The sequence below is a fragment of the Eubalaena glacialis genome, chromosome 16 (assembly GCF_028564815.1).
Source record: "Eubalaena glacialis isolate mEubGla1 chromosome 16, mEubGla1.1.hap2.+ XY, whole genome shotgun sequence".
Lineage (NCBI taxonomy): Eukaryota > Metazoa > Chordata > Mammalia > Artiodactyla > Balaenidae > Eubalaena > Eubalaena glacialis.
Genome location: NC_083731.1, coordinates 67,645,734 through 67,789,912, shown reverse-complemented (window position 1 = coordinate 67,789,912; position 144,179 = coordinate 67,645,734).

The following is a 144,179-nucleotide window of genomic DNA, read 5'->3' as shown; positions in this document are numbered from 1 at the left end:
GTCGTATAACAATGGAGCTTTGTTAACTGGTTGCTTGAACTTCCTGGAGACGCAGCCACGTGTGGCTAGCCAGGGAATGGGGTCAAAAGAGGTGATGATCTCAGCTGGGAGGGAAGCTGCCCCCGGGGGAGGATTTTTTGAGGAGAGAGTTGGAACGAATGTTCTCTGCCCTTTGCCTTCCTGGGAGTTCTTCCTTCCATCCATGACTTCTGGAGGAGAACTCAGTGTGAAGGTATCCACCTCCAATCTCTGTGTTTTACTCTAAATAGTGACAATGTCCTGGGCAGGGAACTCCTATCTCATCAAGATTCCTGGAGACTGGGGTGGGTTTATCTTTCCTTGGACACAAAGTGTGATCAGACTGGTCGGACAGATAGGGAAATGTCGCCTGGGTTGGTGGTTGATCTAACAGAATGTTTCTCAAACCAGAATCCACAGGTTCTCTATGCAAATTTTATAATTTATAGTAGTCTAACTTTTATGATATAAATATAATTTAAAATTATACATTTAATTGAATAGTTGGAGCAACAGGACGATCAACTTCTCACTAGTTTGCTGGCATAATTCCAGCACCCACATTTAGGATTGTCATCACTCCAGTGAAAGGCAAGTGACATCTTGAAGCTTGGCATGGATGGAGCTGTAGCACCAAATTAAACTGAGGAAAGGGGTGGGAGAATTGAGTCATCCCATAGCACAGGGTAGCACGGGCCTGCCACACTCAAAAATGCCAATATCATAACAACACCAGCCTCATATTTGTGCTGTGAATCAGTTTCAGCAAAACATTACTGGTGCCATTAATGTAATGTGGTTAATTTTCATTTTGTCGACCTCTGAGGTTTTGTTTCCATTTAATTTGTAAACTTCTGTTGCTTTTCAGTTATATTTGAGCTATAACCATAAAGTGTTTATATCTATGCTAATGTTGGTATATTTACAAATAGCTGTATAAAAAGGTTAATTTATAAGAAGCTTAAGTTAACCCTTAGGGTCCAAGATGCTTTCTTCTCTGTAGAAGCTCCTACAGCTCTTGGCGTGAGAAGCCCGTTACATGGAGGGTCAACTGGCCCTACCTGTGTTTGATCAGACCTAGAGGGAGGTCTAACTCAGGACTTTATGAGGTCAATACAGTGACTTATTGAGGATGGACTAACTTGTGTTTAGGAGTTCTACCCATTATCTCCAACATCGATACATACAACTCTAGAATATAATTGATAGCTTCCAGTCTGTGTTCACAAAGAAACCGGGGGCTCTGATTGCCTAGCCTCTTCTCTCGGGCTTAGTTGACTCTCTTCTACGTTTCACACCCTTCTTGTCCTTTCTCGTTGGAAGCTAGGTTTAGCTGCTTCTTTTGTTCAGGATGCTTGTTTTATGTACAGAAACTTCGAGACTTAACATTAGTGAAGGCTCAGATTTCACCTTAAGCACCATTCTCATCAAGAGGTTTGGCTTCCCTAGGACTGCAAACTGCTGCTTTCTTACTGTGCTGATTCCCCCAAGACGTGCTTGGCGTTCTTCTTGCTTTCACATCTCTCCCCGTCTCTCTCTAACCAGACACTCTGCCCTACCTTTGCTCTCTCCCATGAGATGCAGACCCTGTCCGACAGTAGGAGGGGTTCTCTGTACAGGAAGTCACTTCCTGAACAGAAGCCAAGTTGAAAATGGATTCCCACTTAGGAGAGGACTTGGGCACCCAGATGCTTTCTTTGAGAAACCATGAATGTTTCTGCTGTCAACAGGAGTTAGGAGCTACTTCTGGTTAACTTTCCATGACCTGCCTCACGGAGGTCTCCATGTTATTCATTCACTTGACAAATATTTACCAGATACCTTCTATATGACAGTCACTGTTCCAGGTTTGGGCCATGCCAAGATGAATAAGTAGTATTTGTCCTTCATGGGCTGGTGGTCTCACTGGGGATGCCATGCGCGTCTAAATAAGTTGCAGTACAAAACCAGAAATATAGATCAATGGAACAGGATAGAAAGCCCAGAGATAAACCCACGCACATATGGTCACCTTATCTTTGATAAATGAGGCAAGAGTATACAATGGAGAAAAGACAGCCTCTTCAATAAGTGGTGCTGGGAAAAGTGGACAGCTACATGTAAAAGAATGAAATTAGAACACTCCTTAACACCATACACAAAAATAAACTCCAAATGGATAAAGACCTCAAAATGTAAGGTCAGACACTATAAAGCTCTTAGAGGAAAGCACAGGCAGAACACTCTATGACATAAATCACAGTAAGATCCTTTTTGACCCACCTCCTAGAGAAATGGAAATTAAAAAAAAATAAACAAATGGGACCTAATGAAACTTAAAAGCTTTTGCACAGCAAAGGAAACCATAAACAAGAGGAAAAGACAACCCTCAGAATGGGAGAAAATATTTGCAAATGAAGCAACTGACAAAGGATTAATCTCCAAAATTTACAAGCAGCTCATGCAGCTCAGTATCAAAAAGCAAACAACCCAATCCAAAAATGGGCAAAAGACCTAAATAGACATTTCTCCAAAGAAGATATACAGACTGCCAACAAACACATGAAAGGATGCTCAACATCACTAATCATTAGAGAAAAGCAAATCAAAACTGCAATGAGGTATCACCTCACACCAGTCAGAATGACCATCATCAAAAAATCTACAAACAATAAACCCTGAAGAGGGTGTGGAGAAAAGGGAATGCTCTTGCACTGTTGGTGGGAATGTAAATTGATACAGCCACTATGGAGAACAGTATGGAGGTTCCTTAGAAAACTAAAAATAGAACTACCATACAACCCAGCAATCCCACTACTGGACATATACCCAGAGAAAACCATAATTCAAAAAGAGTCATGTACCACAATGTTCATTGCAGCTCTATTTACAATAGCCAGGACATGGAAGGAGCCTAAGTGTCCATTGACAGATGAATGGATAAAGAAGATGTGGCACATATATACAATGGAATATTACTCAGCCATAAAAAGACACGAAATTGAGTTATTTGTAGTGAGGTGGATAGAGCTAGAGACTGTCATACAGAGTGAAGCAAGCCAGAAAGAGAAAAATAAATACCGTATGCTAACACATATATATGTAATCTAAAAAAAAAAAAAAAAAAAAAAAGGTTCTGAAGAACCTAGGGGCAGGACAGGAATAAAGACGCAGATGTAGAGAATGGACTTGAAGACACGGGGAGGGGGAAGGGTAAGCCGGGACGAAGTGAGAGAGTGGCATGGACATATATGCACTACCAAATGTAAAATAGAAAGCTAGTGGGAAGCAGCTGCATAGCACAGGGAGATCAGCTCGGTGCTTTGTGACCACCTAGAGGGGTGGGATAGGGAGGGTGCGAGGGAGACACAAGAGGGAGGGGATATGGGGATATATGTTTATGTATAGCTGATTCACTTTGTTATAAAGCAGAAACTAACACACCATTGTAAAGCAATTATACTCCAATAAAGATGTTAAAAATAAATAAATAAATACATAGGTTGCAGTGCATTGTGACAAATGCCCAGCCATATAATACAAATGCCATACTTTACACTAGCCCTCCAGAGGCGAAGAGGAGGAGCCCCCTGACCACCAGGGGAGGTCAGGGGAGACATCCGGAGGGCCTGACACTGAAACCCCTCTTGAAGGATGAATGGGAGTTCCTTTGGTGGGAAAGTTCCATGGGGGTGGGTGAGCATTCAAGGTAGAGAAGAGGTTGTGAAAAAGCTCAAAGCTTCATGGAGTTTGGGTGGAAATGTAAATTGTTTGGGATGTCTGGAGTGTACATTTTGGTGTGTGTATACATGTGTTGTAGGAGAGTGAGGGTGCAGGGTATAGATTTGGAAGAGGCTTATACTCCAGGCCAAGCAGAGGCGACGGGGTACCATGCCTTACTGCATTCCACAGTGTATACCACTCCTGCCTGGGGCTGCTGTTTTTTCCCCTCTCTCTCTCTCCCTCCCTCCCTCCCTCCCTCCCTCCCTCCCTTCCTTCTTCCCTCCCTCCCTCCCTCCCTTCCTTCTTCCCTCCCTCCCTCCCTCCTTCCCTCCCTTCCTTCCTTCCTTTCAACAGCTTTATAATTCACATACCATACAATTCACCTATTAAAAGCATAAAACTCAGTGGTTTTTAGTATGTTCACAGAGTTGTGTAACCATCACCACAATTAATTTTAGCACATTTTCATCACTCCAAAAAGAAAACCCAGACCCTTTAGCTGTCACCCTCCTACCCTCATCCCCTCCACCTCAGCTCTAATTAATCAATAATCTACTTTCTGTCTCAATGGATCTGCCTATCCTGGACATTTCATATAGATGGAATCATACAACATGTGGTCTTTTGTGGCTGGCTTCTTTCACTCAGCGTGGGGTGTTTTCCTTAGCAGCCACAGAATGGGCAGCAATTCAATTTCCCCTAAACTTGCAAAGGGTTGGTGAGTTCATGGGAGAGAAAAAAAAAAAAAAAAAGAAAACAGTGATGGAGTATCTGGGGACTCTGAAACTGCAACACTAAAAAGGCACAAAGTTTCATTTAAGACATTTCTTTCTGGGACCATGGCTTTGCAGGTGTAAATATTTCTCTTACAGAAGACTTCTTGTTTTGAGCCATGGTAGTGTATCTGGAAACCCATGGTTTACAGTTTATGTCTTTGCGGACAGCTTGGTAGAGACAATCCCTCTCTTTCCCACTGCTGTGGTGCCATTGCTTCCATGAAAACGCCACCGAATTTGGCATTTATGCTACTTGCTTCACTGTGAGCCTTCTGCCTGATATCGGGTCAACACAAAATTGCTTCTTCTCCAGAACAAACTTGATGAACTGGGAAGTGGCATACGCTGTACCCGGAACTGTTCTCACAAGTGCGGTAAATTTCACATTTGCAAATTCAACAGGACAGCCCTCGTCCATTTCGTATGTCGCTGTGCAGAACTGCTGAGTTCTATAAAAGGTCTGGCTTCTCTCTCTTGCTGGCACATTTTCCAAGACCACATCAGTCAGTGAGAGCAGCCCTGGGTCCTTTCCACGCAGCTGCCTCAGGGTTTTATAGACCCTGAGACGGAATCTCGTAAAGTCTAGCTGCCATTTTGAGTTGCAGTCTAGTGATTCTGTCTCTTTTCCTACATGAAGATGTGATTTTAAATCCTTTTGGAAAATGACATGGTCAGCCTGAGTCATCTTAGTTTTCAATGTGAAAATAGAACAGAATATGTGGTAGTTGACTCACAGTATTGTAAACTACTTGTCACTTAATACTACACAACTTTAAGGATTGTTTTAATCAATAGTATTTTTATAAGGTATGTAGACGCCAGAGAGTTCCAGCCATCTTGTTCTCTTCTTTGGCGATGTGCGTCATTATTTTTCCAAGTAGTATGTTTTAAGAGCCTGCTGTGTATAACTCTGCTTTCTCTTTCTGTTTCTTTCTGTCTCTGTCTGTCTCTCTCTCATTCATACTTATATTTACCAAAATATGATTCCAAATATTCCTCTAATATTTTCATTGGGACGATTTGGGCATGTGGCTTCTTGTTGTCCTTGAATGGTTTTACAAGTGCTCAGTGAGAATGGGGAATGGGAGAGGCAGGTGTGGAGCAGCTGGGGGGAGGGAACGCCTAGCGCTCCCAGGAATCCCAGCCTAGTGATGCGAAGCTTCCACCTGAGGTTAAAGACCAACTCGGCTCATCAGAACAGCTGTGACCCAAAATCTGATCTGGGAGTTGATGTCTTCTAAGAGCTCAGCCATGTGAGCCTGGAACCCCAAAGCCAGGAGTGGTGGCAGCCCCACACTTATCCTCAGGTATCAATGAGCTCCAACCCTCTGGGGGGCCTGATGTGCTGGGAAAGCACAGGTGTTATACTCCATGGACATGGGATGGAGTTTGGGGCTCAGCCACTTACTGGCTCTGTGATGTTGGACAAGCTGTCCAATATCCCTGCTCTTCTATTTACTTTTTTTGTAAAAGAAATATGATCACATCAATAACCATGGAGGTTATTGTGAAGAAGAAATACATGGAAGATTACTGGTTTGGAAATTTCAGAGTCAAGATTTGTCTCTGTCCCTTAATAGGACAGTGTGGTATGTGATTCCTTTGAGAATACCTGACCAGAGATTTAGCTGGAAAGTTGCTTTATCCACTTGGTTTCATGAATCAGTTCTTTCACTGATGTATTTTCTCAGTTAACCTAGCTGGGGAGGGGCCCAGGAAAGTGGAGGCCCCAAAGATGAAAAGGAGGTAGCCAGGGGAAGGTGAGGCAAAAAGCAGAGAATGACACACAGTGGGCAAAGACATGGGGATAACGGGGCTCCTGTAGATACTTTGGCATATATGGAGTGTCGAGTGTGAGGGGAAATAGATAAATATGGAGATATAGAGAGAACACAAGCTTCCTGTGCCCAGGAGTTTGCTCCTTGCCTCCCCGATGGAGTTCCATACCTCCGATGTTGATACCATGCATGCTGTCATCATGAAAGATAGGATGCTAGGGCATTCCTGACATTCAGAGTTAGAACTTGAAATACAATTTCTACAGAGGCAACATGTTAACTGGTAGTTCTATGTAGTTAGGATAGTGTTATAAATAACAACTTCAAGTGGATTTTAATTTAAACAAGTAAAATACCAAGAAAAGGGGGGGGGGATAGGTCCTGTTTCTTGGCTAGGGGTCCTTTGCAATGCAGAACACGGGACTTCTTGCTCTGGCCATCTGAGCCCAGATCAGACCTGTAGGTTGACTCTGCTTGGCCCATGTATTTGGATTCTTTTTTTTCCTTTTACCAATTTTATTTTAAATTGAAGTATAATTGATTGACGACGTTGTGTTAGTTTCAGGTATACAGCAAAGTGATTCATATATATATTATATATATATATAACTTTTTTATATTCTTTTCCCTTATAGGGTATTATAAAATCTCTGTGCTATACAGTAGGTCCTTGTTGTTTATCTATTTTATATATAGTGTGTATATGTTAATTTCAAACTCCTAATTTATCCCTCCCCTTCGGTAACCATAAGTTTGTTTTCTACGCCTGTGGGTCTATTTATGCTTTATATATAAGTTCATTTGTATCATTTTTTAAAGATTCCATATATATGCGATATCATATGATATTTGCGTTTCTCTGTCTGCCTTAACGGTATTTGGATTTGAGTGTTTGATCCTGTGAGGCTCTCGTCACAGTGCTTCCATGGTTCCATCACTCCCTGCTGTTTAATACCTGGCCCACTTCCTCACTTTGATGCTACCTCACTTGGTTCCTGGAGGCACTGGACTTGGGAACCCCATGTCTGGGCAGCAGAGGTGAGAGATGCCATCATCGTTTCCATCTGATTCATTATCAGTTTGGCGTTTGTCCATATCCAAAGTCAAGCATCCAAAGTCAAGATCATTGAGGTGGTGTCTGGAGGTGCCTTCTCACTTTCCAACCAGTGCTTCTTTTTCTTTTCCTCTAGTCCTTCTCCCAGTCTCTTCTCTTGCTCTGCCAGCATGTTTGTTTTCTAGCTCAATTAAATTCAATTCAGCAAAGGCACGTCAACCATGTGCCTGCCTCTTAGGCTGCAGCGGTTGACAAAGCACAGTGGTTACCCTCAAGGGGTTCATCGTCTGGCCCGAGGGGGTGGAGGACAGACAAGTAGAGAGGTCAGCTCTGCTTGGTGGGGAATGGGCCTGCTGGGGTGGAGTCTATCCAGCATCAAAGAGGAGAAGCTGAGCCATCTTGGGGATGAGGAAGAGGCTGGAAGGACCTGCAGGAATTAGACAAATGCAGATGAGTTCCAGCAAAAGATAAGATACAGCTTCATGCACTCAGGATGTTGCAGGATTGGGCCAAAGGCTGGGGGAAGAGAGGGGGAGGGAGTGGAGAGCAGTGAGAGGTGAGGTTGAGGAGGCCAGCTCTGCCTTTCCTGTCTCTCCCCAGAGACACTAGGATGGTACTTAGCACCTCCTGGGAGCCCTCTGAGCTCAGATGGGCACTGACTCCTGCCCTATGGGAAGCCTGTATTTTTCAAAAGTTTCCTTAGAGAAGAGTCCCAGGAGAGTCGAGGGGCTGAGGCTGCATTGGCAGGAAAAGTGGATTAACAGAAGGCCAAACCCAAAATAGCTCCTGGGGGTTGACAAGATGGATATTGGATTGCTGGCCTGTGTGGGTATAACCCTGCAGAGGCCAGTAAAAGGGTGAGAAAAAGGGAGTGATCACTTCTACAGAGTGGGGGAGAAAATGTTGCTGCCTGTGTCCCGGCTCAGCAAATGCTACAAAAGAATATTACCCAAAAAATCCATATCTTTAAAAGAAATTCAAAATGCAAAGGATTTTCAAGTGCCATAGGAAAAATATTATTTTATTAATAGATGAGTATCAAAAAGATTACTGGCCTTATGTTTAAAAATATTAATATCTGGACACGATTGGGAAGTAACGATCTGGAGGCAGCTTTCTAATCTTTTTTTTTTTTTTTTTAATTTTGTAATTTGTTTTCACTAATCTTTCTTCCTGAGCTGGGAAGCATTCAGCCATTCTCCTTAGGTTACTGTCTCTAGGCATGTGGTGTCCTGTTTGGAAAATGCACCTGGCCTTTAGAAAGGGGCTGTTCTGTGACCTTGTAGGCATCTGTCTCTGGTCTTTATGCAGAAGGCCACCTACCGGGGAAGACCAGGGTGCTGTGTAAACACGTAACGCCTATGCCTATGCCGTTTGGGTTTTCTTTTCTCATCACTGTGTTGTTTTGGGAACTCAGTTCAGGGAAATGATGCTGCCAGCCTTTCAAACCGCCCTGGGCTGTGCAGCCTCCCAGTGGGCACCCCGAGGCAGGCACGTCTGATTTCCTCCTTTCAAAGCTGCAGGAAGTAGCAGCCCCAGGATAAGCACACATCTCAGCCTCGTGAGAAAGACGGGCTTTGGGAAGGGAGATTTAGAGTTAGAATAAACAAGAGAGAGGATTTCATAAGCTTCTCGGAAACGCCTGGACCTGATGCTTGTCATCTGCTACTAAATTTGGCCCTTTCATTTTCCTTGCACAGGATACAGTGGCAACCAAGGCACAAATTCTGGGATGTATTTAGATAAACAGCTTGGCGGTGGAGGATCTTTACCTGTCACGGAACCAAGAAATGTCAAGGGTTATAAGCGTGACTCAGGACAATTTCAATTAAAGTGTCAAGAATAGAAAAAAAATCAGCAGTCTAGCTTATCTGTCTCTCTTTTTTCTTTTCTACCCTTACAATTTTCATTTCTCTCAATGAACTGCTGGAGGTAGAACTGTTTTTGTCCTTTCAGCTTTTACGTTGTGTGTACGTTGCTTCTCGTGTTTGGATAATACCATGGAGAGCTTTCGGTATCACCTCCGCCCTCTTCCTGGGTGGGTAGAATGAATCTCTTCCACCTTGAATACCCAGAGCACCCGTGCATGCCTCTATTACAGCACCCATGGCTTGTAGTGTATTATTGGTTCGTGAGTCCGTTTCCCCCGCTGGTTCTAGAACCCCAGTGTGGACCATCCCTGGTTGACGTTTGTATCCTCAATGTGCGCACAGGGCCTGGCACATAGTAAACCCATATTTGATGCTAAGTGGTCATCCTGATTCTGGGGGATTATCCTTTTGGCTGCCAAATGACAAAAGAATAGAGCCAAAGCCTCATGAAAAGACAGCAAGGAGGTAGGAGAAGGAGCCAAGGATTTGAAGACCAAAGATGCTTCTTTTGTTTACTGTTTCTATTACCTTGGGCAAATCACCAGTTTGACATTTTGTTACCCAGGAAGTGATAATACTGCTTTCCTTCTAGGCTTTTGGGAGAAGTGTAAATGATATAACAGATAGGGATGTGTTTCCTCAACTGGGATGAGTTCTATGCGGGAGAAGCACAGTCATTAGTGGAAAGAATCATCCGGACCTGGGAGCTGAGATAGCCATGTTCCTGGGCGGTGCTCTCACTTTCTATCTGAGTGATCTGGGGCAAGGAAATCTCTTAGCCTTTTGCGGATTCCTCGCCAGTCAGGAAACTCAATTCTGTTTCCCAGGGTCATTAGGAGGATCAAAATACACATGAATATTTTGGATGATTATTAAGGTCTGTGAACTGGAGCCCTAATATTATTAGATAAGGTGGGATGAACACGTCCAGATCTCTCTCTGCTCGTGTTCCCTGTTCTCCTCCTCTCTGCCCTGGTCTCCCCACCATCGACTCAGGACATATGTACGTGTGTGTGTGTGTGTAGTGTCAGGGCAGGGGGCAAGAGCCCCTCTGACTCTGAATGCCGGCAGAGTGGCCTCTGTCCTTGCTGAGCAATGACCCAGGGGGGCTGGATTCTTCGCAGTCTGCTACTAGGACAGGAGGGGAGAGGTCAGCAAAAGCTGCTCTGATGAAATTGCACATCTGGGGGAGTTGCATCCAGGTGTACAAACAAACACGCACATTTCTGGTATGTCTGCCCCCAGACTGGACACCGATGATGTTTATCGTCCTTTAATGAACAGGATCAGCTTTTTCCACCGGCCAAACCATATAAGCAGTTGGTGTTCTTACCTGTGCACAAAGCACTGGAAATCATGATTAGTAGAACCTTTCTAACCAGGACCCTCAATTCACCGGAATGACGTCGCTGCATTTAGTATTCATGAGAAAGATTAGCAAGCAACTCACGAAACCTGTGTGTCAGGGTAAGGTATGAAGATATTAATTTGTGCTTTGTTTGTGCGGGGATGGAAGAATGTAGTTAAATGGGACACTGTTGTGTTTTATTCGTTTTATCCCACCTTTCTCATTCTGAGAAGAGAGACAGGTCTTTTAGGGTCACTTGATTTTGAGTTCCCAGGGCAGAAGAGAGCGGTGAAGATCTGTGGGGTGTGTGAATGTGAGAGGAAAGGGGAGCTATCCCGAGACTGGGGAGCTGGTGGAGATCGCTGGGTCTGCTACATCACGGCGCCCTCACCCCTTCTCCGCCCACACCCCAGATCAGCATTGACACCTTGGACAGAAATGGTTGCGTAGAGTTCCCAGGGGGGCTAAAGCCCAGGAAATGGGGCTCCTCGCCCCAGCAGCAATTGGCTTGCTCAGCCCCAGCACAGGCGAGGAAGCACCAGTCCCTAGGACTTCAAGAGACCATGTTCACTCTTTGTATGATGCTGGTAGATTCGGAAGCCCTGATAGGTACTGAGATTAAATTTTGGAATTATTGCTTAGAACTGGGTTGAAGGCAAATAAATACACGTGATATTTCTCGGGTAGCGGAATATGTTTGCAAACCTACCCTTGGCTACTTGGTTGGCAGGATTTATTTTAGAAATGCAATTTCCAGGGCTTGCTATGAGGTCAAGTGATATCCAGTCCAGGTTCCAGCATCTACATCTTCAGGACCGTAGGGGTTTGGAGAGCTGGGGGTGGAGCAAGAGGAAAGCTGACAGCCAAGCTTCAGAGCTCAGGGTGAAGGCATGTGGAGGAGACTGGGATTCACCTGAGCCAGGGGTGGAAGTGTCCCTCATCTCTCTCTCACAGGGAATCCCTGAAACCCCTAGAGGTCATGACAATGGCAAACCAGGTAACCAGGTACTGTGCTAAGCATGTTGCATACATCAACTCATTTAATCCTCATAACAGCTGCTCTTAGTCTTCCATTTTACAGATAGAAAAACTGAGGTAGAGAGAGGCTCATGATCACATAGCTAGTGAGGGGCAAATCCAGGAGTGAGCCAAGCTATCTGGCTTCAGAATGTATGCTCTTGGCAACCACACTCTTCTGCCAGTCGACCTTGACTCATAACTGACCAGATGGGATGTTGTTACTGGACAGTGCTCATGGGTGCTTGTCCAGCAAGACTCTAAATCATCAAGGGAAGGTCAAATGTGCATATTCTTGGTGGCTATTAAGAGATAAGCTATTTTAATTTTTGTATTTTTATTTTTTTAGGACAAAATTTTACACGGACTGAAAAAAAAGGGATGTCTGGGCAAGCCTTGTTTGTTTCATTTCAGCCGTACTAAACAATTCTCTTCTGAGCACAATTTTGGTTACTCTGGATTTTACTTCAATGAATGACTTTGGGTACCTGAGGCCATCTTGAAGTGGATCAGGCCAATTTCTTCCTGTGCTACTCTTTAACCAAATCTGGTCTGGTGTGTGGGGCTGTTCTTTGGAAACACTGGAATATGAGGAATGCCATGAGAACCTCAGGATGAAATCACGAAAACAGTCTATTAGCCTTCTGGCAAGAATACTGAAACTTGGCAGAGTGTGTGGGGTAAACGCAGAGAGGATGGTGTCATTCGGATCATTCCATTTAAATGAAATCTGACTAGGGATTTGGAGAGCATTATTACAACCTTTACAATTGGGAATTCCTGGGTGGATGTAAATAGAGCTTAGTATTTGTTTTTAGGTAAACACCCAAAAGGTCATAACAGGTAAGGGTTTGGAGGATACAGCAATAGCCTTTTTAAAAAGAACTTTATGTTTGGGTACTTTCCATGTAACACTGCTTTCTGGATTTGAAGATGATACTTCTTTTTTTTTTTTAATTTTATTTATTTATTTATTTATTTATTTATTTATTTATTTATGGCTGTGTTGGGTCTTCGTTTCTGTGTGAGGGCTTTCTCTAGTTGCGGCAAGTGGGGGCCACTCTTCATCGCGGTGCGCGGGCCTCTCACTGTCGCGGCCTCTCTTGTTGCGGAGCACAGGCTCCAGATGCGCAGGCTCAGTAATTGTGGCTCACGGGCCTAGTTGCTCCGCGGCATGTGGGATCCTCCCAGACCAGGGCTCGAACCTGTGTCCCCTGCATTAGGCAGGCAGATTCTCAACCACTGCGCCACCAGGGAAGCCCCAAAGATGATACTTCTCATGGTCCTCTCAACCCATGGTTATTACGGCAGAGGGGTCACATAAAAATAGATACATTTATACTCTATTAATTTTATCGTCACTAGGAGAGAATCACGGTCAAGTGACTAGAAGCTTCCTTTGTTAGATGCCTTTAGACCACCCCTTCCCCACTCCCCTGCCTCTCCAAGGGGAGCTACCATAGGGCTGTCTGCTTCAATAACTCTAGTTCTCAGCAATGAGCAAAGCATTGAACGAAAGTCATCTGACAACCTTTTTCTCCTTAGTACCTCGCAATTACCTTTTATTTCTGACCCAGCTTTCTCTTTGGACTTGTGTTTCTGACTCTGATGCAAAGCCATCTGTCCGTCTGTCCATCCGTCTATCCATCTATCCATTTATTCATCCATCCATCCATCTGTCCATTTATTCATCTATTCAAGTGTTACCCATTACCTGCCTTCTCCGGGATGGGCTTCCCTCAGCACCCCAGATGATCATGCTCTCCTCGGAGGGCTTGGCGACCCCCTGCAGGGGAATGCAGGGTGCTGGGAGGCCCCTCTCATGGACCCCTCTATGGGCAGCATGAGTCCACCGTTGAGCCAGGTTGACTGGTCTGCAGTTTCGGTCCAACACCACCTGACATGGTTCTGAGCCCACAGGTCTGGTGTGGGAGGATGGGAGGCTCGGGGGGAGGGAAGCCATAGTCCCATCTGGGCTCCTCTTCTTCCTGTGCGGTTGGAATCACCCTCACATCACACTCTTCCTTCCTTCATGCCTTTCTATGTATGGCCAGCTCACAAAGCTTTTGGTTCTTTTTATGTTAAAAACAAAAAAAGAAACCAATAGAAAAAAACACAAAAAACTTTGAGAGTCCTGATGAAACCATTTTTTCTTAACAGTCTTACAAATTCTGTTGCCTTCAGAGTGAAATACAGTTTGAAATTCACAGCAGAAGCAATGGTGTCTTTACTCCAGTTGGCGTATCCCCTTCCCGGGATGTCTGTCTCAACAGCATGGTCCAGTTTTAATGGCAGATGAGCTGTGGAATTGGGTGCAACAAATAGTCACTGGGAAAATACAGTCGGTGAGAGTTCAAAGCATCCTTGGACACGTGGGCCAAGGGTGTGAGCCCCACCCTCAAGTGGCCCTCACCTTCTGCTGACATCGCCCTGAATGGTGCTCTTTCACGTGACATAGAGAAAACGCCTTCTTCCTTATATTGGGTTCTAATTTATGTGACTATCTTGAAGCTCAAACTTGAACTGCAGCTCGTCACCTGGGAGCCACCCCCCCCCCACCCCGTGTGTACGGACAGCTTCTGAGCTGCACTCAGCAGTCACACCACATCGTCTCTTTCCCACTGCCCTCAGGCAACTTGGCCCCATGTCCACAAACAGCAGCCCCTGGGTGTCGCCATCTGTCAGACCAGCAAAGTACAGAAGTTCCTCCAGTGGACATCTCTCAACTTACACTCCTTGGATTTTGACTGGCATCAAATGCAAGCGCCCTCTCAAAAATGCAGGCAGCTGAAAGACAGCTTTCTGGGAGTCTGGATGACAAGTCTGCCTCAAGGACAGTTCTTGGCCATGGCTTGTGGCTATGACCTGCTCCTTTGTCTGGCATTGTGGCCCCTCCCAGGCATCTTAGGTGGAGGGTCTAACCGTGACCTTGAGGGCAGCTCTTCCTAAGTTCTTCCTCATCATTATGGCTCGAGGATTCAAACGTTCTGTGCTCTGTCATGCCTCTGTGCCTCTGCGTATATTATTCCTTCTTAGAATACTTTGTACTCATAGCCCTTGACTCAGTACAACATTCACTGAACTAGGTGGGCACGTCTCTGCGTACCAAACTGCTCTAAGTCCCATTTGTCCCTTAGGTCTTGGCTTGGCAAACAATTCCATCTCTTGGGGGGCTACCTGGATTATTCCCTCTCCCTTTTACATCCCTTTCTCCCTTTCCTCCCAGCCCTGAATTAGGGGCTTCTCCTCTGCTCCCTCAGAACCTGTTGCAAATATCACAGCATTTTCCAGGTACTATCATTGCTTTCTCGGTCAGCCCCCTTATTTTGATCCCCGAAAGGGCAAAGATGGGGTCTGTTCATCTCTGCATGTAGCACCCAGCACACTGTCTGCAAGGGGAAGACCCTCAATAGAATGTACTAAATGAATGGATAAATAAATGATTGGTTTTAATGTATTTTCAAAATCACATCCTGAGGAAGGACTGACTAAGAAGATATTCCTGGAACTGGGAAAACAAACCAGAGCAACTTAGTGTGATTTTAATTTTAACCTGACCTTGAGGCTCTAGGCTGAGTAAACAGAAGATGAATGACAAAATACTGGATTTAAGAAATGGTCATTTTCTCAATGTTTAAAGTTTTAAAAACCCCATGCAATTTTGCCCACAGAGAGGAAAAAAAGAAACGCTGCCATGAGAGAGCTGTGACTTTTATGTCTCCGGAGCAACAAAGTGAATAATTTTAGAGAGAGAAGGAGAGAAATTGAGACAGAGTCTCACCGAATGAATTCGCTGTTCCAACCGAAAGTCACTTAAAATTTTTTTTTCCCCCAAACAGAAGTATAGGAATCAAAATGAAAATAAAAGGAGATAAGGTAGTTTCCCTATTCATAACGTTCTCTTGGCTGCTGAGAAGGAGATGGTGAAACAATGGACATTTTATGAGCGTTCGACTCTGTTGAAACACAGCGGGGCCATCTTTCTGACGTTTACAGCAGGGAAGAAACATCACGTCGGAACTCTAAGTATAAGACATCTCCAAGGCCAACTGCGAAAAGCCATCAGCCCCGGGAGGTGTGTGAAGGAATACGGTGAAGGGATTTCCCTGCATAGGGCTGCGGGGGAACAGAGCTGCTCTGAAGGATTGCCCCTCGCCTCTCCTTTGCTGTCCTGCCTGGGGCGCCTCATTTCGTGTGCATCAGGAACAAATTACAGGTCTGTTTCCGGCGTGGTTGTTGCCTCCTGACTCTGGCATTCTGCGAGTCAGCCCGTTGTCATGGAGACCACCGTTTAGGCAGTTCTTCTGAACAGGGCCTTATTAAGTGGGCGAAAAGGATCCGCCGCAGTATCCAGTTTGGTGCAGGAAGGGTCCCAGTCAGGAGCGCTGCGTCACTGCTTGGGTAGCAGCCACGGCGTGTTGTCACAAGGCTTCCCAGAGCCTCCTCGGGTCGTCCCTTCATCTCTCCATCTCCTCAGAACACATTTGTTTATTGCTCTTTACGTGCCCTCGATGTGTGACTTCAGCAGAGACGTTTCTGACCGCTCTGATCGTCAGGACCCTCTTTTGTGCTGGGCTTCTGCATTTAGTCATCACACTCCCAAGGGTTCACCCCGGTCACGTCCATCACAAGTGTTTCATGTTTAGAGTGTGGACGATGAGTTGATTCTTACTCACTGTGTCATCAGTTGTGAGATCTCTGAGTGCTGCGGGCCCTCTGAGCAGGTCCATCTGCAGTAGTGCCCAGAGCCTGCAGTTAGACGGCCAGCACCCCATCACGGCGGGGAGGGGAACCCTCCAGGTACAAGACTAGAGCCAAGGACAGGTTTAAAATCCACTGGGGACAGACAGCTAGTCTCCCAGGGCCTGTGCATTTTATTCTATGTAACTGACAGGAAGCCATTCTGAGGGCTTCTCCCTGAAAACCATGTGAACTAAAGAAATCTGCAGGATTCTGGGGCAACGGATCACATTCAACACAGAGAATAACATCTAATAGGAAATTGGAGGAAACAGAAACTTCAAGTCTGTGCCTGTGTTCTCAGTTTGAGAAATACCCGTAGCTTGGGGTCATTTACCACCCCCGAGTGATTCTGGAGGCAAAGAATATTGCATATCCTGGAAGCCACCAAAGATCTTGCTCTATTGGTGTTCAGAATGACACCAATACATCATCAAGAAAAGCTAAATATATATGTATATAGACACATATGTTTTTTAAGGAGGTGAAGTATGTAGTGTGTTTCAGGAAGATTTAGTACCCAATTGATAAAATAAGATAGGGAAAAACATCAGTTTTATGGAAAATTAAGTTATGTGAACTACTATGTGTAATTCTATGTGATAAGAACTACTTTCTGTTATAAGACCAGTGGAATTAAGAGTTCTTATATATGGATTTCACAGAAACACTGCTAGTGTGGCAGGGATATTTGCAATCATATATTATGGTGGCTTTAAAATAATTATCAGCCTTGGAATCCTTTCTGCAATGGAATCTTATGCAGGAGCCTCACCTTATGTGGAAACCCGTCTCTCTGCCAGCATGTGAGGAAGGAGCTGAGCTGTAAATCTGCTGCTTTCAGATTCAGGTGGTGTCTTAGTCTGCTCAGCTGCCATAACAAAATACCACAGACCGGGTGGCTTGAACAACAGAAATTTACTTTCTCACAGTTCTGGACGCTACAAGTCCAAGATCAAGGTGCCAGCATGTTTGGTTTCTAGTGAGAACTCTCTTTCTGGCTTGTAGACGGCTATCTTCTGGCTGTATTTTCACATGGAAGGGAGAGAGACAGAGAGATCTCTAGTGCCTCTTCTTACAAGGACACTAATCCTATCATGAGGGCCCCACTCTCATGACCTCATCTAACCTTGATTACCTCCCAAAAGTCTTATGTCCATATACCATCACTTTGGGGGTTAGGGCTTTATCATATGGATTTTAGTGGGACACAATTTAGCCCATAGCAGGTGTGAAAGCAGAGGTCTAGGGAGGTTCTGTGTTGGAGGGAATTGTTCTCAGGTGATGATATCCAGTCCAGGGCTCCTCATTTTCTTCTGCACAGCCTAGACTTCCAGAGCAACTGCCCTAGGGTCTTGACTTCCTCAATCCCTTCTGCCCTTTTAAGGGCTGGGTAGGTTTAAGGAAGGATTTCTGGAGGCTGCCTTTTCCAAATCTCATCAGGAGCAATGTCAACAATTATATTAGAAATAGCTATCATATATAGGGCCTTGACTAACTGTTCTAAGAAGTTCACAGATAGTACCTAATTGAACCCTCACAACAACCTAGGATAAGGCATTCTTATCTCTTCTTCATTTCACAGCCGGAGTACAGAGATACTACATGATCGTGCAAAGTCACACAACCAGGAATGGAACCCAGGTGTCTGGCTCCAGAGTCTGTGCTCTTAATCAGCACCACCCTTTGGGATGGAATAGAGAATACCATAATCAGGAGATGGGCAAGAGTCACCCTCCCCTGGGCTAAGTGTGCTGGAATACATTGACTGTCCCCTGGTCAGCGCTGGAATGATATGTGAGGCTGATTTTGAGAAAAATCAAAGTGTAATTGACACATGGGTGTTTCTCAAACTGAGAACCAGGCATAGACTTGAATTTTCTGTTTCTTCCAAAGTCAAATAATGAAGTAGACAGACTTATTCTAGTCATAGGCTCAATTTCTTGTTTTCTAGGAGGATATAGGTCAAAGGTTTCTTGACCTAGGATCACAGACTCAAAGGACTAGGCAAGGACTATTAAGTCACCTGAGACCTTTTGGTGCCATTGGACAGGACCACATGAAGCAAGATGCCATTTTAGTATTAAATAGTAAATGCTGGTCTATCCCCTAGGGATGGTAATCTCCCCTTCTTCTTCTGGGTGACATTCAATAGTCACCAAGGATGTTCATTGTGCTGGGTGCCCACAGCCTAGACTTATGGTCCTGTGCTGTTGAAATTTACATCTCGACATTGATTCATGTCAGTCCCTCCCAGGGCTCTTATCATCAGCTGTTGCTCTGGTTGGATGGCCCACAATATGTCTATGTGTCAGATCTGGGAGTTACATTGACAAGGGTTCAGTCTTGGCTTGTCACCGGGTTACTTTGGACAAATGACTTCACCTTCCCAAATCCCAGCTTCTTCACTTAGAAAGTACAACAACTGCATTGCAGGTTGTTGTCTGGGTTAATTTAAGGTGTCTGCCTTCTAGTTGGGGCTCAGTAATGTTAAGGGTTTTTCCCTCGGGTGCTATAGGTTGTGCATTTTTACTTAACAAAATTCTTCTGCTAGAGTTTGTGATGTCATATTTCTTCAGCGGGTTGCTTGTTTGCCTTTGACTATGAATCTTTTTATAACTGAGATGCATTCGTGCTTCTGGGTAAAGAAGCAGAAGTTAAGCCAAGGAAGAAGCAAAGCTGGGGTTTCAGGATAGTTATGGAAATGTAAGGATCACCCATTGGCAGAAAAATAACAATGATTTAAAAAGAAAAAAAGAAAATCCTGGGGGGAAAATTGCACTGAATTTCATTCCATTGTTTCAAGTCTTGGAGGGCTTTTAAAATTGTTATTTTATGTCATGTTCTCAAATACAAGCGCCACAAAATATCACTGTCTCCTAGAAAGATTCAAGCAAGTGAAATTAGGGAATTGGAAGATCAAGACAATAGCAAATAATCAGTCATCAGAACAAGAACAAGGAGAGAGAAGCATCCTCACAAACTCAGAGTAATATTTCAGACCAGATTCTGCTTGAGGTCAAGGTTCGCTTAACAGTCCTGCCCCAGGCAACAGAACTGGCTAGCAGGAGATGGATGGTTTAAGAGTTAAAACATTATCATTTACTCTCCTTCCCTGCAGATCTTAGCTTTCAAAGATGATTTTCTTGCTAATTCTTTAGTAACAGGGAGCAGCTGATGCATTATGCTGTTTTTCTCCTAGGGGAACATGCACTTTGCTGGCAGAAAACACAGGAAAAAAGAAAAGCCACACAAGTGGATTGATGAAGGATCGTGATTGGCCAAGAAAGGAGGTTGGGAAGTTACCCGTGGAGATGAAGCACACAGATTTAATTTAATATTGATTTCAGTTTCAGGAGGAAGAAATTTCCCTTGCAGCTGGGCGTGCTGTCATGCAGAAATCACTGTTTTCTCATTCTGACCAACGCTCCCCACTCCTCCCAGTAGCCTCCCCACATGCACGTGTCTTACACTGAGAGCATTTTGCAGGGCTGTTCATTCATTCTAAGCTGATGGAGAGGGGCATATTAAGTGCATTCCATCAAAAGCACCTCTGTACAGTGACCAGGAAATAGACGAGTTTCCTGAATAGGATGCTTTTCTTTTCAATACCATTAGCATCTTCTCTAACAAACTGAGAGCCTGTTCTTACAAATGATTTTTAAGAAACAAACCATCACTCTGGTTTTGCCTCCTCCTCACAAAAGGATTTAAAAATAATCAATGTTAGGATCAAACACTGGGTTAACTATTTCTGGTGCGTGTTTTCCTTTCAAGTCATGAAGGGCATGACATCATTCAGCGCCATACCTGTCTCCTGTGGCATCTTTCTGTATCTCTGTCAGCACAAACACTCACCCCTTTGTCCCCTCGCTGCGTGACCACCCGAAAACCATGTGACTGGCACATAAATTGTGCCAGGCAAAGGACAGGTGTGTTAGCTGAGCTTGGGGGCCTGCCAGCCCTCCCATCACGTAATAAGAAAGCTCTCAAATAAACACTGTATGATTTAATTGAATCTGAGCTAGGAGATATGGCTTTACAGAAACTAATTACGGCAGGCAGCCTGGCATATTAGTGTAGTAAATCTCACTGATGTCAAGCCCTTGAGCTACTGTGTCGGTTTCTTTTCTCTCTCTTCCACTTCTTTTGCTTCTTAGTTTCTTTCATTTGGTCTCTTTCCACTTAATTTCATCTCTCCCTCTTCTTTCTGGCATGTTTAGACCTTGAATAAGGGTTCAGCACTGGTAACCCACTGATTCCTGCTTCAGATCAATGAACATGTATGGTTCTGTGTATGTGTATGTGTGTGTACACATGTGTGTGCATGTGTGTGTGTGTGTTTTGGTCTTTCTGCCTGCAATGGACATGACAATTCAGGACAGAGTGGTGTAAGGGTGGGGGCAGGAGGCAGTGGATAAAAAAAATTATTCAAACTTCTTGCCTTCAAATAGCTTTATCATGGGTGATATTGGGGGTGGGAGTGGTTATGAAAAGGGGAAGAGGCAAATTATGCAAGCAACTAGGCTTGAAAACATCAGGCAGAATGAGGTAAAGACCACGTGTCATGAGAGGGCAGATGGAGGCGTTTTAATTCTGATCAGACGAAGCTTTAGCTTCTTTCCTTCAAGGCTACCTTCTGTTTCAGTTAGGAACAGAATACTTGATTAAATATTATGAGTGAATGAACTCATAATTACATTTATTATTTACTTAAGAAGTCTGGAGCTGGTCTCAGAGTTTGTTTAGTTACTCGGTTATCCTTCCATGCTTTTTCCATCCTTCTTTGCCATCCTCAGTGTTTATGGCTTTTTGTTCTCCTGCCTCATGGCCTTAAGATGGCTGCTGCAGTCCAGATATCACATGAGCATCCCAAGCTTAAAGGAAGCAGCAAGGGCAAAAGGCCTTCTCTTTATTTGGCTCTAGAAAGAAAAGTTTCTCCTATAGCCCCCAAGAAAAGTTTTCTTATATCCCCATGGTCTGAACTGGGTAGCTGGCTACAAGGAAGAACAGGAGTGTGAGTATCTAGCAAAGGAGAATGAGAGGGCCATGATTCATTTCCTAGGGATGGATGGATTGTCATTCTAGTAAAATTGAGATTCTGTGAGATAGGGGAAGGGGACTGAAAGGGCAACTGGGTTGGCCAATGTATGATGTCTGCCATGCTTTCCTCGGGTATATTTGAGAAAAAGGCTACCTGTCTTACATTAGTTACTGAGCTGCCTTCTTACAACTCCCAGCCGATGCCCCTCACATAAGTACCCTTCTCTGCCATTTGCTTTGCTGCTGGTCACCGCAGGAATTCTTCAACTACAATCCTCTCGAAACAATACTGCCTTCTTCACACAGGCCTACACATAGGATTTCACATCAGACAGACCTGGGTTCAAATCCTACCCCAGGGGTACTCCTCACTTGAGTTGTGCCCTGGGTGAGTTTCTTAACCTCCTCACTCAGTAAAAATGCGCATAATAATTTGTATCTCCTTGAGTAACTATGAAGATTAAATTACGAATGTAAAGTTCTTAGCGCTATGCCCGACCTAGAGGGGTGCTCAAAAAATGGTAGTTTTCTCTTTTCTCCACATTTAAAAAATAATAATAGCTGACATTTATTGAGGGCTTCCTATATGCCTGGCACAGCTCTAAGTGCTTAATACAAATGAACTCACCTAACCCCTCACAACAGCTCAGTGGGTCTGTACTAACGTCATGTGCATTCAGAGCTGAAGCAATGAACGAGAAAAGTAAATTTGTCTAAGATTCCAGAGATAGTGAGAGGCAGAATTAAGATCGAATCCAGGCACTTGGTGTAGAGCCTGGGCACTGACCACCGTGTGTATCTTCTCCTACTCACGATGTGCCCCTCCTGGAAATGGGTTCATAATCAGCTAGGACCAAATCTTCCTATTAGGCAACAGACGTTCGACAAGGGGCGACCTGAATAAGCACAGGCGTGTGGGTGGAGAACGGTGGGTTCCTCTGTGGGGCAGGGGCTGTGTCCTGTCTGAGAAGGTGGCACAGCAGGAGAGCAAGGTCACGTGAGGGAGTGGGGGGCAGTAACACCCCACACTACACATCAAGCTATATCCCACAGAAGGGTTCCCTTCCACCACTGTAAGCTTAGCCAGCCTCCGTGTGGTTACGGCTCCCGGCTCCCTATGCAAGGAGCCTGCCCTCGGAGAGGTGGGATTCACGTTTCCTGCCTCCAACTGTTAGACTATTTTCCAGGTGAAAAGCTCAGTATTGGAAGCCAGCAGCATGAAATCATTTTGATATTCTCCCTGGGCATAGCTTTTCTAATGGAAAGAAGACAGAGCAGTGTTTTACAGGGGGAAATGGCCAGCTTTCCTTTGGCTTCTGAAAGGACTACTGAGTTGCATTGAACGATTCTAACCGACAGACATAGGCTGCAACATCCAAACGGTAGGTGCCCTGTGGGGCTCAGGAGCTAAAGCACCTTTTAGTCTGAGATCCCAGCCAAACGAGGGAGAGAGGAGATCAGAATGGGACACTGAAGAATGGGGCAGTGAATGGGACACTGCTCTGCAGGCAGTCCTAAGTTTAAGCAATTTCAATTTGATTCTTGGACGGGGGTGCAAACATCAGTGCCTGTATTGATATACACTCCATTTAAAGAAACAGATGAACCACAAACCACACTGGAAAGGTAATTGATGAGGACACAGCATTTTTCTTTCTTTTTTTTTTTCTTAAACGCTATCGCACCAGAGTCCGTGAGGTTGGCTGGAAGGTGGTGGGTAGGGAACATGCAGGTGTTGAAACAACTGCACTTGGAGGAGGTAAATTCCCCTGCACATCCCCTGGCCCCTTTGTTGTGGTTTTGTTGCCTTTGGATTTTGTTTACTTGTTTGAATAAAGGATGAGCCCTCACAAGAATGGGCCAGAAAGTTTAGATAGTGGAGTGGCATAGGTCTGCCTTGAAATGAGTCTCTGCATTGCATGTGATGAGTTGCATGTGAATTGTTGACATGCCAGGCATAGAATTAGCTGCTTACTTAGGCCTCTCTGAGCATTGCTGAGCCCTAGATAATGAGAAGTTTACCATTTTACAAGTGATTTCCTGGTACCCTATCTCACATGATTTCTGTCCCCTTGGCCGGAAGTAGGATAGGGGAGATTTTAGTGTTGTCCCTGTTTTTACAGAGGAACCCTGGACTCGGGGCAGCTAAATGACTTGTCGTCGGGGAAGGACTCAAACTTCTCGTCTTTGGAAACAAATCCCACCACACCCTCAAGCCCTTTCCCTAGTGGTTGGGAGTTCTCCCCAGGCCTCCCTAAGATGCTGGGACTCAAGCTCCCAGTGCATCGGGAAGGTGTTGTCCAGCAGAAAGGAAGATGGAGAGGTAGACGTTTTGGGCCACCAGCTTGCTGCCTCCATGGGGTCGGAGTTGCAGCTAGGTTCATCAGGGCTTCGGAAATAAGTGTGGCTTATCAGGAGGGCAGGAGTATTCCCATATTATAGACTCATAACGATCTGAACACTGGAAGGGACATCAGAGGTTTCCCAGGCTTGTTCTCACAAATGAGGAAAATGAGAATCTAATTCTGTACCCAGTTCCAAAGAGTGGGATTTTTTTCCCCCTACCAAGCTGTTCTCAGACACCAGCTGGGGGTCGTCCAATTCAACTCAGCCCTGGCACTATGCACATGGAGAGAGCGTCAGACCCCACAAGTCAAGGACTCTGTCTTACCAGCCTGCTCCCCTCACCCATACTTCGAGAGGCAGGTTCAAGGCAGAAAGGCAGAACGGCAGGCTCCTGCTGGCCAAGACTCTCCCTTCCACTCAGGAAAGGAAAACTGATTCTGGAAGCCGCATCCAGGAATCTTCTCCTTCATTCTGTGGGCCAGAACTGGCTGCTCTGGCTGTCTAGCTACAAGGGAGAGGGAACCCTAAGCTGTGGCCTCTGCAGTGGAAGGCAGCGAGGGGGCAGGGTATGGGACAGGGCTCCTGGGGGTCCATCCACAGTGTCTGCCTCAGGGCCCACCCTGGATTTCCAGGAGGAGGGACATGGGACACAGTCGTTAGCTCAGCCTTATGTGTAACCCAGGGCAGCGGGTTTCCTACTCCTTATTTTTAAGAACCAGGTAGAATTGGTTCAAGTCTCCATTTCTTGGTACTCCCAAGGTTGTCTCCAGGATGTCTTCGTATTAAAAGGAAGTGTGTATTCTCATGGTCACCTCTGGCTTGCAGCTCCGTGTCAGCGGCAGGACCACATCGCTGCCTGTGGGCGCTGTCCCCTGTTTCCCAGCAGTTGACCCAGATGTGGATCTCAGAGACTTTCTTTTCTTTCCACCAACCTTCCCGGGGTTCCAGATGTGTGCATTTTACTCAGAAGTGAGTTTAGAGTCGGGTCCACTGACATCAAAGCCAAGGAAAATTCCATGGAAGAAAGCGAATTGGTTGCGCTATTGTTTCTACAACAGTTTAGTCTGAATTCTTTTCATTGCGTTTTCCCCTTTAGGGCAGGCTGGGTCTGTTTTCTGAAGAGCTGTCTATGCCATTGTTTATGTGATGGTGGGTTCCCAGAGCAGGGTGGGTGTTTAATACATTACTTAAATAAAAGCAGGGAGGACAATCATGAGTCAGGAAGCAACCACTCAAATATGGGGGAACTTTTGCGAAAGTTTGGAGAATCGGAAGCAGAAAAACCTCTTTCGGCTGCTCAGTGTTTAAAAAGGCATTTTCTTCTTGAACCTTTCACTTTCTCATGTGAAAAATGTTCTTACTGTTATCTTGGTGGAAGGACTAGGTTTCGGTGTGAAACTGCCAGGGTGTCAGTGGCACTTTGATGATAAAAGAATACTTGTACATGTAGTTCAAAATATTTTCCTGTAACTTATGTTATCTTTTCCCACCACCTACCCACTTACCAGGATTCTTTGCAGACTCTACGTGTGCTGCATTTCTGAGGTTGCCTTGGAGAAAGAAGCTCCAGGATCTTGGGCCATAAATAAGGGCGCTAAATGTTTTTTTCTTTTCTGCTGGGGAGTGTCTTTGGGCCTGAAACATGTCTCCGTATTTACTGTGGCTGTTTCCTTATGTGAAGAGTGGAGTTGTCATTTCAATTCCATGGGTTCCTCAATGCCCTGAAGACTTTCTGATGGGCAATTTTCAGCCAGCTTGTGTAGGAAACACTGCTGGGCTACTAAGACTTCAGGAAGTCGAGATGTGATTTTGGAAGGTGCAGAGATCAGTTTGGGCACTAAGGGAATTTCACTGCTGACCGAACATAGATAATGCCTTTCTAGGACCAGAATGGAGAGAAGCCACCTGTGTCAGGCCACTCTCGTTGATGGGTCAGATGATGTAACAGCTCCGTCAACTCTTCACTTAAGGCTCTGATAGATTTCAGTTGCTGTTTTTCTTTTCTGTTTCTGTTTTTTGGTGGGGTTCGGGAGAGGAGGATGGGGGACGAGGGCTGGGCTGAGCTGTAATGCAAGATCCCTTCTCGGAGGAATCAGAAGCGGAAGCAATCGTTCACATTCGATAGCTGATCAGCCTACAGGAGGGAGCAGAGCGTGACACGGAAAATCACATGGGGCCACGAGGACAGTGGGAAAAATCCACTCAAGATGTTCATTACCACGTGTGAAAAGTCGAATTGATTTCTACCAAATGGCTTTACATGATCTTCTAGAAGGGTAGGTTAAACAGCCGCTTAGCTAAACAATGCCCACAAATATTTTTCTCATCACCAGTGGGTGATGAGAAACTGAGATTTGCGTGAAGTTCTTTTAAAAGGAAGAAGAGTCACCAACACCCCAATTTCATTTTTAGGTAAAGAAACCGAACTCGAAGTTTACACAGCAGAACAGGAGCTGAGAGAATCATTTACATCGAGTTAAGACTGGACCATTGCCCCATGACTGTCTTCTTGCCTCTGGAGCTGGGAGTGAGGGAGGCTTTGAGGGTGGGTGACACGCCAAGTGGACCATCTCATTGGTGGGTCTCTGAGTGGCCGAGGCCAGACTGCCACAGCAGCAGAATAGATCAACCACCATCCTGTCTTTCCAGAAGAATTCCTCCCCATTGTGTTCCAAGCACAGAGAACTAGTTACACTTCTCCAAACACGGCGTCTGCTTGGCTGTTTTTTGTACCTTTGCATATTCACTCCGTCTAGAATCCTTTCCTCATTTTCTCTTCTGGGTAAGTCCCTCTTCATTCTTCAAGCCCCTTCTCCATGGTCACCCCTTCTCAGATGCTTCAGCCACGTTACCTCTCCAGCTCCAATCACCCTGAATGCTGTCCACACCCGGACAACGTATCTCGCTCTCTCCCTGTCCTGTGTCTACAACTTTCATTTCTGTAGACTAAACACCTCAACCATGCCTGGCATTTAGGATACAGTTTTTAATTGATTAATTATTAGATCAATCTCACCGTGCTCAAAGCTGGAAATGTACCAGCAGCATCACAAGTCCCACAGAGACCCATATTAATTCACTCTTGTCACATCTGAACTCTTGGGGGAGTTGCTGGGAGCTCACTGAGACAAACCCCAGCCACTGGGTGTGTGCAGAAAGAACGCAGAGCACCAGCATTTCACAATCAGGTTCTACACCTGCCATCTCATTGAATCTTCATATCAGCACTGCAAAGTAGGCGTTAATATCCTTACTTTACATTTGAGGAAACTGGGGCAAAGAGAGGTTACCCATGAGGCTCAAGGTCACAGGGCTCCCCAAAATGGCAAAGCCAGATTTGGACCTTGTCGGCTAAAGGCTAAAGGTGATGCTGTGGACCACTGGGTTGTATTTATTGCCTTTTAACACATCCATCACCACATGCGTTCAAGGGTACAATGCTGGCAGGGGGTGGGGAGGGCTGGGGAAGGGTAGCTCAGCCTGGGCTGAACGTTTTTTTTTCACCTCCAGGCTTAGAGTAAGACTCCTTAGTGGATCAGGCCTGGGGGCTGGACTGGTGCTTAGGTCGTCTATTTGGAAAGAGACCCATGGGCCTCCCAGAACCAGGACATCTGCAGTGTCTATAATCAGACGCGTCATTATTGAAGGCCAAGTATGAGGGGCTTCACACACACACACACATACACACACACACACACACACACACACACACACACAAGCGCATTCCCCCAAAGAAGCGCTTGTTGGAGACCAGGCAACCAAGGCTCCACAGTCTTTCCCAGTCAGTATCAAGGGGAAAGGTCCTGTGTGGGGTGTGGCGAGAGGCAGCACAGCCGTCTCCAAAACAACACCAGTAAGAACAAGCCCTAGGAGGCCAAATGCTCGCCTCCTGCCCTGTGTTTGTTCAGAGTTCTGGGCAGGAGTTTGGGGTGGGAGGGGACAGGCTTTCAGCTGCTCTACACCAGCCCAAGGCAATGGTCGGAGTCCAGGATTTGTCTTGGTTTTGCAATCCTGGAGGGCTTTGCTCCTTGCTGCAGACCCAAGAGCTGCCAGGAAGCCCCGGAAAATGTTTGAGAACAAAGAGGCAAGAAACACGCTCCGAACCCTTTTACCAGCTGGCTCCATCCCAAACCAAAATGAGAAATGAATTGCTGGGGGATGTGTGTGTGTATGTGTGTGTCTGTGGTCTCAAGCTGGTGGGAAAGGAAAGCCCTGTTTTAGATGGGAATATTCAGTTGGGACCGTTTAAAGGTATGGTCAAGTGAATACAGCAAATTAAGTTTCTATACATTTGTCCCTCTGAAAAGCTGACCTGATAAGCTGTAAAATCTTAGCACCTCAAGTTTTCTTAAGTACTAACATTCCTGGGGGAAAGGCAAAGTGTTTGTTTAGCTTGAGACTGTGTTTTCTGAACGGGGAAGATGATCACCCGCATCATCAACTCCATGTCATCGTCATCACCATCTTTTGTTAAGCACAGTTTATAAACAAGCAATCTGCTGGAAGCTCACTGATATCATTTATCACTTTTGTCACAACACTGCTGGGTTGCTATCCTTGACCTTATTTCACAGAGGACACAACTGCTGCTCAGATTTCATAAGTGATTTGTTAAAGATCACACTGCTAGTATTTAAATTTAAGTCTTTCAGACTCCAAAATCCACACTGTTTCTGCTTACTTCTCTATGTGCAAATATTTATTATTATTAATACAATGTCTCAAGCCATAGCACTATTCAGCAGTAGGATATGGGAATGACTATTTTCTCAATGTATTGGGTTTTTATAGGAAACTTTGGGTGGGTGTGCTGTTACCCCAGCCAGGGATCCAGGAACCAGGGCCTGGATTCCATTTCTGGTTCTCAATTGTTTTTTCTATTCTTCTTTTTGATAAAATAAATATGATGCCACTTGCCTTTACACTATTTTGTAAGACTTGATGAATTCATGTCCATAAGTTGCTCCAATATCTTAGTTTTAAGGTATTCACACATTTTGCTAGTTGTTTTGCTTGTTTGTTTTTTTTTTTAATTTAATTTTTTATTGAAGTATAGTTGATTTACAATGTTTGTTAGTTTCAGGTGTATTTGTTTGCTTGTTTTTGATTAAAGTTAGACCATATTTACTTCATTTGTGTCTGAGCTGAAGTTTTTGGAGGGGTGTAGGTGAGAGGCCTGATCTATGACCTCAGGAGATTGGCGTGATCCGCTCACCATCTGGAAAGCTCTTGGAGGCCATCTTTCCATGAAGTGCTTGCTTCTAGGGAATCATTAGTGTCTAGGAGGTGGCATGTCCTCGTTTTGTAGGAAGGGGATCAAGTGTCCAAATGTAACTGGCTCCTTTGGTATCACAACTGAATCTGAACACAACATCATACTTCATGTAAAATAATGGGATTAAAACCAAGGCAGGGCTTCCCTGGTGGCGCAGTGGTTGAGAATCTGCCTGCCAATGCAGGGGACACGGGTTCGAGCCCTGGTCTGGGAAGATCCCACATGCCGCGGAGCGACTGGGCCCGTGAGCCACAACTGCTGAGCCTGCGCGTCTGGAGCCCGTGCTCCGCAACAAGAGAGGCCGCGATAGTGAGAGGCCCGCGCACCGCAATGAAGAGTGGCCCCCGCTCGCCGCAACTAGAGAAAGCCCTCGCACAGAAACGAAGACCCAACACAGCCGTAAATAAATAAATAAATAAATAAATAATAAAATTTTTAAAAAAACCAAGGCACCCTGTGCATATCTGACTTTTTAACAAAAAAAAAAATCAAGCCAAACAATAAACAAACACCAACAACGCCAACCTTTCAGGACTTTTCTGATAGCATCATTTGACTGAAATAATTATAAGATAAAGCTGTTAAATTGCTGAATATCTGACAATCCTCTATGAGAACATAGGAAAAGCACCATTGACGGGAAGACATATGCCCAGAAATATTTAACATTAATCAGCACTGTTTTCAAGAGGTTTACACGATGAAACCAATCATTCTCACAACAATTCTATATCCTTTTCAAGATGAAGAACCTGGGCACAGAGGAGGCAAGTAACTCACCCAAACTCATTCAGTAGATATTTATACGTTCAATAAATTTGTTCAATAACTATTTATTCGCTACAAAGCCTGGCTACTCTTCTAGGCACTGGAGGTGCAGTAGCGAACAAACCCAATGCAGATCCTGTGCCCAGGGGGCTGGTGTTTGAGACGGGGGGGCGACTCCCAAGCTGCAGATCTCATGTTCAGCAGGACATCCTTACCTTCGGAAGCCCCAGGCGTGAAAATTCACGCCTCTAGACCGGTGGCTGGATCTTTGTGGTGGGAGTTTGTTTTAGTAAACTGATTTTACACTGTGAGTTCCAGAGTAACAGATATTGACGTCTCTCTTGTTTCCCCTCAAACAGGTATGAGTGAGAGGGTGTTTGAGAAATATTGGCTCTTTTATAAGATTATGAAACTCTTGGTCCCTTGCTAATTAAGACTCTTTGCCCCATAGAGCAAAAACTTCATTATAATCAGAGAGACAGAGAGGGACTCAGAAGGGACGAAGGCCTGAAGCCAAGCTCTCAGTGTGAACGCCTTGGTTCAGTCCTATGCACAGTGCAGGTTGCTTTTCTGGATTTGTGTTGATTTGGTTTAAGCTGCATTCAGCCGAGGATGGGAACCATGCGGATGCTCTCTCTAAGCATCTGGAGGTCGCTCTCCCTTTGATGTCAGCTCCCCATGCTTCTTGCAATCATAGCAACAAAGACTGTGGGCTCCTGAGGGCAGAGGTGCCTTTCCTCTTCCTATGCCCGGTTCCTCAAAGAACTGGCTTATTTAAGTGCTTGCCAAACAATGAATGGATAAGTGAAAAGATCTCAAGTCCAAGAGTCATGATAGCTAGTTTTGGGTCTTAGAAACTTAGGCCAGGGGCTCCATGTCCCTGCCCCCATATCCTCATCTATAAAATGAGAAGGCAAGTCCCCTCAAACTTAGGTAGCTGTAGATGGTTTCTATTCCAGGAATTCTTATTTGCAACAATAGATATGGATAGCCTCTAACTTACATTGTTCTTCTGCTTCATAGTGAACCCTACGGAAAACCCCAAACGAAATCACCTCTGATTTTCTACAGGGTGCTGAGGGGCTGAAGATTTTTTGTTAGGAAAGAGGAGATTTTTATTAGTAGTAGTATTACTGTTATCTATCAGTTATTGAGCCCTTAGGATATTCCAGGCGTTGTGCTAAGTGCTTTACAGATATTATTTCTATTAATCCTAGCAACGACACTATGATTTGGTCCTTTTATTTTCCTCATTTCATAAACAAGAAAACCAAGGCTCAGAAAAGGTTAATTAACTTAAGCAGGCTCACCAGCTAATAAGTGATGGAGGCACACTCGTGTGTGCATTTGTGTGTGTCTATGTATTTGTGCAGGTGTGTGCAGGTGTTGACGTCTTGGTGTAAGAGCATCTCTTTTTCCTTGTATTTTTCTCAATTCTGCAGGAAGGTCTGTCTATCCCCCAGAGGATACCAGACTCTGGCAAAGATCCACAGCTGAAACAAAGCCCCTTCCTGTCCGACCTGCTGTCTGAGTCTGTTCGGGCTGCTATGACAAAATACCACAGATTGAGTGGCTTATAAACAACAAACATTTATGGCTCACAGTTCTGGAGGCTGGCCATCTGAGATCAGGTGCCAGCATGGGCAGGTTCCCGTGAGGGCTCTCTTCTGGGTCGCAGACTTCTCATTGCATCCTCACATGGTGGAGGGGGCTCGGGAGTGCTGTGGGGTCTCTTTTATAAGAACACTAATCCCATTCATAAGGGCTCCACCCTTGTGACCTAAGCACCTCTCCAAAGCCCTACCTCCTAATACCATCATCCTCTGGATTTAGGATTTCAACATATGAATTTTGGCAGGGACACATTCAGACCATAGCCCCTGCCTAAGCCAAGCCAAGCCGAGCTGTGAGAGTAACTAGATGCTTTACACAAAGGAAGGGCAAAATGAAGGGTAAGCCAGAATCCTAACTAACCAACTTCTACCAGCCCCAAGCACCTCGGTGGTCAGGGACAACAGTAATCTGTATATAAGAACCAAAAATGACTCCCGGGGGAAACTGGGGTTGTTAAAACTTCTGAAAACTTTTGTGATCATTAATTCCAGTTGCTAAAATGCCTTTCCATAAGTAAGCCAATTTCACTCAACTCTTCTTTCTCAAGGTTGTAACCATTCTCAACTCAGAGAAGAATATTCAGGCGTCTATGAGTCCTTGATTTCAAACGAATTTGTCTTGCTTTCTGTTAATACTAACAAAGCTGTCATTGATGGAAACCAAGGGCATTAAAACCCAGAGCACATCTACTGGCCTGGGGAAACCAATCAGATGATAACCGCTTTGAGAAACAGGCTCTGTGTTGGGACACACTGGCCAGTCTCCTTAGGGCACACCCAGGATCTCATTACAAATCACCCACCCCATCTTGTGTAGGCTCCTCTGCACAACTCACATGCACAAAATTGCCTCTGTTGGTGGGACATCCTTCCCCAGACAATGGGTTTGCTGTGCAGTTTCACAGAGGAAACACCATAAGCCGAAGAATTGATGTACATGTCATAGTCTGGTGGCTGGGACACCTTGGTAAAGAGGACCCAATAAATTCAGGGGGGCTGATCATGCTGTGTTTTGTTGGGCAAAGGCCCAAGGCCACACACCAGCCCACTTGCTACTTACAATACCTGCATTTAGTATCATTGGAGAGGCCCTCCAGGCCTACCTACTAATTGAAATTATTATGCACATTTTACCTGGATTTCAACATGCTGTTGTTTACTCTTGCTGCTGGGTGTGCAAAACAATTGTCGCTACTTCACGTTTGCCTTGCCTTTGTTCCCCGGAGCCAAGTGCAAGCCCCAATCAGCCTCTGCAGGTCTGAGTTTGAGGGTAACTAAGAGCTTGCCTTCTCATTTTACAGATGAGGATGTGAAGGCTCAGAGACCTTGAGCACATGGCCAAGGTCCCCGCTACATATTCTTAGAGTCAAGACCAGAATCTACCTATCATGCCTTTTGGTCTTGGGATCTGTTCACTCATCCACGCAACATTTGACAAGCACTCAAGCCAGTTCTTTGAGGAACTGAGGATTTGGAAACGAAAGGGGGTCTTGTCCTGAGGAGGCTGTGGTCTCTGATACTCTGATTGCAAGAAGCGCTGGGTCCCAACATCAAAGGGAGAGAGATGGCCGGAAGCTGAGAGAGAGCAACCCCACGGTTCCCGTTCTCCACTGAATGCGCCTCAAACCAAATCAGCACAAATCCGGGATTCACTAAGTAAAACCACTGGACAACAAGGTGAAAGTGACCGAGGCCAAGAGAACCGATACAAGTGCCTTCCTATCCCTCCTGAGAAGTGAGCCGAAGAGTGGCCCCCGGTGACAACGTGGGACTCACGGCTGGGCCTCACTGCCCACCCTGGCACCGCCTGGGATGAATCACACAACAGAGAACAACGGGGCTGTTTCTTAAGAGTCATTTGTCAAGTTGACATCCGTGCCTAGAGTTATTTAGGGCTTTCTAAAGACACTTCTTTCCCTCTCTGCTGCAGGAAGCACCTGCGCGGCTGTCGAGCTGTGGGTTTGCTCAATGGCACTTTGATATCCCTCAAGGCCATCAATTACACTTCTGTCCCTGCCAGCATGGACTTCAGCTAATACAAAGATAGGGAAGCTTAGGGAGGATGATGAAGAGGAAGAGGATGGCGAGATCCCACCCCGCCCCGGGATCTGAGGCCAGACACTGTCTGGAGGTGCGCTCCTTGCTGATTCCTGTGCGGAATCCTCCAGGCAAGGACAGTCTGAGTCCTTGGCTGGCTGGACTTGGAACTTAACTGTGATGCTCCCATGAGAGCAAGTCTCCCTCTTGTCAACTACTTAGAGGAAAAGCAGGCCCATCAGATGAGTGAGACTCAAGCAAGATTCAGGTAAATGGCTTCAGGGAGAGGGAAATTGGAGAGGACTCAGAGGAGAAAAATATAAATAATTAAAAGATCCGGTGAATGGACCTCTGAAAGCAGTTAGGGGAATTAGAGTTGTTGAGTCTAGGGAAGGCAAGGGCGTACCAAGAACCAGCTTTGATTACAGGGAGAATAATTGTGAGGAGATTAGTGGTCATTTCCACTGAAAACATGATGTGGGTTAGCGATGCTTAAATTGCAGCCTGAGGATTTTGTGCAGTGCGCGCTGGCCCGTCTGGGCTGTTACATTGTTCTTATTCATGAGGTGGTGGGGCTTCTTCCGTGGAGATGTGCATGAGTGAAAATGACATCCTCCCAGCTGGAATGGTTTAGGGAAAGTCCTAATGGCCCATGGGTCTCCTCCGTTCAGTTCACACCACCCAACAGCCCAGCTTGGCCCTTATGTCTGAATCAGTTTGGCAGACTCTTGGCTGGTATCCAGACATTCCATCTCTACCTCCTCCAACCTGTTTTGCATAGTGAGGTCCTACTTATCTTCCTTAAATTCATCTTGGGTTATAGCAGTGTCCTGCTCAAAAAGTGTCGATGCTTCATTCATTCATGCAACAAATATTGAGCACCTATTGTGTTGAGCCCAATACTGTACTAAACTTTGTGCATACAGTGTGGTACAAAGTGCAATAGGGCCTCAAGGAGGCCTCTCAGTCTTCGTGTCCTTGTCCTGGAATTTTTCAAGGCCCCCACTGCTTGGTTCTGACACGTCTTTCTGACTTTATGCCAACTATGAAACTTCCCCCTCCACCAGCCTGGTCTATTCACCATGCCCAGCTCACCCTGGGCCTTTCCTCTCACCACTACTGGTGCCTGGACTAGCCTTAGCCAAAGCCCATCTCTCCTTCGAAACCAACGCAAGTCTCCCCTCCGTTAGCAGGACTTCTGAGGCCACTTGGGTTTTGAGAATTCCAGCACCTAAGCCCCAACGGTGCTTCCTTGGCACTACATATTTCCTGCCTGAGGGCAGATTGCAAACTGGGCGGCTGCTGGGCCTGCTATGACCACTGCTGCCCTCACTCGCCGTGCACGAGACCCCAGAGAGCTGTGATGACATGGCCCTTCTCTCCGTATCCAAGGCTCTGCTGGGAGCAGTGAAGATAGCTGGGGGTTGGGGGGCAGCTCAGGTGTTGCCAGGTGCTTCCGGAGCATTTTACACTATTAAGAAAAGGGCAATTATATCAAATCTCTGAACTTAACGGGAGAAAGGCTTTTGTGACCGTTTAGTAAAACTACCTCATCTTCCAGATGTGGAAACCGAGGACCAGGGAAACTGGTTTACCCAAAGCCACTAGGTGAAGTCATAACAGAGTCAAATCTGTTCTCCTTGTCCACTAAACTAACCTGTCTCTATACAGTCCAGCAGCTGGAATCCTAAAGAACCTACCATTTCAGGACACACATGAAAGAAATAGGAAATGCATTGGTTTCTTATTACGGCTTCAACAAAGAACCGCAAATGTAGTGGCTTAGGCAACACAAATTTATTAACTTACAGTTCTGTAGGTCAGAAGTCTGACGTGGGTTTAGCAGTCTCACTGCTAAAATCCAAGTGTTTACACGGCTTCATTCTTTTCTGGAGGCTCCAAAGGAGAATCTGTTTTCTTGCTTTTTCCAGTTTCTACAGGTTGCCTGCATTCCTTGGCTCATGGCCCCTTTCATCCATCTTTCAAGCCAGCAACGGTGTGTTGAGTCTTTCTCGCGATGCATCACTCCCGCCTCCTCTCCTGCCTCTTTCTTCCACTATTAAGGACCCCTGTGGTTACAGTGGGCCCACCGGGATACTCTTCCTATCCTAAGTTCAGTTTAATAGCAACCTTAATACCTCTTTGCCATATAAAGCAAGATATTCTCACGTTCCCTGGATTAGGAGGTGAACATCTTTGGGGGAGGTCCTTATTCTGCCAACCCCAGGAAAGGAACAGAGAAATGAGAACAAAGGCCAACTCTGTCTTGTTTTCTTAATTTCTCTAATTCTCTGTGACCAGAAAAAGTTAGTTTGAAGATATCCTAGATTAGGCTTCTCTTCTGAGCCGTGATCTGGTTAATTCAGTCAAGACACAAAGGAAAGGAAAATGCCAAAATTTATAGAAAAGAAGCCTCCAAATGTTGGCAAAAACAGGATGAGAACCAAGGGAAGACCTCTCTAGTTTCTAAGGGCCGGAGAATTTCTAGGCTTCAAGGGTGTGGGCTTAATTTACCAGAGGAGGGAGTTTACATGAGACATGTAGATGGAATCCCTGACTTCAAGGCCTGTTGGTCATTAAAATCAGTAAGTAAGAGTAAGGCAAGGAAGGGAATGTCTTGGACAATTTAAGGATGGAATCAACGAATTTTGGGTCAGGATGTTTTCATAGACTCCTGGCCTCTCAGAGTCGAAACAAAGGGCCTTAAGAGGTTCCTTGTCTGACCTCACACCTAATGCAAAGTCCTCTGTAAGACCTTTGACCACCCACCAACACCCTGCTTTGTGGAGCTCTGGCCAGAGGTAGAAAATCGTCTAGATTCCCTTAGGTATTCTCCAATTCTCTGTGTTTATGATTTTCTGTGAACCTCAAATTTTATTTCTAATTAATTCTTGGAGTTGGTGGGAAAATCAGGCAAACTATCCCTCCTGATCTTTTCTCTATCAGGATGGTAGGATTTTGACTGTTGTTCTGTCATCACATGGAGAGTCTGACACCTCCCTAGACCACATGTAGTATTTAACCTTCACTGATGGGACTGTGAGAAAGGGAGGAAGAGCCCAGGGAGGAGTCATCTGCCAGTGGATTTGGTTTCACAGAGCTCTCTTGTCCTCATATGCTGTAGTGGCTGTTGTTTAATCTGCCTAGCACCCTTCCCCCACCTCTTTTGGTAACCGACCCTGTCTCCTGGTCACATGGGACACATGACCCAGGAGAGCCAATCACATACCTCACTTGCTTAGTCATTGTGGCTGGGCCAATCAGCATCATCACTCAGGGACTGTTTTCTAATCCATGGGAGGAGGGGGAGGAAATGCCCATCTGCTCAGATCCTGAGCTGTGAGGAGGTGAGATTTGCCCATGGCCACATCTCCACCTCCTGGAGAAGCTCATCTGGGAAAATGGCATCATCCAGGAGTGAAAAGAAGAGAGAGTGAGTATCCTCAGGATGTTTTCAGGCCCCTCAATCCAACAATCCTTTTTTATGGTTTGGTTATATGAACAAATAAATTTCTCTTTTAGGCTTAAACTGGCTCAAGATGTGTTTCTTCCATCTGTAACCCATGAGTCCTAAATCATTTAGGACTTTTCTCAGTTTTCCTGTTTTTTAGAGACTCTGAAAAGTAAACTAAAGATCAGAAACGATTCGTCTCAGAGTCCAACGTGTCCATGAGGGTTTGGGGAAGAATGAGTAGAAAGAAAGAGTGGAAAATCATGCAGGTGAGAAATAAAGGTTCTTGTGTGAAGCCCAGTGAGATGGGATCCATGGGTGATTCATGGGGTCCCTCTCCCTTTGGTCCTTTTGGACCTCAACTTGCTTAAAATAAATCATAGCCCTAAACTCACATAGATTCAAGCCAACCTTGGGTTCCCAAAGGGAGTGTTTTTCTACTTTATGGAAATGGTACTATTTGTTTGGTGTAAATCAGAGCTTTAGAGAGTACTCAGTAGATTCACTGTTAAGCCCAAGGGAAAGGGGAGGGAAGCGAGAGAAAAGTCTTGAAGTAAGGAGAGAGAAACATGACTCCACCAACAAGATGCTGACTGAATACCTCCTATGAGTGTTAGTCTGTGCTCGTTTCAACTTGTCATTCCAAAGTACCAAGCAGAAATCTTATTCGTGATGACAGACGCTAAGAATTAGGTGTGTCTGGTAGAAGAAAAATGCACACCCAGGTAGGAATGGCAGGCAGCAAAGTGGACAATTACTCATGAAGGTTATCAAGGAAGGAACAAGGATGAAAGGGCCCATGTTTAAACTACACATTAAGTTAAAACATATGGAAAAAAATTTTTTTTGATATATATTTAAAGCCTGTAACGGTCTATACAAAGAGGCTGTGGCATCTCCCTCAGAGGGAGGCTATTGAGGATAGTTTAGACTGCCTCATGACCGCTTCTCAGGCTTGATTATAGGTCTGCAACTTGGCCGTCACATCTGCTTTTCAGTATCACCGTGGGGGAGAGCAATTTGTCCCTTTGGACTCTTAAACATAATCTAAGGCTTTTGCATTTTTTTTCTGGCAGAGTTAGTTTTCCATGTTTATTTTGTCAAGAATGGCTTTATATATATATTTTTTATATATAATTTTTTTTTGCAGTAAACAGTTGAACAAAATGTACACAGTGTTGTCCAAACTTCTTAAGTGCTCCCAGATTTGGATGCAGTGTTTATTTATGTAGCTTTCAGAAAGTCCGAATGGATCTGAAAGGCCAGAAGATACCTGAACTTTTGACTCTGCCCTTCAGCTCACACACTGTTCTGTCCATTGTTTTATCTTCAAAACGGGAAAACGAGGAACTATTCTTTGGCCATATCTTGCTCACAGAGCCTTTCCCCTCCTGCAGACTGTGCCACCACCCGCAAGCTTGAAAACACCCAAGGAAACCATCCCGGCATTGTGAGCAGACTAATCGCCACATACCACTCAGTTTTCCTTCCTGGACTGCGTCACTGGCCGTAGCCCTGTGGTTCCCACATTGTTTCTGTCATCATCCCAAGGAGCATAATTCCTGATCCTGAGTCTGGGCAGGACAGCCTGTCTCAGCACGAGTTCTTATGTAAGTGGCTATGGGAAGAGTTGGCAATAAACAAACATATTTCCAGCCATTGTTTTCTCTGCAGTCTTGAAAATTATTTTCTCTGGGGCTGCTGCCATTCTCCTGCCCCAGGATGGAAGATTCCCAGCTTAGAAATGTCTTGCGCTGCATTTCTAGATTCTAAAATCAGAACGAAGTGAGCCGCAGTGTTCAAATAACTTATTGAGCATGGGGACATTTAGATGGATTTCTTTGCAAGGGGATTTGAGGCAGCGTTTCAGAAAGCTTGTCCACTCATCTGTGCTGCTGGTGACTGTTGGTAAATTACATGGTCCTTCAGAGCCACGGGTGGGGAAACAAGAAGACGATAGGAGCTAACCTGGGAATGGAGAAGTGACTTCATGGCTACCAGGTCCTGTCCTCCAGTGTCAAAGTCAGACTCACTGCATGAACAGATTGCACAAGTACGAGAAAAATGGGACTATTTGCAGACTCTCCATTTTTCCTTGAACCACTCCATCTTGGAGACTCAGAGGAGGGACGGTTTCCAATATTGCCTGAAAATACTCTGCCTTTAACTCCCATTACTGAATTTAGTGAAAATTCCACCCAAGTAGGCAGTTCCTGGGAGAATCTTGTAGGGACACTCAGCCGGCTCCTGGTTCACTGGGGGGTATCCCTGGGCTTCCTGTGGTTGACACGACGTCACCTGCGAGGCTACCTGGCTTCAGCTGCTTGTCTGAAGCAGTCGTTTCCTCCTCCCGCCACCCACCCCCCCGCCCCGCCTTAGTGGTCTCCATTGGGAGGTCCCCGCCAAAATGATCATGTCCCCACTTTCCCAGCAGTGGCCAGCTGCTCTGGGGGTACTCTCTGTGCTGAAAGCCAGGTTGATTTCTCTGTCTTTCTGAGTAACTCAAGTCATCTCACAATGAATTACAAAGTGCATTTGTTATTTTTTTGGGGGGGTGGTGGTGATGGGGGTGGGATGCACGCCCAGAGTCTCTTTTAGTTTTCCTTGAGCCTCCTGAGACCCCTGAGAGAGGACTCATTGCCTGTAGCGTGGACACGTCACTACACACTTGAGAAGCCTCCACTCTGCTCACTGTCAAGGCTGGGTCTGTGTCTGTATTCATCTTACCTCTCTCACTATCATCTCCATAACATCCATAGGACAAGGATAAGGTTACTTGAAAAGGAAGAGGCTCACGCAAGGCCACTTGGCTCGTCCTTGGTCACCTGGAGCTAAGATCGGCTACATAATTTGCAGGGCCCAGTGCAAAATTAAAATGTGAAGTCCCGTTCTGAAAAATTATTAAGAACTTCATGATGGTAACAGTCAAGCGTTAAGCCAAGCACAGGCCCTCCTATATAACTACACAGGTTACACACCCATGGAGCCTGTGTAGTTTTATTTGAAATTGCCAGTTTTCTGAGTGGAGTGACTGGAAGAGGTAAGTACTTTGAAGACCATGTAAGAAAGTCTGTGACAGAGAGGCATCAGCTGGCTGCTTCTAGCAGCGTGCTCTAAGTGGGGGAGGTCTTCTGGGGACACCCTGACTAGCAGGCACCATTCTCAGTACTTCCATATGTTAAGTCATTTCATATACATACACGCATATAATTTACATCTATTACATCATGAAGCCTCACAGCAACCATACCACGCAAGTACTATTATTTTCCCCTGCTTTGCAGTTGAGGAAACTGAGGCACAACAGCATTTAAGAAAACACTGAGAGTTTGCTTCTCAGCTTTCTGATACAGAACCTCTGTTTTTCAAGTCTACCAGGACCTTACCAGACCTGGAGGGACTGAATCATGCTGAACTCATGGATAATTGATTTCTATGCTGCAAAAACACATGTATTCCTCTACAGTGATAGGCGCTACCATTCCAGTAATTCAGTTCCATGATCCAGGGCACCCTTTTGAGTATTAAGGTGCCTGGGGTGACTACAGTCAGAAGGTTTCTCAGTGAGCACAGAATCAAAACAAAGCTAACTGCAAAATCTCAGGGGAGACCTTGACCAGACTAGCGCAGAATCCGGGAAACGATCCTGCTTGTTCTTAACGCACTTCTTCCTGGTGGGTGGAGCCCCCATCTGCTGAGCACAGAGGCTCTGTCCTGTGCATGGAGTCACTCCCACCACCTCATGTCAGGCCAGTTACATTACAACCGAGGGGGGTGTCCCTTTCTTTACATTGTTGCAATCAGGTCTGGGATTTGATCCCAAACATCACAATCCTGGCAGTAGTTTATTTACAAACCAACTCTGAGGATGCCCAATCCACAGAAGCCCTGTTGATTTCTACCAGTTTCCATTTCCAAGGACAAACTGAATCTGGCCCTCTACGTGCTGCCTAAACTTAGCACTTAAGTAATTCCAAAGAGAAGCAGACTGTTAACGTGTTAAAACGAGATTGTGTTGGTTCCATCGTGAATGTAGGATAAAGATGCCAAGCTGGCCCCTTGGAGGTAAATTAACTCCCTTAAAGCTCCTACCTGAGTAGCACTGAATAAATAAACAACAAAACTACACTTGGACAGGTTTCAAGTGGGACTGAGGAAGTAGCCGTAAAATAAATGACTTTTGCATCATCAGGGAATTAGTTTTTGTTTTGTTTTCTTTGTTTGTAAACCTCACTTGAAAGTTGTCTTCTCCCTGCCAAAAGCCAGGATGATTCAGAGGACCCATCTTCTGATGTACAGAGAATCTGCAGCAGGTGATTTTGAAGGGCATCTTCTGGGAGCCAATTTAGAATAGCACGATTGGATTATGAAGATGATAATAATGATGATGATGATGATAGCTAACATTAAAAATACTTTTACTATATAGGTGGCAAGAATTTGCTAACTGATTAAAAATAAGTATTTTCTAACAACACTATGAGATTATTCTCATTTTACTGAGAGAAAATGGATTTTGGACCAGCAATTGTAATAGAGATAAAGGTGATGATTCTTAAACTCTGAACTAAAAGCATTAAGAATTGGCCGCAATTGGAAACTTGTCTTAGATGGAAGGGATGGTTCCAGGCAGACGACTGTGGGCTGGATACTGGTGGGGCACATGAGGAAGGATGAGAGACTAAAATAGCCAAGTGATGAAGATGGAAGAGGGTCCTAAAAGGATTAGGGCAGAGAAAGCACCAGGGCAGGTATTTCTTTGGGTTAGGTCCACCTGGATAAAATTCTCCTGAGATCCCTTACTGAGAAGGGGTCAGAAAGACCAGCAGGACCATCTAGTCTCTAGTTAGGTATGAATATTAATTGTAACTGATTATATACATGTTCATTTATGCTCAAGTTAACTGTGAGTAGATTGGTAGGATGTCATTCCATGGTATGGATTTGGCTTTCTTTCCTAATCTCTTTTGCTTCATTAGAAACTCCAGTTAATGGAACACTTCCAATATTGTGAGACGCAGAAGCCAGCTGACCAGCACATAGTCACTTAGCCTTCTCTTTCTTCCCGGGAGGTGGTTTCATCATATCCATTTGTAAAAGAGGAAATCGTGGCTTGGAGGTACTCAGTAATTTTCACAGTGAGGTAGTTCACAGGTGAGTGGTTCAGATCTGGGTCTCAGATCTCTCTGGCTCTTTCCCCTTCCGTGGAGAATCAGGCAAACAGCAATCCTCGGATAGGAGCAGTCAACCAGGCTTATTCCTGTCTTCGGCATGCCTCCCACTGCCCTGTCTGCAGCTGCCCTCCCACCGGACACCGCCCCCCCCGCCCCGTCCACCAGGGTCTAACCTCAGGTACATGGTGGTCTCCTTTAGCTCATTGCTTTGCCTACTCAGGTGTGGTAACTGAGAAAAACAAGAATATGCCTGTGATTTTCTTAGCTACTTTTTAATGTTCAAATCAGCTCTTTGAAAACAAAGTCAAGGTGCAATAATAATAAGTGTTTATAGTTAAAGTAGGGAATCAAACAGTGCTTCTATAGCATCTACTATGTGGCAGGTACTGTTACTGGTGTGTTCCATGAATTCAGTTTGCCCCTGGCTTCATAAAGCAGTTTGTGTGTGTGTGTATTTGCCTGTTTGTGTGTGTGTGGTACGTATGTGTGTGTGGCAAAGGATGCTAGAATTTCAATTTTCTTCTGCTCCCATCTTTGAACTTCTCAGAATTAATTTTAGCCGGGCTGGACCTAAGTAGAATCCAATTCTTATTTGTGGCTCCCCAAATGGTCCCACTCTACAGGCTGCCTGTTTGGCAAAGGGAGGGGCCAGACAAGACACAAGGGTCTGAGGCGCACCCTGGAGTCCCCCAGGCCTGACCTCTCTGGAGGTGTTATCAGAATCTGTGATTCCTGTTCTGCTTCCTCTTATTTTACTCCTTCCCCCGCCATCACAGAGTCTTTCTTTTGATGGTGAAGAGCCATGTGCTAGTTACCTTGTATGCCAACAGCCTCACCATCCTCTGGCTCTCAGGGCCAAGGCCCCAGTCTCTTGGGACCCTGTATGCTTGGCTTCCCTGCACCCTGGGAGGCTGGAGACCGCTCCACCTCCTGGTGCCCACACAGCCATGCGAGACACATGTGTGCAGTCGGGGGAGAATTTGGCTCCCAGGATCCAAAGACACTCAAAACCAAGCTCTGTGTAGTAATTCCCCACATAAATCTTGCCTTTAACTACAAATTATTTAGACTATCCCATTTCACTTCCTTCTCCTCTCCCATCAGATTCAAAGGATTTTAGACTTAAGAGAAACATCGGGTCTGAATTAAGCTGAGTCATTAACTTGATCATCTTTAAGTCTCTCGTTTCACCGGGGAAGCCTGGGAATAGGGAGATGTAGGGGCAGGGGCTCCCCAAAGCAGGGGTTCTGAAGATATCTACGTATAAAAAGGCATTTGCAAAGCCAAACTTGCTGTGGACTTTAGGATATTGAAGATGGTGCAGCCCAAATGAAACATAAAACATAAGGCTGGCCCACCTCACTGTGACATTATTGCCCTTAATAATTGTCCTGGGTGGTGCACCTCCAGAAATTTGAAACAGGAAAGAAACAAGATTCCAGAGGCTCCAGCAAGACCATAATGACAGCTTTAGAGAGCGCTGCAGCCACTTTTTTCTTTTTTAGGCCTCTGCCCCGCTCCTGGGGTCGAGCATAGTATTTGATCCCTACAGCTTTCCTTCCATCCAGTTCAAGTACCTGCTTGCAGGCTTCCCTGGCCCAACATGCAAACAATAAGTGACAAAGGAAAACACTGGCAGCAGGTTCCAAGGCAGGCCTGAGGCAGGGATTTCCCAGAATTTGTTATGAGAGGCAACCTGCTCTCCCCACCAGGTTGGGAGTGGCCTGGAACCAGGTGGAACAGCCATGAGTCAGGCCTAGAGAATTTCAGTTTCAACACCCCTCTGCAGGAGGCTGTTTAATTACATCTGTTACCTTCAATGAAAAGGTCACCCACCCTGTAGTAAATGATTAATTGCTGGCTGCTGAACATACCGTTCCGATTCTAATCCCTTTACATTTCTGGTTAATTTTTGTAGGAAAACCAGGATGTGATTCATTTTGTTTTATGGGATGGCAACCACAGTCGATGGTCAGTTAGTGAGCTGGTTCCGTTTGATGGATCCTTTGCAAACAGCGCTGCGGAGGATTGAAGGGTGGGCGTGGGCGGCATGGGACTCAATCTGTAGTTCAAATTCTGGCGTACATTGTTTCACCCAAGTCTAAGGTTCACTGAAAGGTTGGAAACAAGTTGAATAATCACTGTGGTCTGAGCAGGGCAGGAAGGAAGGATGCGGGGTTTCCAGAGAGAACGTTCATTCACGCGCCACCGGGACTGCACTCAGGGTCCTCCAGCCCCCAACACGCTGTCCTCAGCCCTTGGAGTGAAGGGCCCAGGAAGATCAGCGGTCCCCTCTTAGGACCTGTCAGCACTATTCCTGAGACGACACCGTGGTCAAGAGTCACGCTGAGCACCTGTCATGCGTGCTGGCTTTCTTTGCTACGGTGATGGCACAGGTGCAGGCAGAGAGCTATGGAATTTGACCTACAACTTTTCATCACAACTCAGCCCCTTCACTTCCCTCAAGAGCATAATTGTCAACAGTCCAATTTGTTGGAGATTATTTTTTGGATCGAAGAGGGGCGTGGGGGGGATCAGTAGATGGAGGGAGTGTCAAATGTGTTCTAATCATTTCTTCACCTCTTTCCCTACCATTTTTTTCTACGTGGGACTCATTTAATGTCTGTCGTAGGCTCCTGAATAAGCAGAAGCACATCATCTGTACTGGTACCTAAGAGCTGGCCCAGTTTCCTGGGGCTTGAAGCTTAGCAACTCTGGGGGCCTCATTTAAGAAAATTGAATATTCAGAATTAGGATAGAAATAAAAATAAATGATAATTTAAAAAATACTGCGCTTCCCTGGTGGCGCAGTGGTTGAGAATCTACCTGCCAATGCAGGGGACACGGGTTCGAGCCCTGGTCTGGGAAGATCCCACATGCCGCGGAGCAACTGGGCCCGTGAGCCACAATTGCTGAGCCTGCGCGTCTGGAGCCCGTGCTCCGCGACAAGAGAGGCCACGATAGTGAGAGGCCCGCGCACCGCGATGAAGAGTGGCCCCCGCTTGCCGCAACTAGAGAAAGCCCTCGCACAGAAACAAAGACCCAACACAGCCATAAATAAATAAATAAATAAAATTTAAAATAAAAAAAAAATAAATAAAATAAAACATCCTAAGTCACAAACATTCTCCCTTAAATAAGTTAAAAAAAAAAAATACTGACAAATACCACAAGCACTGACAAAAATCCAGAAAAATCCCATGCTGTTTTTGTTAACTAACTGCCTGGCATACCTCTATAATACTGTTTTCCCCACCCTTTTTTTGCCTACACACTCTTTGATCATCTCTTCACATGACAATAATTTTATAGAAAAACAATAGGAGGATAATTCAGTCTTTCCTCTAACACGGTTGATCAAAAACATTTTTTTCAACTTTAAATTAAATAGTTGGAACGTATAAACAACGTATCAGCTCACACAGGGAGAGACACACTTGCTATTTATAGTACCACGAGAAGTTTGTGCCCTACAGACACAAGGAGAACTTCCTTTCTGATGAGACATCCATGAGAATTGAAATCTCTGCTTACAATTTTACATGTTTGATGATTGGTGGGATTCCCACAGACCTGCTTCTGCTCCCATAATCTCACACCTCCGTGACCCTCCATCTTCCATAGATTTCACAGGCAAGACTCTGCACGGCACATTTGTATCATGATATAACACCTGGCTGTGTGCCTTCACATCACGATGATGGATGAGTTGGCACAATAGGTTCCAGGAGTATTTATAGAAGAAATTCCTACACCACAGTAACTTGCAAGAACTTAATCATAATACGCAGAGGTGACTGTGAACCATAAAAATATAACCCGTTAAATCCAAACCAAATTGATCTCCAACTCACCTTTGCCTCAGCAGAATTCCCAAATGCTGTGGCCACTCCAAGCCAACCCGCACAAGAGTGAGTGTGGTGAAGCAGAAGTCAGAGCAGAAGAAATCGTCTTAATTGATTTCAGTTAAAATATTTTACTTTTGCAAATTTTACAGAACTCCTGTGACCGTGAACCTTGTAGTTTCATTAACATCACAGTCAATCTGCCTCTGCTTGTATCCATTTTAAAGCTCAGTTCAGTGCTTAATAAATAGCTCTGAATTGAGAAATGGAGAAATTAATCTTGAAAACACAGTGAAAAAAGAGGCAAGAGGACATGAAATGTGAGGCTGCTGGCAGCCACGCAGGTGCTGAGCAGCATGTCAGCCTGACATGGGTCCAGGGAAGCGGCCAGGTTGCCAGCCTGGGATGCTCCCGGAACCTTCAAGGGATGCTCTAGGCTGGGGATCTGGTTTCTGGACCATGGTAGTTTCTAAAAGCACAGAGAAGTCTTGGCTGTTACTGAAGGTGAGAAGACGTCCTGAATGTGCCAGAGAAAAAGGGAAGAGAGATTAGGAAGGGAGTGGGAAAGGAAGGACAAAAAATAATGATGATAAAGGAATTTTCCTCATTAGTCCTCCAACTCTTCTTCCTAGCAATGGCAATTCTGTGTGTAGCCTGGAAGGAGAGTGTGTCAGAGGTCACTTGTGGGTACATAAACCTTTCAGAAGTGACCCACAAATGACAGTGGTCTGCTGGCCCTGGAGAGAATCCTTTGCTAAGTCTGAGGATTTTCCTGTCTGTGTTTGTAGGAGGCCTTTGTGGTTGGTTCTTTTTATGGATAAGAAAACAGTTTTATGGGGGAGGGAGAGTGACTTGTGAGACTCTCGTGAAACGGGTGAGACCCATCGCAGAGCTGGAGCAAAACCTCATATTCTCCATCTCCTAGTCTTCTAGGGCTTCAGTATTCTCCTGTTCATTAATTGGGTCGACGACTGTGTATTAACTATATACTGATAGCCTTACATGCCAGGTACTTTTCTAGAACTGGGGATACAGTGGAGGACAAGACGGGTAAAGCCCCTGCCCTCATGGAGCTTCCATTCTAGTGGGGGGACAAATGGTATATAAGCCAATGAATATTATGTATCAGCTCCAGTAGCAATAAGTCTTGAGAAAATGAAACAGGAGGATGGGATATGGGTTTAGAGAGAAGTGTGTGTGGGGGGGAGACAACGGCAGTGTCGCGTGTGTGCTCACTTTTGAAGAGGTGACACCCGGCACTGGAATGGTGAGAAAGAGGGAGGTATGCAAGCATCTGGGAAAAGAGTTCCGAAAGGAAAGGGAACACCAGTCATGAAGGCCCCCAAGACCAAGAGGAGCTGGCACATTAGAGGGACAGAGAGTACACCAGTGTATCTGCAGTGAGGAGGTAGAGAAAGGCAGGGGATGAGATCAGGGGGAAATGGCCGAGGTGGTGATGAGCTTTGTAGCCTATGGTTAGGATCGTGGATTTGGACAAATTAGCCTATCCATTCAGACAAACTGACTCCCATTGTACAATTCTACCCCACGAGCCTAGAAGGGTATGTAGAAAACGACTATGGTGAATGTAAAGGCCACCAGACCAGGGCCAGGAGTGGGCTCAGGGAACTATGAGAGAGATGAGAGGGGTCTACAGACCCCAGGGGAATAATGGTGGAGGAGTAAATGGGTTTCACGTGGCCCTCAGTAGGGCCTGCTTCAAGGTACCCAAGAGAGTGAGCTGGCACCAAGTGTGCAGAAATAATCTTCACAGTTTAAAAAGACTACTTTGAATACACAGGCTATAGTGAGATAAGAGAGGTAGCAGAGAAGCCAATTAAAATGGGATTTTTGTGGTAGTTCGGGCCCATGGTAATGTTACTGAGTCTAAGCTGCTACTGCTTGCCACACAACCAGCCAGTAAATCGAGATGGGTTGTTGGGACAAGGAATAGCAACTCTATTTGGAAAACCAGCAGGCCGAGAAGATGGTGGACTCGTGTCCCAAAGAACCATCTTACCCAAGTTAGAATTCAGGCTTCTTTTATACTAAAAGGAGAGGGAGTGTGGCTGCTTGTTGCTAACTTCATTCTTGCAGCTGTCCACTAGGTCTGGTCACAATGTTCCTATAAACCTCCAACAAAGCAAATGTTATCCTCTGTTCTGCAACTTTTTATCTCTATATGAATGGGAAAGTGTCATACCTTTAAAGGTCAGAGCCTTGAGAATGGGCTATCTGTAATATTTCAGGCTATAGCAAATATTCTTTTACAAATGGTGCAGAGCCTACATGACTACGCGCAGGCAACAGAGCACAAAGGTTAGAGCTAAAGGAATAGATTCAATATGGAGTCAGGTTTGTTCTCCTCTGTTACAGTAATACTTGCAGGCGCATATCTTGGAGGTAGAGCTGAGAAGACTTGCTAAACAATTGGAAGGGGATATACGAAAGTGAGGAGGAGGATGGTTTCATCAATTGCTGAAAAAGGGAAGATGAGAGAGAAAGAATTTTAGTGGGAAAATCTCGCTGTGTTGTGCTTGCGATACCTAACGATACGTTGACTAGGACAACGAATGGAAGACATGGAGCCCAAGGAGAAGGTGGGGCTGGATTGATATATTATTGGTTTTATTAGCTCCTATTGATTCTTCAACAATGTTGCGAGCAGCCAGGCAAACGTACAGTTCAGATCTTGCCATTGCCACCTGTGACAAGTTGACAGTTGTTCATCAAAAATGAACAAAGAAGAGTTGTTGCTGGAAGCAGCTGCCCACCAGGACTCATTTCTTTGCCCCTCTTACATTTAGGAAGAAGTCAGTGATTAATGTTTCCAGGTCAAGGAAACAGTCACTGAATAGTGAGCAGCTGTATCTTACTGAGTCTTTCTCTTCCCTGTTCAGCTGGCCGGTTACAAAAGATTATATGTCTCTTGGGCAGTATTTCTCAACCTTGGCACTATTGACATTTTGGACCAGAAAATTCTTTGTTGCAGGATCTGTCCTGTGCCTTGTAGGATGTTTAAGAGATTCCTGGCCTCTACTCACTGATGCCAGTAGTATCCCCCCAGTAGTGACGATCAAAAATATCTCCAGATATTGCCAAATGTCTTCCGGGGGCAAAAATCACTTCTGGTTGAAAACTACTACCCTAGAGGATGGTGAAGCCACAAAATGAAAGAGGCCGGAATCCCTGAACCTCTGCATGGAGAATATCCATCACCCGCTGACCAGGAAAACCCACGTTGTACTGTCTTGTGAGTAAAATAAATGTTTATTGTGTTAAAGCCACTGCTGCACAGTTAGGGGCTTCTTTGGTACTCTAACCAGTCCAACTAGAATAATGCCATAAGCAAAAAACAAAAACAAAAGCAACTAAAAACCACAACCTTTCTGTCTCTCCAATGCCACTAATGAGCTGTGTGACTCCACGTAAAGCATTCAACTTCTCTGAGCCTTAGTTTTTTCTCATCTGAAAATAAGGTAATGTTGGACTAGACACATGCCTTCCAAACACTTAAGACTGCAACTCACAGGCAAAAATACATCGTGGTCCAGGACACACGTAAGAGTTTCACAGAGCAATACTTACCATTACTATGAGCAAATAGCTTTAATATAGTTGGGATACTGCACCAACATTAAAGCTATAAAAAGCTATCATTATGGCTATAAAAAGTTTGTAGGAAAATGGGAAAATGATGATTTTACTGTGTCAAAAAGTAAGAAATTTTAACTGAGCTCTTTGCCAGGGCGATTACCCCAAGCACTATGCATAAAAACCCATTTTTGTGTAGAAATGTTGTTTTTCTAATAGAAAGGAAACCCAATACTACATTTCAAGTCCAAAGAAAACTTGAGTTTTGGCCTCTACAGTGCTTCTAACAGACTATATAATCTATAAAAGTGGTGTGAGGAAAATATGTTGCTTCCACCAGGAATTCTGGTGGGAGAGAGAATGACATTATTTGTAGCACTTTCCAAGGACCAGTCCTATGTAAACATAAGGTGTTGTTCTCTCTGCTCTCATAACTAGCAAGAAAAAACATTATGAAACCTTTAATTTTAAAAAAATAAGACTTTGACTCCTGATTAATTGCTACCATAGACATTCACTAGAGCACGGAAGTCAAACTCAAAGGGTAATAACCTATTTCCCTGTCTCCAACTCTTTTCCTTGGTTGAAAATACTCTGTCCTAAATCTACAGACTACCGCTGCAGTGGAAGGGAAGGAACCAGTCTCTGTTGAGATGTCCACCTTTCTGGAGCCTTCAGTGGAAAGTTTTATGAAAAGTAAGATATAATAGAATTCTTAAGAAGGTAGAAGGACAATCTTAAAGACTCCAATTTCTCCTAGAGGGCTTCACAGTTCCTTCCTTTGCCACATAGTCTAGTGGGGTTATTCATTACTTTGCCAACTGGTTTCAGAAGTTGGTCATCTGTTTTGATATCTCTCCAAGGAGTTATCTTTTGTTGCTCAGAGCACAGATTCTTCCTAAGATTGCAGCTTCTTGGACTTCAGTTACCTGTGAAGTCTCCTTTGGAAAGGTTAAAATAAGTATCAAGGGCACCATTTTCTTGCTTTTTCTATCCAAGTACCTTAGTGTTTCATGCCTCAGTGCATAAGAAGAGAAATTATGGAAGGTGAAAGAGGGAGATTTTAAACAGACTTAAGGCAAAGGATGGGGTTGGATACCAATGGAGAGTATGTATAGTGAGATATTTCTTACTTCAGAATCATAGAATAGAACATTACCACTATCAACTATCCTAAAACTCTCTAGCCTTGAAATTCCTGGGCACTCCTGTTAATAATAATTATTATGAAGGTTGTAGTGAAAATAATAATAACTCTAGTAAACATTTAGTGATTTTTATAACTAAGGGCTGGATACTGTACCAAGCACATTATCATTTCATTTAATCCTCACAGTAACCCAAGAGGTAAATTCCATGATTACACCAATTTTGCTTAAGGATAATTCCATTATAATAATTCCATTATTATACCAATTTTGCTTTTAGTAACTTGCCCAAATACCAAAGCTAACAATTGATACTGTGAGGATTTGAACTTGAGTCAGTTTGAATCCAAAGTTCATGCTCTTAGCCATTAAGCTATACTACTTTCTTGATACCCATAAGACATCCCCAGTGAAAGTAGCTATGAATTCTAGAGAGGGTTTCATGGTAATCAGTGCTAATGCACCACTAATGATGATGTCATCCTCTTCTGCTGATATATTTGTCTTTTTTTTAAAAGAGATAATGCTTTCTCCAAAATCCTAATGTACTAGATCTGAGGCACTGTAAAAACAGTTTTTTGCTCCTTTCACATTTGTCAGTTTATAATGTTCCCTAAGTGACTGTCTACAATCCTTCTTTCTTCTGGAAATAAATGCACTTCCCATGACCACATGCCACTTGGCTATGTCAAGCCCAGTCAAGTGCCAGAGATTGGTCCAGACTTAGGCTTGTGATTCAGCTGGGCCAATCAGAGTTCTTCCATGAGACCTTTCTTACCAAGAGGTAAGAAGCCTCTTTATTACATGAGCCAATATATCACCTTTTGGGTGATCTTATTTCATGTTGAGTTTCTGAAAGAGTCCTGATTAATATAACCTTATCCCCAGCTCTTTTCAATTTTTGTTTTATTGTAGGCTCCAGTACACTGGGGAATTCAGTTTTGTACCAGTAAAGACCAAGAAGTTCATTTGAGAGTAAATGAAAAATGAGATAAAGATGGGGAATGGGTACCGATAGGGATACACTCTCATTGTAGGTGTTTGAGGACATAGTGCCAAGGGAAGTTATAATATTTCTTCTCAAAATACTTTTTTAAATATAGTAAGAAATTTTCATAAGGAGGAGGTACTAGGGAAGATGCCGTCCTGCCTAAATATAGGAGACTTCTGAGGATTTGAAGACTCATCATACTTTAGGCTTTATAAAATATTTCTCCTCTGGGTGCTTCTGTTTGCGTAAATTTTCTATATTTGGTATGCATGTTTTTTCAATGGAAACTTTCTCCATTGTGTACCTCTTTTTTTCCTCCCCTAGGGACATATAAGAAAAAAAATCAGCTTATTTTTCTATCTAAATGGAGGTTTGTGCTAAACACAAAAATCTAGCTATGAGTAAATTATGCTCTGATCTTGAAGGATAAAATAAACACAAAGCAATGCAGAGATGGGCTTTGCCAGAGCCAAATGGAACATGAAGTCCAGAAGTTTCCAATTGACTTCCAAAATTAGAATAAATCTTGGCAAAATGCATACACATGTCCCATTAGGAATTTTATCATTTGAACTCAGTGCTGGCTACTCCATGCCTTACTCATTCCAGGAGCTCCCGGGAGGCCTGAGGACCTGACTCCATGTGTTCTGGAGCTGCCCTGGGCCTGCTAGTTTTAACTTTGCCTCAGTTAGGATGGAAATAGAGCCTCAAAAACCCAACCAGTGATACCCACTTCCAGTCCCATTTCTTCTAGGAAGCCCAGCTGTTGCTGCTGAGTTTATGCACTGAGTAGTTATCCTACTTGGTCTCACAGCTGCAGTCCTCTCAGATGTACTTGGTGGTAGGTGCTGGATCTAAGCCTTTTGGCTGGGCTCTAGGTTCCTATGAAAGTCTCTTTGGATTATACATTCTGTAAGAGGTAGTTCATTTCTAGATTAGAGGCCTTCTTGGATAGGTAATCTGGTTCAAGTGTGAGAGTATGGGAGTTCCTATCAGGAAGTTCTTAATTAAAGACAGCCATATGGTTGCCAGTTAGACAAGTTTCAGTACTTGCTGAGTTAACTTCCAGGGGCCAGGATGCCAAACTTCATTACCAAAATGGACCTGAGGTTCTTCCCTCTTTTGTTTGTGGGGCCTTGCAGCACAAGACTTCATCCTATCTTCCACTACTCATGAATCAGAGTGTAGCACTTTTGTCAGCCAGCGTCCTCTTAGCCCCTTAAGGTGTTGTGTTCATGGTAACCTCAAGATTTCATTCATTCCAGTTTCCCTCTTGGAATGCTTCCTTCCACTCCATTCTACAAATGCCATTCACTTCCCAAGCCCATCTCAAATCTTCTTACATCCTGTGTGAGGCACCCCTGCCAACAATTTCAGCCCACTTTGGTTGCTTGCCTCTCTATTTTCTCATTGCCTCTATCATACAATGACTACTTCATTAATATTCAGCCATTTATTTTTCTGCAGTTGTGTCCCACAACTGTACCAAAGCATTTTGAAGTCAGGGCACATATTTCAGACTTTCTTTCTTATATCTCTTGCAACTTGAAACACAGGTACTTGAGATCTGCTCAAAGTTGAATGTGAATCTAACAAAAGATGAGCAAAATCTTTAGACTGAAAACCATGGATCATTACTGAGACAAATTAAAGACCTAAATAAAAGAAGGTATAGACCATGCTCATGGATTGGAAGCCTAAATATTTTAATGCAGAAGAATATTTTCATGAGCATGAGAAAGGCAAAGATTTCATAAATAGCATTTATGAATTTTATGACATACTAAAAATAAAATTGATAAGTTAGATAACAGTGAAAGTGAGAATTTCTGTTTATCCAATACACCATTAAAAGAGGGAAAAATTAAGCCATGGGTTGGAAGAAAATATCAGCAAATTATATATCTGACAAAGGACTTATATGCAAAATATGTAAAGATCTCCTACAAATCAATAAGAAAAAAGATGGACATCTCAACAGAAAAATGTGCAAAAGAACTAAAGAGGTAGTTTACAAAAGAGGAAATCCAAATGGCTAATAAACATGAAAAGATGCCTAACTTCATTAGTCATCAGGAAAATACAAAATAAATACATGTGCTTAAAAAAGCACAGTGACCAGAGAGGCTAAAATGAAAAGAACATTCAACACCAAGTGTTGGAGAGGATTTGGACTATTCAGAACTCTTGCATGCTGTTATTATACAATGGTAGGGTACAGCTGACACAACCACTTTTCAAATCTATTTAGCAGGATCTACTAAATCTGAGTGTATATATAGCACATGATCCAGCACTTCCATCCTATGTATATATATTAGTACATATGCTCATCAAAAGACATGTAGGAAGAAGAGTCATAATAAGCTCTGTGCATAATCACCAAACAGCCCAAATGTTCATCAACAGTAGAATGGGTAGATAAATGTGTATACAGTGGAGTTCTTTCAGCAACGAGAATGAGCAAACTATTGCTACATGCAACCATCTGAATGAATCTCACGAACATATTATTGAGCAGACGAAGTCATACACAAAAAGGATATATTCTATAATTGCATTTCTTGCAAGTTCAAAAAGAGGCAAAACTAATCTATGGCGACCAGGAGGGTTTTCAGGATGCAATGATGTTCTATTTCTTCATCTGGATGGTAGTTACAAGTTCTTTTTGTGCCAATTCACTGAACTGTATACTTATGATTAGTACATTTTTTCTGTTTTTAAGAAGTATTTATGTTTAAAAGCAGAAGGTTTTGTCCTAGGAGGATGAACTGTCATTCATCAGGGATTTTTACTCACTGTTCATAAGCTTAGGGGTGGAAAATGAGGAAAGTTTGATTGAATAAACTGACCCATAAATCTGATTTTAAATCTCATCTTGACCTTGAAAAGGATAAGCTGGTTTGAGCTACTCACCTCCTCCTGCTTCAACAAGTTTACTCATAAAACCATTTCATGGATGTTGCTTTCCTTTCAACAAGGAAAGCATTTTTATTAATAATATTCACATCCTCATAATCTCCCCATTGTAGCTCCTCTCCTGGCTTGGAATTGCCGAAGTCTCTCTCATCACTATGATCTTGTTGAATCTTGCATTTATAATTGTGTGTATTCTTTTCTTATTCCAGCGTCCCTGCTCAGTTCGATACACAGGAGAGGCTTGAGGCTGGACTTCCCCAAAAAATTTTAATTGAATTGAATTAACCTCAAGGTTCAGGGTTACAAGCTAAGTGGGTGGGTTTGGCTATACCTGGTTATGCTTCAAATCATCCTTGTTGTGAACTGAGTAAAAAGGTCACCATTCCCACCAAAACCCAGCCGGGTGCCGAGGCGTCTTTGCTCCAGTCTGCAAGACCACGGGCTTCATTTTCCGAGGTTATTCGTGGGCACTTGGATTGGTTTAGGATATTCCAACCAGAACATTCTTGAATGTTGGAGGCAAATTAGAAAACATACTCTCCTGCTTTTGTGTAAATTCTATCAATTATACTAAAGTGAGGTAAGAGAACTTTGGACTTTAGAAGTCCTGAATTTAAAGTGTTTTTACTTTAGCACTCTGGAACTTTGGTAGTGGGGTGGGGGAGGGAAACTTAGCACCTGTTTCTGTAGCTTCCCCCAATGGGACAGTAATGCCACCCCACAAGATTATTGGGAGGATTCATTCTTGCATACATGCATTCAGTTTTCAACATTCAGCATTTATTCCCAACACTATAGAGTGTCAACCATTCCATCAGCTCCAGGGACCCACAAAAGATTCATAGTCTAGTTGGTAAGAAAAACGTATGACCAAATCAGTTCAGTACTTCTCAACCGATTTTTCATTATTGGCCTCTAAAGGGCCTTCTTAGACACATTGTTCTTAACTCTCCCACCATGAAATGTTAATACCACAGATATACTGTATAAATATGTATGCATATCTGTGCTTTATAATACAAAGAATACGATTTTTCCAACCCCCCAACTCCCTGGCTCCAAGAACTCACCCCCTGGGGGGAATATCCCCTCCACTGACCATGAAGGAAACAAATGATTACAGGGGAGCGTGACGAGTGCAGTAGGAGAAGAGGTACCGGCTGTAGGGCACCCCCAGCACCCACCCATGGATGGAGGAGACCACCTGTGACAGGTGATGTCAGGGAAGACTTCAGGGAGTAAGGGAGGTGCTGGAGATCACAAAGGACGAATCAGGACTGCCCGGCAGCCATGGAGAAGGGTGGTCCCTGCGGCTTTTGTCACCAGTGGGGGTGAGGCAGTGTGCCCACTCTGGATGGGTAAAGGTGGGGAGGCCCAGGGGCAGCAGTGCAGGGCCTTGAATGCTGAGCCCGAGAGCAGACCTTACCCCGAGACACCGGGGACCCAGGAAGTCCTTAAGAAGGGGACTGACTTGATGAGAGTCATACATGTACAAGGTCGCTTCTGTGTAGAAGAGGCAGGGAAACCAGGTCAGAGACTGTTAGAGAATCTGAAAGCCAGGAATCGTGAGGACTTGAATGAGAGCAGGTGCCCGTGAGGATGAGAGAGGAGGGAAGGAGATTTTGGAGACAGGATTAAGTGAAGCAGTTTCTGTGACAGCACCTGGCATGCTGTCGGTAAGTGGTAAAAGGGCTTATCGCTGAAACTCAGCCTTTGGGACCATTTGGCGATTTGGCACTGCAGACGCTTCCCAGAGGCCTCAGAACCTGACTGCCTACATCTCTCAGTGGCCTGAGGTTTGATATCTGTTAAATCAATGTTTTCCTCTGAGGTGAAACTGGGCAGAGTAAACCTAGCCAGTGGGCTGTGAGGGGACCACACGGGCTGGGTGCTGACCCCTGAGCTGAATGACTCGAAATTTTAAGTGTCACGACAGGACAGCACGGGCTGCGGGCGGTCCTAGACCCGTGCAGGCATTCCACGTTGACTTCAAATGCTCCCTTGCCGCTCAGCTCCAGCCGATCTGAACCCACTGACGCCATCAGATGCTGCACGCCCCGTCCCTTCTGCCTGCTCTGCTCTCTTCTGGGCATCATCTGCTACCAAGACCCCTGAGAGATGAGCACACTCGCCCATTTGTCTCTAGTTCACAATAAATTAGGCTGCTTATGGATTAGCCAACAGAAAGCTATTCATTTCCTATCTGTTAGTAGCTTTTAGGATTATGAAGAAAGTAAAAGAAAGTGGCAGTGATGTAACACGTAGGGAAAATGAGGCACATTAATGTGTGAGTGGCTTTTCTATCACGTGGAGCAGCGGGGGTCAGTGGCCTTTCGGCATTGGAGGACTGTTTGCCATGCCCGGAAGCCAGGGAAGGCTCCAGGGAGGTGAGCCAGGGAGGGCAGCGGCTGCTGGTGGTGCCACTTCTCTCTGTGCTGGTGTCACTTCTTCCCAGAAAGCTGCCCGACAAGGCCTTGGGGCGGACAGGGGGCTGTCTGTCCACTGCCTGGGACCCTGTGATCTAGGTTGAAACCCATTCCTTTCATCTTTATGCAGAGCACACTTGCTGACTTTGATAAGATGGTTTTGAAGTAAAGATTAACGCTCTTTTGTCTATTCTGGATCAAATCCACTGGGGGCCACCTCCTCAGCACTCCTCTTTATCACAGCACATCCCTTATAGGCCCTTCCAGAAGCCCATCATAATGGCAGCAGAAATCAAGAACTGCCAAAGTCTCCCTCCCAACCATCCCTTTTAATGTCCCCTCTCTTTGGCTTCCCCATCTCAGCTTCATTTGTCTTCTGCTCTGCCGAACCCCAACTCTACTGACAAGTGGGTCTCAGTGTTTCCCTTGGCTCTGACATAGAGTGCCTTTCACACACTGCCCTTCATGGATTTGCATTGAAACTGGGCAAGGGCCCTGGTCCTATGTCTGCCCAGGGTCTAGGAATTGGATTCAGCTGGGCCTACAGAACCTTCCAGAGTCCACTTATTTGTTAGAAGGTGGAAGCAACCGTGCTGAGGGAGCCAGAGCTGGAGATGATTAAGGAGCTTGCTAGGGAGCTCCCAGATGCTCCCAGGGCGCCAGAGCTTCTGACCTGGCTCAAGCTCTGTCCCAGGCAGGAGCTACCTAACTATTGAAAGGATGTATCCAAAGAGTGCTGACTCATGCATTTTGGTGTCTGGAGGGAGGTCTTTGGTGGGGTGCCACGGTGCCTGACATGGTCCCTGTTTAAAAATTAACTGGATGAGGAGCTTTGGGAATATGTTAAATAAACACAGAGAATGCAAAGCTGGGAGTGGAGACCAGTGCACCGTGACAAACTCTGGATTGAGAGCAACTTTGAGGGGCTGAGCAGTGTTATAAGATTCGGAGAAAACTGAGAAATGTTAGTGAGAAGTGTGAATGGATTTTCTATTAACTGCATGGTGCAAGAGAGAGGAGATACGGCATACTGTCATGAGTTGAAGAGCCTTCAGGATTTTTAATGACCAATAAGATAAGGGAATATAAAACACAAGATCCAGTACCTCAAATTTTAAATACACTGAACTGAGCATGTCAAATTTGTCCTTCCCTTGATGGTCCCAATATCTGTTGATCAGAGCTATTAGTCTGCTAGAATCATCTATTATATGGTTTGAATGATTTAATATATCATTGTAATTTGTAGCCAATTGGTTTTTTTTTTTGAATTTTTGAATTTTATTTTATTTATTTATTTCTACAGCAGGTTCTTATTAGTTATCCATTTTATACATATTATGTATATATGTCAATCCCAGTCTCCCAATTCATTCTACCACCACCACCCCTCATGCATCTCAAGGATTCTCTATGCATAGTATCATGTCATCTGCAAACAGTGACAGTTTTACTTCTTCTTTTCCTTGTATTCCTTTATTTCTTTTTCTTTTCTGATTGCGGTGGCTAGGACTTCCAAAATTATGTTGAATAATAGTGATGAGAGTGGACATCCTTGTCTTGTTCCTGATCTTAGAGGAAATGCTTTCAGTTTTTCACCAGTCAGAATGATGTTTGCTGTGGGTGTGTCGTATATGGCCTTTATTATGTTGAGGTAGGTTCCCTCTATGCCCATTTTCTGGAGAGTTTTTATCATAAATAGGTGTTGAATTTTGTCAAAAGCTTTTTCTGCATCTATTGAGATGATCATATGGATTTTCTCCTTCAATTTGTTAATATGGTGTATCACATTGATTGATTTGCATATATTGGAGAATCCTTGCATCCCTGGGATAAATCCCACTTGATCATGGTGTATGATCCTTTTAATGTGTTGTTGGATTCTGTTTGCTAGTATTTTGTTGAGGATTTGTGCATCTATATTCATCATTGATATTGGTCTGTAATTTTCTTTTTTTGTAGTATCTTTGTCTAGTTTTGGTATCAGGGTGATGGTGGCCTCATAGAATGAGTTTGGGAGTGCTCCTTCCTCTGCAATTTTTTGGAAGAGTTTGAGAAGGATGGGTGTTAGCTCTTCTCTAAATGTTTGATAGAATTCACCTGTGAAGCCATCTGGTCCTGGACTTTTGTTTGTTGGAAGATTTTTAATCACAGTTTCAATTTCAATACTTGTGATTGGTCTGTTCATATTTTCTATTTCTTCCTGGTTCAGTCTTGGAAGGTTATACCTTTCTAAGAATTTGTCCATTTCTTCCAGGTTGTCCATTTATTGGCATAAAGTTGCTTGTAGTAGTCACTTAGGATGCTTTGTATTTCTGTGGTGTCTGTTGTAACTTCTCCTTTTTCATTTCCAATTTTATTGATTTGAGTCCTCTCCCTCTTTTTCTTGATGAGTCTGGCTAATGGTTTATCAATTTTGTTTGTCTTCTCAAAGAACCAGCTTTTAGTTTTATTGATCTTTGCTATTGTTTTCTTTGTTTCTATTTCATTTATTTCTGCTCTGATCTTTATGATTTCTTTCCTTCTGCTAACTTTGGGTTTTGTTTATTCTTCTTTCTCTAGTTCCTTTAGGTGTAAGGTTAGATTGTTTACTTGAGATTTTTCTTGTTTCCGGAGGTAGGCTTGTATTGCTATAATCTTCCCTCTTAGAAATGCTTTTGCTGCATCCCATAGGTTTTGGATCATTGTGTTTTCATTGTCATTTGTCTAGGTATTTTTTGATTTCCTCTTTGATCTCTTCAGTGATCTCTTGGTTATTTAGTAACGTCTTGTTTAGCCTCCATGTGTTTGTATTTTTTACGTTCTTTTCCCTGTAATTGATTTCTAATCTCATAGTGTTGTGGTCCGAAAAGATGCTTGATATGATTTCAATTTTCGTAATTTACTGAGGCTTGATTTGTGACCCAAGATGTGATCTATCCTGGAGAATGTTCCGTGTGCACTTGAGAAGAAAGTGTAATCTGCTGTTTTTGGATGGAATGTCCTATAAATATCAATTAAATCTATCTGGTCTATTGTGTCATCTAAAGCTTGTGTTTCCTTATTAATTTTCCAACTGGATGATCTGTCCATTGGTGTAAGTGAGGTGTTAAAGTCCCCCACTATTATTGTGTTACTTCTTTCATAGCTGTTAGCAGTTGCCTTATGTATTGAGGTGTTCCTATGTTGGGTGCATATATATTTATAATTGTTATATCTTCTTCTTGGATTGATCCCTTGATCATTACGTAGTGTCTTTCCTTGTCTCTTGTAACTTTCTTTATTTTACAGTCGGTTTTGTCTGATATGAGAATTGCTACTGCAGCTTTCTTTTGATTTCCATTTGCATGGAATATCTTTTTCCATCCCCTCACTTTCAGTCTGTATGTGTCCCTAGGTCTGAAGTGGGTCTCTTGTAGATAGCATATATATGGGTCTTGTTTTTGTATCCATTCAGTGAGCCTGTGTCTTTTGGTTGGAGCATTCAATCCATTCATGTTTAAGGTAATTATCAATATGTATGTCCCTATTACCATTTTCTTAATTGTTATGGGTTTGTTTTTGTAGGTCCTTTTCTTCTGTTGTGTTTCCCACTTAGAGAAGTTCCTTTAGCATTTGTTGTAGAGCTGGTTTGGTGGTGCTGAGTTCTCTTAGCTTTTGCTTGTCTCTAAAGCTTTTGATTTCTCCATCGAATCTGAATGAGATCCTTGCTGAGTAGAGTAATCTTGGTTGTAGGTTCTTCCCTTTCATCACTTTAAATATATCATGCCACTCTCTTCTGGCTTGTAGAGTTTCTGCTGAGAAATCAGCTGTTAACCTTATGGGAGTTCCCTTGTATGTTATTTGTCATTTTTCCCTTGTTGTTTTCAATAACTTTTCTTTGTCTTTAATTTTTGTCAATTTGATTACTATGTGTCTCGGCATGTTTCTCCTTGGGTTTATCCTGCCTGGGACTCTCTGCACTTCCTGGACTTGGGTGGCTATTTCCCTTCCCATGTCAGTGAAATTTTCGACTACAATCTCTTCAAATATTTTCTCAGGTCCTTTCTCTTTTTCTTCTCCTTCTGGGACCCCTATAATGCGAATGTTGTTGTGTTTAATGTTGTCCCAGAGGTCTCTTAGGCTGTCTTCATTTCTTTTCATTCTTTTTTCTTTATTCTGTTCCATGGCAGTGAATTCCACCATTCTGTCTTCCAGGTCACTTATCCGTTCTTCTGCTTTAGTTATTCTGCTATTGATTCCTTCTAGTGTATTTTTCATTTCAGTTATTGTATTCTTCATCTCTGTTTGTTTGTTCTTTAATTCTTCTAGGTGTTTGTTCTTTAATTCTTCTAGGTCTTTGTTAAACATTTCTTGCATCTTCTCGATCTTTGCCTCCATTCTTTTTCCAAGGTCCTGGATCATCTTCACTATCATTATTCTGAATTCTCTTCTGGAAGGTTGCCTATCTCCACTTCATTTAGTTGTTTTTCTGAGGTTTTATCTTGTTCCTTCATCTGGGACATAGCCCTCTGCCTTTTCATTTTGTCTGTCTTCTTTGATTGTGGTTTTCGTTCCTCAGGCTGCAGGATTGTAGTTCTTGCTTCTGCTGTCTGCCCTCTGGTGGATTAGGCTATCTAAGAGGCTTGTGCAAGTTTCCTGATGGGAGGGATTGGTGGCGGGTAGAGCTGGCTGTTGCTCTGGTGGGCAGAGCTCAGTAAAACTTTAATCCTCTTGTCTGTTGATGGGTGGGGCTGGGTTCCCTTCCGTTGGTTGTTTGGCCTGAGGCGACCCAACACTGGAGCCTACCTGGGCTCTTTGGTGGGGCTAATGGTGGACTCTGGGAGGGCTCACTCCAAGGAATACTTCCCAGAACTTCTGCTGCCAGTGTCCTTGTCCTCACGGTGAGACACAGCCACCCCCCACCTCTGCAGGAGACCCTCCAACACTTGCAGGTAGGTCTGGTTCAGTCTCCTATGGGGTCACTGCTCCTTCCCCTGGGTCCCGATGTGCACACTACTTTGTGTGTGCCCTCCAAGAGTGGAGTCTCTGTTTCCCCCAGTCCTGTCGAAGTCCTGCAATCAAATCCCACTAGCCTTCAAAGTCTGATTCTCTAGGAATTCCTCCTCTCGCTGCCAGATCCCCAGGTTGGGAAGCCTGACGTGGGGCTCAGAACCTTCACTCCAGTGGGTGGACTTCTGTGGTATAAGTGTTGTCCAGCTTGTGACTCACCCACCCAGCAGTTATAGGATTTGATTTTATTGTGATTGCACCCTTCCTACCATCTCATTGTGGCTTCTCCTTTGTCTTTGGATATGGGGTATATTTTTTTGTGAGTTCCAGTGTCCTCCTGTCGATGACTGTTCAGCAGTTAGTTGTGATTCTGGTGCTCTCGCAAGAGGGAGTGAGTGCACGTCCTTCTACTCCACCATCTTGAACCAATCTCCCCAATTGTTTAATATACATATATTTGGCACATAATCCCATAACATGTTTTAGTGAATCATTTGATCATTAATTTATTCTTTTTTTCAATTTATTTTTTATTTATTTCTGGCTGCATTGGGTCTTCGTTGCTGCGTGTGGGCTTTCTCTAGTTGCATCGAGTGAGGGTTACTCTTTATTGCGGTGCCCGGGCTTCTCATTGCGGTGGCTTCTCCTGTTGCAGAGCATGGGCTCTACGTGCGCTGGCTTCAGTAGTTGTGGTGCGTGGGCTCAGTAGTTGTGGCTCGCGGGCTCTAGAGCACTGGCTCAGTAGTTGTGGCACACGGGCTTAGTTGCTCCGCGGCATGTGGGATCTTCCTGGAACAGGGCTTGAACCGTGTCCTCTGCATTGGCAGGTGGATTCTTAACCACTCCGCCACCAGGGAAGTCCCATTAATTAATTCTTTTCATATATATTTATTGAGCAAATAGCAGGTACTGTACACTCTGCTAGGTGCTGGAAATACGAAGTAAATGAGATAGACATAGTCCCTGCCCTTCTAGACCTTGTTCTGTCCTGGGAGACACTTCAGACTAGCAAATACACACATGATTATTCAAAATTATAATCTCCATTTGCTTTATGAAAGTACAAATTTCTAAACAGCATATAGTAGGGAGATAGGCCTGGCTATGGGTGGGGGATTCAGGGAATGCCTCTTGAGGAAGTGAATTTTGAGTTCACTAAAGGTTGTAGAGTTATTCTGTCCAATATGGTAGCCACTAGCCACATGTGGGTATTTACATTTAAATGGCTTAAATTAAATAAAATTAGAAGTTCAGTTCCTCAGTCACACTGACTACATTCCAGTACTCAATAGCCACCTTCAGCAAGTGGCTACCATACTATAAAACACAGACATAGAATGTCTCCATTGTTGTAGAAATTTCTATTGAGCAGTGCTGTTACATAGGATTTCACTAGCTGGGAAGGAGCCCAGGGGAGGGGAAAGGAAATAACTTGAGCCAAAAAAATATACTCCTGAACTTAGAGGAAATTGGTTATAATCTAAGAGAAATAATGTTTTTAGAATGTTCTGTGGATGATGACACTGGATGATGGGTTTTGGTGAAGGATCAGAGGAGATGGGAAATATTCCCTCCTCTTGTTTTGTGACTCAGCCTTGGACAGATAATATCCAGCCAATCATTCGGGGCTTATTCCCACATGGGCCCCCTGTTCTGGACCCTTGCCTTGGTTCCTGGGTATATGAAATAGTTAGGACCAAGACAGGAGAAAGGAGAACAATACTGTGCTTGAATTGTTCAGCAAAATATAAAATGAGTGACGTAAGAAGACAACTGACAGCACATTTTGAATTATATTGTAGAAACCACACATAACTAAATATTGGCAGTCACTGCCCTCTGAGTCGTCTGCCATTTGCCACAGGCCCTTGTCCTCAGCCCATATGAGACAGGCTGGGACCTGGGACCCTTTGCTGCAGTGCTTGTGCCTGGACAAACGTCTCCTCTCCTCAAGCAGCAGAATACAAAGAAACTATAAGGGACAAAAAAATAACCATGTGCATGTACAGTTGGGGCAAATTATGGATAACAAGATACAAAAAGACCAAAAAAACCCAACTGCCACTTCTAAAGAGCCAGGAGCAAAAACAGTGTACTGCACATGCCCGCTGCCCTCAACACCACCAAAGGGGTGGGCAAAATACCTAGGCCACGCCTCCGGCCCGACCTCTGGACACACCCCTACCCTCACGCCATATATGGAACAAGCTCGTGCGCCCTCCACCCTCCACCCCCCGGGAGCGAGCGAGCAAGGGAACCTGTTGCTTGTTTTTGCTTCCCCCTCTGCTGCAGCAGGGGCCCCAATAAAGCCTTACCTGAATTTCTTGTCTGGCCTCTTATCAATTTCTACTGATTAAGGAAGGCCAAGAACCCTGATCGGTAACACACAGAGTAAGTATCAGTGCTCCTGAGAGTTCTTGGGCCCTATTTTCTTTTCACTTTACACCTTCCCTTGAGTGCGAGCATTCCCTCCCTGACTTCACATACGACCCACATTCTGACAGTTCCCAAGTCTCTATTTCTAGCCCCAGGCTCTCTGCTGTGCTTCAGACCACTCAATGTCCACTAATAAGCTCTAATACGCTGTCCCACAGACACTGCAGACTCACCCCAACTATGCCCACCCAAACTGCCCCTCCTTCTCAGGTCCCGACATCAACAATGGCAACACTTTCTGAACCAGAAGCCAGAAGCCTGGGTGTCATCCTTGACTTCTGTACTGAAATCCCACCAGCCACCAAATCTGTTGATTCTGCCTCCCGAATAACCTCTTGAATTTGTTGACTTGTCTGCCTTCCCTTCTGCACTGTCCTAGTTTTTCATTCACTGCCTGAATTATGTAACCATTTCCTAACCATTCCCCTTGGTCCAGTCTTGGCTGCCTCCAAACCACGCTCCACATTACAGCCATAGCCGTCTCTTGAAATCTGATCATGTCCTTCCATTGTTTAAAACTTTTCAGGGCCTCCTCATTACACTGGTTCACATGACTTTCTGTAGTTACAAGGCTCATCTTGATTTGGCCTCGATTACTTCTCCAGCTGCTTCTCCTACCCATTCTCCTTGTACATTCCTCTGCAAATACACTTAGCTTCATTTAGTGCCAGGATTCCAGTAGGCTTAACTTTGTATTGGGATCTTTGCACATGCTATTTCCAGAAACACTTTCACCACCGTCACCCCCTTCTTTTCCTCTTTGCCTGGCTTATTCAGCTTAAACGTTACTTTTTTTTAAGGCAGCTCACCCCAATTCCCCAGGGTTAGCTGCCCCTGTCATATACCCTCTGTAGTGGGTTGAATGATGGCCCCTCACATCCTAATTCCCAGAACCTGTGAATGTTATACTTTCATCAGAAAAAAAGTGTCTTTGCAGATGTACTTAAGGATCTTGAGATGAGATCATTCTGGATTATCCAGGTAGACCTTAAATACAATGACACATGTCTTTATAAGAGACACAGAGAAAAGAGGAAAAGGCCACGTGAGGAAGGAGACAAAGGTTGGAGTGATGCAGCCGCAAGCCGAGGAACACCTGGAGCTACTAGAAGCTGGAAGAGACAAGAAAGGATTCTCCCCCGGAGCCTTCAGAGGAAGCACGGCTCTGCTGACACCATGATTTCAGACTTCTAGCTTCCAGAACTGTGAGAGAAGAAACTTCTGTTGCTAATAAGCCATCAAGTTTGTGGCAATTTGTTTCATCAGCCACAGGAAACTAAGGCATCCCCCCGCTTCTTCTATGAGACCTCTTATCACAGTGCTTCAAAGTGGCCTTTTTATCAATACTTGTTTGCCTTCCTGACTTGCAAAGTCCCATGAAGGCAGTAGAGATTGACCTAATCGCAGGCTGGGGTTCCAAAAATAAAGCTGGGTGAGCACTAAGGCGAACTAATAGAAACTTCTCCTGCAGGACTGAATTTTCCCAGCAGGTGAACTCAGCATCTTTGTGTGCTGAGAAAGGATTACAGTTTGCCATGACATCTGTTCTCCCCAGAATGGCTGGTGGGACCTGGGGCTTCAGAGCAGTCCGTTACAGCATCCATATATTAGCATGTTCTTCGTGTACCATGGATTAAAAAAGGCTGGCAAATACTGCTAAGGTTAGGAGTCGCTAAAGCTTCTTGAAATTGAAACATGAATAGGACTATCTACATAATTTGTGGACCCCAGTGCAAAACAAAAATGCAGGCCTCTGATTCAAAAATCATGAAGAATTTCAAGATGGCCATAGAAGAGCATTAAGCCAAGTGTGGGCTCCTGTGCAGTTTACTGCATGAAGCCGACCCTGATCACAATAGAAAGATGTGCTGAAAATGGATATGACGTTGTTTTGTGAAATGGGCTGAATGGGTAGGAGGGTAGTCAGGGGCACAAGGTAAGGGGCTACTGCAATAACCCAGGAAGGCAGAGGTGAGGAGACCGTGGGCTAAGGTGGTTTCATGGCAGTGCTAAGGGAAGAAAAAGGCAAATCCAGGAGGTGATGTGTGCTCAGAGGCAGGGACGCTTCAGGGTCTTTCCAGACTTAGAGCAAGGAGAGGCGTCGGGGAGCCCTGGAGGAATCTGGAACACTCATGTGTCATTGACATTGTCCTGGGAGCTGCAGTAGGCAGGAATGACTAGAGCTCAACGGAGACCAGAGTGAACAGGGGCACTTACTCCACAACGGAACCACATACAGCTGTCAGGCTGTAGCCTAGCAACTCGACAGCTATAGTGAGGGTGATGGACAGAAAAGGTGGCAGGGGAAGAGGACACACCCTCAGATGCTTCCAGGTGCCGGAATGTGTGAGGATGAGGAGTGATGGGGACCATCGAGAGCTCAGGACCATCCCTAGTGACAGCCACCACCGTACATGGTTAAGTGGGAACACAGGGGCAGAATGGCCAGAGGTGCAGATTTTGAAAGAGAAGCCAGGGATCCAGAATTGTGAAATCTCCCAATTTTTAAGTGTTGACAACTAAGTTAAATATTTTTCTATAAATACTATAAGCCAAACTAAACACACCCATAGGCTAGATCTGGCTCCTGGGACTCAGCTTGCAGCCTCTGTACAGGGGGCAGCAGATAAGAGCTGGCGGGGCTCAAATCCTGTCTCTGCCACTTGACCCACGGAGCCCTTCTAAGCCTCACTTCTCCATATGATGGGGACAATTTTAGGATCTACCTCTCAGGGTAGTAGTGAGGAATAAATGCATCTTTTAGGCAAAGCACAGATGACAGTAATTGGTATGTAAAACTGTGCTGTGCACTTTATATATTCTATTTTATTTTATGCTCACAGCCATGCAGTCAAGTTGGCTTTATTACAACATACCCATTTTCCAGAGGTGGGGTGGAAAGAAAGGCTCAGAGATAAGAAATCACTTGCCTCAAATCACACACGCCAAGTCTGAGCAAGCCTTCAAATCTCATTATTTTGGCCTCAAAAGGTACTGCTTTTTAAAAAGTTTCTCTTACCCTGTCCTGACTCATATTTTATTTTAGAGGTTTCTAGAAAGAATGTTCCAGCCGATGGTACTTTCGCAAGAAAAATTTTTATAATAAAACAAACTCTAAAAAGGAAAAAACCTTCTCTTCCTCTTCAACCTCCACACTTAAACACACACACACATTTTCAAAACAAAAGTAACGAAAGGTGCCAGAACATTCCCCCTCCCCACCCTACCCTCAACCCAATGGACTCTTAAATAACATTATTTGAGGGAATACGTTATTCTTTGTATTTTCCCAATTCCTCAGGACAACCACTGCAATCCTATTCTTTAAATCTTTTTTTTATTTTATACAATTTTTAAAGGTTACTTTCCATTTACACTTATTACAAAACATTGGCTATATTCCCTATATTGTACATTACATCCTTGAGCCTGTCTTATACCCAATAGTTTGTACCTCCAACTCCCCCATCTCTATATTTCCCCTCCCCCCTTTCCCACTGGTAACCACGAGTTTGTTCTCTACACAATATCTGTGAGTCTGCTTCTGTTATGTTATATTCACTAGTTTGTTGTATTTTTTTAGTTTCCACATGTAAGCAATATCATACAGACTGCAATCCTATTCTGCCTCAGAGGGGCAGGAGTTGATAGAATAATGGATAAGGGGCCTATGCACAGGCCCTTAGGCAAGAGATTAACAGGTAGGACCCTAATGCCTTTATTGAGTAGACCAACTCCCTTGTGTCCACGCAGCAGTGGTGACAGGTGTCAGCGCCAAGCATAGGGCCCTAGGGCCTCTGTGCCCTGGAAGGCAATTAGGCATTTGCTCAGTGGGGTATACGTCATGTACACGCTCCAGTCCCACAAACTGATCATTCCATTTCCCGTTTCTCCTCGGGGACTTTGCCTCTGGAGCTGGATCTTCCAGCAACCAGATCTTCCAGCAACCAGAATTTCTTTTCTTAAAGAGAGAAAAGGAAAGAAAAGATTTGCATTGTTTGTAGGTCTGAAAGTAGCAGGAATTTTAACTTGTTCCTGGAACAAATTCTGGGGCATTTGAACTGGGAGTAGAATTGGGGTAGGGGTGGGGAAGGTCCCAGCTGGGCAAGTCAGAGTGATGAACTTCATAGCCAACAGCTTTGTTTGATTCTTTTGACTATGGCCAAGCCAGTAGGGCTGCGAGTACGATGTACTCAATAATAGCCTCGACAATAACGTGATTTGTTTCCCTTCCAAAGCCGCACATGGCATCTCAGCCTGCAAAGGGGAGCTTTCTTCTGAACCTGTGGGATGGGAGAGCTGATTTCGTCCTCCAGACTAGGAAATGAAGGCATTAAGCAGGGCGGACTCAAATCGAAATGTCATCTGGCCATAACACTTGCCTAAACAATACATATTTTATTTTGTTTTGAAGGAACGTCTCTTCGGTCTTTTCATGGGTAGGATTTCAGACTAAGATGTTCCTCTTTCCTAACCACCAGACTGAAACTGAATATTGCCTCGGTCCAAGGGGTACAATACCGCTGTTACTTCTGTAATTCACAGCAGAAACTAAGTCCTGAAGCTTGACCCAAGCCAGCTGACATTTTTAGGCCCTGGGCTGGTAACTACCAAATGGTTTTCTTTTCTTCACGCTTTTCTGGATTCTTTCAGAGAATTGGGAGGCTGTTTTCTCCGTGTTTTCTCAACAGGGAAAACTGAAAGCTAATAGGCATTTATGCCATTAAGAAAAATAATGGTTGCAGTTAGCTAGTAGTTAATCATGATTGTAAGTGATTGCAAATCTCTTGAGTTGCACAAACGCTACAAACAGAAATAAATGAGGGTTTCAATGCTTTCCCCACTGGTGAAAAGCACGGATTAAGCTCAACTCTGGCCAAAGCCGTGCTCTAGTGCTGCAGGGGAACAATGAGTCACCAAAGACGTGATCTCTGCCCCCACTGAAATTACAGGAACGCAAGAGCAGGGCACCCCCGGGCACACACATGCACACACCCCCAGTAGATAGCACAGTCTCCAAGGTGTGCATGGGTGTGCAAGTTCATGTCTAAATCAATGGCTTGAATTCAGATTGCATTTGCCAATATAAATTATACCCTAAAGGCTGAGTAAGTTCTTGAGCTGGCAAATCACAGCCCATTTGCTTCTTCAGACAACCGTAGGATTTGTCCACCTTTTGTAACATTGTTTCTATGGACTAACTTATTGATCTCCATGGTCCTGATAGTAAATTCCAGAAGCTTTATGTCATCACCCTGCTGGAGAGAGTGTCCCCTCCTCTCTCCTTTTACTGGGATTCTGTTTTCTTAAGGGTTCCAGTAGGGGTGGGGTGATGGTACCCAACCATTGATGGGAGTATTGAGTGGTAGGGGACTTGGGTGAAGCTGGAAAATCCGGGAGGCCTCCGGGACATTCAGGGAGCAGTTCATCTTTAGGAAGGAGTTTAAATCTTCGCCGTGGCACTTATTAGTCCTGGAGCCTCAGGCGACACCTTCTTGATGAGTCTCTCGGCTGGCCTGGACCCTTTGAATCTGTTTCCACATCTGGAAAATGGGAACAATGATAGTAACAAATGACGCTCCCCTCATGGGGCTGTCGTGAAGATAAGGGGATGGAGTCTGAGAAAGCACCTAACATGATGCGCTGTCCCAGAGCTGGCATTCAGTAAATACCGAATTTGGATCTGTTAGAGGAAGACAGAGCATGTACAAAAGTATAAACAAGTACAAATACATTGAATGCAAGCTATATACAGGCTGAGAAATAGGTGTGGAGTGGTGTGGAGATGAGGTAATTTGTGGGCCAGCAGATAAAGCTATCCAGCGAGACTCTGAGAAACTTCCACGTGGACGCCTCTCTATAGGACACATCTCTTAGCATGGCCAGGCTTTTTGGGTTCTTCGCGGTCATGTGGGTTTGGTCAAGGCTTCCGTGTGCAGCTCTTGCCTCTGCTTCTGTTCTCGCTGATAAGAAGGAGCTCAGCCCCACCCGTGCAGGGTCTCAAGATTTAGAAGTCAGACCACAGAATGCTCAGTTAAATTTGAATTTCAAATAAACGGTAAATAATTGTTTAGTATAAGTATGTCCTATGCAATATTTGCAATGTACTTATATTTTTAAAAAATCCATCGTTTATCTGAGATTGAAATTGAACTGATTGTCCTGTATCGTATTTGGAGACCCTACCCCTGTCACCCCCAAATCGCAAGGGACCAAGGGCAGAACTCAGCAGGATACTCCACACTGACCTCTTGGGGAAGAGAAATTAACTACACCCTGGGAGGTTGGATAGATTCAGGAAAAATCATGAGGACAGTGCTGAAGGACACAAAGGACTTCTGTTGTCAGAAAGCTCTATCACCTCCCCTCTCTTCAACTCTCCTCTTTGGATCAGGGACACTCCTTGAATGAACACCAAGATTGATGCCCCTGGACTGTGTAGCTTTGGGAATTCAGCCCCAGAGGGAGAATGCTGCCTGCCTTGGTTAAGGATCTGAAAGAAATTATGTGTGACCTCAGGCCAGGGTTTCTCTAGATTCCAATGAGTCCCCCGCCTCAGAGTCAAGCCTTAGAGCATCAAATCCACTGCTCTCCTCAGTGCCCATCATTTTTATGCTTTCCTGATGAATACGGGGACCTTTCATTGGTCCTGTGATCTGAGGAGATGGAGCTTAGTAAATTCTTAGGATAACAACACAGCTTGAAGAGAAAGATCTGAGGAGGCAAAGAGAAACTTGAAAATATAAAAATAATGATATCACTGACAGAAGTCTGGAGGGAGGTGATGTTACAAGAATGTAAAAGCACCAATTTCTTTTTCTTTTTTTATAAGGTTGTTTCATTTTCTTTCTTTCTTTCTTTTTTTTTTTTGCCCGCATTGGGTCTTAGTTGTGGCACGTGGGATCTTTTTGTTGTGGCGCATGGCCTCTTCGTTGCAGCATGCAGACTTCTCTCTAGTTGTGGCACGTGGGCTCCAGAGCATATGGGCTCTGTAGTTGCAGCATGAAGGCTCTCTCATTGAGGCACACGAGCTCAGTAGTTGTGATGTGTGGGCTTAGTTGTCCGGAGGCATGTGGGATCTTAGTTCCCAGACCAGGGATCGAACCTGAGCCCCCTGCATTGGAAGGCGGACTCAACCCCTGGACCACCAGGGAAGTCCCAAAGCACTAATTTCTTTTTAAATTTTATTTATTTATTTATTTATTTTTGGCTGTGTTGGGTCTTCGTTTCTGTGCGAGGGCTTTCTACAGTTGCGGCAAGCGGGGGCCACTCTTCATCGCGGTGCGCGGGCCTCTCACTATCGTGGCCTCTCTTGTTGCGGAGCACAGGCTCCAGATGCGCAGGCTCAGTAATTGTGGCTCACGGGCCTAGTTGCTCCGCGGCATGTGGGATCTTCCCAGACCAGGGCTCGAACCCGTGTCCCCTGCATTAGCAGGCAGATTCTCAACCACTGCGCCACCAGGGAAGCCCCAGCACTAATTTCTTAATCGTATATAGTGGGGAGTAAACCAGTGCTGTTGAAAGCTGGTGGAATAAGACACAAGTACATAATTTAGAGTTATACACATAATCAACAGAAAAACTTAAAAAAGAGTAATAAAACTAACCAAACTCAAGAAATGGGAAGTAGCATAAGAAAGGCAAAGAGAGTGAAGAGGTATTCACTTTTCTTTTAGAATAGAAAGTAAAAAGAAATAAACTATTAAAAGTTTATAAATAAAGACATATAAGTGTATCAGCTAAAAACTAAAACAATGGTTCTTGTTCTGCTTGTATCTCATGGCTGTGGCTGTCAGTCTCCAAGATGGCTTCCGATGATCCTTGCCTCTTGGATTGCACACTCTTGTGTAGTCCCCTCCCACATGGCACCAAGAATTGGTCTATGTGACCAATATAATACTAGAGAAGTAATGACGTATAACTTCTGAAATTTAGGATAATTTGTTATGCAGCAGTAGATAACTAATACAGTGGCTGTCGGTTTGCTGAGTCTCTGCACTGCAAAACGTCTCATTATGAGACTCAGGAGGAATGAGTAGCCCCTGGAACATCTGTTCTCATGGCAGAGAAGAGCCAAAGGGGAGTGGAAGCTCACAAGGGCATTAAACCGTCTGCTTAGAACTGGCATACGTGACTTCTGCTCACATTTCATTGGTTAAAGCAAGGACATGGCTGAGTCTCTTTAGGGTAGGTAGGTATATTCCTTCCACAAAAAGGCATTATAATAGGCAGAGATGAATAATTCTCCTACTGGGAAAAAGAACATCAATAATCAATAATTGGGAATTATAATACATTTGATTCCAAGAGGCATAATGTATTTGATAACATACAACTAAAATATCTCTGGAAGCATATTCAGAATAATGATAACATTGGTTACTTCTGGAGGAAGAGACCTGGGTGTCTGAGGAATAAGGATGGGCGGGAGATTTTTCACTATATGCCTTTCAAATATTTTAAATGAGATCTAAGTAAATATAGAAGTATTTACTTCTATAAGAAAGTATTAAAAATACTTACTTGAAATTAAAATTTAAAGTGGGGGAGGGGGTGTGAGCCTTCTATTTTGAAATAAATCATTACTAGGGAGACACTTGGAGAACCACTAGTTATTTATGGAGAATGGAGTGAGGGTAAGGCGTGAGGAATGAGAGGCTTAGATGTTTTGTTTAGGTCCTGTTAGTTACTATTTAAAATAAAACAAACTTCTGCTTCCAGTAAGATGGAATAGATGTACTTTTCCCTATTTCTTCACCAAGGACAACTAAAATCCCTGGACATTATATTTAAAACAAACATTAGATGTTATTGAAAGATAGCGAGAAGATAGACCAGCTAGGCACCTGGGGACCTGAGAAATGACATGGTCATGAGTTCCCTGAGTTCTCTTTTTGCCTCATACAGCCCAGACTTGGAGCTGAAGAAGGCAGTGATGGAAGAAATTTTCACATATTGAGGTATGAGGAATTGTTCTGGCTTATAAGTGATTTGGCTTGAACTTCATGATAGCCAGAACAGCCTGTCTTTTGGCCTGTCAGACATGCATTGTACAGTTGCTTTAACCATTAAAGAAAAGAATGTATTTAAAAAATCAAAACGGGGGCTTCCCTGGTGGCGCAGTGGTTGAGAATCTGCCTGCCAATGCAGGGGACACGGGTTCGAGCCCTGGTCTGGGAAGATCCCACCTGCCGCGGAGCAACTGGGCCCGTGAGCCACAACTACTGAGCCTGCGCGTCTGGAGCCTGTGCTCCGCAAGAAGAGAGGCCGCGATAGTTAGAGGCCCGCGCACCGCGATGAAGAGTGGCCCCCGCTCGCCGCAACTGTAGAAAGCCCTCGCACAGAAACGAAGACCCAACACAGCAAAAAATATAAATAAATAAATAAATAAATTTATTTAAAAAAAAAAAAATCAAAATGGGGTAACTGTGGTTTGAGCATTCAAAATGGGCCGGGTGGCCATTGTGGATGTTGTTTCAGACATGTTCCTGCATCACTGAGAACTTGAATTTTCTAACTACATCAAACTCAAGGACACCACCTTGAGATAGTGTTCTCAAAACAATATCTGCTAGCAGCTGCCAGCTGCAACCTTATGGTCTCTAGGTCTCCCTTTATAACTATGCAACCATTTTGGACCCCAACGAATTCTTACTGTTAAACAGCACCCTTACTTCTTGCAGTTCCAATTACAATCCTTGATAAACAACTCATGTAACTAACTGTAACCTTGCAGCTTTTGCCTACATAAGCCTCACGCATTTTGTAATACAGTGAAACACAATTCGAGTGCTTCTTGAATCTGTGTTTCCTGGGTTATTTTGGCTTGAATAAAACTTTTCTATTCCTATTATAGATTGTTTACTGATTATTTCCATCAACACCAGCAACCTGGATTTCTCCTCCTCCCGGCAGTTTCACGGTGGTCCATTCTCTCCCCTACCCCAACCTCCTGCCACAGCAGTATCAGAAAAAGCCACTTAAAAACAGAAGGTTTAAGTAAGATCCAGAATCTTGTAACATATTTTGATATACAGCTTTCTATCGGTTTCCTGTGTCTGCAGCAACAAATTACCACAAACTTTGTGGTTTAAAAAACAGAAATTTATTCTCTCACATTTCTGAAGGCCAGAAGTTAGAAAGAAAGGTGCTGGCAGGGCAGCTCTCCCTCTGGAGGCCTTAGGGAAGATCTGTTTTTTTGCCTCTTCGAGAGTCTTGTGGTAGTTGGCATTCTTCGACTTGTAGCCACTTCACTCCAATCTCTTTCTCTGTGGTTACATTGCATCCTCTTTTTCTATCTATCTCCTCTGTGTGTCTCTTACAAAGACACTTTTCATTAAATTTAGGTCCCACCTGGATAATCCAGGATGGTCTCCTCATCTCAAGATCCTTAACTTCATTACAACCGCAAAGAACCTTTTTCCAAATAAGGTCACCTTGATTCATTCCAGGGATCATGGCATGGACATATCTTTTGGGGGAAATACCATTTGACTCACTCTAAGATTTAGATCAATTCTATCAAAAATCTCAGCAAGATTTTCTGTAGACATAGACAAGATTATTCTAAAATTATATGGAAAGGAAAGGAATTTAGAATAGCTAAAACAATTTTGAAAAATAAGAATGAAATGAAAGAAATCAGTCTACTGGATTTCAAGATGTTATATAGCTACAGAAATCAAGATTGTGTGATATTGGTGGGGGAACAGACACATGGATCAATAGAACACAACAGAGAGCCTAGAAATAGACTCACACAAATATGCCCTACTGGTTTTTGACAAAAAGTGCCCCCCACCAAAAAAAAAAGGAAAGAAAAGAAAAGAAAAAGGAAGGATTGTGGTTCTGGAGTAATTGGACACCTATAGGCAAATACATGAAACTCAACCTAAGTCTCACATTTCATACAAAATTAACTCAAAATGGATTATGAACATGTATAACTATAAAATTGCTAGAAAAAACAATAGACTATTTTCAGGATCTAGGGCAAAGAGTTTAATTAGACTTGACAATAAAAGTACAATCTATAAAAGGAAAAATTGATAAATTAGAAATTTTAAAAATTTGATCTGTGAAAGACTCTGTTAAGAGGAAGAAAAGGCAAGGTACATATTGGGAGAAAATATTTACAAACCTCATATCTGACAAAGGACTAATATCTAGTATATACAAAGAATGCTCAAAAACCAAAAGTGAACAACATAAACAGTCTGGTTAGAAAATGGGCAAAACATATGAAGAGACATTTCACCAAGGAGAATATACAAATATCAATAAGCACATGAAAAAAATTTCAACATCATTAGTCATAAGAAAAATGAAAATTATAACCGTGATGAGATATTTCTACTCACCTATGAGAATGGCTAAAATAAAAAATAGTGACAACACCAAATGATGGCAAGAATGTAGAGAAACTGGATGACTCATACATTGCTGTGGGAATGTAAAATGGTACAGCCATGGAAAACAATTTGTCAATTTCTTAAAAAACTAAACATGCAACCATCAAATGATGCACGAATTGCATCTCTAGGAATTTATCCTAGAGCAATGAAGACTTATGTTTACACAAAAAGCTGTACATGAATGTTTAGCGCAGCTTTATTTGTAACAGCCCCAAATAGGAAGCAACCCAGGTGTACTTAAATGGGTGAATGATTAAACAAACGGTGATACGTCCATACCTTGGAACACCAAGCAGCAATAAGAAAGAACAAACTATCGATACACGCAAGAATCTGGATGAATAGCCAGAAAATTATGCTGAATGAAAAAAGCCAGTCCCCAAAGGTTATATACTGTGTGATTCCATTTATGTAATAATTTTGAAATGACAAAATTACAGAAATGTAGAATACATTAGCAGTTGCGAGGGATTATGGGGAGGGTGGGAGGGATGTAGCTATAAAAGGGCAACATGAGGGATCCTTGTGATAATGGAAGTGTCCTGTATCTTGACTGTCTCGATGCCAAATATCCTGGTTGTGATATTGTACTATGACTGGAGGAAACTGGGTAAAGGGTAAACGGTTTTTCTCTATATTACTTCTTAGAATTGCATGTGAATCTACAACTGTCTCAAAAAGTTTAATGAAAAAACCACACTTCAATTAAAAAGAAATGTGAAACAAACTAAAACAATGTTCATGTATTATTTAATTTATAATTAAAAATAAAAATAAACAACATACCAGGAAAATATATTTAACATAAATTACAAAGTGTTAATATTATTATTGTAACATGATCTTCAGGTAATCATTAAGAACAGACAACATAATAGAAAAATAAGCAAAAGTTATAAGCAAGTGATTCTCAAACTGAGAAATGCAATGGCCATTAAGTAGTGTGACATGAGTTTCATTTGCTTCCCTTCTAGTTAGCACCCCTTTCCACTCAAAACACTCTAAATTGCACAGTAAGTTATATGATCATCTCACTGATAAACCGCTAAAAAGGCGTTCACCTTCACAAATAGTGAAAGAAAAGTGAAAAACCAAGTTATTGTTTTCCCCTATCAGCTTGTTAAAGAATAAATTTTGCTAATTCTCACTGTGGGCAGAGGCGTGGGAAAGGTGGATCTTATGTTCTGTTGGTGAGAGTATAAATTGGTTCAGTTCTCTGGAGGGTCATTTGTCAATATGTACTAAAACCCTTTAAAAAGTACATTCTTATGAACAGCAATTCCATTTCTAGAAAATTAGACAAGTATACATAGATGGATATTCAAGAATTTTCATTGAAATATTGTGTAGACATTGAAGACAATCCAAATAGCAAATGTTCATTAATACATAAATAATGGTACATACATACAGGTAGATGTAATGGAATATTATATATATATACATATAAATATATATTATATACATGTCTAAAGATAGTAAAATTAGCATATCTTGGTAAACGGGTTACTTGTTAATGCTAATTTGCTCCTTTACACTAGTCTAAACTAGTGACAAAAGTCACATACAATTTTTATAATCTTAATACAGCAAATCTATTTTAAAAGAATCCTGAGAAAAGTACACCTAGAAGATCAAGGTAGCCTCAAGGAGATTAAGTGAAGCAATAAGAATGCGGAGTGTCACTTAGGAAAGTGGCCTCTATGGGATGTGGGAATTGATTCTAGCGTCCAAGAATAACATTAGGGCTGGTCCTACCTACCAGCCTGAGAAATATGGTCACCTTGCTGTTCTGTTTGTAGACTGGCTCCTTCACAATTAGGACATATGAGATAGGTACTTTATAAACTATAAAATGCCATGAAAATGTTGGGTATCACTCTCATCACAAGTGGTCCCTCCACGCTGCTGAGATGGGATTTGAGGGCAGTTCTGGAACACCAACGAGCCAGCTGGATCCTGGGAACCCATGAATAGCACGCTGGTGTTCAGCTCACATTCAGCCCTTTGGCCAGCTTTGGGCTCTGCGCTGAGATGTCACATGGTGTGGAGCCCAGAGCAAAGGTTCGGGCGTCATAAGACATGGGTTCAAATTCTGCGGACTCATTCACCTTAGAAAACCTGGGGAAATTGCTGTAATTCCACTACCTGTTTCCTCCACTTAGAAGTGAAGAAAATAATAATTCTCATGTCACAGGAGTGTTCTGAAGATCCAGTGACATAGGGCACGTGAAAGTGCTTTGTAAATACAATATTCTGCAAAGCTCAGTTATATGTGTTGCAGAGGCAGTATTGATACCAGGAATGCATCGGTTTTGTAGTGTGAACCCAGAGTGGCCACCTGTAGTCGTGTTACTTAAACTCTTTAATCTTTTGTTTCATCATCTATAAAACAAAAATTATAATAACTTCCTTATAGCGTTTTTTATGAGAATTAAATGAGATAGTGAGGGAGGGAAACACAGTTATTGAGCATCTGCTACGTGCCATGCACACAGTACATGCTTTTTATATGACAATAAATAAATATAAGGCATATTCCCCACCAAATCACCCTTTGATAAAAGAGCTTTGCCTTGTGTTCAAGTCCTTACAATGTTTCCTGTATTATGGGATGTTCTCTTGGTTATTTTATTTTTGAACAGCACAGTACCATTTGAGAGATACTGACTTAGATCAAAATGACTCAATGGATGCTGGTTTTGGACACAGAGGTCACCGGACATAATCTGTGAAATCAGGAAGCAACATTCTAGGATGGTTAACCAGCACATGACGTGCCTGATCACGAGTCAGCATCTGCAGATGGGTTATCTAGCACTCACCATATCTTTAGTGAAATCTTTTCTTTGGTACAATGAATAGTGTCAACACTGGTGGTTGGTTAGGAATATTGTACAGGCCCCACTCGTCCCCCGCCCTTTTATGAACAAGACATAAGAAACTGGCAGATGTAGGCCTGCCATCAGCCGCCTGGTCCTCTGTCCTCTCCTTCACGGGGGACCCTGTTGCCTGATCTGAACCAGAACTGCCCAGTGCTCTCCTAAGAACATCACCGTGTCTGCCCCAGTGCCAGCCTTTCATGCACGATGCTCGCTTGACTGCCAGGGCCATAGTGGGTCTTCTCCCAAACCACTGAGTGAGTTTGAATGCCTGTTTTTGCGCTTGCTTGCCAATGCATGCTTGTTTGTCTGATGGGGTTCAGTCCAACATTTCTGAGGTTGTGGGAGAGGGGATTTATAATTCCCCGTGTGCCTCTAACCGTAAGAGGTTACCAATAGTTACCAAAAGAAACTGATGCTTTCCAAATCGCCAAGTTTGCTTAAGTCAGAAGGCAATGTCATTGTCTCTCTCCCTCAGACCATAAACTCCTTTAAGGTAGGGACCATGCCATTTCTGTGAGCCTCTTTCAGATGCCTTGTGTAGTGCTTTGTGCAAAAGTAATGTAGGAAGCAGATACGTTTATTTGGAATAAAGCTTCCTATGTTCAAATCCTGCCACTTGCATACATTGAGAGAATTTGGAGAAGTTATTTAAGCTCACTATGCCTCAGTTTCCTCTTCTGTAAAATGGAAATGGTGACAATGGCACCCACTTTGTAGGGGTCTGTGCAGATTAAGGTAATAGATATGAAGAGTTCAGAACAACGCTTGCTTTTCAATAAACGTTAGCTCTTCTCATTAAGAAGGTGGAAAATGTTTGTTATGTGAATTAGGAGTAGTAGTGCAGGGTTCTGGTAATTGCATAAGAGCTCTGTCCAGGCCAGCTATGATTGTGTAATCAGTTGCCATAAATCTGCTACTGGTTCCAAGAAACATCCATCAACGAATCCACCTGCACGGCACTTGAAGCCACCCCAGTGGGGCTGGAGGCAGGCCACACAGCCAGCCCCTCCATTGCCCCTTCCTGCTTTTCGGCATAAGCCAGCAGAACAGTCTTCTGAGAGGGCCACCTGGGCACTCATCCCTAATGGATCCTATTTTTTCCCACACTGAGTGACCGTCCCATTAGGATGCTGAATTTGATAATTGGTAGATCTCCTCCTTGGCTCATTCCATCTCATTACTTCATGCTTCTCCTTTCCCCCACTGATGCTAAGTGATTCCCAGAGGGTGAACTGGAATGAGAACAGGGTACTTGTCGACTCTTGGAAAATAATGGCTTTTTCCATCAGAGTTGGGTTTGGCAACTGTTCTGTGGTTAGGCTAACGTGTAGCGCTTGTATTGTTTGCAGCATGACATGAGTTTCCAAGTGCGTGCCCAGAGGCACCAGCACTCACTCTAATACAGATCCACGTGGGGTGGTGCACACACCCTGTGTTCACATACAGGTGTTCACAAACCCCTCCCCTTCTTCACACAGATTCCCAACTTATCCTGAAACGACCTGGCCTAGGGAGAGAAGGAGGAAAAGCAATCCACTTTCATCCTCTCATCATGTTTGCTGTAAACTTGTTTTGAACAGTGGGGATCCTATACTCACATTTATTCCCTCCCTCTCTGCCCACTGGGCTCCTGTCCCTGCTGCCTCCACCCCGAGAAGACTCCAACTGGGTAGATAAGGCCTAGATGTGTGAGCGTGTGCTGTGCTCAAGGTGATGACTTGCTCTAAACGACACCTTTAGGGCCCTTCATGTCCAATCAGGAGGAAGTCAGGACATTGTCCTGCTGCCCTGACCATCCTCCCCACTGGCCTTGGGACTGTGGTGGTGAGGACAGTCACGGGGAAATGAGCATTCCAGACTCGAGGGCTGAGATACCATCTTCCAGGGCTGACTGCTTTATCTTGGTTGCTGCCTCTCTCGTGAGACTGTGCCCCTGGAACCCTGAACCATTTAGAGGCTGTTGCCACCCATATCCTTGAGATGGCCCAATTTATTAGGCAAATCCCTGGGTTCGGTTCACATCAAACACCCTGGAACTGACATGGCTTGCCTTGCATACCAAGAGAGCAAACATGTGTGTGGGGTCTGTCCTTCCAAGGAGGAGGAAGGCCTCTCCTCTTTGTTCAGGATGGTGACAACATGGTCCTACCCCTCCCACACAAAGGAGGCTATTTATAGATAGTGTCTGTGGCCACCTAGGTGTGTCTCTATAAATAGAACTTTCCAGAACAAACTTTCAAGCAAATTTTCTTATCCGTCCCCTAAATAATGTTGACTGATAGGGAGAGGCGAAGGTATATTAGCTTTCCACCAGCAAGTAGAAGGCATGGCTGATCAATTCGACAGGTGAGATGTTAATAAGTTTGTGTAGGTGAACTCCCAGCCAGAGAGGAATGAGAGATAAACATTGTCTAAAAGACGTGAACTCTTTCACCCAGCACCTATGCTTTTGAGGTTTTTTTCTCCATTAATTATGCCCTGGCTTCAGCAAAGAGAGTAGATAATGCAGGTAAAACATGCTTGTGTTCTGGTTGTCAAGGAGATGGGGGATCTGTTTGCTAAAGTCTACGCATAAGCAAACTTCATAAGCACAGCCCAGCATTTAGATTTCTGGATTTTTACCAAACCTCTGCATCTTCACTTCAAAGCTTTGTTGAGTTCAGTGATTTGTGGTGTGTTCTTTTCTTTCCATGGTTCTCTTTTCTCTGCCACCCTGTCAGCCAGTGAAAATGCTGACATAAAATGAAATCCCCTGTGGCAAGGGAGCTTTGCCAGGCTCCCAAGCCTGATGGCGTTGAGCCCCTAGGATGGCAGAGCTGGGCGAGGTGACCATCGCAGCCCAACTCCCAGCACCCACTCCTCAGGACTGGGAGGGAAGCAGAGACTTCCTCAACCCAGTGACTGGCTGGTTCAAAGGACCGGTGACTGAAGTGGAGAAATGTGATTTTGGAAGGCTGGAGGCAAAGGGGGTTGGAGCCAGAGAGGAACACGCCAGACCTGAGAGCGAGAAAGCTGAAACATAGATTTTTTTTTTTTTTTTTTTGGCCACGCCGCGCAGCTTGCGGGATCTTAGTGCCCCGACCAGGGATCGAACCTGTGCCCCCCACAGGGCAAGCATGGAGTCCTAACCACTGGACCACCAGGGAATTCCCGTAGATGTTGTTGACATGTTTCCATGTCAACCAAGTGTTTCGGATCCAGATGCTGGAATGACAGAGTTTTCCTGGCAGGATGGTGGGGAAGCTTGTGGCACCAGCCAGGCCAGGCTGAGCCTTGCTGGTTGTTCTGTTTTTCCTGGGATCGTCTCGTGGAGAGCCTGTTTCCCCTTAGTCGATTGGTAAATCATTACAGAGCCACGACTGGAGTATGTGTGAATGTTCCCCAGGTTCATTAGCCTTGGACACAAATGAGGCTGTCAACCTCTAGGATCAAATTTTGTTTGCTCAGCTGTGTCCCCCATGGGGCCTTGGGCCTTCTTTCAGTCCTCACCCCTCAAGCCTCTCTGAGAGTTCCAAGGGCGTGTCTTATATCCTCCACGATCAGTTCAGCTGTATGGAAACAGCGGCCTGTCATCTGTGAGCTGCCGTTTTAGGGGGTCCCCAAAAGGTTGCTGGAAGTCTAGTAGATCAGGGTTGAGTTCCATCTTGACCCTTTCACTCCAGGGCACACCCCCTACCACCAAAGGAGACGGCTGGGGTGAGTGCAGCAAAAGTCATCCATGCCTTTCACTTACATTGTTCTTCATCACTGGGAGATGTTCTCCTTGAGAAGGCAGCCACCCTTCCTGTGGCTTGCCTTCTTTTATCCTCGCCTCTCTCATTATAGTTCTTCAGTTGAGGAGGCAAAGTTCAAAGAAATATATATATATATATTGCAGATGAATGAATCAAAAAGTACAGATAGGGACTCCCCTGGCAGTCCAGTGGTTAAGAATTCGCCTTCCAATGCAGGGGGTGTGGGTTTGATCCTTGGTTGGGGAGCTAAGGTGCCACATGCCTTGCGGCCAAAAAACCAAAACATAAAACAGAAGCAATATTGTAACAAATTCAGTAAAGACTTCAAAATGGTCCACATCAAAACAATCTTTAACAATAGAAGTACAGATAAAAGTAACAATCTGATTGCAAACAAGAGGAGGAAGACCTGGAGGGACCAAGCAAAAGGGCAGGCATAGGAAGCACCCTGGGAGAGGTGAGTGGAGCCAGTGAGGGAGCTGAGAGATGGGATTACTGCAGATGTGGCGGGAGGACGTCCTATGTGCTTCCATAGCAACCGGGCTTTCCTCTGAACGGCCTCCCACAATTATAGTGCCTTGTAATTGCTCTTTCAGCTGTCTTTCTACTAATCTGTGAACTTCAGAGACTGACGCTTTAATCTCTGTATTCCCAGAAGTATGGCTCGGGCAAAGATCTGGAAGCGAAGCAGGCACATTGTGGACCAGGGGCAGTAAACGAAATTGCTTGGTTTAAAATGATGGATATGTTGTAAATCGACTATACTTCAATAAAATAAAATTTAATTTTTGAAATGATGGATACATGAAGGGAAATGACTCTTATAGTCAGCCTTGAGGACCTCGGTTTTACTTAACCGTGGGTCAGAAGCTGAAATCAATCCTTGAGTGTGAATCCAACAACAAGGCTTGAGAATTAATTTTCAGAAGTTGTGTGTAGAATGGCTGGGGTCGGGGCAGAGGAGGAAGGAGGCTGTGGGCTGAGGGACTCACCAAGAAGGTGTTGTAGGTAGTCAGCATGAAACCGGGGAGGGAGGAGATGAAGGCTCATTTATGGGAAGAAAGGGCAGAGCAACGGGGGAGGTTGGATGAGCTGGAATTAGGCTGGACCATATGAAAGACAGATAGGCATGGACTCATTCATTCGCTCCGTTGTCCATGAATTCATAAACTCATGCATGCTTTATTCAGCATTGGGTTGTGCCGGTGCCCTTGCTGAGCGCTCCTCTCTCTTCACCGTCAAGCGACAGCTGCAGGTGTCACCACAGCCAGGGAGTGACTGCGTGGCAGAGTGTGGACCCTGGCTTCAGTTCCCATTGGTTCATGTCCCGATTCTGCCTGCGTGGATCTTAGCAATTTACTCAACTTCACTAAACCTCACTCTCCTCATCTGTGAAGTGGGGATAATGACCTACCTCATAGGGTTATTGTGAGGGTTGCTCGAGATGATGCACGGAGCTAACAAAGGCTAGCTAGCAGACGATAAATGAATATTTCTTAAGCACCTGCCTATGTGTTAGGTATCGTGATATTAGGATATCGAGCCAGATAGGACCCCGTCTTGTTCTCTAGCACGCCAAAGACAACTTTGGGGAGTAGGGAAGTTTGAAAACTGTGCTGTGCATGTAATGTGGTAACTGATCTAACAGAAAGATGATGTTAGGGCCATGGAATTCAGACAAAGAGATTAAAGGGGCCTGGGGAGTTAAGAGAGAGGCCGCAGAGGAAATGGTAATTGAACTGGGTTTTGAAAATGAGTAGAAATTTGGAAGATGAGAGGAGGGAGGAAGAAAAAGATCTTCAGACAAAAGGAACGAATGTACAAAAGAACAAAGGGGAATGCCACACCTCCCTTGCAGGGTTACTGTAGGATGGACTGAGGCATCATATATGCCTGGCACCAGGGCCTTCGAGGTCATAGCAAAACTCAACATATCAACAAACGCTAGCTTTGTCTCTGCCTTTGCTGAATCCCAGCTGTATCTTCTCTAGACAACTTGTAGCTCAAACCAAGAAAATGGAGGAACATCTCAGAAAAGAGAGGAGAAAGAAGGCAGGAGTTCTACCCAAGGCTTTTATGACCATGGTTAATGAGTAAATGGAGAGAGTAAAACAAGTGTCTACAAAGGAGGCCAACAGAGGTCACTCAGGGTAAAAGGAGCAAAAACAACAGGGTTCATGTCACATAAGCTGAAGAGGGGAAAGTCTTAAGAATGAGTACTCACTTATGTGGCCTGTAATGAGAGGTCAATAAAGGAAGAACATCGCCAGGGCTGCTTCCAGTGGCCTTCAGCAACCTCCTCAGAGTTTTCCATGGTAACTGCTGCGGCCACTGTAAAGGGTTGGCTCTCCAATGTCTGCCCACAGCTCCAGAAATGTTTCTTCTTCCCCTGGAGTCCCCATGGCCCTCTGCACCCACCACCCCACCAGGTGCACGGGGTATGCAGATGCCAGTGAGGTGGGAGCAGAAAGGCACGTGGCCGTACTCATGGCCGCTCCACACACCAAGCCACTCTCCCAGGAGCGCCCCGCCCACCCCGACTTTCCGATGGTTATGGTTGGTGCCCATGCGGGAGAACCCCGCCATCATGAAGCGCAGCTGACTGCCAACCTGGAGTCGGCATCCAGGAGGAATTTGGTAAAACCGAGACAAAGCAAAACAAAGTCTTCCTGCGTTATTGCTGCAGCTGGGACTGGGCTGCGAACTACCTGTTGGTGCAGTTCTCCCAGAGATGACCTTAAAGGACTCAGACCGCAAATATTTAATGACAAACCAGTATGGTTGTCAAGATAAAGTCCTTTTAGACTGGGTCATTCACAAATGCACTGGTAAGCAGGGAGGCCATATTAAACTCCAACAAAGGTCCATCTATTCCAGCACCTATAGCAAAACTCAGGGAACTTGCAGTTCCTAAAAACTACAGATTAGTAGGCCTGCCTTTGCTTGATTCGTATGCCAATGCATCAGGATATGGGCTCCCTTTGCTTTCTTTACAGGTGAAACCCTGTAGAGTGGAATAAAATAGTACTTTCTCCTGAAAGTACAGTAATACAATGGACAAGACAAATAAACACGGTAGGAGATTTCCTTTTTTCTTGCCTCTTCTTTGCTTTATATTTTTTAAAACTCAGAGTGTGAATCAAATCTGAAGAACTACCCTAAGATAGCAGGGTAAACTACCAGGTTAATGTTTAATTCACTTTTGCTTGATCAGGACTTTAAAACTTTGAACAAAATGGACTTCAATAAAGATAGAAGGTGGAAGATGATTTTAATATAATTTTGGTGGAGAAATAGGGCGAAAGCAAGTGGTTACGGAGGAAGTAATTTGTAAGGAAAAACAAGCCATATCCAGGGGTTGGTAAACAGAACAGGGAGAGCTGCAATCTCTGCTTGTGTAAGAGAAGCTCTTGCCTCTTCATCAGGGAGTGGGCTGTGCTCTCACTGTGGTTCTTACTCTGCTGGACCTTCCTCTCTCCATGCCCAGTAAAAACTTGCCATATGGTCACCAAATACTAATCTAGCATGTGCTAATTGCTAAGCAGAGTACTTAGCACATGGGAGCGTGGAAAGAAGAATGATATTTTAAAACCCTCTTCATCTTCATCTGTCTCAGAGATGACTCTGACCCCGGTCTAGGTGGGGGCCACTCTTACGTGCATGTACAACACCTCGACCGTCTCACTCGCTCTTGTGTTTACTTGATGAATATCTGTCTCCCTACAAATTATAAGCCCCAACAGGGCAATGACTCTTGGTGAATTGATCCCATCTATATCTGGAGCATCTAGTATAGTGCCTGACACAGACAGTAGGTCTTCAATACATTATGAATGAATGAATGAATGAATAAACAAGCAATGGAAGGACAAATACCACTTCTAGGTCATTGAAATGATTAATTCATCCTTCTTTTGGAATAGCAATGGAAGAATGCCATTCAAATATCAGCTCACTCTCCCCTCCCTTCTCTTTCCTTCCTTCTTTCTGCCTCTCCTCTTACTGCTTCACTCCTCACCCCTCCTACCAGCCCCTCAAATATGAAAATAACATCATCAACGACCACAAAATGCACTCTGAGTACCTGCATCCTGGAGGATGTGGTGGTGCCGATGTGGGCTGTACGGACACAGCCCACGTCCTCTGCTGTGCTGCCTGGGGTTTTTATGTAATAGGAACAGGTCGATTGGCATGCTCTCAGTTTGGAAAGAGGAGCCATGCCTTGTTGTGGCTTTGAGTTCAGACCAGTTTTTCTTAATCTTTGAAGATGAAGAGCCCTATAAGCAAAAGCAAGGCAAAATGAGCCTGAATGCTTCAAGGCAGGAAGAATGCTGTGTGGTGATATTGTTTAGAAAGACTTGGTAATTGCTGTACTGGAGAGCCGACCTTTGCAGAGCTCAATTGCGTGGCGTCCGACTGAGTAAGTTAGCAAAATAAAGACAGATGGCAATGGATTAACTCCAACACGCCCACCAGACAATGGCAGCCAACATGGAGAACGGTGGAGTGCCCTAAAAAAGCGCTTTCAGGGAGACTTCACCAAGTGCCTCCCGTAGATGCCACCTAGTGACTCACCAAAACGTTGCATCTTGCACAATCCTATAGATTGAGGAAACAGCTTAAGGGGACTACGCCATACACAGCCTGGCTTTGTTTAACAGGAAAAGAGAGAGGGAGAGATACCAGATCATGGAGGCCTTGAAAATTTGTAGTAGTTTAATGTTCAGTTCACTGAGAAATAATGGTTGAATTTTGTATTCTGCCTTCTATGTTTAGAGAAAAAAAAAAGAAAGAGAGAGATAAAGAACACAAATCCTGCAAGACAGGCAATTGTCTTTCATCCAGAAATAAATGACCCAGAGATAGACACAAGATTTAGGACAGTTTATGCATTGGGGTCCTGACTTTATACAACTAAAACCTAGAATATGAATCATTCATTTCAAGTGCCAGCTCCAACTGCCTAGCAGAAGCTCTCGGGATGGTGTGGGGTTGTGAGGTGGGCTCCAGACTCATGGTTGGGACCTTGTGGTCCTTGAGATTGTCTGCTGTGGCTGCAGGCGAGGGGACTGGTGGTACCTGGGTCTGCATTAGACAACCTTATGTCAGGCTATCAAATCTCCAGATTTGTTTAAGAAACTGTACTCCTGACTGTCTGAGGGCAGGAGCTGAAATGTGCATAGAACATATAGAAAAGGTGACGGTTTTCCATGTTAAGGAGAGATGAAGAAGTAACATGAGTAGTTTTGTTAGGTTCTACCAAACTCAGGTTTCATTATGTTTGTCCCTCCATTGTGGAAGGTGGTGTTTGATTGGCAGTTTACACACTAGCATATATAATTTAGGGCTTATAGTCCTTGAACATGTGCCAAGAACTTGGTGCTGAGGCACTGATTATTCTTAACTACAGAATTAGTTTACAAGTGAAGGTCTAGACAATTTCACTACAGGCAGACCTCAGAGATAACCAGATGACCGCAATAAAGCAAATATCGTGATAAAGCAAGTCACGTGAATTTTTTGGTTTCCCAGTGCATATAAAAGTTATGTCTAGGCTATACTGTAGTCTGTTAAGTGTGCAAGAGCATTATGTCTATAAAACAATGTACATACATTAAATTAAAATAATCATTTAAATTAATTTACTTTATTGCTAAAAAAATGCTAACCATCATCTGAGACTTCAGTGAGACGTAGTAGTAACATGAGAGATCACCAATCACAGATCTCCATAACAAATGTAATAATAATGAAAAAGTTTTACATATTGTGAGAATTACCAAAATGTGACACACAGAAACGAAGTGAGTGCTATTGGAAAACGGCACCAGTGGACTTGCTCCATGCAGGGTTGCCACAAACCTTCAATTCGTAAAAAACATAGTATCTATGAAGTTTAATAAAACGATGTAGTTTATTCATTGCCACATGCGGCCAACCCATCTGAAGTGTCTAGAAGGGTACCCCAAAGCAGTTGGTGAACACCTCTTGTGTGCCAGGCACTATTCTAGGGGTTCAGGGACACAGAGATGAAAACGAACCACGACTTGTGCAGGAGAAGTTCATGTTTTAGTGAAGAGGCAGACATGCATAGATAAAACCGCAATATCGTGAAAGAGATGCTGTGACTGAGGTCATGGCTGAGGGAGCTAGGAGCTCAGTGCAGAAGGTGACATTTCAGTTGGGTCTTGAAGGATGAGACAGAGTTGTAAAGGCTGAAGATGACAGACTAGTGTTTGCAAGGGCAAGGTCACATGGAAGGGCAACGTGCAGTTGCGGAATAATGAAGTCCAAGCTGATTGCAACACAGGGCAACAAGAAGCCATTGCCAACAAAACTACAAAGACTTTCATGTCTTCTCTGCTTTGACATGAGCTTCATGTTTGGGCTTTATTCTGGAGGCCAGCTGTCCCCAATATTCACTCTTAAGGACTCACTTTTTATACTTTCTTTCCAGTGGATCGTGTCTTTATAGATTTCTTTTTAACCTCCCCCAATCCTGCAATTATTAAGAAGTAATTTGTTTCCCATTTCAAAAAAGTCATCCAACCTCCATAACTTGCAATGGATAAGCATGAGATAAAGCATGTTATTAAACTGCGGAGAAAGGATATAGAACGTTAGCTGCTGCCTTAGACAAACCCCCCAAATCCCAATGGTTTAAGACATGAAGGTTTATTCTTGCTCAAGTCAGGTCCAGTGCATATAAAAGTTATGTCTCCACTATACAGTAGCCCCCCATCATGTTGCAGTAAAGCCACTGAGAACATTATCTTCCAAGGTCCCCGCATCAGGGGAAGAGAGAGCACGGAGGAGGCACCCTATCTCAGCCTGGAAGTGACCTTGTCACATTTGCTCACAAATCATTGGACAAAACTAGTCACATGCCCCAATCTAACTACAGGGGAGGGGAGAATATGTGGAGATGCAGCGTTTGTTCATCATTAACAACCTGTGCCATGTGTCATACATGTGTAAATTTGCTCCTGGGTCTGTGGAGTTCAGAGGCACCTCCAGCTGAGAACCACAGCTCTGGCAAAAGGAAACAGGAGCATGATCGGATTGTTTTCTTTCTCAGATAGATCACACAGGTGGGAGTTCAGAGAATGGGTTCCAGTGAGTAGACTGGAGGCAGGAAGACCAGTTTAGGAGGATGAGGGCCTGGCCCAAAGCAAGGGATGGAGCAAGGGAATGGGTTCTAAAAATAGTCTGGGGGTAAAATCCCTCCGTGTTGGAGACCAGATATGATGCCCGAGGGAGTCGGAGGTGTCAATGTTGGTTCTTGGGCTTCTCGCCTGGGTGAGTCAGAGGCACTGCGACAGCCACAGCATGAGTCAGAGCAGAAGTCAAGGCCAGGCAGGCAGGATCCCCTTCTCCAGGGTTGCAGGGATAACGGTTGTCCGTCATCCCTTTTTTTCCCTGCTGACCTAGTCATTTGTTCTACCCCTTCCCCACCCAAGAGAACACCAGGTTTGAGTCACAGCCTGTGGAAACCCAAAAGCCAAGGCACCAGAGTGAGGGCAGATGTGGCTGGAAGTTTCAGACTCCAACCCAGGGACTAAAGCCTTCCTAGCTCTACCCACCCATGCTTAGGTGCTCTGTTAAGTGTTTGGGCCAAACAGCACTTAAAACCGCCACTGCTGCCATCCCCCAGTGCCCCTTCTTCTCTTCTACTCACTTTCCTTCATCAGGTGGCTTCCCTTCTGGATGCCTGCCAGGCGCTCCTATCAACCTTGCTAATTTGCACCAAGCATTACAGCCAACTCCTCATCGCTCGGTGGATATTGTGGTCAAATGTATCTGTGCACTTGTTCTGCAGCCTGTCTTGTCTTCCACTGGACAGCAACCTCGCCCGTGGAGGGACCGCACCTTCCCAACTGCTGTGAATTGAGCAGAAAGGGACAAACTTCACCCCCTTCAAATAAGTGAGCTACTCTCTTTAATAACGTTGGCCCTCTCCGGACATCAGAGCCTTGAATGCAAAACTCAATTGCATTCCCCTGTTTGAAGCATCACCCTCTTAGCAGAAGCTACTGGTATATGGCTTCTTTGAACTTTATGAAGAGAATTGAAGCAATCACTTGAGAATTGAAACCACACTTAGGAGAAAAGTACGTTCCGTGTTCTGTTTACTCAGTACGATGAACTACTAATGAGTAAAGTGGCTGTTACAACGGAGAGCAGGAGAGAATGGGCTTGAGCATCAGGGGGAACTTGGTGCTTGGGTTCTAATTTACTGCACGTTACAGAGCTTCACTATCTTCATCTGCAAACGAGGGATCTTAAGAGGCAAAGGCAGTGCTGTTCTAGGCCTGGGCCCGTGCAGAGCACCTAGCGCAGGCCTTGCACAAGAAGAGCCACTCAATAAAGGGCAGCCAATACATGATTATCACTCAGTTTCCTCCCTTATGACGTACGATGTTATAACATGAATTGTTTCTGCCTTTTTTCTTATCTATAGGTCTGCTTCGCGTTTTATCTTCCTGCTCTTGTGTCATTCGCTGATCTTTATACATGCGTCACACACAACCTTGAGGGTTCATCACTTCCTAGTCCCAGTATTAATTGTAAAGAGTTGTCAGTATTTTATTTGCATAAAAGTTGAACCTAAGAGTGCAGAGTTTGCATCAACTGCTTTTATACAGAGAGTCTGAGCTACTTGTGCTTCCATTTGCTGCTCTATGAGACCACGCAAAGACCACTGCACTTGCTCCCAGTTCTCCAAGAGCTGCCTGGGAACATCGTCTTGTGCTAGAGGAAGCAGAGCCAGCACTCATGTTCCTTCTGCCAGAAGTTCAGTAAGTCTCCCTGCCTTTCAGTAAGAAGAGGAATCTTTTCAGCTTGAAATGATTGTACTGCTCAGAGATTAATTACTTTCGGTTCTGACTTTTGTCTGACCATTAATTATCCACACTAGCAGCAGAAGCTGGGGTTAAAAACTGCACTATTGTTGCCTTACTGCAGATTTGCTATTCAAGCATTTCTCGCCATTTATATGTGTGGCGGCAACAAGTTCAAGGCTATGTGCACCGTAGGAAGTACTTAAGTTTCTGTTCGACATGTCTGATGCATTCCGGATGTAGTTTGAGAGTTCAAAGAAGCTCCACGAAACCTTTTGAGGAAAGGATTTGTAGGAATATACCCAAACAAAAACAAACACGTTAAATGGCACACTTTTCCATCTGGGCCCGCATCCAGTGTTAGAGCACCTTAGGGTGTCAGAGTGTTTGGGTTTCCTGCCACCTTTTGCAAATGTTGACAGAGCAGGGAGGAAACCAAAGTGAAAAAAAATAAAGGAGGAAGGTACATCTTGGGAGACGTCATATGGCTGGAGAGGTAAGGAGTGGGAAGCATGCTGTTCTGGACTGAATTGTGTTCCCCCCAGAGTCATATATTGCAGTCCTAACCCCTGAGAAGGTGACCGTATTTGGAGATAGGGTCTTTAAAGAGTTAATCAAGTTAAAATGAGGTCATTAGGGTAGGCCCTAGCCCAATATGACTGGTGTCCTTATAAGAAGAAGAGACTAGGACACAGACACACAGAGAAGGGAAACAATGTGAAGACACAAGGAAGAGAAGACGGTCCTCTACAAGCCAAGACGAGAGGCCTCCAAAGGAGCCAATTCCACTGACACCTTGGTCTCAGACTTCTAGCATCCAAAACTGTGAGAAAATAAATTTCCCTTGTTTCAGCCACCTAATCTGTGGCACTTTGCACTACAAGAAACTGATAGACTTGCCTTATTGATATAGAGCAGCAAGTGAACATTTCACAAGTAAAGAAGTTTAGGAAGACTGAGATAAATGATTACGTATCTCTAAAACATTGTGTGTAGGTATGTTGGTATTTTATATACATTTGAAGTTGTCCTATACCTCCTACTCCTGAAATGCTTGTTCATGTTTAAATTGTTCAAGATCTTGGGATCCATCTTACTCAGAATCATACTCAAAACTCCTTCTTTTAAAGAGAAGAGATGTTAAGTGGGTAATTCTCAAACTTTTCTATCCGGGTATTCCCAAAAGCAAGTAAGAAAGAGTAGATGCAGCAGTGAATTAGCCTGAAAAGGGAGCCTGGAGTAACCTGATTTTTTTCTAAAAAGTCAGGTTTATTGAGATACAATTTACGTAAGTAAAATTCACCCTTTTAAATTGTATAGTTAATTAAATTTTTACAATATACACAGTCATGTAACCACCATCACAATCAAGATGTAGAACATTTTTCATCATCTCCAAATTTCCTTGTGTTCCTCTGCAATTTCCTTCTTCCACTCCCAGCCCCTGGCAAGCACTGAGATGAATTTTATCCCTATAATCTTGCCTTTTTCAGAATATCATATAAATGGATTCACATGTCTGGCTTCTCTCATTATTTTGAGGTCAATTTTTAGATTCTAAAATTTATTTGAATTTTATATTCAATGCTGATATATATGATATATACATATATAACATATATATATATATTTTTTTAAATGCTGAATAATATGTCCATGTTTGTTTTAATATTGGGAAACATTTAAACCTATGTACCCAATTAGGTTACTTAAATGTGACTTAATAATAATTAGATAAAATTAATATTCCATGAAGATGCCCCATTTCCTAATTTTAAAATATCACTTAATTATAAAGATGTTGGGTTACAAGAGACCTCCAAGAAAGTTCAAAGAGATATGCATTAAATTCTGAAAAAATATGGGACAGGGAGTAATGAGCAATAGCCTCCTTCCCTTTTATCAGAGGCTGTGATCAGAAATGCCTTCTTGGGGTTTGAGAGACAACATATTCTATATATAAAATAAATAGAAAAAAATTTTCATAAGAAGGACATCCAAACAGGCCACGTGATAATCTCAATAGTGATGTATCACTGAAACACGCTGATACACGAAAGTTTCCCACTGCGTGGATAGTAGTAGGTGTGGAGGTGGGGCCTCTGCTATCCAGCCAGTAGCCACCAAACCGGTTCCTCACAACTGGAGGCCCTTCAGGTTGGTTGTTTCTCTGGGCCACGACCCATCTGTAGAACACATTTGATATCTGTCTTTAGATTGCCGATCAGAAATACATCTTGTGCAAAAGATGGTTCTTTTTATGCAAGGTCTAGGCTTTGGATGAGATCAACACAAAGCAAGAGGAGAGGAAGAGGCACCCACTTGGTCAGCTGGATAGTATACTTTCTGGGCTGTCCTTTCACACTCTCCTTACTGAATTCTTTAAGAGCCCACTCAAATATTACCTCCTCTGTGCCCCCATCATGACCCGTTCCCTAACCCAAGGCAGAACTGGACCTCTTACAACACTTGCACATAGTTATCACATTTTATGACATTAGTTTTTTATGTGTATGTGTCGCCTGCTATGTTCTAACTCTGTATCCCAAATCCTGGCATGATAGCAAATGCTCGATGAATACACATTAAATTTAGTTGGCCCTTACAACATATGATATGCCACATGTCACAGACCCACCTCAATCAGACTTTGGAGAACCAAGAACTGGACTGTGCAGATGAAGAGCTAGTCTCCAATTTAATTTGTGTATCAGGCTTCATGTTTCCTACTAGTCTGCCAAGCTTTTGACCCAGATTCCTTCTCTGAGCCTATCTGCCTGGTCCAAGTGCAAACATAATTCCTGCTCTGACCCAGATCCACTGCCCCTACTTGTTCCAGCTCACCAGGGTCTCCTGCTTTGGCCTCATCTATGAAATCTGATGTGCGACTAAGGCAACCCTGGTGAAGAGCCAGGTGGGGCAAGCTGGTACCTCAAGGTCCCAGGGTGACATCCAACTCTCCCAGCTATCTGCAAGGCAACTGAGTGGGCCAACCAGAATAAGCTTTCATGGGCTCAAGTATACAACGGGCTGACAGCGAATCCTAAGGTAGGAAGCAGGTACAGACGTGGACCAGAGTGGAGCCAGGAAGCAGCAGATTAGTCGGTCAGGATGTCTTGCTTGCCCCTCTGGCTGTGAACATCTCATAAAAGAAGTATGGACGAGACTGGAACAGGTGTGCAGGGGAAAGGAAAAGGGAAAAGGAAATATATGTAGGTTCAAACAAGGTAAAGGGATGGATTCTATTTGGAACCAGTTAGGGCCCTTTTATTCCTTCTAGTGGGTTGAATAGGTGGCCCCAAAAGATATGTTCACCTCCCAAATCATGTGAATGTGAACCTATTTGGAAAAATTGTCTTTGCAGATATAATTAAGTTAAGGATCTCAAGATGAGGTCTTCCAGAATTTAGGGTGAACCCTAAATCCAATGACAGGTGTCCTTAATAGAGACAGGCAGAGGAAGATTTTAACAGAGATGCACAGAGGGAGAAGGCCATGTGAAGACAAATATAGAGATTGGAGTGATGCCACCACAAGCCAAGGAATGCCTGGAGCCACCGAAGCTGGAAGAGGCAAGGAATTCTCCACCAGAGCTTTCAGAGGGAGGTGGCCCTGCCAATACCTTGGTTTCAGACTTCTGATTCCAGAGCCGTGAGAGAATAAATTTCGGTTGTGTTAAGCCACCAAGTTTGTGGTACCTTGTATGGCAGCCCAAGAAAATTAATACACCTCTCCTTTGCTCATTTATCAGAGAAGTAGGTATGCATTTGAGTGTTTGGGTCTATGAGGAAGGTTTTCAGAGCATTAGGGAAAGAAGACAAGGCACGGGAAGACGCTGGCTCAGAACCACACAGAAAGAGCTCAATCATCAGTAGAGACCAATAGTATCCACCGGAAGAAAGTTTCTATTATTCAATTTAGCTCACCCTAAGAAAGTATCTTCCACTTACAAAGGAAGTGATAGTAATAGAAATAATAATAATAATTACTGGGAGTATGCCATACGTCAGGCACTGAACCAAGTGTTCTACATATATCCATTTTTTTCTGATGAGAAAATTGAGGCTCAGAACGATCAGGTAAACCTTTACATTGTACTTACTATAAGCCAAGCCCTGTTCTAAGAATTTTACAGTTATGAACTCATTCAATCCTCATAATAACCCTGTGAAGGAGAAATTATTATTTCCATTTTACAGATGAGGAAAACCAAGGCACAGAGAGGTGACGTAACATGTCTAATGTCACACAGTGAGGAAGTGGAGGAGCTAGAAATCAAATCAAGGAAGTCTTGCCCCAAAGATTCTGCCCTTACCTAAAGCTACCTCATAGCCATAGGTAAAGGAATAGGGATTTGAATCCAGGTGTGTCTGACCCAAGATTCCATGTATATTCCATATGCTGCACTGTCTCTTAAAAAAAAAGGTGGAATCACATTGTGAACAGTGGTCCTGCCCATGTGACCATCCCTGTCTGCCCTCTCAGTTACAGGCTCTGAAGCCAGAAAGGAATTCCTCCCCGTTGCTTACACAGCCCTGAGCACAACAGTCAATGTAGATGGAAGCTCAGACCTACTTCCTGCCAGAGACTGGCCCTGGCTTTGTGGGCCAGTCTCTGGGAGATTGCAAGAGAGCCCTAGCCACCTCCTTCCCTTCCCCCTCCCCAATGCTGTCCTGCCCATGTTTACCCAGTTGTGTAACTGAGGTTTTTATTGTTTCAACAAATATTTATCAGGCATTTATTGTATGCTCTGCAATGTGGCAGGTGGTAGAGACAGAGTAAAGGCCTAGGCCCAGGCAAAGCATGCACAGTCTCCAATTCAGAATGATAGGTGCCATCAAGGAAGAATAATAATAATGGCCACTGTTTGCAGAGTGCTGTTATGTGCCAGTCATTATATAATCCTCCCAACACAGGCTGCTCTGGGAGAACACAGGAGGGTCACCTACTCAGTCTTGGGAGGTCAAGGAAGGCTTCCTGGAAGAGTCCTGGTAGACACATGGGGGATGAGTAGGAGTTAGCCAGGTAAAGAAAGGGAACCAGGGCTTCCCTGGTGGAGCAGTGGTTGAGAATCTGCCTGCCAATGCAGGGGACACGGGTTCGAGCCCTGGTCTGGGAAGATCCCACATGCCGCGGAGCAACTGGGCCCGTGAACCACAACTACTGAGCCTGCGCGTCTGGAGCCTGTGCTCCGCAACAAGAGAGGCTGCGACAGTGAGAGGCCTGCGCACCGCAATAAGAGTGGCCCCCACTTGCCGCAACTAGAGAAAGCCCTCGCACAGAAACAAAGACCCAATACAGCCAAAAATAAATATAAAAATAAACTAAAAAAAAAAAAAAGGAAGGGAACCAGGGAGAATGGTCTTCCAGGAAGAAGCCTGAAGCTGAGAAGGCACACAGTACATGCTGTAGAAAAAGAAAGCAACTCGGAACTGGGGGCAGAGCAGGAGGTGGGAGAAAAAGATGGACGTGGAGGGAGAAGTATGTCTGCAAGTAAACATCATCATGGCCTTGGAAGCCATGATAAAGGATTACTGGTCCAGCCGGACTGGAGTCTAACAGCGCCTGTCAGCTGAGACATGTAACATCTTTCCGCTGTTGCTGAATTCCCTGTCCCCTGTCCACTTCCTAGAGTCCTGCTTCTGGGTGAATGGACAACCCAGAACTACAGCCCTCCCACCCCTCTGACTGCAGGCACCACTACTGCCCAAAAGCTCCTTGGATACTGAAACTGGCCTTAATGGCACTCAAGTTCACCATCCCCTGTAGGTACCTCCAAATCGATGGTTGGACACCACGAGCCCTGGAGAGCACATCCACAGGAGAGTTATTCCGCTAGCCCTGACCAATCTGCCCCTTGCTCCCCACTTTCTGGTGCCTTAGAGGGTCCCTGAATGTTTCAGAAAGATGTCTACCCTCTGCAGGTTAAGAAGAGATTCAGAGCTGCATTTGGTACAGCCTACAGCCTGTCACTGAGGGGATCCTGGTCTCCTGGCTCTACATCCAGTGTTTTGGTCAAGTGCAAGTACTTTGGAGACATGTAGCCTGTGTTTGAACACAGGTTGTACTGCTGAGCAGTTGGTGGGTGATCTTGGGGCAAGTTGCTTAGCTTTCCTAAGCCTTGGTTTCCCCCACTGTAAAAAGGGGTGATAATTTATCTCCCTCACAGGACTACAGTGAGAATTAGAAAATGTGCGTAAAAAGCTTAGCACATGGCCAGCCATTTAGTAAAGACTTATATCATGAAGATTGTAGTGGATGTTGTGATACAACACCAGATTCCCCCCCCCCCAGGTCTGAGACATTCATTTTCCTGGCTGCCAATAGCTCCGTAAGCCAAAGGAAGCTCTCTTGCTCAAGGTCATGTCCCTTTTCTGGGGCGTCCCATATTCAATGACAGGTTGATGTGAGAATACAAGTTCTGGCCCCCTTTGCCCCAGAAGGGTCATCAATAGAGTCCCCTTTCATCTTCAGAGTCTCTCCTGAGATCAGCTTAGATATTTGTCGCCATTGCAGTGGGGTTCAACTTTTCCTTCTAGTCATGTTTCTTCTGCTATCCTACAGGTGTTATGCCCTAGAGCAGTCCTGGATAAATTTCCTGCATGCAGATCTGAGAGTCTCAGAGGACCCATGCTGTAATGATGATGAGGAAGATGCCATGGTGATTGCACCTCACTGCCTTTAAAGATCAAGCCTGTGCTGATATTGACAAGAAATGGCGGCAAATTAATTGATTGGCTTATATTTATTGCCTATTCTCAAATAAGTTCTTTCTTTGTTTATCTGAAGTTTCTATTAGAAAGAAAATACACAAACTTGAATTTCACAAGTGTGTGTGATTTACAAAAGTGTGATATTTCTTCAGCAAGAACCCAGCTTCAGGCTCCTTTCAGACACTGATTATTCTCAGTAAGTCATTAGTCTGGGTTAAGCAATATTTATCTTTTGTGTTAGAACTGCAAACCAAACAACAGCTAATTCATGAATTCAGTTATAACTGTCGTTACCTATTTTTTCCCCAGTCTAAATCATACATATAGTAAACTCTATTATTAGGTTTTGTAAGAGTATAGTATCATTTGGGTGAACCAATATTCTGATAAATAGAATTTTCACATTTTCACACATGCTTTACCAATTTTTAATGAATTAGAAATCAGTAAAACATATTTAACACTAAAAGTCTGCTGCACACAATCTAATTTTATTTTTGGTAATTCCAAAGGCATTTGGCATTTGAATGATTAGCAGTGTGTTATAAATGTGCAGAAATAACAGTTACTAGAGAATGACAAAGTCAGTTTTAATCTAACTGTATCTATTATGATATACATGAATATCCATATTTGCATACATTCATCTTGTTGAATATAATTATGAGAACTGTTGTTATAAAAATTGGTAATTGGAGTATAGCTGCTCGTGGGCACAGCAGGGAACTCATTGATTTGAATGGGCTTAGATAGATAGATTTTTAAAGTAAGATAAAATTTACATATACTGTACATTAGGTGTAGAGTTTGATGAATATTCAAAACGGTATATACTTATGTAACCAACAAGATATACGACATCTCCAAAGCAGGGATCATGTGGGAAGATCTTGGATTTTTGGCTTTCCCCAATAGTGTGCTTGGTTTCCCAAGATAGCTTGTCAACTCCTGGATCCCGGTTCCTGCTTTGATCCTTTTCTCATCTCCACTGCTTCTTGCAGCTTCCCTTGGTGTCCACTGCACCTTTCCTCTGCTGGTCCTCGCTGCACACAGTTTTCATCAGATTGGAGGTGAGTTCTTTCATTTTCCCAGGTGGTGGCTGTTTCCACCTTTTCTTTTCTAATAGTCTGTTGTTGGCTTACTAGTTTCAAATGATCTTTTCTCACAATGAACACACACAGTGATTAGATTTCTTCACTCCTTCAGGAGCTTTCCAAACGTTTGTTCATAAATCTTCCCAGTACAGTCCTGGGTAATGAGTAGGGAACAAGTCATATGCTTTGTTTTTATAGATGGAAACCTCAAAGCAAAGTGAAGTTAAATGGCTTCCTGCAATGACTCTGACACTAACTCAGAATTATATGACCCAGTTTGTGCCATGTTTGTTTTTGTTTTTGTTTTCTCCCTCCAGCAGGAAGGAGAGTATGGTGGAGTTCCTGAGGCAGTTCTCTCTTCAAGCCTCTCAATTTTTCTCACCTCTACTTGAGAGGCTATTCCATGGTCCAAGTATGAGGAAACAGTGACCTGGAAGGAGACACAGCAGTAGGAAGAGACACAGGGAGATTTGGTGTGAGAAGCCTCAGGTCTTGGTCATGTTTTTAGAGATTAGGAACAAGAAAGAGGGAGCAAAGGGTCAAAGATGGGCACAAAAAAATTAGTCAAAGCGGTAGTTCTTCACATTTCTTGTAGTTATCTGCACACTTCCTGCAGTGTCACCTTCAGCAACTTAATAGTTTCATTTAACTGGAGGCAAAAGGAAAATTTAGTTCGACTCTTTGCAGTATCAAAAAGATGATGATGGAGAAGTTATAAAGAAGATACTGAATTTTCTGGGAAATCCCACTTCTCCACTCCAAACATTGCTCCCTCCAAATGTTGCTCTTTACCTTAACTGATTGGCTTTGTGGAAATAGCCACATTTAGGTATTAAAGGACATATATATCTAGAGGCTTAGGAAATTACACCAAAGGATTTTTCCATGCTTTGGGCAGTGGGAGGGGTAGCCACCCAGTGTGTTAAATTTTGCAAAAGGAACTGTGCAGCTGGCTTCGCCAATGCCCTACCTCTGCAAACAGAGTCAGGAGACGGGAGCAGTTGGAAATGGTACCATTCTCCCGCTGCTTTTATTGGCTGGCTTGGAGTTCACCTCATACCCTTGGCATAATGCCTGTGCTGTGGGATTTGACAGTTGCAACATCTAATCTGCCTCAAAGGCTCTCCTCACGTCCAGGGAGTTCCACAGGACCTCCCTTAGTCTGGTGTAAGATCTAACCGCCACCTTAATTATTAGTCTCCTTGAGAGAACCAGGGAGACTGTCTCCCACACCATGACTCCATCCACTCAGCTGTGAATGAACAATCCAGCTCTTTACAGCTAACTCCCCAAGTAAGCGTCAAACCCAAAGTGTGAGTAAAATAACTATGTGCCTTAAATAACACAGCCCAGGCATGCCGCTCCTATTTTGTTTCTTAGGCAGCGTTTTACACTCATCTGCAGCCTGAGTAAAACTTTCTCTGGTACCTTCCTCTGACTCATGAGAGCATCAACTTAATCCATGGTAATAATAAAGTATTCTATTTAGCTGTACTTGTAGAAGAGGCATCATTAAGGTTGCTTAGCAGTAGACATTGGTTTATTAAAAACAACTGTCTGTGAGGAAATCACCCCCTCATTTTCCTATGGATTCGTGTCTTCTGGTTGATTGAATTGCTAACTGAATTGCTCAGAAGATTTTCTCCTTATAAGGTGCTGGGGGGACCTGGAGAGCAAAATGGCTGGGAAAGACTCAATATTAGAAAGAAGACTAGATGCCTTGAAGCAACTAGGTGGACCATGTTTCTTCTGTCTAGAAAGTCAGAGGACTCAGAGCAGCTGTGTGTCCCCTGCCCAGCTGTGGGGTTTCATGTGATCTCAAGCAAGACGAGGGAGAAGCTCAGAGAGGTTGAAGGGACAGGTGTCAAACTGGGGATGAGGACAATCATCTCTGGAAAGGATGTAGACATGAGTCGTTACATAGTGACCTGAAGCACCAGAGTTGCCAAACTCATTTTATTGAATTTTTTAGACTAACAGTAATGATTATGGGGCCAGGAAGGTAGGGAAACTAGTAAAGCTACCTGTGTAAGGGGGGTGGGAAGGAGAATCACTGACCTTTATTGAATGATTATTATGTGCTACTTTCTTCTCAAGTGTGCATGGAACATTCTCCAGGATAGGTCACATCTTGGGTCACAAATCAAGCCTCGGGAAATTTAAGAAAATTGAAATCATATCAAGCATCTTTTCTGACCACAACACTATGAGATTAGAAATCAATAACAGGGAAAAAAACGTAAAATACACAAACACATGGAGGCTAAACAATACATTACTAAATAACCAAGAGAACACTGAAGAAATCAAAGAGGAAATCAAAAAATACCTAGAGACAAATGACAATTCAGACACGATGACCCAAAACCTATGGGATGCAGCAAAAACAGTTCTAAGAGGGAAGTTTATAGCTATACAAGCCTACCTCAAGAAACAAGAAAAATCTCAAATAAACAATCTAACCTTACACTTAAAGTAACTAGAGAAAGAAGAATGAACAAAACCCAAAGTTAGCAGAAGGAAAGAAATCATAAAGATCAGAGTAGAAATATATGAAATAGAAACAAAGAAAACAATAGCAAAGATCAATAAAACTAAAAGCTGATTCTTTGAGAAGATAAACAAAATTGATAAATCATTAGCCAGACTCATCAAGAAAAAGAGAGAGAGGACTCAAATCAATAAAATTAGAAATGAAAAAGGAGAAGTTACAACAGACACTGCAGAAATACAAAGCATCCTAAGAGACTACTACAAGCAACTCTATGCCAATAAAATGGACAACCTGGAAGAAATGGACAAATTCTTAGAAAGGTATAACCTTCCAAGACTGAACCAGGAAGAAATAGAAAATATGAACAGACCAATCACAGGTATTGAAATTGAAACTGTGATTAAAAGTCTTCCAACGGGGCTTCCCTGGTGGCGCAGTGGTTGAGAGTCTGCCTGCCGGTGCAGGGGACACGGGTTCGAGCCCTGGTCTGGGAGGATCCCACATGCCGCGGAGCAACTGGGCCCGTGAGCCACAATTACTGAGCCTGCGCGTCTGGAGCCTGTGCTCTGCAGCAGGAGAGGCCGCGATGGTGAGAGGCCCGCGCATCGCAATGAGGAGTGGCCCCCACTTGCCGCAACTGGAGGGAGCCCTCGCGCAGAGACGAGGACCCAACACAGCCATAAATAAATAAAAATAAATAAATTAAAAAAAACAAAACAAAACACAGAGGCCCCCCCATCACTGCTCATGAAACCATTGTTTAAAAAAAAAAAAAAAAATCTTCCAACAAACAAAAGTCCTGGACCAGATGGCTTCACAGGTGAATTCTATCAAACATTTAGAGAAGAGCTAACACCCATCCTTCTCAAACTCTTCCAAAATATAGCAGAGGAAGGAACACTCCCAAACTCACTCTATGAGGCCACCATCACCCTGATGCCCAAAGCAGACAAAGATATTACAAAAAAAAGAAAATTACAGACCAATATCACTGATGAATATAGATGCAAAAAATCCTCAACAAAATACTAGCAAACAGAATCCAACAACACACTAAAAGAATCATACACCATGATCAAGTGGGATTTATCCCAGGGATGCAATGATTCTTCAATATACGCAAATCAATCAATGTGATACACCATATTAACAAATTGAAGAATGAAAACCATATGATCATCCCAATAGATGCAGAAAAAGCTTTTGACAAAATTCAACACCCATTTATGATAAAAAATCTCCAGAAAGTAGACATAGAGGGAACCTACCTCAACATAATAAAGGCCATATATGACAAACCCACAGCAAACGTCATTCTCAATGGTGAAAAACTGAAAGCATTTCCTCTAAGATCAGGAACAAGACAAGGATGTCCACTCTCACCATTATTATTCAACATAGTTTTGGAAGTCCTAGCCGCGGCAATCAGAGAAGAAAAAGAAATGAAAGGAATACAAATTGGAAAAGAAGAAGTAAAATTTTCACTGTTTGCAGATGACATGATACTATACATAAAGAATCCTAAAGATGCTACCAGAAAACTACTAGAGCTAATCAATGAATTTGGTAGAGTAGCAGGATACAAAATTAATGCACAGAAATCTCTTGCATTCCTATATACTAAGGATGAAAAATCTGAAAGAGAAATTAAGGAAACACTCCCATTTACCATTGTAACAAAAAGAATAAAATACCTAGGAATAAACCTACCTAGGGAGACAAAAGACCTGTATGCAGAAAACTATAAGACACTGATGAAAGAAATTAAAGATGATACCAACAGATGGAGAGATATACCATGTTCTTGGATTGGAAGAATCAACATTGTGAAAATGACTATACTACCCAAAGCAATCTACAGATTCAATGCAATCCCTATCAAATTACCAATGGCATTTTTCACAGAACTAGAACAAAAAATTCTTAAAATTTGTATGGAGACAAAAAAGACCCCAAAGAGCCAAAGCACTCTTGAGGGAAAAAAGCGGAGCTGGAGGAATCAGACTCCCTGACTTCAGACTATACTACAGAGCTACAGTAATCAAGACAATATGGTACTGGTACAAAAACAGAAACATAGATCAATAGAACAAGATAGAAAGCCCAGAGGTAAACCCACACACCTATGGTCAACTAATCTATGACAAAGGAGGCAAGGATATACAATGGAGAAAAGACAATCTCTTCAATAAGTGGTGCTGGGAAAACTGGACAGCTACATGTAAAAGAATGAAACACTCCCTAACACCATACACAAAAATAAAGTCAAAATGGATTAGAGACCTAAATGTAAGACCAGACACTGTAAAACTCTTAGAGGAAAACATAGGAAGAACACTCTTTGACATAATTCACAGCAAGATCTTTTTTGATCCACCTCCTAGAGTAATGGAAATAAAAACATATGGGACCTAATGAAACTTCAAAGCTTTTGCACAGCAAAGGAAACCATAAACAAGATGAAAAGACAACCCTCAGAATGGGAGAAAATATTTGCAAACGAATCAATGGACAAAGGATTAGTCTCCAAAATATATAAACAGCTCATGAAGCTCAATATTAAAAAACCAAACAACCCAATCCAAGAATGGGCAGAAGATCTAAATAGACATTTCTCCAAAGAAGACATACAGATGACCAAAAAGCACATGAAATGCTGCTCAACATCACTAATTATTAGAGAAATGCATGTCAAAACTACAATGAGGGATCACCTCACACCAGTTAGAATGGGCATCATCAGAAAATCTACAAACAACAAATGCTGGAGAGGGTGTGGAGAAAAGGAAACCCTCTTGCACTGTTGGTGGGAATGTAAATTGATACAGCCACTATGGAGAACAATATGGAGGTTCCTTAAAAAACTAAAAATAGAATTACCATATGACCCAGTAATCCCACTACTGGGCATATACCCAGAGACAACGATGATTCAAAAAGACACATGCACCCCAATATTCATTGCAGCACTATTTACAATATCCAGGTCATGGAAGCAACCTAAATGCCCATCGACAGACGAATGGATAAAGAAGTTGTGGTACATATATACAATGGAATATTACTCAGCCATAAAACGGAACGAAATTGGGTCATTTGTAGAGACGTGGATGGATCTAGAGACTGTCATACAGAGTGAAGTAAGTCAGAAAGAGAAAAACAAATATCGTATATTAACGCATATATGTGGAACCTAGAAGAATGGTACAGATGAACCGGTTTGCAGGGCAGAAATTGAGACAGAGATATAGAGAACAAACGTATGGACACCAATGGGGGAAAGCGGCAGGGGGGTGGAGGGCGGTGTGATGAATTGGGAGATTGGGATTGACATGTATACACTAATATGTATAAAATGGATGACTAATAAGAACCTGCTATATAAAAAAGTAAATAAAATAAAATTCAAAAATTCAAAAAAAAAAAGAATCACTAGATGTTCCTAGATAATTTATTAAATAATTTATCATGCCCTCATTGTTTCAAAATCTGTTTATATCAAAACAAAAAATGTATAATGGGAAAAAGTAGAAAATGGATGTGATAGCCATTTTGTAATGCATGTAGAGAAGTGTTGCATTAAAAAAACATATGTAATAAAGGTGGTTATAAAAGAAAAAAAAAGATTATTATGTGCTAGCCACTGTTTTAAGCATTTTTGGTACATAAAAATAATTGCTATTAGTTTAACATTGTCTTTAAAGATGAGAAACCAAGACTTGAGAGGTTAAGTTCGTGAATTTGGTTACTTGTAAGTAGCAGGGATGGGATTTGAACTCTGGCCACCAACATTTCTATCCACTGCACTACCTAGGCCCTCAGTTCTCAGATAATTGTGACCGTGGTGGGAATTGTGGCCCTCAGCTGTCAGATCTTTCCATTTTTCAAGAAGTTTATCTGAATTTATCAATGAGAAATTTCTGAATTTTTAAACCATTGGAAATATCTTTTTTTTTTTTTTTAATGTTTTCATAAGACTCATTTCAGGTCAGCAATTGGATGCAGACCGAATGTGATCTAGGATTACTTCCTGCTCAAAGTCATTAGGTCACTGCTCAACCTGCAACCCTATGCACATGCTGGGGAAACCTGCACCAAGGAAGCAGAAATATAAACAGGAACTCGCCCCATTGCAGGAAATGCCCTTTGAGGAAGCTTTGTAGCATTGGGTCATCAGAGGGAGTTTGTCCACCTAGCCTTTGCTAGTTTCACCAGAAACCTAGGGAAAATGTGGATTTCAGATTTGCAATGGAATAGAGTCTAGACCTGTGTGTTTAGACCAGAGTGCAATTGATCCCGTTCAAAGAGGTCAGTGAAAGCTGTGATACTGACCCTCTCAGCCCTCAGGGAATGGGGAGTTTCTGTGGTCTAGAGGTCCCTTAGATGGTCACTTCTGGCCACAAGTAGCTCCTCTTTTCAGTTTCCCCCTTGTTGAAAATATTATAATTTTTAAAAAATGTGTGCCATGAAGTTAAAACAGTTGGGAAGTACTGTTGTGGTCTATTTCTCATGTAATATGTTGCCCTAACTTACCATCAGCTTTTTTCCTTTTAATGAATGGGATCTACATTTTTATATGAATCCTTTAATGAAACTTTTCTCTTCTGCTCACCTGGATGGTAGGACATCCTCCTCCTGGTTCTTACCCCGCTCATTATTCATGGATCTTTTCATTAAAAACAAATCATTTCATTCACTTATTCATTCATTTTAGTTCTCTTCCTGACTTTCAATTTTACACAGCAATTTGGTACTATCTGCTATCAATTCATTCAATAATGATTTGTTATCTGTTTGGAAAGGTCCCTGGGGAAGGGGTGTGAGGCCTAAGAGAGCAATCATTCTGTCTTGGTCTTCCTGGGACATTTCCAGTTTTAGCACTGAATGTCCCAGGGACCCTCAGTCCTGGGCTAACTGGGATGGTTGGTCCCCCTAGGCCTAGCTAACAGGTAGAGCTGTTGTCACAGAGAGAATGAAAGACTCTTCTTCATATGGGTGGGTAGGTATGGAGAAGACAGGGGACAGGGGAGGATTTCACACAAAATAAGCTTAATTTTTTACTACACAGGTGTAAAGTCATCTGCTGAGAGGAAGGTGAGCAGATAGTAGAGGAAGTGTCAATCAATGACCCCTAGTTCCCTTCATACCATGTGCTTCTAAAACAACTCTTCTAAAACAACAGCAACTTATGTTAGGTGCATCTATGCTTTGCCTGGATGTAATTGGTCATTTCCTGAATGCAAATTAATACGAATAACTAAAAAAGGGAAATGATTCTATATTTATCTTTCAAAAATAAAAGGCAAGTGCAAAATACATAATCTATTATGCTGAGGCATCATCTAGATCATTAGATGTACCTGTTCCTGTAACTGCCATTCTTTAATAACCACATGCCCTCCACTGGCTACCACGCTCCTGCTCCCCACATCCTAAAGAACACACCTGGCTTAAGTGATAGTTAGTAACTCAAAAATGGGGGAAAAGTGGCTATAGCAGAGGGAGGGAAGTACCTGATTTGATATGTGGCCCTCAAAGATCCACTGGATTGTAGGTGCTGTATGGAGAGGAGCCAAGGACAGGGCATGACCTGTAACAACATGACCTTGGACAAGCACTTAACCTTTCTGTGCCCTGATGTCTCCCTTTGCAAAATGAAGGGATGGATTACATAAGCCCCTACGGTCCCTCGTGTGTTCTAGAATTCTAGCACTTTTTGAAGGACTGTAAGGGGAGAGAAGCAGTTACAAACACACGCGCGTGCACAGACACACACACACACACGTTAGAAGTCTTTGGTATGTGAAGCCAAGGGGACAGGCCAGGGATCTCTGCAAAAAATTAGGATTATGACTAGGATGGATCAAGCCCTAGGACACTGAGATCCAGGCAGCTCCGTGAAAGTTTGTGACAAAGGAAGTCTCACTCCCCGCATCAGAAGCAAACTTCTCATTATTGACTTTCACAGTTGAGAAAACATTTTCACATAGAACAATAGCTTGCAGACTGAGAAGCATTTGAACACAATAGTGTTGCATTTGATCCTCACACAATCTTGGGTGGAGGGCATCAGAGTTTCTATTCTCTCCATTCTATAGATGAGAAAACTGAGTTTGCAAGTAGTTAAGGTCACAGAGCTGAGTCTTGGACTCTGTTCCCATGAATCTCTGTAACCTCTACAAAGAATGGGGGTCAGTGGGGTCTTACCACTGAGCAGCCATCTCAGAAGTAGGAGCCCTGGGTGTGGAGCCTTCGGGACCCCTGGAACAGAGGACAGAGCAGAGGCCTGCGGTTGTGAATGCCATGACTGTCGGGTCACCAGAGATACACTAGGTTCGAGGGTAGCCTGACCAGTCTGTTGTCCTTACTCTCTGCTGGGGTTGTGTCCTTGTGGTCACATCTCCAATCTGGTTGCTGCTGGACTCCCTCATTCTGATTGTTCCAGGACCATGGCTTTGGTGTTCTGGGAGGCTGTGGGACTGAAATGATCTAGGAGTCTGCGAGGACTCATGCTTCTCTGCTGCGTGCTGTCAAGTGAAGCGGGATGCTACGGTACCACTTTTGATGCTGTTTAGATGGCCCGTCCACTATAGATTATTATTCCACGAGTAGACTTGTAATGTATTCTTGTACATCTGAAGTTAATTAAGAACCTTTTTCTCACTGACGTGAACGTGGTTTTACTGTTTCTGGCCAGGCCAGACAAAGATGTTAGAAGACAGGTTTCTGAATTGTGGGCCAATTTCCCTGATCTTTTAAACCCAAGGCCCCTGTTCTGAGACAGAGATTTATGACTTTGACATGCTGTCTTCAACCACTCTCTGGTCACTAGGGAGTATGCAGAAGCAACTGCTCCCAGGAGTCAAGGTCCTCACCAGGATCCTCGTGGGATTCAGAGGATTACTTAATTTTCAGTATTCAGAGGACGGTGTCGGGATCACCCCAGCTTTACCTAATCATCTCATGACTTGGGAGGGTTGGTGATGGGATTAAATCTTCTGTGCTGTGGTCCATTTCTGATGTGTTGGCCTGTGGAGCCTCAAAGGGCAACGTGGGCTCTACTTTTTCTGTTCCCAAAGGACTAAGACTGGAAACTCAGGTACTATTTTGTCCTGTGGCTTCTCTGTTTAGCGATACCTCGCCTTTGGTGCTGATGTTGCTTAAAAATAAGAGAAGGTTCAGGAACACTGACAGTTGTTACCAAGGGCACTTCTCACATGCTCTGCCCCTCCCCATGTGTGATGGCCACACCACCTGCACCTGGGGCAGTAAAAGCCTGCACCCTTTAACCGCTTCCCAGGTGCTCACCCCAGCTGTTGACTCAGCTTTAAACATCCAGCCCAGGGAACATTGCCTCTTTGGTGCATGTCATAATCAGGAGATTATGGTTCTCTTCAGATTCTGGACTTCACTCCATTTAGGGTGGAGAGTTTGGGAAGCAGGGATGAGGGGATGGCAGCATCCCTCCGTCCATCCATTCACACCTCCATCCAGTCTTCCCTTACACAGTGTCTGGCTGCCCACTGTGTGCCATGTGCTAAGCTGGGTGCTGTGCATTCAGTGGTGAACACAGAAGACCCGATCTCAAGGAGCACGTTCTGTTTCAATAGAGCAGCCCAAGGAACTTCACCTGCTATTATTTCGGGTATGTTTCTTACTGCCAAGAGTCTGTAGGTGTTTAGGGACCTCATTAAGGTTTGGAAGCTCTGGATCCTCTCTGCTCCTTTGGAGCCTGGCCCTTGGTTGGGCCAGGCCCTCAACGTGCCACTGTCGGCACTTTCCAGATGAGTACTATGCATGGGGAGGGGCCAGGCCTGGGGCCCCCTGAAGGCTGTGTCATCCCTGGCTCTAGCCACAGAGGCTTCATCACAGAGGGAAGCTGAGTTGTGAGCATGTTGCTAGGCTGTGGCTATTTATTTTTATAAACGAGGCTTGTGCTTAATTTAGAAATCTGCTTTTGCTTTTTCTTTCCTTTGTTCCAGCATCATCTGGCTGTCTGGCACCATCAAAGAATTGCATTTCTGACCCAATAAGAGCTCATGGGTGAATGGGGGCAGGAAAGAGGTTGGGAAGAGGACTGACGCCAGCCAGGCTGCCTCCCGGGGAGGTGGAGACACGTGGCCATGCCATTAGCATCCTGTTCGGCTTTCGGATGAGTTTCATCTATGACACCTACATAGTCCTCACTTGGAACAAGAGGATTAAAAGAGGCCCTGGTGCTAGCTCCTCTTCTGATTAACCACACCTCGGCATACAGCGAAGCAGAAGGCAAAGCTGCACAAACGAGGACCAAAGTCAGGTGCCAGAAGCAGGTGACATCCAAACTCTCAGTTCGTTGGAGGCAGCTATTTTAATAGTGCCACTTTTTTTGTGGCTACTTAGACATGAGGATATTTCGATTTGGCCTAAAAATTAAGCTGAAAAATGTTAGTTTTTCGGCACAGGGAATATTTTATAATAACTTTCAATGGAGTGTAATCTATAAAGATATTGAATCACTATGTTTGTATACCTGAAACTAATATAACACTATAAAACAACTATACTTCAATAAAAGAGAATTTTAATTAAATGATGAGTAAAACGGGCACTTTATACTCCACCTTTGAGCTTCACCCTAGCCCCGAGCTTTGTCCTATTGCCAATCCTACCTCCGGGCGTCAAGGTGTATGGATCGGGGAAAGGTATGGTAGAGGTTCAACATGGAAGAGATATCGGGAATCAGGTAACAGTTAAGGACGGAGTAAATGTCAGGAATAAGGGGCCCGTAAGAACTGGGAGCAGGTCAGGAGGAAAGGAGGGCTGGGAGGCCTCTAATGTCAATCCACTAGAGATACAGCAAGACTCAGCGACGGAGTGAGGGGTGGGGAATTGGTTATAAACATAAAATCCTGTGAGCCTGCATTTTGGCTCGCCTGTTCCGAGGCTGTGTCAGAACAGCTGCATGACATTGTTGGGCAGGAAAATAATCCACTTAGGATTCAGACAGCTCATGTTGGCTCCTCCAGGGGCAGTGTCTGACTCATACATGTCTAGGCATTTCACTTGAGGGCTTGAGCCTCAGTTTCTCCATACACAATGCAGATGATCATGTCGACCCTTCCTCTTTCCCCACCTGTGTTTTCCCTCCAAGCGACAGGACACAGAATGAGCCAGCAGCTCGTAAACTGCTTCGAGCCACTTGGAGAAGGCGCTTGCGTAACTAGTGGGCATTAGTCGGTACGAGCGCTCCATGAGCCAAGAGTTTCCGAGTCGGGCAAGTGTAGCCGTCTCTGCCTGATGATTCATGCGGACACAGTGATGCCTTTAGCTGGAACGTACAGTGTTGGTGATGAATTTGTTCTGGCCATGGCAGAGAACTTCATCTTTACCCGAATGCTATCGACGCGAGGAGTGTGCGGGGATTAGATGGGGAAAGAGTTGAAAGGAATCTGGCACTTGTGCCTGCCATGCAGAGCTCCACTGTACAAACAACTATGGCAGCATGTTTATGCCCAGTCGTCAACTCCCCTTGGCCAGCAAAGCAATTCTTCCAGATTCTTCTGCCATTTGTCAAACTTGCCAAAGTCCCCGGAGGCAGTTTCTGTGTAACTGAAGGTGGAGGGAAGGGAGGACTTTCTCCACCAGGTTTCACTACTTTCTCTGTTGATCTTTTGCATCACATGGTGAAGCCTCACTGATTTGGGAATGGAATGTCCTTCCAGAATTGGTACAAGGAGGCAGCAGGGCCTGGGGCCTCAGCTTCCAGAAGCCTGACCTGGGGCTCCCATGCAGCTGGGCAGGAACCCTCCTCTGAGCCCTCAGAGCAGAGGCAGAGGGCAGAAGGGCACGCGTGTCTCTGCAGCTCGCTGACCCAGCCACGCCTCCAAGTGCTGGCCGCCCCAATCCCTGCTCTAGGAGCCAAGATGCCATCTCCCTGGTACAGTTAATCTTTGTTCCTGCCACCAACTCATCTTTCTTTGTTACTTCTCACCATGCCTCTGGCCGCAGATTCCTTATGGATTCCTTTCTCAGGTGTCGTGTTTTGATTCCCTCCTCAAGTGCCAAGAACAACTCTGTTCCGGCAGGAGGATATCATTTGGCTTAAAAGAGGGTGGGAGCGGTAGCTTCTCCGCGTGAGCATTCTTTGGATTTATGTGGGGATTTATTCTGGGAACTGTTTACAGTCTCCCGCAAGTCTCCCCCCACCGCCAACAGCATGTTTCTGTCGCAGAGAGTCACTCTGCTTTCATTGTTTGTAACTGGAGGATGATACGAGCTTTTCCTCCGGAGCCCGGGTAGAAGGGCTCAGCAAGCTCCCGCCACACACACTATTACTGCCCCAGCACGTTGGCGGGGCCCACACCGAACAGCACAATGTGCTTTGTTACCATTGTTACAGCCCCAAGCCTTGTCCCCAGTATTTGTGAGATAAACCTTAAGACTTCTTCCCGAATAGTCGGTTTCTCCAGCCCTGGCGTGGTGTTCACCCCATGGGGCAGCCCTCCCTGAGCGACTGACAAGCATTCCCAGGTTTAGCTGGAGGGGTCAGGTCCAACTGACATTTGCTTCTCTGTTGTCACTGCGTCAGACTTAATGATACATGCTAAGCACAGTAGCTGCTGTTCTCCCTCGTCCCCATCGTGGTTTGGGGAGGTTGCGTTGCCCCATCTGTCACTTTGTATAGTGATTCAGGAATCCGCTGCTGGACATGGAGCTAAACTTAGAGACAGGTGGGGTCAGGCCCCACGCAGGCAGCAAGCAAGCCTGCCTGGCCTGTCCCCAGACAGGGGAGAGTGCCTCCGGGAGTGGCCGAGTCCTGGACTTGGTCTGCCTGGACCAAGAGAGTCACCCAGCAAGACCCCTGCTTTAGGGGCTAAAATCAAGTAATGAGGCCAAGGCTGAGCAAGAGCAATCTGAAGTTTGAAGGTGCTTCCAGGTACCACCCCTGACTCAGGTGCGAAAACTAAGACAGTGGCCTCCTTTGAGTCCGACCACAACTCTTGGAGGTAAACAGGGCAGGTGTTATTACTCCAATTTTACCAATGGGGAAACTAAGTTCCAGAAAGTTTAGTTCACTTCCTTAGAGTCAACTAAGTAAGTTACTGGTGGACTTGAGACGGGAAACCTCAAATTCCTGACATCTGCTCCAGTTTTTTCCATTACTCCGTGCTGCACTTCAGCAGGGCTTACGCAAAACATCAAATGCAAGTGCTAGCCCTTCCAGCTGGCCAGGAGCTGGAAGCTGGCATGGGTTTCCACTGGCGTGTCTGGGGCCCAGGAGGCTGCAGGCGCTGTTCCCACTTGCTTGTACAGCAAGGTGAGGCTGCGTGGCTCGGTAGGGCTGAGACCATTTGGGGGCTCGCTGCTTATGAGGCTGCAGTGAGGGGAATGCAGCTGAGAGGGAGAGGAGGGGAGCAATGATGCGAGTATCTGTGTGTGCACTTGTGTATGTACACTCACACACACACATACACAGTCACACACACACAAGCCTGGGTTCACAGGTGAACAGCCGTGACTACCGTCTGCCACAATTGCTGTTGAAGGTGGATGGAGCAAATCCCCTTCGAGGTCATCTGCAGCTTCCGGACGCACTGTGGCTTCTTACTTCAAGCTTCTGCGTCCTTCAGGCTTTCTCTGGCCACTGGAATTTGCTGAGCCCCTGGGTGGGGCTGAGGCGGCCCAGAAGAGCCCCAGAACTAATGGTCCTCTGGCATTGGTTAAGACCAATGGGGGATGGAGCTGGGCATAAATGTCTCAGGTTCCTTGCCCCTCGATAAGACAATTGAGGTGTTTTCTATGGGGTCTTTGAGAGGGACCCCAGTGGGAGTGAACCCCAATGCTCTCAGCAGCAGCCTGTTCATAACATCCCCCTTTTTGCTTTCCCCTCTCTGTCTTGCTTCCCCCATCCCTCACTGCGTTTCTTGGGATCACCTCTCCCATAAGCTCTGTGCAACCAGATTTCTGTTTCAGGCATGAAAACTAAGACAGTGGCTTCCTAACTAACTCCTGCCTCCCAGGAGCACCTTGTACGTGGTGGGCTTTCAACACAGCCAGGTCCCTGCTGAGAGTAGCAAGTGTGCATTTCCTGGCGAGCACTGCTCCTTTTCAGCCATTGGACAGGAAGCCTGTGGCTCTGGTACAAATAATGATGGAGTTCTACATGCTGGAAGAATCTTTTTTCCTATGTATCCAGGGGAGGCCCTGCATCAGGGCTGCATGAGTAAGAAATAGAGAACTGAGCTCAGTGTCTTTAAAAACGATGCCAAGTTGAAGCAAGCCTGGAGGTTTTTTTTTGCTGTTTTATCTTCTGTTTTGCCAACGACATGGACTCCGTGCAGGTGTGGCCTCAGCTACTCCTTCACTCCTTTAAGCCCTGGTGAGCGGCGCCATAAATGCTCCCTTTCCTGGGGGAGGCCTGCATCGCCTTCCTCTCTAAATTCCTCTTAATGCGGCCGCGGAAATCTTGGGAGCGTGGGAAGGCAGAGCCAGGACTCCCCGAGGCGGGAGCAGGTTCCTGGATGCCATCTGCCCATCAGTCCTCCTGGGTTCCAGCAGACAGCAGATTCGACTTGCAACCAAGCAGACACATGAAAGCAAACGTGCGCTTCTGACATTCTGTAACCCGCCTCCCACAAAACAGAAGGTACTCTTTTCCTTGTGTTATTCCCTGCCTTGTTCTTGACATTTTTAATGTGCTGAGTCTACAGCCGACTTTGCATTCCCGACACCTCCCACTTGAATTGGCTCCTGGTCCCTCCAGGCCTGAGATCCCAGTCACGTGCTACACCCCAGAGAACACTCTATGTTCCCTTTCTGCGCAGGCTACCCTCCTCCTCACCTTGACATTTAGGGCCTGCTGTTTCTTTTCCTCTCCTCCTGTAATAAATCGGTGCCAGGCAAGATTCACGGTACGCTTGGCAGGGTTTGGGGAAGCTGATGCTGGGATAAGGGGGCTTTTCTGCAAGCACTGGGTAAAAAGCAAGCATTGTCTTTCTGCTCCTATTGCCTGGCTTTGCAACGGTGTGAAACCCTAAGCAGAAAGCCCAGGTTCCATTTCCAGGCCCTTGTCTGACCTGCACAAAGCTGAGCGTATCTTCCAAGTTCTTTTGCTTAAACCAGACAAAGCAATGCCGTCCCTTGCCTGGGTTTTTCCTAGTTTGTAGCCCAGGCTGAGCTGCTGGCTGAGTTCATTCACCTCAGGGGGTCTGGTATGGAGCAGAGTCCTCAACAGCCGAAGGAACACAGAGGCTGGGCCATTTCTGTCCATCCCCTCCCCACCCCCAATCTCCCCAGGCCACGTTTAGGAGTTGGGGTTTGATTCAGCTTGGGAGTGAAGGGACGTAAACCTTTTTAGCGCCAAGTGTCAGATACTAAGCAGTGCCTAAGGGTATGTATGTACGGGATGATAAAGTCATCAGATAGGCTACAGGGATATATTGTACAACACAGGGAATATAGCCAATATTTTGTAGTAACTGCCAATGGAAAGTAACCTTTAAAATTGTATAAAAAAATTTTTTTTCAAGACAGAGGGTAAGGGGAGAGAAAGGGACAGAGAGCAGGAGAGAAATGGGAGAGAGAAAGACGGGAATGGAAGAAAATGAGTCCATAAAACAATAGTGATGCAGAGGAGTGGCTGAGTGCCTCCCACAAGCCTTTGAGTGGCACCGATGCCATCTGTCACCCATCTCTGCTTCAAAGTGGCATCAGGAGCTGGTGAACACGTGCTAGCTCCACAGAAAACACACCGCTCAGACTTTAGAACCATGTTGCCTCCCATGGTCCCCTGGAGTAGGGATAAGTGTGAACCTCCTTACTCAACCGTGAGAGGTCTTCATCAAAGGACTTTCAAATGTTTCATGATATACTAAATCACTTGTGTAAATATAAGATGGTATTTTTTTTCTCCAACTCACTTCAAGACTTGAACACACACTATTTGCACAAGTCTCAAGGTTAATTTAAGAATACTTAGAAGATTCTTAAAGGAAGAGACCATGACAGTTGGGTTGAACCAAATGCCTGGCACACAGTAGGTGCTCAGCAAATGTCTGAAATGGAATCAGGGAATGAATGAATATGAGACATACAAAGAAGTATATTTTAACAAGAAGATACCTGAATATTCAACACTGATTCCTTTTCGACACATTTCATGGCATTCCTTCTGGGTCCCAAGGGTGCAAGGATGAGTGAGCGTTCCACACGTGTATTCACTAGTCAGCCTGTGATCACACGCACACACTGGAATAGGTGTGGACAGGGTGCAGTGAGGGGTATGGTTGACACCGCCCAGGGGTTTCTGCAGAGGTGTCTACATATGCAGGTCCTGAGGCTACCCAGGAGGTCTCACCAGGCAGACCATTTGGAAGACAGAACTTGAGGACAAAGGAATGAAACAGCCTAGTGTGTCAGACAGCAGCAATACCTGCATATGCCTGGGGCAAATGGAAGGGGTGTGTGTGTGTGTGTGTGTGTGTGTGTGTGAGAGAGAGAGAGAGAGAGAGGGAGAGAAGGGTGGGGGGTGAGGGAAGGCAGGGGCAAGATAGAGAGCCCTGAATGTCTCTGACAACCGCCAGCTTTTGCTGGTCACCAAAGATTTCAGAGTGTCTTCTATATGACCAACCACTGGCCACAGTAGGTTTCACTTATTCAAATCTTCCTGGGAAGCTGAAACCCCATGGATCAGCTATTGCTTGGTCACTGGGGAATGTGGGGTGTCTCCATGCTTCCTTAGGGCCTCCAAGCTAACGGTAGAGGGGTATGATCTCTGACCTTCTAAGCACCTCATGGTGCTTATGTGGTGTCTGGTCGAATTTCCTCTCTGCTGTGAGCTACCTCAGGGCAAAATCTCCCTGTTCTCTGAGCAGACTGAATGCAACAGAGCTTTACTGGAAGGATGGATGGATGGACAGATGGACAAGTGGATCCTGAGTCCTACAAAAGCCTTTAAGCCCCACCACTCTTCCCTAAGGGGGCAAAAGTCACATTTACCGTGACTACTTGTTTATTATTAACATTGCAAGTCTCCCATGGGCACAGAGCCCAGACCAAAACCAGTCTGGGATGAAAAGAGACAAGGCTGGAGCCCCCAAAGAACTTAGCAAGAAGCCAGATCAGGGCTTATCAGAAGAGTGGCCAGCACAGGCCCCGAGGCCTGGGAGGAAGAGCGTGGGCTGGAAGCCTGCGGTCCCTCAGGTTCTCGGGCCCCTGGTAGTTCCAGCAGAAGTGGGCCCAGTGCTGGAACGCCACGAGCGCTTCTGCTACAGAATGCCCTGGAAGCCAGAGGATTTGATAAAGCCCAAATCAGAGCAGATAAAAGGCAATTATGTCCCCACAGCCTGGGCTCCTGCCACCCTGAGGCTCCCTGGGGATGTACCTGTGGCATTTGGATGTTTCTCTCACAAAGGCCTGGACAGAGCAAAACAGCCACTCAACATCTAATAAATCATCTATCATGTCACTGCTGCTGCTGGCCTCGTTCTGACACTTCTCCTCTTCTGACTGCAGACAGTCATCATTCTCTAACTGCTTAGTTCAGCTTGCTCACGGAGCTACAGTAACAACGAAAAGCTCTCATTTGTCATTGTTTGTTCAGAGCGCTGAATTAAGCCAAATTATGCCTCAGTTTAGGCACGATTCTATTCTGAAGAGCAGCTCCCTGCCCCGCACTGGCCCCAACGAGGCTTCTCTCTTGGCCCAAAGGCTGTACCTGATTTCCAGGAGATCACTCATCAGCCCCTCCCCAAACGGGGCCTGGAAGGGGGGTCCATGTGTATCTGGGGGCCATGATCCGGCAGCGGATGGAGAATAATCGAAGGAAGGCAGTAAGTGCATGCAGGTCCCGACCCCACTAACAAGTGGATTTCCCTGGAATTCAGACCAGCCTTGGACCCTGCGTGTGAGTCTCTCTTTTTTCAAAGCACAGAACTGAATGGCAGGAAAATAGGACAACTTGTGGACATAATTAAATAGTATTTATTAGCCATCCCATATTCATTGCTTGGTGCTTTACAGTCTTTGGGAAGCTTACTTCCTACAACATGAGTACAGATTATGCACAGAAGTCACCGTGAATATATGGAATACATGGAACTCTGAGGCAGTGGTGTGAGTTGGACATAGCAATGAGCACAGATTCTCAGAGCAGCAGCACGTAGAGAATGCATGAGAGAAATGCCTGAGTGCAAGCTGGACATCAGGCCTAGAGATCTAAGTGGCTTAACTGATTACTTAATTCATTTGTCCAACTCCATGTATTGAGGACCTATTAAGTAACAGGTACCAAATGAGGCACCAAGAATTTAAAGAAAAGAATAAACCTCTGCCTGTGGCTTTGAGGAGTTCATACTCTAGAGAGAATTAAAGTACGAATACACTTGATAAGTAATTAGAGTACAGTGGCACGTGGAGAGTGGGAATTATTGGGGAAGCATCAAGTAAGGGTGGATGGGCTCAGCCTGAGGAGACGGGACCCAGATTTGAATGGACCTGGCAGGGTTGGTGAGCTTCTGAAAGGTTTGCTGAGGGTATTTCAGGCCTGGAAGCCAGAAGAGCAGGGAGCAGTTAAAGGAACGTGCAATAGTTGTGTGAACAGAGAATAGGAGGAGGGAGGCGGAGTGACAGATGTGGCTGGAGAGAGGCCGGGGCTAGTTCGGGAAGCTTCTGAGTGTCCTGTGAAGGATGTGGGCTTTTACACTGAACGCTTTAAGAGGGGAGAGGACAGGAAGAGAGTCACTGGCCAGTGTGGAGGGGAGTGGATGGAAGCGGGAAGGCAGGAAGCAGAGACAAGTGAGGAAGTGGTGGAATTAATGGGGCTGGAAGAGACGCTTTCAGAGACACATGAGATGCGGTCTATTCCACCCTCACGTTTCTTTCTTTTCTCTTTTCAGTGCTTTTTGGGGCATTACTACACACAGCTGTTTTATAATTTGACTGTCTTAATCTGCTTATTCTGGAAGTCTTTCCCCATATTTTTCTTGGGCCCTGAGATCTGCCTCTATTTCTGCAGTGTCCCGGTGCACAATATTTTCTGTCCTTGGTTGGGGGTGAGAGACCCCAGGGCGCACACTCTGGTTAATGGAAGTTTCACATCATGGGTTGGACTCAACTTGAAGTCCTTCCTTTATGATCTAAATAATTAATTTATGTTTTCTCTTTTCAAGTTCACAAATTCTCAGCTGAAGCTAGAGTTATGTGTGTGAGGACTTGGATCTTTCCCTACTTTCTCTATCGGGGGTGTTAGTAATCCAGGGCTCAGGTCTCAGCCAGCTTATGAACACAAATTTATTGGACACCTGCTGTTTTCACTTCACATCACTATTCCAGGGTGTGTTCAAGAAAGAGTCTGAATATTGTTCAACAGCCAAAGGAAGGTTCAGGCCATTGACGAAGGTTCAGGCCAGGCGTTCGTAGCAATAAGCAGCCTCCACCTGGTGCTGAACTCACCAACCTCGGGCTAACGGTGAATGTCTGTCCTTCTCTAGAGAACTGCTCATTTGCTTGGTGTAACTCTGATGACTCAGCATCCTCAGACGCCATACACGCAAACATCTTCCTCTGGGGTAATTGCCATGGTTGTTTCCAGATCATTACTGTGAAAGGTGATAAATGAAAGTACTCTCTAGGTGGCCTTGAAAAGAGCTCTGCTCTGAACCTGCACCTCTCCTCACTTTCTCCACCAAGAGTGTAAATAATCCAAGGGTCAAGAGTCAGCCAACCTATGATCAAAGATTTATTGGACGCTTGCTGTTTACACATCACACAGCTATCCCAGATTGTGTCCAAGAAAGAGTCTAGACTCTGAGTCTCAGCAAAAGTCCCTTGTAATCCCTCCCACTGCCAATAGTGCTTGTTGCTGGCTTGGGGCAGCCTTCCCCTGTGCTGCTGTGAAAACTAATCTCTGTAAAATGCTTGCAAAGCCTGAGGCACATCAGTCATCTGGACCCCCAGCTCCCTACCAACGACACAGAAACAAGAGAAGGGCTAGTCTCTGGAATGCTCTTCAGATCATAAATCTCCAACTATACTGAGGAAGCAGCCTCTCCCTTGGAGATGGTAAATCGATTTGCCTAAAAACCAACCAACCAACCGACATTTCTCTGAGCCTGTTTCTCATTTCCCAAAGGTAACATATTCTGGAGAAATGAAACAAAAGGAAAATAAATAGATTGATTCAACACCTCCTGTATATATGAGTCTCTGTTAAGCACCATACAGGTACTATAGGGTCACAAAAAAACTAGGACTTGGCCTCTGACCTCGTGGAGTTTACATTCTACTTGGGAACATACAGAGCTGCATGAATACCTTTAGAGGCTCTAACATGAAAAGATACGCTCCCTCCCACCCGTTTACAGGTCAAAATAAAAGAACAAACCTATAGTGTAAAACACAGAGCTTACATGTGTGTAAAAGTTCTGGATTTTCTGATTGCAAAATTCTGGACAAGTTAAGTGAATTCAAGATGAACTTTTCTCATGTTTTTGTGCTCTTATTTTACTGGTTCTTTAAGCACAGGCTTTATCTGCCTACTAGTAATCTAAATGGAGGCCATAACTATACACGCAAGATACAAGACTATACACACCAGACAATATCACAAGAAAAAAAAGGACGTGGTGGGTCCCTGTGTCATTTAGGGTTCTCAAGAGAAACAACCAGTGGATTGTATATGTGTGTGTGTGTGTGTGTGTGCATGTGTAGAGACAGAGACACAGAGACACATATACACACACACACGTAGAATTATTTGAAGGAGCTGGCTTAAGTGATTATGGGGGCAGCTGGCAAGTCTGGAATCTGTAAGGTAGGCCAGCAGCAGGCTGGAAACTCTCAGACAGGAGCTGATGCTACAGTCCACAGATGGAATTTCTTCTTCCTCAGGGAAACTTCAGTTTTGCTCTAAAGGCCTTTCAAGTGACTGGATGAAGGCCACCCAGATTATCAAAGATAATATTTACTTAAAATCAATTTAGGTAAATGTTAATTACATATACAAAATACCTCCCAAGTGACACCTAGATTAGTGTTTGAATCACTGGGCTATAGCCTGGCCAAGCTGACACGTCAAGCTGACCATCACGGTCCCCTACAAAGGGTGTAAATCAGAAGAAGGAACCCCAGGATGCGAGAGCTGGAAGGGGATTTAGAGCTCACCAAGTTCAATCTCTTCCATGCACAGGGATGCTTGGTTTGTACATAATCTTGAAAACTGATTTTTCTAATCTAGTAGCATGTTGTATGCGAGGAATTCAAGGGGATTGTTATAGAGGCCTGGGGTCGAGATTCTTTCTTGATTAAGGCCTGATGGAGCAGAACATACACAACAGGTGTCCAAAAATATTTTTTAGTTGTGTCACATGGGTATTGGAACTGGGCCTGAGGCTCAGTCCTACCCTTTGAGAGCAGGGTTCAAGACCATCAGTTCACTGATACGTCCCTAGGGCCTAGCCTAGTCATGGCACGTAATAGGTGCTCCAAAGCATTGGTGAAATTCATGAATTGAATGAATGCATGGAATTCAGGCCAGTTGGATGTGCAATATCCTGATTCTACCCATAAAAATGCAGACACAGAAAGGAAATATTCTAAGCATGAAGTATGGTGTTTTCTGAGTTTCCTCATCAGTCAAATGGAAATGGTAGTATATTACCTATCTAATAGCTATATTCCAAGGATTATATGAGCATAGGTATATATTTATATTTTATACTTTATATTTTATATTATATATATATATATATATATAGCATTTAGCATAGCACTTGGCATATAGTAGGTGCTCAATAACTGAGAGAGATTACTATAATCCACGTTATTTCACACTATCCATTTCCAGTAGATGCTGTTGGTGCCATGCCCAGACTACTTTTACCAGCCATGGCATGTATGGTAAAACTACCAGCTCTGGGCATTGAGCGCCAATGACCCACAGCTGCCCATGGAGAGAATCACCCTCCACTAAAACAAGATCTTTGCTCACTAGGCAGATGTGGTTCCCTGCCTTCAAGGGACAGCCCACAGCCAATGACTGACCCATATAGAGAGACAAAGAGTTAGCCTCCTTGCCTTAGGGTGGGACCAACCCCAAAGCTCATGGTGATAAAGCTGCAGCTAGTTTCCAGCTGAGCTCACATACTGGCATTTCCCCCGCCCTCTTCTGCTCCTCTCACTCCCTTTCTCCTGAGAGCATGCCCTCACTAAAAAAATCACTTGGACAAGAATCCTTGTCTCAGGCTCTGCTTCTAGGGAACCCAACTTAAGACATAAACATTTCCTTGGAGACAGCGCCCCTTCTTTGCCTGTGCAGTAATGAGCCATTGCACTCATGTGATTCTGCTATTCAGATCCCCAGGTGAGTCTCTGCCACATGCTGTTCCTAGCCAGAAGAGAAAAATGGCCTTGCCTCTGCAGCTGGCACCTGGCTCATCCATATCAGACCTCTCTAGGCTGGTGCAGTGAGTCCTCTTTAGCTTACACTTTGCCTAATTCTTCCTGGCCAAGTCTATTCAATTAGCCTTGCCTGTTCTTTAAACCAAATAATCACACTTTCAATCACTAAAGCTTGAATTTCAGGGAAGACATTCACTCATCCATCCATCCATCCATCCATCCATCCATCCATCCATCCATCCATCCAACCAACAATTACGGAGTACTGTCCATGTAGCTGAGAGCTGTGTTAGGTGCTGGGGATGTGGCTACAAACATAGACAAGACATAGTACCTACCCTCCAGGATGTCGTAGTCTGGAGGGAAAAATGGACAAATATGCAATTGCGATGGAGTTTATGATCCACTATAACATGATACTACAAGAACATAGAGAAAAGATTCCTAAATCAGGCTATTGGTTCAAAATGACTTGGTCTTCATTGTGATTGACCTAAACAGAAATAAATAGAATGGATATCCCCTAGCACGCTGCAAACCAAGGCGGTTACTTCAGAGAATAAGGTGTTACAATGTAGAATGATGTGTAGTTTTAAACACAAAGAATAGTTGTCTAGTGATGGACAGAATAAAGAGATATAAATGCAAAGGACTCTGTCTGCTGTGTCATTACTGCTATAGCTTTTCTCCCACTCAAATGCTTCCTTCCTGGGGACCCAAAGAAAGGGCAGCTGAGTTAGATGTTTTCTGTCTGGGGACTGGCTAGATCAGTGGCAATCGAAACCGAGTTCTCCCACTGCCTTTCCACCTGATGGCATGGCTGATCTCCCACAGGCATGGCCAGGATGCAGAGGTCTCACCGCACAGCTGCCTTATTGTTGCTTATTCCTCCTAAGCCATTCATCAATCTATTCCTGCAAGACATGTGGAGGTTATAGCCTAACCGTGAGGTTAGGAATGTTAATTGTTCTGTGCTGATATTAGTGTGGCTGGTGCTAATGGGAAAATAATTACTACTCTGTGCCTTTATGGCCATGTTCATTGCTCTCTGGTGGTTATGTAGTTGTTTGGCTATACATGGTAATGGCACAATGCACCGGGGCTATTGTTGCTTCAGCTCTACAACTGGGGGGAGTGAGATAGGAGGAGGTGTTTGAGAGGCGGGACTTAAGAAATAAAGACTTCATTCCTCTTGAGACATTTTTTTTTTTAAAGTCTTTGCAGAGTTCTCTTTGCAAAATCTCTATGTAAAATCCTAAAACTCCAAAAAATTTGATGATTCAAGAACCCCAACATCTTATTCATAAGTCAGCTCTGTTGGTGATTCTGTGCTGCGGTCTGAACAATAAGGAGTCTCCTCGTCTCTCTGGATGCCTCCTATCACCTAGCTTCCTGAGTTATAAGCCTTGGAGTTGATCTAGATTCCCCCATCTCTCCTATTCTCCTGTGCCCAGCTCCAGTCACTCTCAAAGCCCATCAGTTGTATCTCTTGAGTATCCCACTTCTGTCGCCTTTGTCGCCTCCTCTCTGGTTCTGATCATGGCTCTGGTAGGGGGCCTGAGCATTTATCTCTTCTTGGACTCTTGATTGACAACTGCCACCTTACTGGTCTCCTACCTCAAGTCGCAACTATTCCAGCCCACCAATCATGCCGGTTCCTTATTCAAAATTCTCCCCATTGACTACTGGATAAAATAAAAAGTCCTTCCCAAGATGCTTCAACATCTAACCCCTGCCCACCTTTCTAACTTTACCTCCTTTCACATTTCCTTCTTCTTCCCAGCAGCCTTGTGTATGACTCATGACTTGATTTTCCCTGAGTACATCATGCTGTCTCCTCCAATGCCTCTCTTGCTTCCTGGAATGCCCTCATCCTTCAGAAGCTACTTTGTCTGAGACCCCTCCCTGCCTCGCCAAGGCAAATATGACCATACCTTCCTGTGTCCTGCAGGTGACACCTCCAGCACAGAAATGACCACACTGCACTGTAATGGTGTGTGGGCTCATCTGTTTCCTCACAAGACTGTGAGTGTCTAGAGGTTCATGAGGTTTTTCTCTCCTTAATTTTCAGTACCTGGCACAGTTTCAGGTACATGGAAATTATTTAACATATGCTGAATAAATGAATGAAGTGGTTTTCCTCCTTATGAACTAGGATCTTCTGGATTAAAATGACAGACAAAACAATTACTCTTTAGAAGGATCATATGAGACGCTTTTAACAATTTAGAGTTATAGTCACACAGTCATACCCGTTAGAAGGCCAGCCTCCCCTTCTTCATGGTCCTCACATGTGCTGTTCCATCTTCTTGGAACACTCTTCCTTCCCTGTCATATGATTTCAGCTTAAATGTGTATTCCTTAAAGAAGCTTATATTGAGCACCCTTCCAACCCACATCAGTCTAGGCTACGCCCCCAGTTATATGTTCCCATGGCATCTGAATATTGGCTTTCCATTTTATTTACCCCAATTATTATTAGAAAATATTAGTTTAATAACTGTTTTATCTATTAAATATTAAGTTCCTTGAAGGCAGGGGCTAATAGTCTTATTCACCAGTGTGTTCCTGGGCCTGGCATATCACCTTGCCTATACAGAGTATATAATACATATTCAAAATAGGGAACTGAAAAAGTTTCCAAGGCAAGACATTCTTTTGACATCTACTTTATGCACAGATTAACAGGTTACATAACTACATCTCTTTCCAGAGGTAGGCTGACGTGCGTGTTGTCTTGCATAACATTTCAAGCAACACATTGAATTTCCATCAGTTTGGACTAAGAAGAATAGGGGAGAAGATAGGTTCTTTTGAGTATGTGATCAATTTCAATTTCAGGCTTTTTTCCAGGTCAGTTTAGTTCAACATCTCCTGAGCACCTACTATGTGCTAGGCACTACCTTGGACTCAACACTGGGTATATGAACAAGAATATGACAGACTCTCTGACTCTCTGATGCTTAAAAGCCATTTGAGAAATGCCTCTCTGTAGATTTACTAAATTTTTTTTTTTTAATTATTAGCACCTTTAATTATTTATTTATTTATTTATTTATTTATTTATTTATTTAGGGCTGTGTTGGGTCTTCGTTTCTGTGCGAGGGCTTCCTCTAGTTGCGGCAAGCGGGGGCCACTCTTCATTGTGGTGCGCGGGCCTCTCACTGTCGCGGCCTCTCTTGTTGCGGAGCACAGGCTCCAGACGTGCAGCTCAGTAGTTGTGGCTCACGGGCCTAGTTGCTCCGCGGCATGTGGGATCTTCCCAGACCAGGGCTCGAACCCGTGTCCCCTGCATTGTCAGGCAGATTCTTAACCACTGTGCCACCAGGGAAGCCCAGATTTACTAAATTTTAATTCACTCTAAGCACATCCTGTTTCTTTAAATCATGTGGTCATCTCTCCCCAGTTCTGTCTGGAATGTTCTTTCCTGTCTTAACCATTTGGTTAATCATTATTTCTCTCTCCTACAGCAAACCCTTTGATTAAGATCACACCACTCCTTCCCCGGAATCTTCATTGCTCCTCCTCTGCACTGCTTTGCTATTCTCCCAGGACTGGTCCCCATAACACCATCCACTGCATCATCCTCCCTCCTTTACTCCTATTCTGTGTGTGCCCACAGGGCAGGGACCATCATTTCATTCTGTCTCTAGCACAGTGACTGAGATATAAGAGATGCTCAATGATTTTTGTTGTTTTTACAATGCATGAATAAATGAATAAAACTCGTGTTTTTAGCTAGAGATAGTGCAAGACTATTTTTTTTTTACTATGCAACATCTTTAATTCCTCATCCAAAATAACTGAAAAACAATTTTACACCTTTTCGCTCTACTTTACATCCAAGCATTTATCCAATTAAAATGTGATATCTTTCTGCATCACATTAATGAAATTGTGTCATAGAACTGTTGCAAGACTATTTTTAATGGATTGTTTACAATTAGCGGTACTCACTCCTACAAAGACCTAGACAAAATTCCTCAGTATTTCTTCCCCTGCAATCAAGTAAGTTAAACATCCCCTAGTATATCTTATTTATCTCAGGATTCTGTAAAATTCAGTCATATGAAGCTACCATTTCTGTGCATCAAAACCAACTGAATATCGGTACTTCACATGGCTCAATCTAATGCTTATCCGCTCATTAATGACGGTGCCAAGGTGAACATCAAAGTCTACATTTAAATGTTTCAGATTCCAAAAGAGAGGACTGTTTTCCTTATCTCATTCTGGATCTTCTCCCTGGCCTATGTCTCCAAAGCTATTCAGGAGTGTCTTCTAAGCCCACTGCTTCTTCCATTTTCCCTGAAATCAGAAATGTTTGGAGCACAGCGCAGAAATAATCTTTTTTAGGATCATTTATGAAAGGTTAGCATTCATAGCCAATTAGCAAAAGCCCAACACAAAGTGTACATACAATAAATGTCTCTGAATGAATACTAAGCAGCACAGTGGATATTACTCATACCATGATGAGACTCTCCAGGTGGTTGGGATGGAGGGATTGAGGGATAATGGTTTTGGTGAAGCCCCTTCTTTTCTGGAACGAGAGTCACACTTTTTGATTATTTGTTCCTGGGCCTTTAACTCCACTGCCCTGGCCCTGTCCCATGTGGCTAACACCCACAGAACCAAGCTGTCCTCTGAAACATCTAATCCACAGCCTCTGCCTAAGACTTTATTGCTCATAGCATGCTTTACTCCATTTCCCAAGCAAATGGCATCATTGGCTCCCGGCCTTTTGCCTCATCTCCCATCTATGTCTGTATGTTCACCACTAGAATCTCACAACCAATATTTCTCTACCAAAAGTGCCCTGTATTTCCCTCTTTGATGGAGGCTGCATTTTCTCTGGTCACTCAAAATATCATCTCTGGATGTTGAGGGAACACTTGGGTCCTAATCCCCAGCACTATCCCTACTCCCTCCTCACACTCCCTATTTCCCAAGCTTACCTGGAAAGGTGGAGGAAGAGAAGGCAGAAGAAGAAGGGTGAAGCCCAAGAACCTGGGTATTTTTCTTGATCAAGAATCAGGACTGCTCCGGATAAACAGAGGTTGTGTATGGAAGTATGCTGTATAGTTCAAGGCCACCAGAGCTACAGAGGCCAAAGTCACTTTAGCAGGAACTCTGACCTGGCTTCCAGGGAGAACTGCCTCCAGCTTTTCCCTGTAGATATTATCCCTTTTTGTCTGCCAGGCATATAAATTTCTGCTCCCATTTTACAGCATTTAACCTTCAGTTTGAGTCCTTGGTCCCCTCAGGTCTACCAGATCCCACCTCCTTCCTTGTTCTGTGACACCTGTTGAATGAGACACACAGGATTTGCAGTCACTGCAGTACGACTTGTGATTGTGAGGTAACTGGATGATATTATCACCTTCTCAGAAAGTCTTCAAAGATATCACGAGGAAGTGAGGCATTCCTCTTCTGGCAGGTATCTGTGTGGTCAGTTAAGATGACCACTGCATTCCATTCCAATCATGTCATTCAGCCATTTTTCCACAGTGGGCACGTCCACAGAGACACCGAAGGATGTGAGAGTCCAGAGGACTCAGCTGAAATGCAATTCCAAACACAGCACCCACACATGGGTTTCTAATAATCAGTCTGCACATAGTCTCTCCACAATTCAGGACGTAGGTTCCTCTCACTGCATTGTTTTTGCTTTTTATCTCCTGCCTTTTGGGAGTTTTAAAAAGTTAAAGGCATCTTGGAGATAGTGACAAAAGTATTCATTATCAAAGAGAGCTCTTGTATATAGTACAAATATTAATATGTGTGACTCCAAGAGCTAGATTGCCTGGGTATAAATTTCCGCTCCAACAACTTTTTTTTCCACTCCAATAGCTTTTTAAACAAGGAGAGGTTATTTAACCTCTCTGTGCCTCAATTTCTTCATCTGTAAAACAGGAATTATAATAGGATGTACCTCAGAGGTCACTGGGAAGATTAAATGACTCAATGTATATAAAGCACTTAAAACAATACCTGGGAAAAAGTTGACAAAAAATATACTGTTATATTATTGGTAGTAGATAATGTTTAGTATTTGTCTTAGAGGTGTATGTTTTCTGGCAGTGTGTCTCCTATGTAAGAACTCACTGAAGCCCTTGAATATGTCCCTGGACCATCTTGAGCTCTCTGGACTTCTGAGTATCACAGGTTTTGCAAAACGAGTCCCAGACTAGAAGCCAGAAGACCTGGGGGGTTCTGTAGCTACCTACTTAACTATTCATTAACAGCCTACACGGGCCAGTCCTCATACCCGATTCTTCTCCTGTTATTTTATGTATTCTTCACACCAGTTCCGCAAGGTGGCTCTTATTTTCCTAATTTCACAGATGAAGAAACAAATTCAGATAAACCACTGAGTCAGTGCTATGGAGCCGAAAACGTGGGTCTGGAACCACTATTAAAATCTCGTTTCAAAAACCCAGCACGTGGTTCTATGGAAAGTCACTCAACCTCTGTGACCCTTATTTCTCCCGCCTGTAAAACTGGAATATGCCTCCGGGGTCCATCTCACAGGGTTAGACTCCAAAGAGAAAGTGTTCATGCAAGCCGGCTGTAGGCCGCGAAGGGGTAGCCAGCATCCTACTCCAGGCGCAAAGAAGCACCTGGAACAACGAACCAAAAAGACGCTAACGCGGAGAGGAGGCTCCCGCTTCCGGGCGGGCGCTCGGATGAGTGGCAGGAGCATTGGCCAATAGGGCTGCGGGAGGCGGCAGGGGCGGGGTTGCCCCTCAGCCGCGCTACGCCTTGTGGGAAAGGGAGCGGCTACGCGCCTGACCGTTCTCGGGTCAGTCGTGAGAGATTCCTGAGCCAGGCGGGCTGTGGGACTTTAGCAAATGCCAAAGCGCTCGCCGCGGGCGCCGAGATGCCTGGCCTTAATGTAAAGAGGCTGGCGAAACCTCGTTAGCGGGAAGAGCAGGCTGCTGGCGAAGTCACGACGTGCTGCAAATGGCCTCAGCGAGCCTGGGCTCTGGAATCTGGGCGTAGGGACAATTGATCTCTGTAATCAAGACCCCGGGGGTCCCGGCCTTCTGTTTCCTGTCTCATTCCTGACTGTTCCAGGGGCGGGGACAGATGGGGAACAAGGGGAGGCAGAGAGCAGGGACTGTTTTCCTACCAGAAACACATTTGCAGTCGTCCTAGAAGGAGAAATTCATTAACAGTGGGATTCGAGGAAAGAATGACAACTTGGTTCTCACATTTGGATGTGATCCGTTCACTTCGCTCTTTAGGCTGCCACCACCATCTCTCACGTACTTTGTCGCCATCGTTCTGACTGCTTTCCTGCTCCAAGATTTGCCCATTCCTGTCGGGCCCACCGTAGCTCAGAGTGACTGCTGCTAAATGCTCGGGACATGCCCCTACATAAAACTCAAGGGATTTCCCATTACCCTCAGATGCAGGCCTAACACTGAACTTGGCATTCACGGCCATGAGGCTCTGGCCTCTGATTACTGCCCCAGCCCCGTCACTAGACACCTTCCACTCCCTTTCCTCAGTTAAGGGTTTGTGAGGTGAATACGTGGATCAATGAGTTAATTCTAGAATTATCAGCAATATTATCAGAATAGAAGAAGTCCTCCATAATCTGACGATGAATTCTCAGGAATCGCCTCAGATGGGAAGTCAGCTCCGCCCTGGAGTCCAGGAAACCTAAAGGCTAGTTCTTGCTCAGCTGCTGATTTTACTGTGTAATCTATCACAGGTTGCTTCCAGTCTCTGTTCCTTTATTTATAATATAGAGCTGGTGAAGTAACATTTCCTGTTCTCTTATATTTTTACCTTTTCAGGATACTTCAAAGGTAAATCTAATAGTACATGGAGAAGCACTTTACAAATTCAAAGTATTATTGCTATATGCCCCTTACATCAAGGTGTGCACCTTAAAAATGGGCCATGTAGAACCTGCACTTTATATACAATGTGTCATACCTAAGGTTTATTTTTATATCTGACATAGATTTAAAGCACCTCACAGATTCCTTTCCCTATGGCTGGATCTGAGGAGCCCACCTGACTTGTAAGCCTTGCCCACTTCTGTTCACCAGTTATTGTACATTTTAGCAGAAGGGCCTAGAGAGAAGGTGAGATAGAAGATGTTAACTAGAGAGTCCTGGCTGGACGAACTAAAAATGGCTCTGTCTTAAGGAAACCTTAAAAAGTAGTTCTTTTTTTGTGCCACGTACAGTGTTGCCCTCAAAGGAATTGGAATGGCATGTAAAATAGAACGTGGGGTCATGGGCTGCTGTAGGTGCCTGATCACACCATGCTCTTAATCACCTCATTTTCTCTGCCTTCAATGCCCTTTCCCAATCTGGGGTGCCTCTCTTCTTTCCTTCCCCCAACCTCCCAACGTACATGTACTTTTCATTTCACTAACTCTTGGAAAATACTATACATATTGAAGAGTGAAGAAATGAAAGGATGATGGATGGATAGATGTTTGGGCACCATGGCCATAAAGTCAGAAGATCTGGGTTCTTGTTTGGGTCGGCACAACGGCCTTGTAAAGTAAGTAGAGCAGCAATTAATTGTCCCATTTTACAAATTATAAAATTGAAATTCAGAAAGTTAAGTGACTTGGTTGAAGACATATTGTTACAAAGTGACAGAACTGGCCCTTAACTCTTAGGATATTTTTCTTCCCACAACATCATAATTCTTGAAGTCAAGAAAGACTGAATTTCCATGTTGTAGGCTGAGAAGAAGCCATCTTTAGAGAAAAGGACATTTATATGCCTGTCTCCTTCGCCACCTCCTCCTCCCCTAAGCAAAGGATTTCAAGGCAAGCCAGTACTCAACCTAATTTTAAAGACAGGTCTGGAAAGTGATGGCTGTTAGGAACACGGTAGGGAAGAACTAGACATCATGGGATTTCAGCCCTTTTTTTTAACAGACTTTTAATGGGAGACTCAGTACAGTTCTCTGCTTATGAAAGGAGCCTGTTTCCATGGCAAGGGAAGGACTGAGGGGGGAAGGAGAGAAACAGTAGAACATGTTTTCTCAGAATCATTTCTTCAGATACAGTGAACCATTCAAACGGCCAGGGCAATTCACTGATGAGGAGTGTGGCAATGGGTGAGCACTGAGAAGTATTGATAGAACAGTTCTTTAGGTCTCACCCACGTGACAAGATCAATGAGAAACTTGGGCATAAAAATGCTTTATTGAGCTTGTGAGCCTGCCCTATTTCATTTGCTCTGGCTCACATCTCTCCATATAGTCTGAAGCTAGACTTCCTGGGTTTTAAACCCCAGCTCTACCACTAGCTAACTCTGTAATCATGAGTATGATTCTTAACCTCTTTGTCTATTCTCATCTGTAAAATGGGGATAATAATAATTAACACCTCCCTTGTAGGTTGTTGTGAGAATTAAATGAATTAGTTTATGCTCATACCTTTAGGTCAGTATCTGGCACATTATAAATGCTACTGTCTATCATCATTACAGCTGCCTCTTGATAATTGAAGTAGGGCACATACATTAAGACAGTTATTTTCAAATGGGTCACAAAAGGGAGGAAAGAAAAAAGAGAGGAAATAGTGACTAGATCAACTGGGGCTCTTTTACACTTTCTGGCCCCCTTCTCCATCTCCCATCCCCAACCTTCTGGAAATTCAGACTCATTTGGTCTGGGGTAAGACATAGTCATTGTATTTTGAAAAGGCAGCTCTAAAATGCTTTCTTTCGTCCTACCCCTCAACCTAACTCCCCAACAGAATCTCAACTTTAAGGGACTTCTCTAGAGGGTAAAAGTTATTTTTACTTCATGAGGATTACAGCATAGTATAAGCTTGGGCAGGGCATGTATGCATTATTATTAAGTCCATCCAAACTTAATTGGATTGAAACTAGCCTAATTTAGGATTCAAACTTTTTTTGCATTATGGATAAGCTGATGAGCCTTCCTCAGACTTACAGATGATATTGATATGATGATACTCTTTCTGTAGACACCAAGCCCTAATAATTTAAAGCTGGATCATACAGTATTGTGTCCGTTATACTGCAACTGACTTTTTTCACTTAATAACCTATATGGACATACTTCCAAGTTCATGCATATAGATCTAACTCATTCTTTTTCATAGCTGTATAATATTCCATTATATATATATATTTTTTTCATGCTTTCTTCAACCATTTTCTATTGTAGAAAATGCAGATTGTCTGTACCCTAGATTTTTACTACTGAGCAACAAACTCCCTTGCACATAAATCCGTACATACTAGGGCATTTTTTTCTTTCCTCTTAGGATGGGATCGCAAAAGTGTAATGTTTGGATCACAAAGTATGTATATTGGTAATTCTAGACGATATTGCCAACAAGGTTGAAACACTTCACCACTGCCCCTCCCACGAGCTTTTCCAGAGCCTAGTATGTGTAGTGTGGGAAGGGGACAGGCTCACCTAGAATACCTTCACGTAGATGCAGCTGTGAGTACAAGACTATGATTCATGGTTTGTGAAGTATTTTGGATTTTACGGTTCAGCTAAAATCTCATTAGATAACATGCCACCTGCCCTTTTCAGAATATAACTGTGTCCATGATGTGGCTGAACATACTACCCACCCTTGCTTAGCCACAAGCATCAATCCGCCTTCCATCCCTGCTTCTAGTTTTGTATGGTACCTGCTTGAGGGAGAGAGGGAGTGGGCTGGAGAAGATGTAAACAAAGTACAGGGGCAGGTAAAAGGAATCGTGGGAGTGGAAACCCACATAAGCTCAACACAGAGACCACAGGAGAGGTGTCAGGCGACAGGATAGAATCTGTTTCCTTATTTTCATGCTCTCTCTTTCTGCTCAGAAACATTTTCCATGGAATAGCTGCTGACTTCTATAGCACCCTCCTATAATCTCCTGCAAATCCAGTCGACTCTGTGTTGTCACACTTCATCAGCTCTGTTATAATTCCCGATAACTGGACACAATTGATGTCCTATCCCTGAAAAGCTGGCTCCAAATAAATGGCTTCAGAGGGCTTAATGATAAATCAGAAGCATTTTGAATGGATTCTGAAAGTATTCTAAGTCAGGACAAATCCTCCCTAGAATCCAATTTGGCTGCTTCATTACCAGTTCTATCTCCTGCATGCAGAAAGATGATAAACAACATTGTAAAGATGTAGATGAGATTGGCTTTTGTGACCTAATGTTTCTGATGAAGAGAGAAGTACATGTTGTTAAAACGGAAAAAATGCACACAACCCACTGGCAACAGATTATTACAAGCTTCATTTTGAACAGGAATCATTTGTGATTTTATTACCTCGGAGACAAAGACCTGGCTGCTTCTGCATTTTATAGTGGTTTAATTAACCTTTGTGCACAGAGCTGATACACCTACTGAAACTAAAAGGCACTTTAAAAATTGAAAGTTGCCAGCTCTTTCTTACAGACCCAGACCAAGATTCTGCAGGGATAGATAAAGGAGTGATGAGGGCAAACATTTCCAGGCCAGGTTCTGGGGGGTGATTTCCAGCAAATAACTTCTCTGTGTCTCAGTTTCTTCATTTGGAAAATAGGCTAACGGTAGTTTGTACCTCATTTTTAAGTGGCAGAAGAACCAACAAATAACCAAATATGAGAGGGTGTATGGGCAAAGAGTGAAAGTTTACTTAGGAAATCTAGTCTCAGAAAAATCATTAAGAACTGTTGGAGTTTGGCTCTCATTTTTGGTTAGTAATTTCCATGTAAGGTGTTAGGATTGACAGTATATTCCATATGTTGTTTCTGTTCATGGCCTTTGGAGTTAGACCTGGGTTTAAATCCTTGCTCTGCCACTTAGCAGCTGTGTGACCTCACTTTCTTCATTTACCTTATGGGGAATAAATGTCACAGAGTGCATAACCAATACATTATAAGGATGCAGTGCCTGGCAGCAGCTATGATTATTATTATGCTCTAACTATTGGCTGCCATGTATTGAAACTTGTATTAGTTTCCTATTGCTGCTGTAACAAACTAACACAACTTGGATGGCTTAAAAACAACAGAAGTTTATTCTTTCACAGTTCTGGAGGCCAGAAATCTGAAATCAAGGTGTCAGCAGGGCCACACTCCCTGCACAGGCTCCAGAGGAGAATCAGTTCTTTGCCGTTTCTAGCTTCTGGTGACTGCCAGCATTCCTGGTGTTCCTTGGTTTGTGGCTGCATCACTCTAATCTCTGCCTCTATCTTCACATTGCCTTCTCCTGTGTGTGTCTAATCTCTTGAAAAGGCACTTTTGGTGGTATTTAGAACCCACCCAGATAATTCAGGATAATCTCATCTCAAACTCCTTAATTTAGTCACATCTGTTAAAACTACCATATAAAATAACATTCACAGGTTCTAAGGATTAGGACTGATATCTTTGGGGGCACCATGCAGCCCATTATAATCCCTTACCATGTGTCAGGCTACCCTGGTTTTCTAGGGATGTTTCTCATTTCTAGTTGAGGAAAAGAGGAAATCGAAAGTGAAGTAACCACAACTTTTTTAACCAGAATGCTGAGAGGAATAGGGGCTTCAATTTGTCAATTGAAAACAAAGTAAACATTTTGTTTCTGTGTTACTGGGTCATCATTTCTAACATAAACAATGATCCTACACAGGTGACGTAGCTTAGAGGTGGAGACCCTAGATCCTGGACGCAGATGGCCTGTATATTAGGTGTAACTTTGGGAAATTATGCCTCAGTTTCCTTATCTATAAAATGAGTACAGGTAGAGTACCCACCTCAAGTGGGTACTTGTGAGGACTGAAAGGAGCCCAGCTCACAGTAAATATTATGTAAGTGTTAGCTGTTATCATGTATTTCCGTGCATGCAGAGGGAGAAAAGATTTGGGACCAGGTAGAACACTTGCTACATTTCGAAGATTAGAAATTGCTTTTTTTCTTCCAATTTCATTACTTGCATCTGAGGGCATTATGCAGAGGACATTTTGGTTAATTAAGAGTCAGTTATCAGGACCCTTGTTAACTGAGATTTCCTATGTCGTTATGCACACTGAGCATGTGCACTATATGAGTAGATGTATGAAAGGGCAGATCCAACTTTGTGGGTGCTGAAACTTATAGAACATGCGGGCCCTCTTGATGAAAAGCAACACAAAACCGCAGAGGCAAAATTAGGTACAAAAGTGAATAATTATTTACAATGAGAAGAGAAAGCACAACAAATCACTGGTTTGAGCTGGTCACGGAAGGTAAATGGAATGCAGATTCCAGGGCCTGCGCATATGGCCACGGTCTGGGTGGTTAAGAGAAGCAGTTCCGGAAGTGGTCTCGGCACAGCGGACAACTTGATTAACAGCCTTCTCCCGGACAGGAGTTAATAAAGTTAAATCCATTAATAAAGGAGATTTATTATATGTAAACTAAAGGCAATTTATTTTCCTTCTTTAAGACTTCACAGAAAAAATTTACATATATGTCTGAACCAACATTCCAATTTGGGATTAGGAAATTCAGTCCTGTGTTTCCTTTTATTCTTAGTCTTCATCTAGAAAAGGATTCTTCTTCAGATTCTAGGTCTTATCTGGATGGAGAAGGGAGCCTGGAAATGTGGGCCTGGGGCATACCAAGGTGACAGTACCATCTCAAGCAACATACATTGTTTTGATGTTCTTCTTCTCTCTTATTTCTTGAGTGCTTGAGTTTTCAGGTGCTGTGTGGCTGGGAGAGAAAGCATGTATTGAAGAATATGTGTGATGAGGGACTTCCCTGGTGGCTCAGTGGTTAAGACTCCACGCTTCCGATGCAGGGGGCCCGGGTTTGGTCCCTGGTCCAGGAACTAGATCCCACATGCATGCCGCAACTAAGAGTTTGCATGCCACAACTAAGGAGCCGGCAAGCCGCAACTAAGGAACCCACCTGCTGTGACTAAGAGCTGATGCAAACAAACAAATAAATAAATAAATATTAAAAAAAAAAAAAAGAACATGTGTTACGAGTCCTGGCCTGCTGGGCTTCTCAGTATTGTCTGGGCAACTTTGGAAGGGCTAAGGGTATTCTGGAAAGTATTGCCCTGCACTGGGAACCACTAGAAGAGAGACAAAGTCTGTTTATATCTCCGTCCCATTTCTTTTTCTGTCTTCCTTACCTATCCCCACCTCCCCCTATTCCAGAATCCTACACAGATACCAAGTAAAGAAATCACTCAATAATTGGAATCTCTGAAATACTCAAAAACATGAATAGATAATGGTGACAGAATTTTGGGTATTATGACAGGAAATGGAAAGCTCAATGTGGGGAGCTGTGTGATGAGAGCCTTCCAGGCACTTGCCAAATGACTCAAATGTCATGCGCACTCAAACGCCCACTCTTCTTACTCACAGGCCATTGCTGCTCTTGGAGATAAGCTGACCCCTGTATTGGGCAGTGCAGTTGGGCCAGCTCTGCCAGGCCCAGTGACAGTGACATGCCCACATCAGCCTGTCCACACCTCCTCCTCAGCCAGAAGCCACAGGACACGGAGGAGTGTTGCAGATTCCAGTGTTAAGTTCTAATGCTTCCTGAAGTCCAGGGTTCATCTGCATGCCTCAGGGATGAGCAGAAAGGTAAGAACAAAACTGGCATCAGCTCCTTGATGACAAATGAGACTTGATTCTGCTGAGTGACTCAGGGTTCCATCTTGTTAACCAATATGTGTAGTAGCCAATTATTCAAATATTCATTCAACAAACACTTCTTAACACATGCCAGGTGCTTGACAGGTAAAAGATACAAAGAAAAAGTTCACAAGTATAATTATAAAAACATATGAGTATACCAGAAATAATATAGTGTAATGGGATAATTGCTCTAATAGAAAATAAATAGAACTTTAAGGAAACCAAGAAATAAGAATGATTAATTGTGTGTGTGTGTGTGTGTGTGTGTGTGTGTGTAGGAGGTTGTCATCCAAACCAGAGAAATGTGGGGTTTTTTTTCATATGTGAGCCAAGTATCCAAGTGTCTCCTGCCAGTACAGTCCTTTCCCCAGTAGGAACTAGCTTCTTTCCTGCCTTTCTATCAGGTTCACCTACTTCTAGTGTATTTTGAGTGAAAGGGAGTCATCTCACGTCCCTTCACAAGGTGGGGTGGCCCATGCTCCAGCCTTCTCTCCACTGTAGCCTGTTCTTAACGGCCACTCACAGCTCCTGCAATTGCTGACCTATCCCTCCTTCCCCTCACACTGGATAGCATCTCTGTTCATCCCCAAAGCTCCCCTCAATCAAAGCTGTTGTGTGTAACAGATTTACAGAGTGGCTGGAGGTTATGGAAGGGGTCACAAGATAATGAAGAAGAGAAACTATTTAAAACAGGAAATAAAAATGCCAGTGTTCTGTAAAATGCTGTAGCTATTCTTGCCCCAAGAAATTTTTCATGGCCCTCGTTGAGCCTCAAGGCCTGCTACCTTCTGTCATGTCTCCAGAGACCACTGCTTGATCTTGGAGTCTCAGACCCTATGATGTCACTTTGCTTCCCTGAGGAAACTCAGATTTCTGGTTACTTTATTAAGCAGAAGTTTGGTGCTTCTCTGTCCCAGCCTCTCTAGGTCAGACCAGGTCACTCTCTAGGTCACTTTCATGAATCAAGGCCACATCCTGATGCCTTTTCCTTTGAGAAGCTTCTCCCCAGACACAGAACAGCAGCAGTTATTTTTGTTGTTGTTGTTGTTAAAGCATTTTGTTTTCATGTCCTTGAACATGAGAGGTGGAATAAAATGAAATCTTGTAGACCTGAGTCTCCGATGGAGTCCCCTTATCCAAGGAGGTGGGACAGAGATGGTGGCTAGGGGAAGCAGGTCCCAGAGAGGGATGGCCACTTGGGTTGAAGTTCTGCATAACTGTCAGGGGTGTGTCCTGGACAGATTCCTTGAATCCTTCCACTCTTAAGCACTATGGATTTGATGTTTTCTCTTGTATTTCAAACTTGTGATTTGAAGCCACGAAAGGATCAAAAAGTTGCTGTACTGACAGCAGCCTCCAGCTTTGGCGTGAATGACAGCACAGTTATACGCTTGTCCCTCCCACACTGACTTTATCTGTTTGCCAACTCAGCCTGGCCAGGTAACCTGGTCACAATTCCTCAGGTAACTCAAAATGAGAATTAATGAAGAGAAAAAAGGAAAACCTGCTTTGGTTTCAATGACCTAAGCAATGTAAAACAATTTTTTAAAATTAGATCATCCGGGAGGTAGGTCTTCTTGAATGGCTTCTAGGAATTTATTTTTCTCCTGCTCTGAGGGATCATTCTAGTTCATTCCAAGGGCTATGAATTGGCTCCAGCAACTGCTGCCAGTCGGGTTCCACAGTCGTGCTTAAGTATCCACCCCTTCGCTTTCATAGTGCCCTGGTGGCAGATCTTTGTGAAGCTTTACTGCTTTGTTCCCCAGCACTCGGCAGGGAGAGGCTCCCCTCTGAGGCAACACTGGGGTCAGGCACAGTGGTCCACTGGCAGCCTTCCTGGCAAGCGTTACCACCGTCACTCAAGGCCAGGGATCACACTGGGTTGGATGCGTGAGCAAGAATGTTTATGGTAGTACTTAGCATCTGGGCTGTTGTTTGCCATCCAGGACAGAAAGATGAAACAGAGCAGCCCTGAGCAGAATAGGGGGCCACATCCACGGAGACTCAGGATGTATCGAACACAGCCTCCAAGGGAAAGGGGACAGGGAAATATTGGGAGCAAGAATGTTGTTGCTTATGAGCTTTAAGAATCCAGAGGTAATTCCATGGTGAAGAAGTGAGTGCAAAGAAAGAAGCCTAAATTAGCCAGAGGCAATGAACCCAGAGACTGATAGGCAGCATTGTCCAACTCCAAGCTAGCAGCCCTGCCTCCAGTCCTCACTGATCTCCCCCTTTCCTGAACTCCTATCACATGCTCCATCTTTATTACGTTTTGACATTTATACCATACTCTGTCTTATGTTGTTTCCCAACTGTAGTTTCATGTATATGCATTATCTCTTCCCAACTTGAATATAAAGCCCTGGAGGGCAAGACCATACTTGACAACTGGCAAAAGGTATGAATGAAATTAATTTTTAAAACTTGTGTATTTACTACAAAAGAGATAATACAATCGAGTCATATTGTGCATGGAAGTAAATTAAATAATAATTGCTATAAAGAAGCACACCAGCACTATTAAAAAGCGTTCTCTACCTAATTTCCTGGTGCAAAAATTATTTTTAAGGTTTTTAATAATAAAAAAAGTTAAACATAGTCTAAAGTAGAGTAAACAGTTTTATCCCCATATAATCATCACCCAGAATCCAGAATTTTCAAATTTTCACTACTGTTGTTTCATTAATTCCCTTTTTTACCCACAGTAATTAAAAAACTTTAATCACAAATCCCAGATATGTTACTTACCTCTATATACTTAAGAATGCATCTCTAAAAAATTTGGACATTTCCTTTCATAACCATGTGCATTCATTAACCTGATTAACGTCAAATTAAAATTAACAATAATGCCTGTATATCATCTAAACTTCCCTGATTTTTTCAAAGAACAAGAACATCATTTAAAAGAAGGCCTGTTTGGCTGGCTGAATGGATCCAAAAACGAGACCCATATATATGCTGTCTACAAGACACCCACTTCAGACTTAGGGACACATTCAGCCTGAAAGTGAGGATATGGAAAAAGATATTCCATGCAAATGGAAATCAAAAGAAAGCTGGAGTAGGAATACTCATATCAGATAAAATAGACTTTAAAATAAAGAATGTTACAAGAGACAAGAAGGACACTACATAATGATCAGGGGATCAATCCAAGAAGAAGATATAACAATTATAAATATATATGCACCCAACATAGGAGCACTTCAATACATAAGGCAACTGCTAACAGCTATAAAAGAGGAAATCGACAGTAACACAATAATAGAGTGGGACTTTAACACCTCACTTACACCAATGGACAGTTCATCCAAAATGAAAATAAATAAGAAAACAGAAGCTTTAAATGACACAATACACCAGATAGATTAAATTGATATTTATAGGACATTCCATCCAAAAACAGCAGATTACACTTTCTTCTCGAGTGCGCACGGAACATTCTCCAGGATAGATCACATCTCGGGTCACATATCAAGGCTCAGTAAATTTAAGAAAATTGAAATTATATCAAGCATCTTTTCTGACCACAATGCTATGAGATTAGAAATGAATTACAGGGAAAAAAACATAAAAAAACACAAACACATGGAGGCTAAACAATACATTACTAAATAACCAAGAGATCACTGAAGAAATCAAAGAGGAAATCAAAAGATACCTAGAGACAAATGACAATGAAAACACGACGATCCAAAACCTATGGGATGCAGCAAAAGCAGTTCTAAGAGGGAAGTTTATAGCTATACAAGCCTACCTCAAGAAACAAGAAAAATCTCAAATAAACAATCTAACCTTACACCTAAAGGAACCAGAGAAAGAAGAACAAACAAAACCCAAAGTTAGCAGAAGGAAAGATATCATAAAGATCAGAGTAGAAATAAATGAAATAGAAACAAAGAAAACAATAGCAAAGATCAATAAAACTTAAAGCTGGTTCTTTGAGAAGACAAACAAAATTGATAAACCATTAGCCAGACTCATCAAGAAAAAGAGGGAGAGGACTCAAATCAATAAAATTGGAGGGCTTCCCTGGTGGCGCAGTGGTTGAGAATCTGCCTGCCAATGCAGGGGACACGGGTTCGAGCCCTGGTCTGGGAAGATCCCACATGCCGCGGAGCAACTAGGCCCGTGAGCCACAAATACTGAGCCTGCGCGTCTGGAGCCCGTGCTCCGCAACAAGAGAGGCCGCGATAGTGAGAGGCCGGCGCACCGCGATGAAGAGTGGCCCCCAATTGCCACAACTAGAGAAAGCCCTCGCACAGAAACGAAGACCCAACACACCCAAAAATAAATAAATAAATTTATAAAAAAATAAAAAAATAAAAAAAAAATAAAATTGGAAATGAAAAAGGAGAAGTTACAACAGACACTGCAGAAATACAAAGCAACCTAAGAGACTACTACAAGCAACTCTATGCCAATAAAATGGACAACCTGGAAGAAATGGACAAATTCTTAGAAAAGTATAACCTTCCAAGACTGAACCAGGAAGAAATAGAAAATATGAACAGACCAATCACAAGCAATGAAATTGGAACTGTGATTTAAAATCTTCCAACAAACAAAAGTCCAGGACTAGATGGCTTCACAGGAGAATTCTATCAAACATTTACAGAAGAGCTAACACCCATCCTTCTCAAACTCTTCCAAAAAATTGCGGAGGAAGGAACACTCCCAAATTCATTCTATGAGGCCACCATCACCCTGATAACAAAACCAGACAAAGATACTACAAAAAAAGAAAATTACAGACCAATATCACTGATGAATATAGATGAACAAATCCTCAACAAAATAGTAGCAAACAGAATCCAACAACACATTAAAAGGATCATACACCATGATCAAGTGGGATTTATTCCAGGGATGCAAGGATTCTTCAATATATGCAAATCAATCAATGTGACACACCATATTAACAAATTGAAGAATAAAAACCATATGACCATCTCAATAGATGCAGAAAAAGCTTCTGACAAAATTCAACACCCATTTATGATAAAAACTCTCCGGAAAATGGGCATAGAGGGAACCTACCTCAACATAATAAAGGCCATATACAACAAACCTACAGCAAACATCATTCTCAATGGTGAAAAACTGAAAGCATATCCTCTAAGAGCAGGAACAAGACAAGGATGTCCACTCTCACCACTATTATTCAACATAATTTTGGAAGTCCTAGCCACGGCAATCAGAGAAGAAAAAGAAATAAAAGGAATACAAATTGGAAAAGAAGAAGTAAAACTGTCACTGTTTGCAGATGACATGATACTATACATAAAGAATCCTAAAAATGCCACCAGAAAACTACTAGAGCTAATCAATGAATTTGGTAAAGTTGCAGGATACAAAATTAATGCACAGAAATCTCTTGCATTCCTATACACTAATGATGAAAAATCTGAAAGAGAAATTAAGGAAACATTCCCATTTACCATTGCAACAAAAAGAATAAAATACCTAGGAATAAACCTACCTAGGGAGACAAAAGACCTGTATGCAGAAAACTATAAGATATTGATGAAAGAAATTAAAGACGATACCAACAGATGGAGAGATATACCATGTTCTTGGATTGGAAGAATCAACATTGTGAAAATGACTATACTACCCAAAAAAATCTACAGATTCAATGCAATCCGTATCGAACTACCACTGGCATTTTTCACAGAACTAGAACAAAAAATTTCACAATTTGTATGGAAACACAAAAAACCCCGAATAGCCAAAGCAATCTTGAGAAAGAAAAACGGAGCTGGAGGAATCAGGCTCCCTCACTTCACACTATACTACAAAGCTACAGTAATCAAGACAGTATGGTACTGGCACAAAAACAGAAATATAGATCAATGCAACAAGATAGAAATCCCAGAGATAAACCCATGCACCCATGGTCAACTAATCTATGACAGAGGCAAGCGTATACAATGGAGAAAAGACAGTCTCTTCAATAAGTGGTGCTGGGAAAACTGGACAGCTACATGTAAAAGAATGAATTTAGAACATTCCCTAACACCATACACAAAAATAAAGTCAAAATGGATTCGAGACCTAAATGTAAGACCGGACAGTATAAAACTCTTAGAGGAAAACACAGGAAGAACACTCTTTGACATAAATCACAGCAAGATCTTTTTTGATCCACCTCCTAGAGTAATGGAAATAAAAACAAAGATAAACAAATGGGATCTAATGAAACTTCAAAGCTTCTGCAAATGAATCAACGGACAGAGGATTAATGTCCAAAATATATAAACAGCTCATGAAGCTCAATATTAAAAAAACAAACAACCTAATCCAAAAATGGGCAGAAGACCTAAATAGGCATTTCTCCAAAGAAGACATACAGATGGCCAAGAAGCACATGAAAAGCTGCTCAACATCACTAATTATTAGAGAAATGCAAATCAAAACTACAAAGAGGTATCACCTCACACCAGTTAGAATGGGCATCATCAGAAAATCTACAAACAACAAATGCTGGAGAGAGTGTGGAGAAAAGGGAACCCTCTTGCACTGTTGGTGGGAATGTAAATTGATACAGCCACTGTGGAGAACAGTATGGAGGTTCCTTAAAAACCTAAAAATAGAATTACCATATGATCCAGCAATCGCACTACTGTGCATAAACCCAGAGAAAACCATAATTCAAAAAGACACATGCACCCCAATGTTCATTGCAGCACTATTTACAATAGCCAGGTCATGGAAGCAACCTAAATGCCCATTGACAGACAAATGGATAAAGAAGTTGTGGTACATATATACAATGGAATATTGCTCAGCCATTAAAAAGGAACGAAATTGGGTCATTTGTAGAAACGTGGATGGATCTAGAGACTGTCCTACAGAGTGAAGTAAGTCAGAAAGAGAAAAACAAATATTGTATATTAACACATATATGTGGAACCTAGAAAAATGGTACAGATGAACTGGTTTGCAGGGCAGAAATTGAGACACAGATGTAGAGAACAAACGTATGGACACCAAGCAGGGAAAGCGGCGGGGTGGGGGTGGGGGTGGTGGTGTGATGAACTGGGTCATTGGGATTGACATGTACACACTGATGTGTATAAAATTGATGACTAATAAGAACCTGCTGTATAAAAATATATATATAGATAGATAATTTTTTAAAAAGGGAAGTAGGTAGTGGAAAAATAAAGGACTTTAAAGAAAAAAAAAAAAAAGGAAGCCTGTTTCTCAACCTGTCACAAGGAGTCATTCTGGAAACTGACAAGAGAAGGCAAGGATTAAATTCAAGGTCAATTCTTGTCTGGTTGTACTAGCAAAGTCTGAGAATCATAGTCACAAGCTTGAAGTTGGCTATTCTCTGACAGAGAGGACTGGCCTGGAATCCAGCTTTCTGAAGAGAGGCCAGTGGGTTCTAGACAGCTAATGCTATTTTGAGGTGTGTATGTGTGTGTCCAGATAAGGGCCATCCTTGAGGCATTGAAATGAGAATAGATTTCAGGGGATTGTGATGGAATTCAGGGGAGCTATGAGTTTAGATGGAAAAGGGGGATACATCTTAAGTTTTTAATTATCCTTTAATGGAAATTTAAAATTCCTTTTAACTATAAATATAGGCTGCAAACCACAGAAGTATTAGTATCTGTGGCTTTGTCACCAATAGAAGTAAAAATATTTTAAT